Source organism: Neodiprion lecontei, chromosome 2 (assembly GCF_021901455.1).
Source record: "Neodiprion lecontei isolate iyNeoLeco1 chromosome 2, iyNeoLeco1.1, whole genome shotgun sequence".
Taxonomy (NCBI): Eukaryota; Metazoa; Arthropoda; class Insecta; order Hymenoptera; family Diprionidae; genus Neodiprion; species Neodiprion lecontei.
The window spans coordinates 37328192-37472370 of NC_060261.1; the positions used below are offsets into that span (position 1 = coordinate 37328192).

The window sequence follows — 144179 nt, forward strand, 5'->3', positions numbered from 1 at the left end:
ATCGCACGGGTATTTACAGACGATGCAACAACGGTAAAAGCATAAAAATAAAAAAGGGGTTCAGTATGAAATAAAAAAAAAAAAAAAAAATAAAAAAAAAATAAGTAAACTAGGTGCAGTTTTCTCCCGATAAAAGAGAAGAAGACCGTATAGTGCATAGCGTGGTATAATTGGCCAGAATATCGGCCGGTGAAGCGGCGGCAAAAGAGCTGCTGGCCCTTTGCTCGGCTAATGGAAAGATTACGAATAAGAGAGGGTTAAATGCAGGTAGACGTGGCGTGGCTATCGATGACACTCGGGATCGGCAGGCGTCCCGCGGGTCCGAGTTTCAGGATAAGGAATAGCGTTGGAAATTTGTCCAGTAATCGGGGCTCCGTTATCTGATGTATTATATATAACAGGATTGGTGAAGTTATAACAGCCGAGGGAGGCGAATCACGTTATCGGTTGTAGCCGAACGAAGGGTGGCCGAAGATCCGGGAATATCCTGCCATTATTTGCGTTCGCTTACGTCACAGCGTTGCGCAGGTGGGAAATTAATAATACAACGTACTTTTTCGGCACCTCGATATCTCGCATTCGAGTCACGCTGCAAGCCGCGCGGCGATAGCAAAACCGTCGCTGCACATCCGCACGCGCGGCGGCGTTTTGCCGGCTTCGTTTTTACGCCGTGTCCCAATTAGCCGATCGCCTAATTGTCGCCTCTCTCTCTGTCGTCCGTAATTATAACGTAAACGGAGAGCCAAAGAGAGAGAGAGAGAGGGAGGGAGGGAGGAAGGGAGAGAGGGCGAAAGAGAGAGAGAGAGAGGGAGCGAGGAGGGGGGGCAGAGCTAGGGCGCGGGAGGCGGCCAAGATTCTTATCTTTATTAGCGGATTGGATAATCCCTGAAATGAGCGGTAACTCGGTTCACGCCTCGAGCCCCGCACAACACACAACGCGTCCGACAGCAATTTGCGAGCCCCCTAAAACAACACAATTATTCTAATGGCTCCTCCGCGCTGCACCCTGCGTTGCGATGCGCCGCAGATGCATCTGTTCCCCGGGAATGGGCGGTCTTGAAACCGCAAATTGGACGGGAGCGCGTCTAAAGATCTTTTATCTTTTGTGTCCTGAAATTATGAGGAAGATTCCAGGGTATTATTTTAATCAGGCAACAAGGCGGTTGGTTCTAGGCGCTGCAGGAAGTGAGACTGCAAAATTCCCGCAGCGTCCTCGATCCCGTTTCCTCGAGGATTGTGACTGTGAGCTTTTCTCTCGCAGGATATAATCCGGTGTCGGGGCGTATTTTCAGGGGCGTCGAGAACGGACAAAGCTGAAGAGTGAGGAATTAAAAGATGCGCAATCTGCGGATGGTGAAATATCGCGGCACGGGATATGGCGTTATAAGGTGTAGAAGCCAGGAACATGGCCACCGCGTTCAGCTATCGTTCGATCGGCCGCTGCAGCGGGGCCCAAAGAGACCCACCCGTTCGACAGCCCCGGGACCAAATTAACTTCGAAATAACTCGAGCCTCCTAGGAACTAATAAATTTACCTTACCGAGGAATAAATCTGTCGGATCAGTATTTCATTTAATTGAAAGAACGAGCGTTGCCCGGTTTGTTATCGAGCCTCGCTTTCGCTGCTTCGAGGCGAAATCTGCAGGAGCATTTTTACACGGAGCTGCAGGTGCGGTGTTGTTATAAGCGTGAAAATAATCAATATAAACGAAGAATACTATCGGCGCCGAATCGGGTATCCGCAAATATTTATACACGCAAAGAGGAACACAAGTGTGGTATTTGAATAAATGAATATACTTGAATCGTTGGGGCGTCGCCGAAAGAGAGAGAGACATATGAGAGGGCGAACGGGGGGCTAGACGAAACTTTTACAATGGGTCAAAAATTGGCTTCAAGATTTCGTTGGTGTGCGCGAGAAAGTAGGTGGCCCTGGTTGTAGGTGTGTCAGCCGGATCTGTGTACCTGCAGCACGAGTATATTATGCGCTCGTATAAGATAAGCTGCTGCGGAGGCATAGATATAAACCGAGCGCAATTTGCATATATTGCCTTTCCCCTGCAGCTTCCAGAGTCCCCTTGAATTCGCTCTGCACGACGACCTTTGTCCAGGGTACGTGCCACAATGGCTACTCTCGGGTCCCTCTTCTCGTTCCTCTTACACCCTCCGCCATTCTTCCTCCTGCACGGCTCCTGCGCCAGGGAGAATCGATCGCAAACAAAGAATCTCCGCGCGGCGCGAGCTTCGCTGCTGCTGCAGCGGGTTGAAAGAGAGAAAGAACGAAAAAAGTATTTGAAAAAAAAAAAAAAAAAAAATCTGCACATAAAACAAATATAAAAAGCGTCGCGAGAAGGAGAGAGGTGGAGAGAAAAAAATAAATCGAAAAAGAGAAAGAAAATCAAACAGAAAATAAGAATAACCCAAAGGCAAGAAAGTCGATACACGAATAACTGATGCGCCGCTGGATAATCTGCTGCTTCTGCCGTTGCTGCCGCAGCTTCGGTCGGAGGGGAGGGGGGTGGAGGGAGGTTGAACATAAAAATAACCGAACCAACAAAATCTCGACGAATAACAAGAGAAAAGGAACGTTGAAAATAAATCGATAAAAATAGGAGGTAAAAAAATTCACCAAATTCAAGAACAACTACGGAGCATCCTGCTGCAATTACCTGCATTGCGGTATGGCTCTGCGATTCTTCGCGATCTGTCTCGCACGCATCACAGTTTGAATGTACTTTTCCACGGGTCCTGTTATCGCATTAATTTGGAAAAGCTAGTGCGAAATGTACAACATAATTACCAAAAATCATACATGTCACCAGATGTAATACGCTGTATAATAAAGACAAGGTAGTCTATTTGAATATTTTTAATTGCATTCCGATGAATGATGTTCGTACGATTTTAGAAACTTGCAACAGTTTTCTGTTTCAACGAGTTTGGCAAGCACCAACGAGAATGGTCAAATTTTCATTTCAACAATTGGATCTGTAATTTTTGTTCTTGTCTTTTGAACAGTTCGAAATACGAAACTATATTTTGAGTTAAATGCGTCTCCCATCCAATCACGCCAAAAAATCGCGACGAACATATAAAATCGGAATTTTTGATATGGAAGCAAACGACGTGAACAGTCTTAGCGCAAGATCGATAATAGTTACAGTGGCTTATAGACATACAATGGAAGAAATAATTTTGCTCGAAGCTAGGATATAATCTCCGGGGGTAAAAAGCGCGCGAGGAGCTTGTGAAAAATAAGAAACTAAACGAAAAGAAAAGCAAGAAGGGAAAAAAATAAAAAAAAAAAAAAATAAAGAATGAACAAAAGGTCGAAAAAGAAGGCGATTCTCCCGACATAGCCAATGGAATCGAAGAACTAAAGGGCATCGAGGCCGAATCAGCGGAGCGGCCTACGTGCGACAGGTTCTGCCGGGCCCCGAGGCCCCGGGGCCCGGGTCCTCTTCTCGCGTTCGCCTGGGCCTCGCCGAGTAGGAGACATTATTTACAACGGAGCCGCGAGAGGACAATGTCGGGGACCAGTCCTCGCAGCCTTCCACCATCTTACCTTCCTTTTCTGTTCTCCATATGCAACAGCATCTACCGACCGCGATGCTGTGCAGCGGGCTTCCAGACCTAGCCGCAAGCTCGAGTCTAACTTCCATCGCATTTCAGGTCTGTCCTGCAAGCTTCGCCAGATCCTTCGAGGCTATCCGTCTGCTCGTGCTTCTCGCCTTCTCCTTCTCCTTCGCGTGGGACCAGTACCTTATCCTTTTCCTTATACTCGTCTTGAATCGACACGTTCGACCCGCGGAGCACAGCATCGGCTGAATCAGCGCTGTCGTAAACCGTTTGTGATAATTTGTGGGAACACTCGAACGCGTTATAAGAGAAGTTTTTCAGTTTTCCTTTTTTCTTTATTTACCTGGACGATGGATAAAAATTGACGTCCAGTTGTTTTACAGCGAGATTCAGGCACGAAGAATTAGACCCAAAGGACTTTCTTGGTTCCACGGAGTTTTTCTAACCGATTCGTACTTTCCAAGGCACCAAGGTCACCTCGCGTTCCTTGAACAGTAGCGCAGATTTTTTACCTCTCAAGAATGAAGGAGTGCGGTCCAAGCCAAGTTGGACCAAACAAAACGTGAAAAAAGTTCGGTTCTTTCGACCTCAGAGTCTATCAAGAGACACGCGTCACCTGCAAGTCTCGGTCTAATTTCCTTTCCGATGTTCCACACTGTTGCAAGTTTCATTTCGCTCGTGCATAAGCTGGTCTCGGGCTACCAGGGTAAGTTCATAATTTCAACTCCATTTCGAGTAGAAAAATATTTTTCTAAAAGCAACAGATAACAGTGAATGATATCGAAAAAGTTTTTATACCCTGAACGAATAATTTATGGCCAAACGTTGGCATTAAGCGGTCACCAAAATTGTCGTACGAAAGTAAAAAAGATCCTCGGTAATTTTTGACAGGAGGTATCGAATCGTCAGCTATGTCCGGTATACGCGATGTATGCGTATAGAAGAACGCGCTGAGGTAGGTATAAACCACCGAGTATAAACGGCGATGGCTGCCGGACAGCAGTTGGCCGCTGCCCTTCTTGTGGGACATCGTTGAAGCCGGGAATATACGTTATATCACTGCAGGCGAAGTAAGAAGGCGGGGAGCCGGACCAGCGCCCAGAGTCGCGGCGACAGGGTCTGACGAATAAAAACTCGAGATCGGCGAGTGAACGGCGACCGATGAACGGGTGAACGGATGAACGGGTGAACGCGGCGACGGCGGCATCAGCGACGGCCGGCGTTCCGACGTTTGACAGAACAAAAGACGATCGGCCAAACCGCGACGCGCTTCCTCCTCATTCCTGATGCCCCCGTCTCTCCTCTCGCTCCCTGCCCTTCGACTCCCTATCGGCGTCTCATTCCACCCCTCTGTCAGCCTGCCAAACTACCGATTCGTCCTAAGGCATTGCGTACAAATTACCGAAAATTGGCCCACTTTTTAACGTTGTTAATGACTTTGAAGAAACGGTGGGAATACCGATATGTCCCGGCAGGAACCCGTCGGAACGATCGGATAGGAATCCTCCTCGCCTATCTCTCACTCCTTCTTGTGGATTTCTGCAACGCGCAAAACACTGCGTCGCGTACTGCGTGATCGGCTCGGATCCATCTCCTCATCCTCCTCCTCGTCGTCCTCGTCGCGGTATCCGGTCGACTTACGAAACGATTTTAATCGTTTATCACGCTCGAGAAATTGTCAATTTTTTATCTCCGTATCTCGCTCGACGTTTCATTCATACCTATGATGTGCGGTACTCGGCATGTAAAAGGGATATGGGAATACCTCCGTTTCATTCGACCGAACAGTGTCTTCCGTGGTCTTGAAAACACGCGATTTCAACCCCATCACAACATCCGCGGAGGTTCTGGTTTATTCGCTTTTATTCCCTTGCCATTCACCTGCAAAAGCTATGCGCGCGTTGTTCCTTCGCGTGCAGCTTAACCACGCTTGACTAATTGATGCGAAATTCAATCAGCGTCGGACGACCGTCGTTATTCACCGCGAAATTAGGTGCGCGCTTCTTCCGCGGGCGAAGAAAACGATCTGCAATCCACGTAGTGAATTTTCTTGTGTGAAAGTAGGAAGGCATCCGGAGTAGAAAATTTTTACCCCATCGACGACAGCGGTGGCCGCGATAACAAAGGGGCGGGAAAAATGTTTGGGTATAAAATCGATTCGTCGTCAACTGCGAATGAGTTGTAATCGGAGGATGACGGGAAGATCCGCATCCGGTTCCTAGGCGTCCGAAGCGATCGAGGCCGTTTATGCAAAGCGTCGAGGGAAGGAAGGGTGGGCCCGTTGGGCCTTGTGTCTCGAGCTCATTAAATATTAACGAGGATCTCAATTTCTTCATTTCGATGGCGCGTCGTCGCGGCGAGCGAAGGAGTCGCACGGAGTTAGAAGGGAAGGAAAGGAAAGGAAAGGAAAAGAACGGAAAGGATAGCCAAGCCGGAGAGCTTGAGCGCCGTAGCTGCGCGCAACAAACGCGATTGCAGGCAGCGTCGAACCCGCATATAGATTGAAAATTAACTTATACGAGCGAGAACAAAATATACGGTATGCGCCCGGTATATAATGCTTTGCTTACTTACCTCCCCGCGATATTTACACGCCGTGGATTATATACACGATTCTTGTTGGTTCAACCCGAGTGGCGGCTAGTCTGTCCATCGCGAGCGTCGTTTAGCAGTTACAACCATAAAATTCTTAATGTAAGCGCTCCCTCAGAACTCTGGTTGCCGACTCATCCCGAGCTACCTGCATCACCGTCCGAAAACTTGGCGAATCGCGTCAATTGATCTCGTTCTGTTGTCTCGCTGTAACGCTTGTCACTTATAACTGCTGATTGACGCCTTTCACGCCCAACGTTTAACACCGTGGCTGGTTGTCATTGATTCTTAATCATTCCCTGTCACGATGAATATGAAGTGAAAAACTTTCTTCCTTGGAAGGACAGCCCGTAAGAGATAAAAATCTTTAAGCCATGCCCGAGAGGCAACCGATGTGGCACGCGCACATTTACAGGTTTTCATGCAATTTACATTATTATACATGATATATCATTGTATATATTACTATTTATTACACAGTGGCAGATGCATTGAAATGTCGCACACTGATATGTCTCGTACGTATTATAACAGGGTTTTCACTACACTTAATTGTTATAGACGTTACGCGCTGCTTCTTGCACCGAATTTCACATTTATACCTATATATATACTTTCAAGTTACGTTGCATCGACGAACAATAACGTTAACTTTACTGTTGATTTCATAGGTTTTACGTTGTATTGTTTTGATTTTTTTTATACAAAGAATTTTCATTTACGTTGGTAAGAATTTTACACGTTGCTCGATGTTGCATATTATATACCTACATTCTCGTATCGTTCATCCGTCCTATATAAATAACGACCTAGCTGTTCGCAAACTCGCTACCGTCGCCTGGGTTTTTGCTTCACGATGTATGAGACTCGCATAATTTTTTGGCACAGACTAGACTCTGAATGTTCAATTTGTATAAATAATAACTCAGGAAATGAGAAATCACAGATTTCAAGTTCACTCTCTTGTCGAATACCGTACGATGCAAGCAGTGTAACAGAAACATCTGCGATTAAGATATAGTCTTTTAGCAGAAAACAAGTTGAATTCTGAAACGAAAATCAGAAAGTTGAATGAATAATATTCCCCGCGATGCGCAGTAATAATCGTGCACCAACCGTAACTCTGGCCTTGGTTACTTAATTGCAGTACAAACTGAAACACCGTCTGCGTTTGGCCACTCGACGACTCATAATTGGCTGTTTAATTATTAATATCATACAATATGCTAGTTGTACGATGAATTGCATTTTTTCGTTCTTACTTCTCTTCTTTTCCCTCCGTTTGCCACAAGTTGAAACTATACGTCGTCTATAATTTCTCCTCACTATATTACATATATATATATTTAATTCGGAACTTTATAGAACTATTTCATTGTCACTTACGTCTGCAATTAATTGTACAATTAGGTGAAACGTAACCGTATAATAAATCTGCTTCTACATTATCAGCAGGGTTAAAGAAAGAGGGTGAAGGAGAAAAATGACCGATCCGCTTAGCTGTTTCTATACAATAAATGACTAGTTATAGACAGCGAGATCTTGAGCCGCAACTTCTCCCCGAGAAACAGGCGACAATGTAGTTTTAGCTGTACCTATCTATCTATCTGTCTATTTATCGAAAGCGCGTGCGGCGTCGTAAGTGGTTGCCTACGCAAGTGCGAGCGCAACATACGTATAATGTTTTATCCGGTAAAATCTCCTGAGATAATCTCCCCTTCTCTCGCAGCCTCCCTGCATCACGTTAAGAGATTCCACGTGGCTCGAGCGAAACGTTCTCTCGATGCGATAGAAACCGATTCATTTAACCGGACGCAGAGCGATCGCGAATCCCGATTATATTATCTGAAAGTCCCGCGGTTCAATCCGGCGATCCGTCGGTTTCCTCCACTTTCTCCATTAATTTTTCCTCCCGAATCGCAGCTCCGTTTCCGCTGCACGTCCGAGATCCACGGCCACCAGCTCCTTTCGCACAACCGATTATCCACTAGCCGAGCTGGTTGGGGAGGGAGCCGAAATTGCAGTCCTCCTCCGTTTGAAACCGGCGTCAGTAGATATCGGAGAACGATACCTGGGACGAAACGCCGGAGTGGAGATGGTGCAGCGCGTGGAGTTCCTCCATGGAAGCTGGGGGCAGGCTGTTGCTGTCCCCCAGAAGGCCGGAGCTTGGTCCGACGCTGGGGGGGCGCCCCTGGTTCGAAGACGCGGGTGTTCCTGGGCAGCCTACGCCGCCTCCGCCCCCGCCGTTTCCCTCTTGTCGCATCATGTTTCGTCGCCATTTTGCCCGGGCGTTTTGGAACCAAACCTGGCGAGCGAAGATAATCACGGGAGAGTGGGAAATGGAAGGGGGGAGGAGAGGGAGCAGACTTTTTTTACTCCGTCAAAGGTCGAGGCTCGCGCCAAATTGCTGATGAAACCTCCGCGAGGAACTCACCTGGAGGACGCGCTTCGACAGACCCGTCTTCTGAGCCAGCTGTTTGAGGTCCTTGGCGTCCGGGTTCTGGTTGATGGCAAAGTAGCTCTTCATCGTTCTGAGCTGATGGTGTTTGAAGCTCGTCCGCATGCGTTTCGTCCGCTGACTCTGGTGGACGGAACCCGGGGATCCAACCGAGGCGTCGTAGGCGGTCAGCGACTCCATCGACGAGGAGAGCTCGCTGGGGTGAAGCAATTCTGTAATCGTGCAACGTTTACACCGTAATAAAACGAGCCGAGATACTATACCTACAAATACGCACCTTTCTACTTTTAATATCCCTGTTACGGGGCGCATGCGCAAAGCGCGCGTATATATAACATATATACATATATATATATATTATATATATTCCGGGAATATCAATTTCCAGAGTAATGAAAATTCCCGCAACTCAACTGCGCCTAGGATCTGATATAGAGGACCACACGGAGAGTCCAATTACGCAAGAGACTTGCTTAGTCCAATACCGACCGGCAGTTTCAAATATCCCGCAAGGTAGCAACAATTTGTACGGACAAATACGGAGCGAGGTGGCGTGATCGGATTCCACGACAGTCAATAGTCACGATTACGTGGGAGCATTGCATGACGGTCGTTAAGAGACGGAGGTAAGGCTCCATTGAAACAGTGACAGGTGACGAAAAATCGCAAATGCATGATGGGACGCGAACCGAGCATACCGTAAGTATTTTTGGGACACCGCACAAGAACCGGTGCAGCTTGCAAAGGGGAATTGCGCAGCAAAGACACGTGCTGGTTAAATAAATCCAACGAGTAAAAAGAATGGGTAAAGAATGGCGAAAGTAAGAGAGAACCAAATAAAAAGAAATTAAAAAAAAAGATTAAAAAAAGAACAACACTGACTTGTTCTCCATGAAACATGGAAGTAACAGCTGCTGCTGAGGAATGACGAAGTGCATCCTTTAACGGGTTCAACCATTTACGGAACGGTTGTAAAGTGGGTACAAGATCGTGCTGGCACACCACTGGTGCCTGACGATTGTTGGATCCAATCGATGTTCCAGTCTCCAGGCTCGATCTCACGTGTATCGTTATTGAAAAACGAAGCCCCGGAGAAAGAGATAAAAAGAAAGGGCAAGAAAGACAGACCTCGAGACCAAACAGTTCGGCATTTCCTATACGGGACAACGTGATCAATCAACGATACACGCTTGCAATCAGTAGTTTCGGCGGTCACAACAACCAGCCGGCAGGATCAGGATCGCAGGACTTGGGTCGGTCTATCGAAAATTTCGAAAGGACATCTTCGATGATCGATCATTTTCAAACGAAACCGATCGCTTCTCGTACCCTACGTGATATCGTTCCGGCGAAATAGCTCTATCGCTATGCAAGGACCTTAGAGAAAAGGACGAAGAGAATTCGAGAAGAGAATGCAGAAAAATTTGTACGCAAACCGACTTTCGACGTTTTCATCGTTGTTTATATAATACATACAGGAATAAACCTCGCAGCAGAATTACAGAACGATCCTTGAAATAAGAACTTACATATTATAAATTTAATGGAACAAAAAGTGATATTGCACGGAATCGCCGTTCGCAGCGAGGACGCGGGTATGTCAGCTGGGAGTGGGTGAAGGTGGTCCAGAGTGCGAATCGTTGATGGGTCGAAATGGTTAAGGGGTCATTAATAATCGTCAGTTGTGCCGACAAGGCGCTGAGCGGTGCAATCCCGACGGGTTAAGCATGTGTGCCGGATGGCTGACGGGAAACGGGGTAAACACCGAAGTGCGTAATCCGGGCAGCGCACGAGAGAAACGCTTGTTACGGCCAATTACCGTCCGACTACGCAGCGTCGGTTGTACGTAAAGATTGTACAATCGGAACAGGGATATAAACGCACTCGCGTCGTGCTCTGGGAGTGGACCAACCGCAGTTTGACACTGTTACTTCGTCTTGTCTAGTAGACTGCGAAAATTTCATGTACAAAAGTTCGTTTACCGTGTGATCTTTTCGTTCGTGAGATTGCTCGAACCATTTGAACTTTGCATAGGTGAGTGAAGTTACAGAATAGTATCCTACCGATTTTTTGAAAAACGCATTTATCCGAAAGAATTCGATTGCACTTCTTTCATAAATTGAATATGTCGATAATCGAAGCTTTATTTAGTTAGAATTTCAAGCTTGACTGAATCCTGTAGGATTTCATTGATAGTAAAAAAAATGTCAAAGTACTTTGCCAACTTTTCCTTCTTCATTGCTAAACTGTGTATTCCAATTCAGTGATTGAGATTTCTTGCAACGTATCCCGCGACACGCAAGCTCTTTGAGACCATTACCCATTAGAAATGTCGACTCCTCTATTTATAACAAACCTTCGATTTATCACTCACCGGTTCTCTTATCAGGATGATTTTTGTAATTTATGAATCACGGCGTGGTATAACGATCATTTCGAAGCTGCATCTGCCGTAACTGGCTTCGCCAGAGTATATAAAAGAGAGAGAGAATGAATAAAAATGAAATGTCGTAAAAAATGAAAACTGAGAAAGATATATCCTGTTTGGTAATCAGTGTTAACGTCTGAAATCCGTTCATAAAACAATGACTATCTCGTTTAAATCAGTGCACGCGGGTTCTGCGCCGGGATTATAGCGGTCCGGTTTCTGCACCCGGATGGAAGCAGAGGTAGCACAGCGCAGGTTGCGTGTGGAGGTTTTACATGCGCAGTGGTCATGCAGCGCTGGGTGACCACCCAGCGACGAAGAGACGGCTTGGCCGCAGAGGGCGACTGTATAGGTACCGCGAGCCACTCGAAGAGTCAATCTAATAAATAACACGACAGTGGATAACCATTGAATTCAATTGAGAAAACAAGTTTCGAATAAGACTAAAAGCGAGCGAGCATCTCCTACGGAGACTCGACGTGCAGGTCTCGGGGACCACGACTCTCATGCTTCGCGCTGCAGCTGCTGCTGCTGATGTTGCTGATGCTGCTGATGCAGCATCCAACGGGCTACCAAACACGACGATATATTCTAAACAGTGTCCGGAGTTCGAATCTACACGGATCTCGCCCAAACGCAAGTCGCCGTTGTAGGACCGACTTTGAATAGAGAATTTTTCACTTTAGAAGAGAGTCGACTCACCATGGCTTCGTGCTTCGTTCGTCGTTACAAGGGATACGCACTAACCTGCCTTGAAAGGCCTGCACCTTCGAAGGGTTTCGGTATCTCTTGGGAGGTATTTTGATACTCTGATATTGTCGCAGTGTGTATTTACAAACCTCTTTGCGTCAAGGTTATAGGATTTGTAGGGTGTTGCCCATCCCAAACAAGCTGTAGGATTTCTTGTTCTCTTAAACTCGGCTCTTTCCGAGTCCTTAAGCTTTCCAAGTCCACAATATTTCACTGATCTGTGTACTGAACTAATCGATTTATGATTCTAAGACTTTGGAACTCCTAGAAAAAATCTTGGCACTGTCACTTCGATATTACTACAGAAAATTCCCAACGACCGTCGAGTGTCAGAACGCGTATGAGAACAAGGGCAGACACAAGTTGGCGTGCGGTTTTCCCTAATTTTTTCAAGAATAAAGAACAAGTTCGAACCGCAGTCGGAACAGCGAGCCGAGATCGACGTATTTTTCGGAGCGTTTCAGGTCTCTTGAAGAGAACCCGTCCGAAGGAATACTTTCGCGACAGAGTGTATTTCTGGTCGAGGTCTTATGTTAGGTCTGCCGCTACCTGCAGCACTCGCACCACGTACGGTGAGCAACTTTTGGAGACGTGGACCGCGGTGTGGTCCCCGGTGGTCAAGAAACTTCGCGAGACATTTCGCCAAAGAATCGTTTGGACCGCGCTGTTTACTTTTTATTGTGCAGTTCCTGAAGCGAAATAAGAAGAGCAAAATTCCGTTGGTCGAGGCGGCGTGTTCCCGTTTCGAAAAAAGTATCCGTCGCAATTTTTTCAAACTTTTTCCTTCTCTTCGAATCTCTCAATGCAAGCTTGCTGTTATAATTTTTTGGTAACAGTGTCGATTCCCTGATCCCGATGGGAAGTTTCCGGAACGCGGGGCGTTTCAGTTCCGTACAGTTTCAGGGCAACGGCTTGATGAACATCTTCGCGAAACGTAACTCCGGTAATTTCTGAATGACGTAATTTACGACGGAGTAATTCAACGCCTCGGGGACGAAGAGCACCGATAAATATACACACGCACGCAGCTCAGGCGGAGAGAAGGACGGAGATAAGAGAGAAAGATGCGCATCTACACGGCGTGCGGGTAAAAGGTGAATTCAGTCGGCGGTGCGCGGCCATTCTGCGCCTGGTGAGGGCTGCGGGCACGCATTGGTCGGTGCAGCATTCTTTTCCCGGAGGAGCGGCCAATCAATGCATCTACGCGCCGATACCCATCTGTCACTGTCATGCCAGCGAGCTGCCCGGTACCTAAGATCGGGATATCCTCCCGGGGGATGGAAGGCAACCGCGAGACGTAGTCCTCAGGGCGGCAGCGTCCTTATAACTTAAATTAATCGGACAAATTTCAGACACGACGAAATCGCGCTTGCGCCACGCTTTTTTCCTACCTATTTTGCCCATTTTTATTCAGCGTTCCTTTTTGTCGGCAGGTGAATGTATTGCGATTTATTTTATTTTTTTTTCGCGGGTTGATTACTACGCGGCCTAGAAGAACGGCAGATGCGGCGATCGGCAGATTGTACAGCGATGATACACGATTGTCTGAAAAGCTGTCCGCATTCGCTGTAACAACCGGTCCTCGAGATCTGAGGTGCTAAACGAGGCCTAATTGAAGTTTACTGGCAAGTTTGTTCCTCGTTGGATAAGGTGAACGAAAGATCTTCGAGGAGCTCGCCTGCTTAAATCAGCTCTATTATACTCACGAGGAGCTGCCCGATCGTATACGGAACTTGCTACGTGCAGATAGAGAAGACTAACGTGCCGCTTGACGGTGGCAATTGCACAGTCTGCACGTTGCAGCGACGGAAGCCGTAATGAGATGGACGAAAAAAAATCCAAAAGAAAGAGGGGAACCGAAGATCACAAAGAATCCACGGACAGTTTTGTCACACGGTGCTACGTTCTCTTAGATGACAAAAAATAGCTTCGGCATAGCTGTGTGACGCAGGTTTTGAACTAACAAAGTTTTACGATTCTTTGGTTCTCATCAATTTGATTATTTTCCAATTATAATTCATCACATTTGAAAACTTTAAAGACTTATTATATTTGTGTAAATTCCTTCAATATCCATCGCATTTTAATTCATGAACAAGCGAGTCCTGCAAAGAATCGTACGTATAAGCGGGTGAGGTCTAATAGTTCGGCTCTTGGCGTTGACGACGACGACACCTATCCCAACGATCGAAATCTCCTCGTGCGAGCTGGTTGATTAATCGAAACGATTTTGGATATTCGAACAACGTCAGTCTAACACTCGTCACCTCAACTCTGTAAAGAGATAACGTCGATCCAGTTTAGCCATGGTCTAGCTGCCCAAAGAAGAGACGCAGCGTTCCTTGCCTGCAGAAGCTAAAAGGACCAAGACGCTATCCGAGACATCGACAAATCCCGCGAAGATGTCTCACTGTTCCTGACAGGATGTCATTTATTTTTTAACCCCGGTCTTCTCGCCTCGTTTCTCAGTAAATATTCTCACTCGGCGTACACAATGTGCGTTTAAATACTCGCATATCTTTTTCTCCAATCCCACGTAGGGAACGCGCTTTATAATTTTATCCACGTCAGACTACCAAATTTCATTTCTCCTTCTCTCATCGTCACGTCATGCACGAATCACGGATAAGAGTTTTATTCCACGTTTGCAAGCACACGCGGCGGTAAACTTTACTCAGTGTTAATAATTCTTCGTTTCAAAGCTCCACTCTCTCTCTCTCTCTCTCTCACCGTAAGCTTGCAGTCGGCCAAATGTTTGCTCCAACTAGGGAAGATTGGAGTGCAGATCTCATTTCCGAGCAAATAATACGCGCCCTCAATCTGTCGAATTGCAGTAGCTCGGCCGCGTCGGGCGCTCCTCTGTTTAGTTTCAACTTTCGAACGCGCGAGCCGCTTACCACCCGGCCAATTACACTTAACAGCTCGAACCCCCGACTCAGCACGGTACCAATTACTTGTATTTATATTCCACCCTCGCCGAATCCCCGAGAGCCCGAGTCTTCTGCATTTTTTACACTGTATGCGAGCACGAACGTTTGCACAAGTGCGATTATTATTTGCCCAGGCGGGAGGAAGTTCGCGGCGTGCGTTGTACCAATAAGCGGTAATAAAAAAAGTCGAATCGAAAAGCCGGGTTTCAGGGTAATTTCTATGTTGTAGGTACTCACCTAGAGCGCCGGCAGCCAGCCGCATCGTGACCGGTAAATCGGAGCCGGTAGCGTCGGAGAGCTTGCGCTTCCGGGGACGACCCTTCTGGACGCCACCGCCTTGGAGAGGGCTTTGTTCGGCCGCGCTGAAGTAGGCCGGCCCAGGAGAGACTCCGGGTGATCCGATGTCGTCGACGCTGCCTCCGGCGCTGTTGTAGTCAGCCGCGCAGCAAATCAGCTCGTAGTGAGGCCTGGGCGGAGAACCGGGCGATCGATTGATCAGGAGAATTGTCCTCGAAACCAGTCGAAAATCGATTCTGATTGACCGAAAACTCTCGACTTCTCACCTGCAGTATACCAGCCCTTCTCTCTGGCCGAAATGGTCACCTTTGTTCAGGGGAACGCCGCAGGATGCGCAAGTGAAGCAGGCGACGTGGTAGACCAAATCCCTCGCCCTCATGACCAGCTCTGAGGCAGAAATTCCGGCTCTACATCGAGCACATCTCGACACCGCGAACAAGCTGTAAAAATTTTAACTCCAGCACAAACTGAAAATACGTTTCATCGGTTGACTGGACACGACCTGTAACGTGTTTCAGGGTTTTTTGTTTCTGCTTCAAAGAGTAATTAACGCGATATGTTATATGTTATAAAACGATAAAGCCGCCTGGCAATTGTAAACCAAAGTATTATCGTAAAAAAATAAAACCAAGTTAATTTTCAAGCGGCATTCAAGTTCAGGGATCGAAGATCGCCGGTTAAGCGGACCATTCAGAGATTTATGCGGCGACGTGAGACTAGCCTGTCTCGAAAGAGGGACGCCCGCACCCTTCGACTCCATGTTTCAATAGAACCGCGAGATATTTCCAGAAATGGCGGACAATGCTGCGATTCTGCGCGTGCATTCCTCCCCCTCTTTCCCTTTTCCTTCGTCTCTTCTTAGACTTTTTCCCCCGTCTCGATCCCCGCGCCAATACGTTTTCATACGCCTGCACGATATACGCAAACTTTCTTACACCGCCGCGCAATGCAATTCAACGATTCTCAGCGTAGCTGCAGCAGCGATTGTGCAACGTTGTCTGAACTCACCCACACAGCGGCTCGCCCACTGGGTCCGCGTGCAAGAGTCTTGTGCAGTTTTTAGAATATGCCGAACAATGCCGCGGAACCACTGGAAACTCCGGAGTGCAAACGTAGACGGAAAGGTATTGTACGGTTTGAAATGCTGCTGCGCAAAGTGTGCGTATAGCTGTGTAGGGTGTAGGAACCTTGCACACACGAGAAGGAGAAGAAGGGCGAACCGGCGGAACGGGCTCCCCGCCTATATAGATCCAACGTTGCAGTATTGTATTGTTGCATATTGCATGGAGTGTCTCGTTGTTTTCCCCAGTAACGAACCAGAAAGATACCAAGGCAGGCGCTTCCTCTCTGGTTCGAACCAACGTCTGTTCCTACACATATACACATACGTATACATATAAATATATATATACGTATACATACATACACACACACACACGCACACACATATGTATATATATACACATCACGCATTATCTGATACCGGCATACGCAGGTATACTGCACATCGAGCAATAACTTCTAATTTATTAAGACTGTATCTCTCGTGTTTTTACAGCCCGGCAAAGATTGCAAAATGCAATGCAATGAATAATTAACATTGGTAAAAGATTATTACGCATTACACGAATTACTGACAGATATAACTCGAACTTGATTTCAATTTTATATCGCACATTCGCTTCTGCAGCTTCTGCCAACGTAAGACTTTCCAGCGAAGAAGAAGAATCGTAACTGAAATAACTGTATGTATGTACATACATCCCAAATACGTGTACTAGTGGGACGAGCGAAAGGGTATTGTAAAAAAAAAGAAAGATACGCCCGTCATGTCCGAGAATTTTACGCGCATGTCAGTCAAATAATTGGACCTTTAGCCGACCTGTAATTATCCACTTTTCAACGCGATTCTCCTGATCGTATATTACGTACAACGCACACAGCCCGGTGTGCATGCGTGACATGTATACGCGTGCAGCATGCAGATGACCAGGTTGAAGATAGATCGCGTAGGAATTAATTCCCTGCTACTCTTACTCCAAATAATTGGCACGCGCTGCGTGTGCGCGCGATTAATCCACGGAATTTGCCTGGCAATTTCCCGTCCCGCAGTTTGCGTAACGGATAACTTACGGAACATGATTTTACAGGCGTGACGAAAATTGTCCATGCCGTTTATCCGCGATGTTAATATGTGGGAATGAGTTTGGCGGATCGATGAGTCTAAAATCGTGAATTCGCGCAACGATATTACAGGGAAAGATGATGAGAATGCGCGGCGCGACGGCTGGCGCCGGGACGCTCGGCAAGGTGTCGACGATATCGTCTTCTGAGCGTTGAAAGGGGGGAGATAACAATCTTTATAATATATATTACGTGATTGAAATTCATAATTTTATTCAGTAGCAATATTATTACCCGAGTATACAGTAGTTGCAAGTGCGTGTTACCAACCCATTAGGCAAATAAAATTACGGCAATTTTCCCCGCAGCACCGATTAAAATTGCATACAGCCGCGCATGATGCAGTTATACCCGTCGTTGCTGCTTGAAATTTGTACGTCTCGGACAACGAGCAAAGTAGGCACAGGTACCCGCGTATTTTCATAATTTGTTGACCCTGCATCGAATTCACCTGCGGATCATTTCTGTAACGTACGAGATGTACGAACACCAGTCACGCCGCCGGATTATAAATGTCACCAATGAACTTTGATTCGTTTCGACATAACTAGCGCTATCGGAGGTAATGAAAAAAAAAACTACCAACAAACATCAACGAATAAAAAAGGTCAGAATCGGCGATAGAAAACATTGTTGCGAGCAGCTTCTCGTCGTTTGATAGTTTCGATATCAACGTCGAGATGGAGGCGAGAGGGCTTCGGTACCCTGCATGTAAGACCGTCAAGTCGCATATCGACGGTTGTACATTGTGTAAGTCTCGTCGATTCAAAGTACACGAGTCGCGGCGTCGCCAATCGGCACATTAATTACGCATCCAATCTATGCTCGATGCAATGCTGCATACAGACGAGCACACGGACGCGGCGAACGTGGTGGTGGTGGTTGGAGGAGCACGTATGTCTGCGTGTGTCGAGCGTAATGCGCAACGTGAGCACGAACACACGCCCGTCGTATACACAATTATTTTCCAAGTACCTACTTTCGTTGAAATATGCAACGAACACGGTGAACACGCCGATCGTACAGCTCGTCGACAACCCTATTCACCGCACATTGCACCGTTTATTATCATGTCTATTACGATTAGATTCGACGATTCCCGTGGCAGAAATTCCCGTAAGGAAATTCTTTCCGCCTCATCTTGTTATAATAAATACACATAATTGCGAAACTCTTTCCTGCAGTCTCTATTATCGCAACTTGGAATTATCGCTTGCACTTAACGTATAATAATATCGTTCGAGAGAGAAAATTTGCTGTTGAATTCTTTCCCTATAATCTGTTTCAATTTTCGATTAAATTTCTGCTTATAATTCATTCCGTTCAACATATGCTATAAGAGACGATCTGATTCTTGTCAATATATCGGCAACACGCTCTGCTCGGTTATGATTCACAATCGAATATCATACCCTGTCCTCGAGACACTTGGAATGTCTTGAAAAAATTTCCTGAACGCGGAATATTAATTTTTACTCCGCAACAAGGCAGAGAGGGTCGGATTGATTTTTCCCTCCCTCAATTCCCTCCGTTAATTATTCATTCTCTCACCGAAGCGACAGAAGAACGCCTCCGCATGGCTGATCAGGGAGTTTCGATGAGATACGTAATTACTAACCGAGAATCGAGGATTTGCCATCGAACGGAGTTCGGCGGTTCCCGACCCGACGCCTTTCGACGCCTCGACACCTAAGACCGCTGTAAATCAAGCCCCTCGGTGACTTATCCAGCGTGTTACCCAATGCGGGTGGAATTCAAGATCCGTAGATAGCCGAGCAGAGCAGACGGCCATTAGTAGACATTTTGTGTGGTCCCCCTTCCCAAATATAACTGACGCTTCTATGCAAATTTCATACTACCTCAATAAATACTGAAATGGCCGACGGAAAAGGTACCGTGGTGTATAATATAAAACCAAGCACAAAATAACCTCGGCAGCACGGGTTCTGCATTAATTCGACCGGGCTTACAAGACCGGTGTAATATTCACCGGTATCCATTTTGAATTGTCCCCCCCCCCCACCTCCCTCTCTTCGCCATCCTCCGCCTCCCTCACCCTCCGTAAGCTCTGATATTTCACCCACGCGTTCATTCCGCTGCAGAACTGAGTGCGGTTAACGAAAGACGCGCGATCGTTTATTTTCGCATCTTATGTACGCTGTTAAAAGTGCACAACTTTGAGAAAATGATTCGAGTGACTGGAGAAAAAAGTCCGCACTTTGATGACTCGTTCGAATACTCCAAACAGGACGGATGGTTTTCTTTTCGACTCTTTGCAGCTCGCGAGGTACTCGATCATTGTGAAATATGAACCGGTATCATCCGCGCTAAATTTGTTTACAAAATATGAGATAAAATTTTGTTGGCTAATGCATGTGCGCGACACAAGGCAGATTAATCGAGCGATATTTATAATTGATACACCGTAGGTGGACTCTTTTTCCCGACTAAACGGCTCAGATGTGAAAGTTTATAGGTTTTCAATTCGGAATAACGGACACATGCAGGTTTTTAGTTCGTGTTTGAACAGGAATTATTCAATGGGATTCAGTGGGGTTGCCACATCGATTGTTTGTTCGTGTAATACATGCACCAACATATGCAAAAGCCTATTATTTACGCTCGCAAAAGTCAGCTGAGCGAATTTAAGGTACGTTTCAAAGTATTTTCCGTATAACTGATCGTATTTGGAGTCTTTTCCGTAGACATGGATTATCCGGAAAAGCGTTCATCTCCGGACGAGGTCGAGGACCGTGGTTAAAGCCGTAATCCGTATTGTTTCCATCTTGAGGTACCCGTAATTGTTAACGACGGATTTCACGGAAGAGACGCAAAATCTTCGAGAGGGATGAATTTCGTCGAGAGCGCCGTCGTATTAAGATGGGGGGAAAAAATACTCGGGTACTAATTGGAACAATGTAGTATATCAGGTAGGTACACGGTTCAATGTACCTACGTACAGAAGGTGAAGGTATGGCAGGGACAAGGGCTGGGTGTACGAGGAAGTTGATCCCGCGGTAAGAACCTTGGAAACGTCGACTCGTGTATCCTTGGGGAAATTGTGAAAACGCAGTAGTGCGTCAGAGGACATAAAGAACACTTGAATCGATGGTCACGTTGCGCGAGACTTCAAAAAGTCCCGGGCAGGACTTGAGGGTTGCGTACTGATATTCGCATTCGTTCGTCTCGGGTTGTCTTGCAGTCAGGAGAGAAACGATGACCGACTCTGAGAAACGAGCTTGTGAATGTGTACATAGTGTACGTACATATATATCGCTCGTCGGTTCTTCTCTATATACCAAAGTGGAATGGAAGGACGTTGAATATATATTCACAAAGAGCAGCGAGACTCTCGGACGAACTTGCAGGCGAGAGCAGGGAGTGCAGAGAGAGAGAGAGAGAGAGAGAGTGAAACTGGGAGCGGCAATGGGGCGCTGCAGGGAAGAGGCGGAAACCCTGGAGTGAGCGTAACTCGAGAGAGTTGAATCAATGCGACAGTCCTCAGCTTCTACCTCAGCCCTCTTTCCAACCAGCCTCTCACCCTCTTTCGCTCTCCGCCCCCGTCAAGCCCGCCACCCCAAGGCTCTGGTTCCAACTAAAGTTGATATACCGTTCCGATTCCACGACCGTGGGATTCACTCCCATCCATCCATCCGTAATCAAAACGAAATCACGTCATATAACTCAGATTAAACTTCAAAGCTGCGATTCGGTTTATCGACGTGGAAAGACTATCGTGAAAAATTCCAATAAGAAAAAAAAAAAATGGTTACAAACATGATGTACGAGCTTTCTAGTATTCTAAACATCGCCGAGTCAATACGAGCCAGTGTTGTTTTAATTTTCATCACGTATACTGCCAACGTAAGATGACACATCCAACTGACAATGAGAGCCGATGAAAAACAATTTGTAATAAAATTACAATATCTACCTTAATTGCCCGTGCTTACGACCATCGGATACCTAGGTACACAGACATACAACGAAAATGCACAACGTAAGCTAGAGGTTAGACTGACCGGTAATAATCCTCCTTGCAGTATATATTTCCATCCCTGGCGAAGCAAGTGAGTTCGGCAGCCAGGGGTAGCCGGCAATGGCAGCACCTGAGACAGCCGCAGTGCCAGGCTCGGTCGGCAGCCCTGAGATACCACCGCTCGGCGATTTCTCGTCCGCAGCCTCCGCAGCTTAGCCCTCCTTCCGGGTTGCTGGACGGGTCGCTGGTGCCCACCTGACAGCTGCCGACGGCACCATCCCCCGGTAGGGGGTTTCCACCGCCGCAGCTCACTTCCTTCAGCATCGCCGACCGCCGCGCCAGCACCCTGACCTCATGCTGACCTCGTTGCCAACGATTCCCTCGTCGTCTGGACTTTGATCGGTTCTTGTATTCCTGTAAGAGGGACGGGGAGAGACGGAGTGTTAGTTATTTTCTCGAGTTTTATTTATTTATTTATTTTTAAAAATTTTTTTGCGTAGGTATATCGCGAGAGATGAGCGGAGCGAAGGAATCGTTTGACTGCTCCATATGATCCGCCTTACGGTTCGATTTGTATTATAATTTTTATACTGGAATTTCTTTTTACACGGACACCGCGGTATGCGAGCGGTAAAAGTTTGAAAGCCACTTCGGAGATGGATGGAAAAATATATAACGTTAGAAATCGTCGATGCGCTGGGCGAACGTGGGAAAATCGTTTTCTTTTTGATAAAAACTTGGCCATGTTCTCGAACGACTTCCTGCACGTCTCAGTGTCTGCAGTTGGCGTACGTACAGTGACTACCACTGTGAGGTTTACGCGCTCCAGGCATCGGTGTATAAGATACAATTACCCGATGCTATATAAAGAAGTATAAAGACGCACGCTGATGCTCTTCGAATTGTCAATTTACTATCTGACGCTCGAACGATTAACCGCGACGCGACGGCGCAGGAATTTCAATGGGAGCTTGGCAAAATTTGATGCATCTTGTAGACGGTATTTTGTACAATCAATTTCTCGACACCTAGCGGTTAGTGTTAAATTGCACCTCAGGAGCTCGACGTAAAGTCTTCGTTAGAGGTTCAGGCTGGGAAAAGGCTGAAAACGAGAGGTTTGAATTTTGCAACGTCATCCCCATGAAAATAACTGCACGGTAATTTCTGCTGGTATAAAACTACAACTAGCATAACGTCAGGTAGTCGAAGAAAAAGTTTTGAGGGATTTTTTTTTCAAGTTTCCCTTCAATTATTGCAGGCACATCACAACGCAACGATTGAGGATAAAAATTGATTACTTGACTGTATTCCGAAAATAATAATAAAAAGAAATGTCTCATCCTTGAATTTTCGTCTGATTTATTTCAAAGCAGTTGACGTTTTTCTTTACTCCAGGCCATCGAATCTGGATGTTTATTCTCTTAAAGGAAGTTAATAAATATCACGGTGGGTAAACGGGGAATTAAGTAATCTAGATGGTCGAAGATGGAACTTCGAAGAAGCGTTGCAGATTCTGCGCGGCGCAAAAAGGTATATATATGTAGGTATCTGTCAGATATAATCGCTGCAGCGGAATACTGCACGAGCTAATTTCTCTACAGCGAGGTTTTACGCGTGGGATGGTATCGACGTAAGTATGATGCTAATGAAGACAGTAATGATCGTAACAAATTAAAATCGAGTTAGATATTAATCGCGAGGCCGTGAGATAGGATGCTATGCGTAGTATTACTCCGCAGGAACCGAACGCCTTTATACACAGGTAATTAACATTACTCAAAGTTGAATAATTGGCACATGGACACCGCGCAGCCTGAATCTTCTCGAGACATTAAAAATCGGTGTTTAATTTCTTTTTATTTCCGATTGCAATGCAAAACGTGAAACGAGTAAGTCTGAATTCTAATTCAAGTTCAAAAAATTATACAATAACACAGCACCGACCCTGTCACGCTGTTTCATGAATGAAAAGGATCGAAAGCTCGCCCAATGCCGCGAGACAAACGCGGCTCGGTGCGCTGATGAATGAATTCTGGCCGGGTAGGTTAACTGGGTTTCTGAATCAGCCAATCAGCCCAGGAGCTAATTAGTCAGGTCTGCTTATAGTACAATAAATCAATGTCCGCCGGGCGACGGAGAGGTGGAAGACTCGTATTCGTCGAGCCACGTGGCTCTCGGTCCGAAGAAGAAGACCGGCCTCTCATCTCGGGCCCGTCGGACGTCCTCTTAATTATTTTCTACACACGTTCCTGCGCGATATGACGTGCGGGGAAAGCAGGAAAAACGGGCCGAGGAGTAGTCGCAGTTTCCGCCTCCCCGAGCTGGTTCGGAAATATTTTAACGACCCTTTCGTTTTCCAGGACTCACTGAATCCCGCACCTACCTGCTCCAGGCGTTACCAGCTCGATGTCAGGATCGTCCTGGCCGTCGGTCCGCGGCAGCGCGACGAAGAAGATCCCAAATTCCTCAGATCGGATCTCGCGACGGTCCAAGCACCACAATTGTCACTGTAATCACTTTTCGTCGAGCTTTGATATTCCTCCGGTAAAACGTCGGTTAAATCGCGGAGCCGTCGCTCGGTTTTTTTGCGCGTGTGTCTCTCTTTAGTCGAGCGATTTCAACTTCCTCTCGTCTGCAGGACGACGGGAAGATCAGGCTTTCCTAATTGTCCCGCTCAAGGAGGCGACGGGCGACTCGAGGTTGTGAGTATCGCTCGTCCTCGCGATTTTTCCTCGGTTTAGAAACGGCGCCGCGCGGCTTGATTCGAACGAAATTTCTGTCGCAGTCACACTAAGCGAACACACACGGCTCTCCGGATGCCACGGCTGGTGGATCGGCCCCGGCTTTCGAGGTACGAGGGCGCTACGAAGAGGGGTTGGGGATTATGGGAGGGGTTTCCAAGGGGTAGATACGCCCGGGTGCGCCAGGGTGCCTGGAAGCTTTGCGCGGCGGCTGCGCGGTCGCAGTCGGCGCCACGACGCCGGCTGATCCGCCGTCGGCGGGCGTCGCTCCCAACGTATAAGGATTTTCCAGAACCGACAACCACGCCAAAGTCGGCGCAGCCCCAGCCATTCAACGCAATTGACAGCGTACTGCATCAGTCCCGTTGGCAATATCATCTTGGCTTACAATTAGTACCGGTATAGTCAAGGCAAGTCAATACTGGGCGTCCGTTATTCATACCGTAATAGTTCATTCTTTGGTACACTAGTGTCAGGTACTCGGTATTGGTTTCGCATTAATTCACAGATCACGAATGCAGACTCGGTACCTTTCATCAGCGCTGGTAGGATCATACCCTTCAGGGAACAAGCATTGATGGTTCATTGTCGCCAAAGAGACTGCACCGGTAGCGATAGCCTTGGCACGATCATCAAACCAACATTGGTCCGGTTCTGGAACCTTGCACAGGTCTGCTTCTGTTCGAGAGAAAAGCGGGTGAAAAGGGAGCAGGAAGACTCGGATTTCGTTCCGGCTGCCTTCGGCTTAAGTCGTAACAAGCCGTCGATCAAGGCCCGAGGTCCGTCTAATAAACGCGGAGCGACACAGAGGGCAATTATACCGCACCTCGGGTGGTAATAATCTCCCGAAAAAGTACCTTCCAGATCTAGATTTCCCGTGTTAATTCCTAGCCGCGCTCCGCAGCGCTCGTTCGAAAGCCCGGGGGTCGGTGACAGCGGCGATCTAAGAGATGAGAACAATTAACCCCCGGGTCCCGGGTCACCGGGGAGCGGCAAAACCGAGGGAATGAGCATAATTCGGGTCGACCAGTTGCGGCTGGTTAAATTAATTGCTACTCCCGTGTACGCGCGTGTATTATAATACGTACAATAACAGACGAGTAGGAACATAGGAACATGGCGCGTATTCGTCGAGGATACCGGAAACGGCGAGAATCCCTCCGAATTCTAAGGACGGCTTCGTGACGAGCCTCGGGATTATTTCGACGGCGTTTCAGGCCCTCGATTCTCGAGGCGCCGAACGTCGCGAGGGCAGGGAGGGGGTCCTGGACACCGGGTTCCCCGGCCTTCCACTGCACCCGTCGCACTCTCGACACGCAGCCTCCTCGAGGCGCGGCCTCCCGTCGTCCCGGTCGATCGCGGCGCCGGGCATCGACCAATCGGGAACGAAGAAGGGGACCAGGTCGCCCGCGGATTGGTAGGCGGCGGTTGTCTCGGTGACAGGCCGATGCCGGCGTTCAACGCCGACGGGGAACGGGAATGGGTTCCGCAGCATCCGTACCAGCCGGCTGCGGGCCAGCAGTGGGAGTCATCTGGTGGCACGTCGAGGAAACGACGCGACGGTTCGACAGAATTTTCAGGAATACATGTAGATATATTCAGGGGCGCGCAAGGTCGTGGAAATCCTTCGCGGTTTCCCAGGCGCGTGATTCCGTCGCGGAAAAAGGCGAGACTCCGGACGGGAACCCGGCGACGTGGGCGAAGGTAACGGAGATGAAAAGAAGGGGGTGACGAAGACAAATGGTGGCCTTCACCCCGGAAGACGAGACGAGCTCTCTTGTTGCTCCTTCCTCTTCTTCTTCTTCTTCGTCTTCTTCTTCTTCCGAGGCAACGACCAACCTTTGCCTGCGGGAAACGTCGGCATCCCCGCGTGTCAGGTGTCAGGAGGAGATCCGTCCCGGGTCCTCCGGGTTTAATTAAAAATAGGCCGCTGGGTGAGCTGCTCTACAGGATCACCAACTCTGAGGACGTGGCTAAACACTCCTCGGGTCAATCTTGGGTGCTTGCTGCGATGGTACGAAGCTTGTTATTCAATTAGCGTTAATTTGTTATCCTCGCGTTTGGTCGTGCGGTTTTTTTGTGGAGATATATATATATATACACATACACGTATATATGAAGAACGAGGCGGATGTCACAGCGAGTTTCTACCCTGACCCGCGTTTCTGTTCTGTACTCGCGGATCTATAAGCCTCTTATTTGTTGTTGGCCAGACGTAGATGTATACATAGAAACGTTTCTGATTTGTTTCCACTCAAACCGGGAGCGCGTTTTAAATCAATCATTCGCACAATTCGTCAAATCAAAACTTACAATTAGCGTTGTTACTGGTACTGCTTCACTCACAATCAGACGAAAAGAAACACACAGCACCGAAGTGAGGTGGTTGTACCAGTCATCGACACCTTCGAGTAAACACTGAGGTTCAAACATGTGCTAATTTGCAACCAAGGTAACGATGATTCAACTTTCGGACTTCCCTAGAATAGTAGATAACAAAAAGCATTACTAGGCTAGGTACGAATTATACTGTAATTAGGAATGAATTCAGAGGCTTCGCAATTAGAATACTGATACTTGTGGGCCGGAAAATTCATTTTGCATTGATCATAAATTGCGAATTACAAGTTGAAACGTTTTTCGAACTTACGATGAAACGGATTTACGTTTTATGTTATTGGATACATGATAGCTTTCGGTGTGAAGTTCGACAAAAAATTAGGCTTGATTTTGCACCACGGGATGCGTTATAGTTCTTTCCCGAGTATGAGAGGTGCATACTATGATCTCGCCGAGGTGTTATACACATTTTTTTTCTCTCATTTGAATCAATTTGGGAGATTCAACTCAGGCGGACTCTGTTGTTTGGGTTAAATTTACAATCAGTTAGCATTAATTTTCTGGTCTGGCAGTTGCACGGCGCAAATCACGTATCGACGACCCTGCCGCGTGAAAAACTGGCCTCATCGTCAGTTTTCTGCAGCATAAGGTGCACCGGACTGCGAGCGGCAACAAGCTGCAGTTGTACCTTAATCAATTTATGCGCATGTTGTAGTTTCGCTAGTTACCTTCGTGGAAGTAACTATATTATAAACTAGCCCGTGCTGATAACTCAAAAAGGCAGACACTTGAGTATACAACTATTTAGATAATCCAAACAACAATCGGCACTCTGTATATAATAATTAGAAGTTCCCGGCCCTCTACGTAGGGTTGTAATTGCTTGATGATTGTAAATAAGTGGATTGCATAATAAGATTAGCGTCGGAACTCCGTATATATAAGCCTTAAGTGGTGTGCATTTGCTTTAACATGCGTATAATGTAACATAGGCGGGTGCGTTACGATATTCGCGGCGATACTACGTTTGTTAGATTTACAACGCGAGCGTTTTTTTGCCACGGATAATGAATTAAGCAATTATCAGACAGGGTAATAAATTCTCCGCCGTTATACGTTTTCACCTGTTAATAGACGGAAAATCCGCAGAAACTCGTCCGTCAGCGATATTCGGACAGAGACGAATGGCGAGAGAATGAGCATCCAGCCGGGCTGCATAGGTGTGCAGTTTATGGAGAAAAGCGAGATAAAACCGACTCGCCGTTGACCGCTGTCCGACCAATTCGTAACCTATTAATCAGAAATGCATCGGGCATGGAGTTGGCGGAGAGAGAAGCGGAAGTCGGCGATACTAATCTGCGCCTCGCTCTCCTTCTTCCACATTTAAATCCACTTAAACTCGGCTAGACGCTTCTCTCTCCCACTCTCCCTTGCTCTTTCCTTCTTTCCTTTTTTTTTCTTTCTTTCTTTCTTTCTTTCTTTCTTTCTTTCTTTCTTTCCTTCTTTTTCGCTGAATGTGCAAGGAGCCAGCGCTTATCTGATTTCGAGTCGCGAACTGCATCCCCGCTCTCCCTGCACTTCCTGCACAGTGCAGCTACTATTACGCCCGAAAGAATTGAAAAATGTATCTCTTGTTTAACAAGGGCAAGTATATATGTCCCGCCGCCTAAATGGGCGAGTAACCGTTCTTATCTGTTTAATATTAAACGAGATCCTTCCGCGGATCTTCGTTTCGCTACTCGAACACGCGTCGGCTGAAGTAAAATACCTACTTTTCAGTCTGCATTGAGTCGCTGAAACAACTCCTGACAAACCGTTACTGCTTTTTTCGCACATTCGTAAGCATTCAAATTTCTCTACTTCTACTACTACTACTATTACTAAAGCTGCAATCTGCAAGTAAGAGATACGTGCGAGCGTTGCAGTTTTGCAACATAATTTTTCGCCATAGATTGCAATTATTTTACTGAAATGCAATTTATGAACATTCAGCAAAACTACGTTGCACCATGCATATTTATGTAAAATTTTTGTTCCCTTTTCATTCCTCCTTTTAAACTTTCGAATATAAATCATCCTTTTTTGAAAAAGTTCGTAAGACAACTTATGTAAAATAAGATCCTCGCTCAGCGAAAAAACAGAGTACGCGTAGTTATTCATTTGACTCGTCTGACAGTTCATTAATAACAGTTTTTTTTATCCAAACGGAAGCTTTCGCTTCTGACAAAAACGTCGATTAATTATCCGACCGAAATTTACTTGAGAAAAATAACTTGTTTGTATTTATATATTTCACAAGTTCTACAGAGATTTGAAACTTGGCAAAATTTCAGATACGAGATTTCATCGCTAATAACTGTTATAAAAATGATTTTGGTTCCATTTCGGTGTAGATTACACGAGTATGAGAAAGAAAAAGAAAAAAAATTGCGCGTCACGATCTCACCACTAGAAGACGTTTCTTGTTCTTGATCTCGAGAGAGCTACTCGGTATAGAGATGGTATCGTTGTTAGACGCTGGGTAAGTTCGAAAGGAAAGAAAAGAGGACACGTTATCATTGGAAATCGACGTCCGCAGTCTCCAGGAGTCTTCGACATCGCCACAAGCGTCATTCGATCGTCTCTGAGAGTTGGGCGAGGATAGTCCCCCGATTTTTGCAACGTGTTTTATCCTTCCAGGGTAGGAAAGAAAGATACCGGACCGAGCGCACGGCAGTCGAGTGCAAGGCATATCTATCTATCTGCCGCATCGATCTTAACTCAATGCTGGAAACTAAGCCGCGTGTCATTAGTGCCAGGCGGCAGCCCCCGAAGCGGTTGAAATATACGGAGCGAATACGCCAAATCGGGAGGATCGTTTCAGTCGCGCGTTGCGCTAGATCGAAGCCGGAAGTTGCGCCAGACGTCGATCCTGCAGCGAAAGACCAGGGAACGCGTTGGGACGTCGAAAAGAATTCGCGTTAAAAAATACGTAACAATTTTCGGATGAATGGCAATCTGCGAGACGCATAATTGATCCGGTCGGAAGTAATTAAAAAAGATATCAAATCCCGGGAGTAAAAGGTAGAATTTGCGTAACCCCGAGCAAGCAAAAAATAATGCCAAGAAAAAATAATCATCGGATTGTGCCAAGATTTTTTCCCCGATCGAGTTACACACACATCGATACATCGATCGTCCGCAGATTTAATAGCATACGTCGAAATTAATTATACACACCGCGTATCTCCGACCTGTAATTTCTGTACAGGTGTTCAATCAAAGTCGTTTCACCGGGTCCGCGGAAGTTGGACTCGTACATAATCCGCAAATGGTGTAAATCAAAGGCGCGTTAAATCCTCCGGTCAGAACTTGGCCAACTTTCGCAAATCGCAATCTAATATCGCGAAAAACGTTCCTGCGGTACCTGCGGAGAAATAACTGTATAATTGTGTCCGTTTCCCGGCCATTCGTCTTCCTCCTAGAGGCGGACTGCAGGCGAGGATGTAGCGCATTCTAAATCAGCGTGCGGACTATGACAAGTTTGCCCTGCGGTGATGAAAATTTGCTTTTATCATAAATTAAACGGAAGAATCGTGTTACGTGTGAAACGAGAAGTCGGAATCTCTCTCGATATTTCTTAAATTACACCCCAAATCTTTTCGGTACGTTTCTTGAATCTCAGCCGCGGTACCGAGCGAGTACAAATATGATCATCATCTCGCGTGGGGCAGACAAGTCTCATTACCCAATAAACATTGCTGGTAAATAAATCGTAAGAAATTCGTCGAAAAATAACGTTGTATATAGTTGAATAATCGTTCAGCACATACGTTTTTTCTCGTCAAAAATGTCCGCCCTGATATAGGTTTTTTCGACTGCGCTCATCAACGTTTTCTGTTAGTGATTATGATCCGGATATTCCACGGTTGAAGTAAACGTCGAAATTACGGTTTTCGGAAACGTAATGAAACAAGTATGAAAGAACGCAATTTAAATGTTAACGTAGACGTTTAATATATACCTGTTATAGCCACCATTTTTCGTGGTTCAAACACGTTTAATAAGCGTGTTCATTGGAAAATTTTTTTTATAATAATACACGTACTTAATGTGTGTTGATTTAACGTAAAAACGATATCCGTAAACAATTATTATACGTTTAATTGAATACACTTAATCGAATATCACGCGGTTCCGATAAACGTGTAACAACCAACTTGAGAATATGTTTTCGGTATAATTTTTCATGTACTATATTAATGCACAAGCTGTTAAAAGCTTCTTGTATGGTCAATATGGACTTATCTCAGGGGTTAGATGATACAGCAACGCTCACATTCTTAGCTATTTCAGTAATGGTAACTTGCACCAATTAAATGATATTAATTATTTTACATCCACACCTATGTATTCTTATGAGAAATACAGGACAACTAAATGAGATAAAGCACACACCTTTGCGAAACATGATATATATTTATTATAAGGTACTTTCATCCAAGGCAACAATGACAATAGTTACATTGCACACGTATCGAAATATCCGCTTTAACAATGTATCTGAAACATAACAGTAGTTTTTTATATACCAGTTTGTCTGTATCGTTGATGCGGACATTTTATTATGCCAACGATGTAACTGTGTGAATGTTGACTGGGATGTATAAATAAACATACAGTCTTTTACATATACGCATACCTCAATTGTACAGATGTACTCACAAGAGTATAGAAGTATAGCAAATAGTAAAATTAAGTAAACATGAACAAACAAAAACTTATATCCGATACAAGAGGTTTGATAACAAATAAAACATGAAACAAAATAATCATACAATGATTATACCCTAACGAGGAAAATTGTTAACTTTCATCTCGGGACTAGGTAAAAAATCACAATCCTGACAAAGTAAAACAATAAAAAGTATTGGCACATTATTTCAACACAGAACACAGATGCTATAGAGGGCGTCTTCTAGGTACGCAGTACGCAAGTTTTAACCAATATTGGACCGCAGTTGGAGTATTAACTTTCCTGATATCACTGCTAATCCGTGAAACTTGACTGGGATGTAATATATACACAGTCTTTTACAAATACCTACATTGCATAGATCAGTTATATCGAAGGCTCACATAAACACGGACGTGCACTGACCTCGGAAGTTGGTCAAATTAGACTGATTCACTGATCGCGTGAGCTGAGAGCCTTCGCGAACGGTGGTGGGAGGGCATTCTGGCGCGTCGTCCTCGGCTCTCAGCGTGCAGGAACCGTACGAGTTACAACACGCTGACCTAGCGAGCCAATCAGAGGCAGAAGAAGAGGCGCGAGTATTTCACGCTAGGACATTCTCGATTCTTCGCGACCGCTTGTCGTTTGACACATGCGCTCATTATACGTATATGTAACATCCATGGTACACGAGCTTCATCTACGGCCACTCGCTTTGCTAGCATGGGTTATTCCAATATATACATTATGGTATAGGAAAACGTATGTTTTACAATTAATAAAGACGCCGCGAAGGGATGCACTTATATGCTCAACTACGTAATTTCTTGGTGACCTTTGTAAAAAAATCTGTTCATCGATTTTTCAACTTTTTTTCCTATGTTGGGAAATTAACAATAACACAAGGAAAAGAATTTGAAAAAATGGAGGTAACATATTGTTCTACTTTACAATATTACGTAGAATAAAATTATCACTTCTAGTGTTATGTCACCTGAATTTTTTCATATTTTTGATGATACTTACTAGTTTATCGAATGAAAAAAAAGATTGGAAATCGAATGACCAGTTGTTTACAAAATTTAAGGTAATCAGAAAAACGTGCTGAGGAGGATAACAAAACGTTGAATTTTAGTCACTGCTAACATGAGAAAAACTTGAATATAATGATTATAGTTCCAAATTCAAACATCGCAATATGTAAGTAAATGATGTAAAAGTTGATTCCTGCCCTCACTATGTTGAAAAGGGTAGTATTCTTGGATATGAAGGTCAGAAAGGTACGAAACAAATCTTGTTTACGTTTCGGCCCGAGTAGGTATATAATTCTGTGTATCGATATGACAAGTCTATGTACGACGTAATTTTCACGTATCACATGTGATCAGTAGATCAAAAGTGTATTGACTTAATTATTAAACAATTAATGAGAACATATTGGCAAGGTATGGTAACTATACGAAACGTTAAACTTGTGTTACTGGTGAAGGAATAAAATATGTATATTAGCTGTTCATGAGACTAGAAATATAATGGATTTTACCACACGTTTATACTACGGATCTCGCTTACCACAATAAAACGTTGATGATGGAACGCAGAAATTTTGTATTTTAATACCTACAAATATACCGATTTTTAACGAATTTAAATTGACAATTGAGCTAGTAAACAAAACGTTGATTATTAGTCTAGAAACCGTTGTTTAAATGTTGTAGAAAAGCAGTGAATGAAACGTTAAACTTGTGGTACCGGTGAAGGAATAAAACATGTATATTAACTGTTCATAAGACTAGAAATATAAACGGTTTTACCACACGTTTATACTACGAATCTCGCTTACCACAACAAAACGTTGACGATGAAACGTAGAAAATTTGTATTTTAATATCTACAAATATACCGGTTTTTAACGAATTTAAATTAGCAATTGAACTAGTAAACAAAACGTTGATTATTAGTCTAGAAACCGTTGTTTAAATGTACGTGTAATGAAAATCGTATAATATTTGTGGAGAGACAACGATTAATATTTTACTGAAAAATTACCGTATATCGAACACGGTAATATTTTCTACCTATACCATAATTATACGACCTTAACGTTTCTTCAACCACATTTTAACCGGCTCATGTTTACTGGGTACTCTCGGGGGCGAAGATCGGGTGCCGTGGACGCGAGCTGCATCCGGTGCAGGCGGAGTGATTTCTTTAACTTCCGTTCTTATCGCGAGCGCAGATCGAAAGAGAGTGGATATAGACCAGAACCACTTAAGATTAGGAATCTCGCTCCATGTGCACTCGCGCAATCGCTAAATTACCACCTAGCTGCGCTGCCGCCGAGTCATGCGTCGGTCTAACAGTTGCGAAAAATATTTTAGTATAAACCGATCCCGCGATCCGTGGGAATAACACGCTGTCTATAAAGAGGTGAAATGTTTTTTCAACAGGATAAAAAAAAGTCGATTATCCTTCATTTGTGTGGCTGTTTTTTCATTCCGAAAAGACGGAGGCACCGGCGACGCGGAATTCAGCAGCCAGTGATTCGAAATATAGAAACCTGCTCGGATTGCCAACGCGTTTATGCTCGTGGGCACGATCGGTATCTCGCAAAAGTTATCCCGCGATTGGAAGCCGATCAGTGCTGTTCGACGCACTCGCATCGACGTTGCTACGACGCTACGAAGCGACGCGCTTGCGAACGGTTGAAATACGAGGCGGGCACAAAGACGCGTCTCTCTGTTTACGCGTCGGCTTCTGTATTAAATCGTCCCACACCTTAGCTTCCTTTAAAAGCGACCGACCAGCGTTCCCGCTGCCCGCATGCGTTATACCTACTTACAAGTGTACATGTGCGTATATGTGTACGTTAACGCGGAAAGGATATGCCTGCGAAAAAGGAGAGAAGGCCGGCACGACTTATTACAGGTACAGGTATATGTATCCGTTATCCGACAAGGCAAGGAAAATAATTTCTCCAAAATAATCCACTCTCGTTATGTACAGGGATTATAATGGCTCACACTTGCGTAGCATTTTCTAAATCTCAAATTATAGCAAGTATTCGATTAAATTCAAGTCGACGAATGGTTACATTCACAAAGTTATTCGCAATACATTTTTATTTCTGCGTCATATGAAAATTTGTCGGAGTATTTTTGTTCAGAATTACGTGTATAACGGGGCTGTCGACCCTTTTTTTGAGGTCGAGATTCGTGGACTTCGATATTTGGAGATATATTCGTCGTAATGTCGAAATCGACTAGAACAACCCCTTAAAATGACCACGAAAATCATGAATCGTATATGCGACTAATTTTCTGGTCTACTTCGTCCATCGCTGAGTGATCTGCGATAAAATTCAAATGTAGGTACCAGGACTTTGCTGTGGGTTTGAAGATTCTAACAGGCTACACTAGGGTCCCAGACAAGGAGCAGCTTCGCAGGCTTTGCAGCTTTGACGACGATTAATTCGAAAAACGTGAGTAGCATTTTTCACCGTTGATATATGAGTATAGGTACCGTTGCCACCTTGTCAATAACAAAACTACTTTATTCAATTTTTTTCACTCTTGGTCCAGGTTGAAGACGCTGCTTCGAACCTTGTCAACTCTATACAGGCAAGGCAAAAATTACATCAAAGACTGTGAGAGCTGGCAACAGTTTCTGAATTTGGCAGGTCACGTCTCTGTCTGGCGATTCGATAGATTTCACAGATGTGTCATCCACGTTATAGTTAACGGTTTATTCGCAGGATCAAAACAATTCCTGAGGCACCGATCCAAAAAAATAACCACATACATCCTCATGCAAAAAACAAAAATATGAGTCTCGTCAAAGAAGTTAATTTAGTACTGATGTCTGTTGTAATTCATCTTGTTTCAATAATAAACTAACTTTTATCCACCTGCACTTTTGTTCAATCAGGATCTTGCTAACCCAATGAAATCACGATTGTTCTTCCGGATATTCAATTGCTTTTTTTACCAATCATCAATACTTGTTAATCAACATATTGAACTGTTTGTTCAAACATCGTGTTAAGGATCATTTCAACTTCGAGACTGAATATCCTTGTAAAATCCAACGCAATCTGTCTAAACAAAACCTCACTTGCAATAGATCGCAATATCTGGCAGTTTGCGTTCAACTTTAATTCGACAAAGTTGATCAGTCAAATTGAATGACAGACAATAAGCTGATGAAAAAACGTTTACCACAGCGAAATTTAAAAAACCAAAGTCATCTGGACAGCACGCAAATATTTTTCGATGGCCTCCCAATTTTAGGAAATTATATCTCCACAAGTTTCGTACAAAACGTAGTTAGAAACTTTTCAAAGGGCAGTTAAATCGGTACTGATCTTCTATCCGCAGTTCGCGCGTGTTCGTGTAACAATCGGATTGTGGTTTCCATAGCGATGATCGAAAAAGGTGCCGAAACGCAGTGTCGAAGAAGCGGGGACAACGACATCGTGGCAGCAGTGCAGCGTGCGCGTTATATTTACGTAGGTGTAAAGTGGCTCCTCTGTGAAACCCGAGCTATTGGGGACATCAGACGAAGCCGCGATCGGTTGGGTCTTCCACTGGTTCTTCTGGCCCTTCTGGTCTTTCTCCCCGGCGTTATTTACCTAGACACCAGCGCAGCCGCCAGGGTGTGGTGTCTTGGCTTTGTGTGTCCTGATTCTACGGCCCTAAGATTCTCGAGGGTCGTTGGTTCGTGGCCAAGAACCATCATGTCTCGGTATACATTGTTAACACCAGGAGCACCACACTCTTGTTACCATGTTTGCTCAAACAATATTGTCCCTGGGGATATACAAGCCCTGAAGGAGGAACGACCGTCGACGCGTTCTTCAATCTTCCCAAAAGTCTTACACCCAGAAACGTAAGAATGTCAATTTTCCGTCTCGCACAATAGATATTATGTGTATAACACACACTGTGCATACCTAAACACGGAGCAAAACGAATGAGAAAAATAAACACAAGGGAAAGAAATCTTCAGTCTCCATTGTCTTGCCTCGAGATTTCACCAAATAATTACACGATTTCTCGGGATACAAGCTCCGGCGGCTTTGTCAGAAAAGAAACTCGAAACCTTCAGACTTTCATAATCCTCTGCGGGTGCCGACGCACTGAGGGAACACGCCCCCCTTCCTCGTCTCCGGTGACACCGAGGGTTGGCTAATGTGACATTTTTGCAGATCTATATTAAAGAATCGTGCGCACGAATTTTTCTCGTATTTATTCGCCGGAGTCAAGGCGTGGTTGAACACCTTTCAAGAATTCAAATTGTGTAGTAGATGATTCGAAGCAACGGTCATTCGGATATCGCTAAATCACTGTCGATCGATTTAAACGACAATCAAACTTCCGCAAAGTCACACGAGTATCAAACGCACTGAATTACGTACCTACCATTTTTCGCGAAAGCAGCAGGTGCGTTTATGCAACTAATTCAGTGATCGATTCGCGAAAGGTTTGATGGCAAGCTCACTGCGTCGACTCGCGAATAGGGTAACGAAGGTAAAACGCCTGGTACAGTCTTATTTTCGTCCACAAATTCGGTCGGTGGACGGCGCGATGCTGAAGTATGGAGCACATCGCTTGTAGCACCTATTAAAATCTAATCAAAAATAAGGACGTCAACAAGGGGCGGAAAATGATCGCTGCTGTTTCCACCAACCAGTCGTACAAGGTATGAGCTATGAATATTGATTTCGGCTTTGAAATTAATCTAGGTGAGTGTTGCGAGCACGGAGAATCCGGTAAAATCGCATGATGCGCAATTCGGCGAGCCTCGCGAGATTTGGAATGCGGGGTTGAGTCGTGGCAACAAATTGAACTGGAGCGAGGGAACGAGGCGCAAGTAGCAAGAGCAATAAAAGTTGGCAGAGACTCCCTGGCGCGGGGCACCCGGCCGACTGGCTGCGGGCGGGCTCGAAGCACGCAGACTCAGACTGGTTGCTGCTTAATGACTCTATCTCTGGTAATTAACTGCTCCTTTACCCACGCCTCCAACTTCGCTTTCATTCAGCTCAACCTCGCTTTACGTTCGAAAAGATTTCCTCGGACAGGGCAAAGGTGTCGGACCCGTTCGCGTTAGAATATCATTCACTGGATAAGAGCCAAGGATTAATAACGAGCGTTTAGATTCGGGCTTGAGGTCCGTTACAATATTCTCTCGTCTCATTAATTTTATTTGTTTTCATTACTTTCATTACTCCTTCTCTGTATCTCCGTTTTTTTTTTTTTTTTTATTCCTCTCATTTTTAATTCAGTTCCGCCGCAGAGACTCGAAAGTTATGGCCGCGCGTCAAAAGGCGGGATATGGCCGAGAGACAGAAATTGCATGACGGTAGGCAGTTTGAATCTTCATTTGTGAGTTGTTTACATCACGGTACAAGTATCTTGAATTATACGTATACGCGTACGTAATATCGTTCCCGGGTATTCCTAATCACCGGCGATAAAAATAGCCGCTTATGGAGCGCGACGTGAGGCGTGGACGTGTTTAATTCAACGGCGCGTATAATTTAAGCAACGGCCGATCGAGAAATTCTCACAATAAATTTTTATTCTCGATTAATGCGGAACGAGGCGGTGATGATTTCATACAAACAAGTTCTGGCCGATCTAGAGATAAGTTTGACTATCTAGTTGAACAGGTGAACCAGAGGTTTAATCCCTGTTCACTATCGCATTTACAATCGTATTTTGATCTCTCGCACTCGTTAATCGCTATAAATATATCTGTACCTCGAAGCAGTATATTCTTCATTTAACAGACATTTATTCACACGTTTCGTCTTTCATTTTCATTCCGCAATCGCCAAACAGGCTCAGCCAATTTTCGCATAAAACGTACGAAATATTTCTCCGCGGAGGGGTAAAAATAGCGGTCCGTATGGAATGATTAAACCTCAGACAAATTTTGACCGTGTGCCGCAGTCGTTCTTAATTTTCATATTTTATCGCCGCGGAGAGCAGGAAGAATACCGTCGACCGTCGGAGTAATAATAATTAATTATTGTACCGTTGACAACTTGGCAACGTCTTCATCACGGCTGAGTCACGCCTCCGCTCTTCATTCCCCCCCCCCCCCCCCCCCTGACAGTTATAATTCCTGTCATTGCCTGCAGGCAAATCCGGCCTCGGATTTTCGATTAAAGCGGTGACGCGAATCACGGTGTATAAGAAAAAAATAGTCATAAATTTTTTTCTCCAACAACAAAAGTATCTAAGGTTTTCGAATTCATTGCACGGTTCGCGCAGATTTCCGAATCGCGAATAGATCGATGATGTTTAACTATCCAAACGACCTCCTGATCAGGGTAAGATAAGGATCTAGACGGGATTTCCTCCGGCAATAATCCCAATAAAACAGCGGCCTCCGGTTCGGATCACCGGAAAGCCATCACTGACGATCGTTATTTTGATCGAAGCAAAGGCCGTTAACGCGCAAACCGTTTCTACTTTTTCTGGCCCACCGTGAGATTCCTCGGTGGAACAATAATCGACGGATCGGTAAACTGCATCGGTCCGCGGTTAGTTACCCAGAAGCTCCGGCTCCGTTCGGTGGGCCGATTTCGTCTTGGCGTGGCTCAGGAGGGCCTTTCCGATCCCTGCGAAAGATAAGAAAGATGGACCGCGGAGTTAGGTAGGTATAAACACACACGCGCGCAGCGACTGCGGGATGCATCACGGCGCAGAAGTCAGAACCCGCAGCGGGCGAACCGAGCGGAGATCCGGACCCCGACTTTCATTATCACCGCGGCTCGTCGGGCCCCGGGGACGTAAACCGGTGACTTTACGATTATTTGTCGCGTGATTCGTTGACGGCGGGTATTAGAGGCGACAGGGTTACTCGCTACCTGTCGAGCGTCGGGAAAACGCGCCGCAGCGCGGGAAGACGCGGATCGCCCCTGCGGCTTTCCTCTGCGATCATGCCCTGGAAGGTAAGGCCGCAGGTACCGCACCGCACATCTCGCTACGCGTCCCCTATAAAGGTGGAAGACACATGGCCCGTGTAGAGATTCCCGACGTTGCTCCACTCTGACGGAATTTTGATAACGACTGGGATCCCGGCGGGGATCCCCGGGGATGCTGTGCCTCCTCCTCGCCCCCCTCTCCGACCGCGACTACCGTGTTTCAGACGGGAGGCACACTTCTCATAAAAATCTTGGCTTTATGGTAATGGGGCGTCGCGCTGCTGCCTCGCCGAGCATCTTCACGTTGCGCCGCGTACACTTGCCATCTTTTTTACATTTTTACTTTTGTCTCAGATCCTTACGGCGTCACGCTCGATGCCTCGACTCGATCCGATCCACCTGTCGCACTGGGAACGCTGTGTACCTACAGAGTTTTAGCGTCAATTTTTAGAAGACTAAACGACGCCGTCGGATCAATTCTCACCGTACGAATTTTTGTTTCGTATAATCCCCTTTTGAATTTCACAGAATTTCTAAACGACTTTGAAAAACACTAGAATTAATTCATCGATTCAAACCCGCGCTATATTTCGAGGTGATTTTTTTTTTTTTTTTTGAAAGGAAACAATTTATTGCGCATCGTCACAATTGCAGTGTAAAGTCAAAAGACGGTAAAATTTTATTGTGTTTTTTTTTCAGTTTTTTCCATACTGTAGTGTTTCGGCTAAATTTTTTCAGTCACCAAGACCCCAATTAGTGGTAAAGAAAACTTCGAGAAATCGATTCTTTGACAAATTATGAGGCTAAAAAAATTACAAAAGTACTATGAGGAAAAAATTGTAGGTCTAAACCGCTCAGATTCTTAGGACTCGACCAGAATTATGGCCTAGGTTGTTGGGTTCAGAAATTGGAGTGTGTTATCGGATCAATGTATGGTGATAAAACATAGCTACCAAAGTGAAGATGTAAAATCCCGTTCAAAAAACCCGTTTTCCTAAGCTGTTTCTCGAGATAACTTTTCAGATTTGACGAAAATACGCTCCCAGCTAATTGACAATCTGTCTGATGATCCCGAAAGTACGTCTTCAAATTATACCGTACACTAGCAATACTTATTCATGCTCATACTTGACTCAAAAACGCTTTTGAGAATATTTCAAAAATCTCGTTGACTCAGGAAGTTCCCTATTATTCCTTAAATGTATTTCTCGGTCTACACCAAGCATTAATCACATACCTCACGTGCAGAGCCTGAAGGATCTACGACGCCATAAATTGGTAACATTGATACTCGGAGTTTCATTTTTCAGGAAAAATTTCTAGAACGCGTTGCGAAACACGAGCTATAGGAAATGTACAGTGTGCACATAGCCAGGCATACTGGAGTCAGTAGGTATCGATTGTCAGGAAAATGTGAGCAGAGGGATAAGAGTTTCCTTTCCCACAATCACGGAAACATTCCACTGGACCATGGGTACGAGAGCCCGCAGTCTTATGAGTTCCATAATTTATCACGACTACTCGTGTTCTTCGTTTGAGACTGGCTGCTTACGCGCGGTGCAACCATTACTTTAGTTGTCCGTTAGATAAAAATCTTTGGGCTATGGTCACGAGGCTCGAGTCTTGCAGCAAGGAAAACTGGGCTTAAACACGACAAACGTCATCGTGCCTCGGAGGCGCCCCTCCACCCCTTACGTCGCGGCTGATTCTCGTTACAACTCCGTGAATATCGGCTTATCTTTATTATCTGTCGTGAGTGCACAGTGGGACATATTCCCTCCTCTTAAATAATTCCCCCTTAGAAATCTTCACGGGGTTCACCGACTGCGTGGCCGCCTCAAACGGACGGACAAAACGCCCATCGCTGCGCGTAGACGCCAAAGATCGACGTCCTCGACGTGGTTATTAATTCGACGACCGACGTCGACCGTTTGCACCTGTGTGTCCGCGTTCGTAGAAACGGATATTTCGAGGGATTCGGATGTCGTGCTGCCGCAGCCCCTTGCATCCCCGAAATTGATGGTGATGGCTGACCAGTACCGTAACTTGTTCGTATTTTTTAATTTCTTCTTCCACTATACGTACACACCCGATTCCCTTCTTCCTTTCTTACAATATTCCGGCATGATTTATCGCGATAATTTCACTTCACAACTTTGTCTACATTAATCTTTTGGCCAGCTATTACTGTCTCGTTAGTCGCGTATTATGGGCAGGTATCGGCTGTGAAGTAGGTGCGGACAATTGTTTTACTTCCTCAAATTATCGCCCGATGTCAGCTGCCGTGCAGTATTTCTCTGCATTATACCCGATACATTCTCTCTAAACCGGGGATAGGTTGAAATATAAACACTTTGTACGCGTACCGAGACGGAAAAAGAAACACCCGTGCAAGAATATCGGGTACGTGACTTGGAAACTAGATTTAGCGCGACTCTCGTCGCTCCGTTGAGTGCGGTTCGCAAAATGAATGAATAAACGAATTTAAAAAAAACTGTCTCAACCCGCGGACGACAAAATCCCTTCATTTGCAGCAGGAAATCGGGTTCCCTCTAAAAATAAATATAATAGAAATCAACAAAGTGAGAAATAACGTCGAACCGTTCTTGCCTGATTTTAATTCGAATTAAATACAGGTTATAGGAAACGTCAGGTGAAACGCGATAAAGTATGGCGGATGTAAGGATCGTTAAAAGCTGGATAAACGGATGCCTGTTAACGGGCATAATAATTCAAGAAAAACAAACACTTCGTATATTCTTCCGTTGCTTATCGTTCCAGGCAGAATAAAGCAAAGGGTGCGCTTTATTTTACTTATTCAAGACGCGTTATGTCGGGCACTGCAGGGTACAGGCTGCTATATAGAGCCTGCAACAAAGTCGCATCCGCCAAAACGAGTACCTGGATGCATGTATGTATGCATGTCTGTACGCGTCAACCTGGAGAAACCTGAAACTTGTCGATCGCTTGAGAGAAAAGATCGTAAATCTTGATTCTGACCTCATTTGTATGTGAGAGTTGCAGAAGTTTCTGCTTCGTCTTCAGATAAGCCCGGCGCCCGGTCTACAGGGTGGTCCATCCAACTCGGGCCGTATTCAAACATGCATCAGGCATTCCCACGTCGGTCTTGAAGAGTGAAAGAAATCGTCGTTGAGAGATCAAACTGCTGCGATTTTCACTTGAAAAATTTATTTTCTTCGTAAACTGTAGATATACTTCATTCATTACGTATTACGTATTACGAAGACTCGACAATTGTTCGACTGTGTTTCCCCCTCTTTGTTTTTTCGTTGCGGAAATCATGTATGGCAATTTCGAGCCATTTTCGAGTGAAGATTGTTTGCAAATTAAAATTGTTCGAAACGAGACCAGTTTACCTGGGACACCCGGTATCTTTTGAAATGGTGGTTTCATCCTGTCAGGTAAATAATATTATGTATGTTAGTACACACGGTTAAAGGCCAGAAGCGGTTTAGTTTCATCTTCTCTTATTTCGGTTTTTCTGTCTCCTTCTACCTTTTCCCTTTTTTTTTCAAGAAAAGATATTAAAGCTCCCCGTCGTTGCGTCGACGCGCATCGTACAAGTATGAGATGTCCCTGTGGTCACTGGTCTCCGCGTCGTTGGAATGCCATTTACAGTTTCCAGCGACGTTGATTAATTGTAACTCCGAGATGTGCATCTCTGGCCGTGAGTTTCGAGCCCGAGAAAAATTGTGGAAAAAAATTTATGCCGTGACACTGTACCATCGGATGCGGATAACCGGATTGCGGAATGCGAATTAGATCCGCGTCGAAATGGAAAAATTAAGTCATGTAAATAGAAAAAATCGCGTTAGATAGGCGCAGCATTGCACGATGGTACTATTTATTTTTACCTGAATGTAATTTAACCCCTGAAATTAGGAAAGTGAGACGAAATTCCACGTCGTATAGACTATTTTCTTATCAGATCGATTGGAGGGAAACGATTTTTCCGTCGAAACCGTTATAAATCAGATCGAGATTAGAGGCAGAGTGATTAAACGAGAACGATCCGTGGCGCGTTGCTACGAACGAACGATTCCACTAATGAAAATTCATTACTAATAAGTGAACCGGATTGTTCTGGTGCAGGAAGGGAAGAGAGAGAGAGTGAGAGAGGGAGAAAAAAAGAAATCATAAAAAATCAAAGCTGAAGAAAAAAATCCAAATAACACACAAATCGAAAAAGCAAAAGAAAATGTAATTAATTGCCAGTGTCAGAAAAGCGTCGAAACAAGTATCACGGATCAACGCTTGACTAACCGAGTTAACGAAACAGATCAACAATCCATCGTCTGTGTCTAAACTCTCTCTCTCCCTTTCTCGCCTCTCTCTTTCCATATTTCCTCCCCTCTGGAAGAGTCAATTGTATCGTGCAGGCCGACGCGACGTACACGTATACAAATGCACAAACACACACGCGTACGGGGGCGTCGTAGTTTTTTTCATTCACCTTCCTTGGTGGAAAATTAATCTCAGTTAAAATTCTGGCCAGTGCAACGACGGCTAGAAGAGCAGAGTGGAAACCGTTCGTACAGATGTGCACGCACAAACGTTACGCCTGCACACAAACGCGTCGTTGGGCGTGCGTGTGTTATAGCTCAAGGCGCATGATGCTGCAGGGGGAGAATTGCGGAGGAGGTCATTGATAAATAGCCTCATTTCTTTCGTCTAACAAAAACCACAAGCGTCGGTTCATTCATGCCCCGGATCTGCCTCGGTGTTGCATCGTCGACCCTCGACGCACGCACATGCATTCACAGACACAAGCGCCATCCGAGAGGCTGCCTCGAGGAAGCCATCCGTATCGTCGTACACGTTTTGAGGGACGATCGGCGGGAAAAAAGATCCGGGGGCAAGGCAAGGATGATGACTTAGGGGGCGCCACGCGTATATCCTGTAAACTGACGCGCATACCATCGGCGAAAAACTCTAAAATGTTGAGAAAATTCAGAACTCGACGATTCCAAAAGAAACATGGAAATTCGGCCATTCTGTTCGTACGAACGCCATCTGACACCGAGCTGTTAACTTTCGATTTTTAATAAATTTGCTGTCTGAAATTACATTGGAAAATGTATTGCATTTATATGGTAGTAATTGATGTAGAATGAAAATTTGGAACAGAAAAATGGTGTCACCTGTGTGACCTGATGTCTTTTGCCTCTTTCGGAGTTCTTTTCACGCGCCGTGGGTATACTTCTTGGTCTTGATATATGCATTTTGAAAACAAAGAGCTGTGAATTTTTTGGGTCGAGTAAGACTTTTCTTCTTTTCGCCTTTTCGCTTGACTTTTTGTTGTTTTCGTTAGTTAAGGTCAAATTCTCTCGTTAAATTTCTCGAGTACCTACCGCCACCTTTTCTCTTACCGGCCTTTGTGACAGAGCCTAATTGAGCTCAGCTTCTTTTCAGAGCGCCTCGACGACTTTTAAAAAATTTTCATTTCTATCCCTTAACAATTAAGAATTACGGTGTGTATGCAGAGTTCGTTCTACACGCGGGTCTTGGAGGACAGGCAGCGTTGCAGCTCTCGAGGCTTTTTACTGCACCGCGGCTCCGTGCCTACACAAACCGAAGGAATGGAATTAACGAGGAAAAGAAAGAGAGAGAGAGAGGAAAGAGAGAAACGAGCAAAGGTATAAAAAAAAGATGAACGGGTAAAAACGTAAACGTGGTAATTAATTCAATCACAACCCATCGGCCGGATTGCCACCTGCCGAGAGGCGCGTCGATCACCGCCTCGAGCCTTGATTCTCCTCTTGGCGCAAGCTTGACATTTGCCTCCGCAGGTAACATTAAAGTCAAGAGTGTTTCATACTTAACCGGAACTGACGCACAAACATCATCAAAGTGAATCGTTAATTCTGCCGCGCGGCGAGGACTTCGCGTCGTCGAGATCCCTTTACGATTTCGAATACGGGGCTTCCAAGCTATGGCCGTTCTAATCGTAACTCCGAAACAATTTCGCCCGAATTTATGGCATCAGAGGAAACTTGTACACTTCATAACTTTAGTCTCAACTCCGGGCCACGCTCTTACATACCTTTATGTATCCCGCTCGTCGTATACCTTATAATACCAACGCCACGGTTAAACGCAGGCATTCGACACATCCTTCCTCGGCCAACTTAACAACTCTGAAGTCATCAAATCTTATACTGCGCACGATAAAATGAGCCCGGATTTAATCTTGAGGACATAAAAATTTGATATGATTTCATCCACCGTACGGTCGCCGCGCTGTCACCGTGGGAAGAATTATTCGAATCCACTCGTCGACACGTCTCTCAAATATTATTTATAACGGTGATATTTGTGCACCTCGGCGGATATCGCGTTACAGGCTACGTTGTATACGTATTATATGCCATTCGGTCTCGACGCGTTGGATCGCTGTAAAGAAATAAAGAGAGGAGTGAGTAAAAAAAAAAAAAACAAATTATATATATATAATTATGGAATCGTTTGTCCTGCTCCACGAGTTCGACGTCCCGTTAAGGATTGATGCGAGCTGCAAACCCAGAAACGCGTGCCCTATAGGCATCCCTTTTTTGCTTCGATCATCGAACAAGCTTCCGGTGCGTCGCAAGTTTTGTCAAGGATCGGCGCGTCGCGATGCGGCCGACAAGTAGGTACACAGAAATATTCGCTGCATACGTGCAGGAATCGCGAACTTCCAGCTCCTGCAGAAGCGGGTGAAAACATAATCGATCAGAGTGGTCAACGACACCGACGAATGAAAATTTATATTGGAATTAGTCGGACCGAGAAAGTGGTCGATGGATGGTGTAACGCGAGGTTGTCTTTTTGCACCAGCGGCGTGAATAAGCGAATGAGAAATGAAGGGGAATATTTCTGGGTAGGCGCGCGATGTCTTCCCCTGGGCGAGGAGCGTCCCTGCAGTTCTGGAACAAGAGGCCGGTGTGGGTCGGCGGAATCCGAAGCTCGGGTTCGCGGATTGGTCGACCGGCGTTCGGCAGCCGCAGCGCGTTTTTTGCGCGGCTGAGCCGTTTGATCACGGATGGCCGCAATCTTCACCTGTCTCTTGGTTCCGTCTATCTCTCGGCTCTCCCAAGTTCCAGGTTCCCTTTGCTGGCCCCGGTTTGGCGAAGCGACACGGCGAGGCGAGGAGGGAACGACGCGCGAGACAACCGGCAGCTTGACATCCGGCCATCATGGCTGCGGCGGCATCAAGAACTGTATCGAATGATTAACATCGCGATATTTTATTGCTCGCACATGCTCCTTCCATACATGGACTGCGCGCGTGTACCTTTTGTCATCTTCCGTCTCCGCTGGTATATATCGATACCAATCGACTCGCGATTCGTCGTCCCGCGTTGCGAAACACCTGTCTTCCATGATCGCGTCCGAGAGGTGAGATCCCGCGCCCTGTCTAAAAACGGTCGAGAGAGAAAACGATGAAAGAAAAAGAAAAAAAGAAAAAGAAAAAACAACGAGAAAAAAGACGAGTTCAGGAAGTGGCGACGCGCTGTTTATGTATTCGCCGGAGTTAGCGTATTTGCGGAGTCGCAACGTGACGCAACAGCGATCCACACGGTGCTAAAAACTGATTAGCTACAGGAGTGGATTTGTTTCAAGGCGTTTAGCGGATGTTTTACGTAAATTCTATGCGAAAAACTTTCCGGTCGTGCGCGGTGAATAGGCGCTAATTTTGGACAACGATTCGGCCCTACGGAATTGCATTGCGCGTATACCGTCTCGATATCGGTGCTAAGTGATCGAACGGACAGTCGCAACGCTCGGGTCGAGGCACCAGCTACAGGAAAGTCGTCCTTCGAGGTGTCGAGAGGCGATTCGATTCCACGCGTAGAGGTATACGAGCACACGGGGAGCCATGACAGCGTCGTATAGCCGTAATATACTCCATTCGTTGGCTCTCGGGCAAACAAGACTACGTATAGGCAGTGTTTGTCTCTCCCGTTAACATGGCCCTTGTGTTTTTTACGATTATCTAGGCGCTACCTGAGAATGTGTTTGGCAAGCCACCGCTAGACAGGCTCGTTCGGATAGCTCAGGGCTAGGAGAAGACCCGCTCTGCACGACGAAGCCCCGGGGGCCGAGGAGTTAGGCGTGAAAAAATTGTTTGCGCAATTATTTCTATGTTTCTTCTGTATTTATTTACTTCCATTCCACCTCCTCGAGTAAATCTTTTACCGTCTTCCAATTATACGCATGCACACGTGCGTAGGTACGTACGTACACAGACGTAGGTGCGTGGGCACCGAAGGATAATCTTCGAAATATACAAGTTCGAAAGTTTTTTTAACGCCACACCGTCGCAGAAGCTATTTTGCCCGGGATTGATTACGAGCGTCATAAATACGCTAGTATCGGATAATAATCGACTTGGTCGGACAGCTATATAGCCGACGAACGCGTATAGGTGGTTCCCGGATCGGCTACCTGTCTTTAGAAAATAATAACTACCTCCGGTAATTACAGGTTGGCCCTAGCGGTCGCACCGCCGTCTCTGTCCGCGCCAAAGAGTAAATCATACTCTTTAGAGAGGAGCTCTGCTCGGCTTATGGGACGTCCGAAGTCACGTTACGTCTCGGTTTTCCACCGCCTCGTAGCTCCTACGCAGGAATTTCAACGAACCGATCCTGCCACCGCGCTTCTTAACACTCCTTCGCGTTTATTGTACCTGGAATTCTATTTGTTATGTATCGAGCACGTTCCCGAAGAAAAAGCGGACGAAGAACGAACGACCGAGGGAAGCGGAGCCATGCAAAGAGCGAAATCCTCCCCCAGCATCGTGAGATATTAATTGCGCGGAAGGGTGCAGGTGCTGAGTTAGTTCTTACAAAGGTTTTACTAGGTGTAAGGCTAGACTGCGTCGCGTATGGCACGTTCAGCGTGCGTTTACGTAACGTGGACGTACACTTACTCGGGCGTTGAAACGAATGCGGTGTGTGTGTGTTTGTGTGTGTGTAAAGAAGAAGCTGCGCCGAGAGGAAGACGGGCTGCAGAGGTTCTTGCGACTGGAGGTCGCCTGGGTCCGATAATTAAAACGCATTCAACTCGGATATAAAAGTTTAACGGCCGACTCCCCCTTCGCCGCGAAGCCCACGGCAAGCTTCGTCATCCTTCTGGTCCACCGGGTTATCTCGTCGCGACTAACTTTTTGCACGATTCTTCTTCTTTCACCCAACGCTATACGTGTAGCGTACACGTATTATATTTCTCAACATCTTTCGGAGCGATCTTCTTGTATTCGCATGAATTTTAGTCGAGTCGTTGGCCCTCGTATATAATACCGGGTAAAAATAACGATTTCCCTACAAGGTAGCTCAACAAGCGTCCGATTCCACTGAAAATGTAACAAAGTCAGAATACGTCCGCGCTTTCAAGTTCAATCCAAGCAATTCTCATTTTCAAACTGTTTGACTAAAAGCCCTTCCGAGTCTTTCAATTGCAAAGAAACGTGAAGCTCCCTGACCAAGATTATCCCAACTCCCTGCACTCGACAGCTCAGCTCGAAACACATGTGAAACCTCGAACACGGCGCATTGCAGACTATCCTGCAGGGAATTGTTTGGCGCACTAAAATCTCTCCTCTGGGTCTAAGCCTGAGCCTGGCGCCTGGCGGTAGCACGAGACCGTGACGTCATTCATCAAGGGGACAGCTAACAAAACACTTGGCCCAGAAACGGGGCCCCAGCGTGGCCGACACCCGATAGCCAGAATTGAGGCTCAAGCTCAGCCTGCTGCGCTGTTCTAGGACGTGTCGTAGTCTACATGTGCAACCCTGGATCGTATCGGGGGTCGGGAAATTGGCGAATAAAATCTTGGCGTTGCGTATTGCTGACGAATGATCAAAGTCGGTACGTCAAGCCGCGCGTCGGCAGGCTTTAAGCCGTTTTGTTTTGCCTCCAGGGTCAATTCGCTTGCTACTCGGGTTACATGCCTGCTTCTGAAGATTATTTCGGGCTTATTGAGACTTGCGGCAAATGCGAAACATCAAACGGTAGTTTTGGTTTCTCAACAATGCGAACTTACGTTTGTTTGCTGAAAAGGAAATGGCTGATCGCTTCCAACCTCCCGCGGAGTTTCTCAGCCCACTGCGATTGGCCGCAGCACTTCTGACGTCATTGCGACCGCAAGTGGCTCCATCTCCCAGATTCTAGTTTGCAGGATTTCAGGGTTTTGGGGTGACTGTTGATTGTCCTGCAAATACCGTCAGACCTAGAGGCTGGAAAATTTGACAATTTTTATGACCAGAAAAAACGAACAAGTACTGTCAATTTTACGAATCACTGATACTTCAATAAATCGCACGCCCGTAATAAATCATGGAGTACAAATGCAGAGAAATTTTGCTCACCATCAAATTATCATCCAGAGGACGAGCGCCACCCACGCAGACAGAGATCGAGGGGGCAAAGGTTGGCCGTTTGCACACGGCGACGCCGAGATTGAGAACTTATTGAAACCAGACTTCGCGTTGCTAATCCACGCGGCGTTTCAAAATGGGGTTTCCCTCACGGCCAGCGAGGTTTCAGATTTTCGGATCTTTCTGCGGAGGTGAAGTTCATTCTTTTTGGGAGCTGCAGCGCCGGCCCAACCTCAGCGCTCCCATTCAATTCGAACGTTAAACGATCCGTTACCCAGGCTGACCTCGGCAAAGTCGACTCCGGACCGTAACCAAGTCTCGCCAATCCCAGTCGACGTTTTACGAGCCCCCTGGTAGTTTTTGTCCACGACTCCTCGCAAATTGATGTTTATACAGAGGACCTTCTTTGCGAAGCATATTGACTAGCTGGTGACTCCTCGCCAGACTCATAGCTCGCATACAGGCCATTCCGCACCTGTTTCAGCTGCAGCCAACCCTCATACTTCTTTTTTCAATGTTAACGTTGATTCTTCATGTTTTGGTACTGTGAGAAAAAAACGGTTAATATTTTTTCTCGAGCGCTTCAGATGGTTTTTTTTTAAAGGGGTCTTTCAAAGACTTTCTGTACCGTTGATGCAAATTATAATTATAATTAAGAGGACGGAATTTCTTTCGAGCCAGTTACCTCAAGTTGATTCCGTGTAGAATACAAAACAGTAATTTCTAATACTTGCAGGATTGTCTCAACTAAACTGTCCGAGGATCCTGAATTCCAGGCTCTGCTTGACGGGAGAAAAGCTTGAACAGTCTCGTAAACTGAACACAATGCTAACTTTAGTGTACTTAAACAAATTCGTACACTGGGTTGATATACACGATTCCATGCTATCGAGAATTCGGTATTCTATGGCTTTGATAAATAAATCGTCACCTTTCAAACGACGCTCCTTTCTTATAATAAAAATGTGACACGGATTAGCTGTAGAGATGTCATAGAATCAACGAATGCGTACAACAAATACGCAACCCCAGCCATGATGAATACTTGGCCGAGGGTTGGAATCTTGAGGGGTATTGTCACTAAATCATTGGGACGTTTACAAAGATTGTTAAATTACAAATAAATCAGCGATCGATGAGTTATGGACGCGGAATAAGAAGTCGAGGAAGACAGAGCCTGGTGGAGCTGAGAGGAGTGGATCGCTAGGAGGGGTTAGTAAATTGAAATAATCCCTGTGGAAGACGTGGAGCGAAGATGGGCTTGAGCCGACGACGACTAGGTAGGCGCGGGCCTCGCAAAGTCCTGGCCGTAAATCGAGCCGAGCTGATGGCGCATTGATTGCTTTGCGTCTTCGGACCGGCGGCAACGAGCCCCTTGGCCAACCCGAGGAAGACCGCCTGCCAACCTGTGTTTTCTTTTCTCGCATACGGGTATCGGGGTGTCGAGTGCAGGTAGGTAACTGAAATAGGGTGCAGGAGCAAAAATTATACGAACATGCATGCATGAATTGCAGTCTGTACGGTAAAGAAAAACGAAACGGTTGCCATCTTAGCGACCTTTGCATTTGGTTGATATAAAGAATATATATGTATATATATATATATACAAACTCTGCATGGTGAGCGAAAAATGTGGCGATTCGTTCGGCGTTTGGTCCGCGGTCCATTAGTCGGCGGTTGTAATTTAGGCGTAGGATATTTGTTCTTCTTGCTTGTAAATCTTGGCGAGGGTGAAGGGTGGGCTGAGCTTAAGGTGATGGTGGCGATGGCTGGATCCGTTGCTCGAGGGCTGAGGCGCCAGCGCGCGTACGAGGAGCCAATATGGATAGGAATGCACGACATTACCATAATATTAATAGTTTATTTACCAAAGCCCATACGTCACCGAGGACGGTCGAGTGGTCGGTTGGACGTTCGGTGCAGGAGGAGAAGAAGAAGAAGAAGTAGAAGAAGAGGTAGAAGAAAAGGAGTAGGATGAAGAAGAAGAGGGGCGTCGGTCAGCATCCGTCGACGGCACGGATCGAGGGTGCCTCGGGCTGTACCATCACTGAATACAATCCACCTCGCCAGGCGACCGCTGACAGGATCAGGAGTAGTAATATGGATACGTTCGGGACTTGGCGGGTCTAGCCGAGTTGTCTGCGAACAATATTGATGGCAGGATGTACGCGGGTACTGCCACAGCCAATCGATGCAGGGAGTCGTCGGCTCACAATCAGCCTCGGATGAAAACCTACCATATTATTTATACATCGCGGTGTAGTAACGAGCTGCCTGAGCTCGAGGCCCGTAGGTCGAACGGTGCCGTGCTGTTTCCCAAACGGAATGAATTAGATATTGTGAGAAATTCATGCGGCGAGGAGAGGATGAAGCAGATTCGTTTACCGCAGCTGTTTATACAATCCGCAGCTTACGGTGAACGGAGATCCGTCTTTGGTATATTAACCCGCATACCGCGTGCTTCGGTACTTGAAATTGGCGTTGCGTGTCTCGTCGGCGGACCTTTTCCGAAACGCCTCAAGGATCGACGTGCGCGGTGGCGTTACTTTTTACGATCAGCTTCCTGGGAAGTGGGTTGATCCTGGCGCGATCTGTAATTACGGTATCGGTAAAATGAGGTAAAAAATCTCCCGCCCAAGGAAAAAATAACGAAAAAAAAGAAGGAAAAAGAAAAAAAAAATAAGAAAAACAACGAAAAATAAATAATAAAAAATCGCCTAATGATACAGAAGTGGCTGATCCACGCGAGAGGCCTCGTAACGGTAGCGAATGGCAGGAACCGCGTTGTTCTCACTCACATACCCGCAGCGTAATTTCTAAATCCCGTGATTTCGTCGACCGCCGCACATTGTATCCACTGATTTCGCTAGGTCACGTTCATAGAGAACACGAAGACCCGAATCGACAGATTTTAGTCCAAACGATCGCGTAGTCCAGTCATTACCGGCCGGTCCACCCATAATCACTTCCACCGAATACATTACCATTTTGTTTCTCTTTTACCTCCTATACAGGCACACGCGTGCTCACTTACACGTGTAAAGCGGTTTTAAGTGTTCCTTCGTGAGCGATATTTGCCTTCCTCCTTTCCGATGCTCGGACTGATTACGCTCCTATCTTAATTCCAATGTCGCACGGTAAACGTGAATTCGCTTATGTATCCTGTTTATTCGACTCGATCTCACGTCCGGTTGTTTTTCGACGTAACATTTACATTCTGTTAGTAGATTATTAATTTTCAAGTCTCAATCTCTTTGGTTGAAATCGCTATACATGCAAACTGACAAAAACCGGCAAAATCATGGAAAAAAATTATGAAACGAAGAACCGCCTACATTGACTGGAATCACTATTAAAAGCATATTGGTGAATACTGTTTCGTTCGATACACATTTTAATTTGACTAGCATAATAGCTGAGCGTATATTTACGTATCTACTCACATATAAACAGGACAGTAGTAGCAGAGGCCAGATTATATTAAGATAGGCGAAGATACCTATATACCGTGCATACCCTTTACGCGTTCTTTTTCTTCTCCGATATTCCATTATATCTCCCTCCCCCGTTCCGTCCCTCCCCGCCTGTCTTCCTGTCGTCGAAGATTTTGTCGCTCGGAGAACGACAAGAGGGTCTCCCGGAGGTGCGGGAGGAGGCGGGGTTTCCAGAGTTTATCCTGTGGCCGGAGGCTACAATCCCGGTCGAATCCTGCAACGGAATTTGCCGAGTAACGGTGGCTATTGATGCTTTTACATCGGAGCGCGTCTTCAGCTCCCAGGCAGGTAGTCAGCCGGGGATCTCCGTTCCCGGTCCCCGGAGTTCCACTCTTTTCACGTCACCCTGCAGTGCGCGGCGAGGGCCGGTTCCCCGGTATATTAAGAGACGCTGCAGGAATGACTGGCACCAAAAACGAGAGCCGAATACCCTCGGTAGAAACTCTCCTTCCAACTCCCGTTGACACTCGTCGCGCTTTTCCAGGCGGTCATGCGAGGCGGACTTCGGGAGCTTCGATCGGGTCGCCGCGAAACGGGACTCGGAGATCGATGCCGGTTCTTAGGCTGCCAAGCATGACTCGATCCGATCGAAGAGGATCGCGGCGTCGCTCTCCCGCGGGCACCGCCTCAAAGACACCGACGACGCTGTTATCTCCGGTCGTAGGCGCCCCGGGAAGCAGGCCCGGGCCACTGTGCCATTGTGCTTTGTTGCCTTCCAGGTCGCCGAAGATCGAGGCTCACGTATCAATTCTGCGGTCGGTCGCCGCCGCGGCGCGCGCGCATCTTCGACGGGAAAAACAGAGGAGCTTTACGGGATCGAGGGACGGGAATCACTGGATCGACTCCTTCCTCGATAGTCGCGGCGATGACGATCGCCGATCACCGATCGCCGATCGAACGGCGGGCCCACGGGGAGGTCTTTGTCGGTGGCAGTCAGGTCGGTACCCCGCCCAACGAGAGCTCCCGGTGAGCGGTTCTAACAGGGCTGCGTACTTGGGAAGACGGTCCCGCCGCATCTCACATCTACGCATCACCGCGGCGCGTAATGATACGTATTTAATGGCGCACGGAGTCAATTGTTGGTTTATTCGGAAGCTCTTTGAGGAGGCCGGTGATCGTATAACCGGGCCGAAACAGCTCTCGGCCTCTTTTCCCAGTCTCCGATCCTCGATCCTCCGCACGGGGGCAATCCGCCGGCTCGATTCCGACGGACCGATCCTTGCGATCCTCAACCTCACCACCGGGGCAATCACGGGGTATTGAGACCGGTGAACTGAAAGCCTAGTCGAGGCAATCGACGGTGATAATTCTGGGCACGAATGCCCGGCGCACCGATCGGCACCCAGGCGATGATTAATTCGGTCGGTACGGAGGCGTGAGAATAAATTGAGAGATGCGTGGTGCATGGCATGGATGGCGGAGCGGAGAGACGTCCGGTTGACTCGTGTCTTAATTCGGTTAGTCGAGGGGCAACGCCGCTCTTGCCGCAGCACGCCTCGGTATTTTCTACAGGAGCCAATGAATCTGCGATCTTCGTTAGCTCCTCTTGTTGGCCGAGGCTCGGGAGATGCGAGATCGTAGAGCGGGAGAGGATGACTAGCACCTTGTCCGAGGAGCCGCGCGGAGCGTAACAAGACTCGTATTCCGCGTCGAGGAATACGTGGGACCTCGGGCCCTTCTCCGGGAGGATCGTGCTGGCGTCGTTTTGCAGCGGCGCGTCGCTATCGAGGAAAAACCGCTCTTCCTCGCGACGGGCGGTCTTTATTCGAGTCCCAAACGGGCCCAAACACGGAGAGAGGCGCTCGCTCACCGGAAGGATCCCCGGCCTCGAGTTGAATAACACCCCTTGTGTACCCCGCGCAGCTTCGGGGGGCCAAACCAGCTCGGGCCCAAAAAGTCTGCTTATACGTCGCGGAGCTCAGCCTGATTTATAGCGAGGCGATGATGAAGCAATACGCGACGCTAAACACCGCTTTGATGATCTGTTCTCGTATCTCCGGGCGAGCTCTGATTGTTGGCGTGCATCATTAATCAGCGCTCCGCTGCCTCGCGCATCGCTTATACGCGCTCTTCTTGCAGCTAGATCCAGCCCTTTTGCTTCTACGGATCGCTTCCCCGAAGAATAGCCTCCGCCTGAGTCAAAACACGGGGTTGCACCCCGAGCTTAATGCTCAATTTTTCGAGGAATTCGGGGGTCAATGGTCAACAATACCCGGTCGTCACCACCTCTCGTAAGCCGTGAAAAATGAAGCTTTCCGCATCGCGTGGACTCGAATCGTGGTTTTCGAATTGAGCTGCGCAGGTCGGTTCTTCTTGGCTATGCATTTCACTGTGCGACAGATCGGTGCAGTATAGATACGTGTGGTCCATTGGCTACCGAGGCAAGACGGTGCTCTATCGGATTAGAGAGAGAGAAACGATTGAACCTGTTGACCTCCTTGCGTGATTTGAGTCCCCGGACTCTTGACCCGGACTTTAGCCATGTAGTTTTTATGCCTCAGATAGTGAGCTCGCCGGTTGTAACATGGAGTGACATTTTTTAAACGTACTGCGAAAATTAAATACCGCATATATGTTGCACCGAATGTCCTCTACATTCCAAATCCAAGCAATGAGTCATCAGATTCCTTTGAAGAATTATTTCCTTGGAGATTAATTAGGACATGACAGATGATCGTGAGGGCATTTTTATTAATCCCTCAAGGAACCCCTTTAACTGTAATGATTCTATAAATTTGGAACGAACATAAAAGAAAATATTAAGCCTGGGCGTTGAGAAGAAGCAGAAACTATAGGAAAAAAAGGTCAAGGTTTCGTAGGACCTCGTAAAATTTTCAAAAATTAACGCCTGTTTGACTCAACGCAGGTTTTCAGCGCTTGGAACAGGCCTTCCTGTTTCCTTGAGCACACAAACCGGGCATTCTCTAAACAGGCTCCCTCCTCTCTGTTTACACGGTAGATTAAAACTTGTTTGATTTGGAACTTAGTCGGGCCTGGCTAGTTGTCGGGTAACATATTAGCTGGATGCTTTACTCGAAGAGAAACAACATTTATCAGCCTACAGCTAAGAGACTTCTTATTTGCCGTGGTGTGCTTCTGCTACTGTCGATGGTGATGCTGCTGCTGCGTTTCTTCTCCCTTCTCTAACAACGAGGTACACTTGAGGCCAGCTGAAGACCGAATTCTGCAATAATTATTACGTATATTTTCGATTAAGACTCAGGAATTTCCATCGGAAGAGAGAGACAGAGAGAGATGAATCACGTTTGGGAGTGAAAGCATTACGCCCTGATCCAGAAGATCCGAGACGAGGGGTATAGCGGATATTCCTTGCGTTCAGATCGCAGGTGTTCTTCACGTGTCCGGTCTTATCGGTCCGTCGATCATTCGGCCCCGTTGAAACGGCGCGTAAATCTCAATCGCAGATTTCGCAAGGGGATTGTAAAGGCTCCGGTGGGTTAAGAGCGATCGCAGGGTGATTCAAGGGCGGACGAGCGAAGTGCAAGCGATTCGTCGCAGATATTATTTCAATGGAGGAGGGAGAGATCTCTTCAGCGGGACACAATACAAGTCAACACGGTTGTCAGCGTAATGAAGTAGTTTTCGAGGGTAGGGGTGGCGACCCTGCCGAATCCTCGTGCTCATGGAGAGAAGAGAGGAGAGAAGAGAGAACACGGTGAACTTTGCGCCGAGGGCAGAGGATATTCCGGCTGGTAATTGGAGGGTGGCCACTTTTCCCGCAACCCTCCGGGGACCCAAATCCTGGCATATGCTCCCTGTAGCGTACAACCGATTGAATATACGCTACCCGTGACCAACCTGACAGATAAGTGAAGCTAATGCTGCTCGTAATCGGGGAAACAAATATCACAGGTTGGACCAGGCGCTTTATGTCAAGATTATACGATATTCTAAAATATTGATTCCGCGACTTGTCGCTCGCATTGTTAAGGCGTAAAGAGAACCATTCTAAAAATGACAAAAAGTTGAAAGTCCACTTCCCGAATTAAGCCCCTGAAGTACAAAGCGATCCTGAATTTGTTGGTGTACTGGAAATTTGTAATTCGACCCTGCCTGGATTTCTAGGACTCGTATAAGCGGTCTTGTATCGACCCTTGAGGATCGTTCCCCTCGGCAGTAACCAGGCGATAACCGCATCATAGGACCATATTGCAAGCGAATAAAGACGTTAAATGAATTTATGGCTGGTACAATTAGGGGGAAAAACTGGATTTATGGGTCACTGTCTTCCTGCCCTTTATTCTCGGGTGTAAACCGCCACAGTTGCTTTGTTCCTGAATTTCAGTCCATTCTTTTTTGTTACGCATCCTCGATTGGACAGTCTTTTGTATCGGTTCGTTAATTATCAACGGAATTAGGGAGAAACTGTTGGCACTCTTTTTTTTTGCCTAGGAAGAGGGTAAAAATTATGAGAGTTTAAATTGAGTAACGCAAAACCTGTTCTCGGAAAGACCGGTTTTGCGGTTACGAGACTGCAGCATTCACCACCCGTGATCGCAGGTATTATAGGCGTAACGCAACGGTGTAATATCGTCTATTAGGGTTACTCTAAGTTTTCGAAATTAGTCACGCTAGATTTTTCGTAATCGCATGGGCATGAAACCTGCACGGGTAATCTATGAAATTAGACGCCGCAGGGTGAGTTTTTGTCACAGTGACATTAAAAACATGTGTTTTTCTCTGGATGGGCGCGCCTCGCGGCTTCGTTCCACACTTATCATTCGTTAGACGCCAGGCGTCACCCTCGCCTTCCTTCGCCACCGACGTCGACGACTAGACGGAAGACGGGGATAAAAATAAAACCAACAATTCCCCGTACGTGTGCCTATACTATTTGGATCTTAAGTTACGATGTCCTGGTCGTAAGGAACTCCGATCGTTATTCATCAGCTTCCAATGAATAAGCACAGAAATTATTCGTGAAAAAATAATGCGCAAATAATATTCGTAGGGAGAAACGTCTAACTTGAGTTTGTAAAAAAATGTTCATACTCTTCGGAAGTAAATTTTCAATCTTTAAAGCGTTGCCATACGTGATATACTAAACACCTCGACGAGAAAAGCGACACGCTTTCACCTGTCACATTCACGTGAGTTTTGAAGCCCTGCACGCGAATACCGGTTCGTCGTCGACGCCGTCTTCCACGTGACTTCCACGTGCTCGTTAGCGTCGGCTTTGAGCGGAATCGAGAGCCGGGGAAGCGGCGGGCGAGGCGGAGGCTGGAGGACGTCGAGGGCCGGGGGTTGGGGGTGGCGTCGAGCCGAGCAAGTTCCCGCTAATTGGGGGTTGGAGGCAAATCGAGGTTCACGTGTCGACGGTGGCGCGGGTTTTCGCCGTGTGCGTTTCCCGCGTTCCCGCACACAAACGCCGGGTGTTACGTCCGTCCCGTTACGTGTAAGGATGTGCCTTGAAACACCCACACACCCGCACACACACTCGCGCAGAGACAGCCGCGTATTCGCGCACGTTTCATGCCTGATTTCGTCCCCTAGGCTGCGAACGGGGGTGCGTTGAATTTTGGCCCCGAGCTGTTGTCTGTCGGTAATGTACGTTATACGGCGAAAACCCGGAACATATTTCCCCGTAAAATGGAGATGATTTAACCGCAGGGGCGGACGGTGATCATCCCACTTACCGCGCTCTCTGGGGTAGGTATGTGAAAAGGTGGACCTGCTGCGGGAGCCGCCGAGTCATTACACGGAGCACGAATAACGATTACATACGTGCGGGAGGGCTGGGAGACACGCGATGCGCCTAACCTGCGGTTCGTATTACAACTCGACGTGTGATGACCTTTTCAACCTGCAGGGCGAAATTCAACGATGCATAATTGTTGTTCGTCTTGTGGTATTATGTATATTTAAATAAACTGTACGCCGAATGGAGTCCGATCTACTACGGTATTCGATATTCGATATCCGGTGAAACGGGGAATTAAAGCCGCAGCTCGCGTAGAGAGAAGGAGAGAGCGAGAAATGAACGGCGAAGCGGTGCTGCATGGATGAAATTAAAGCGCAATGTTTGACTGCGCAATCAATCAATTAGCGAACGCAGGGAGCATCGCTGAATGCGCATTTGTTTGTCACGCTTGTTAGTTACCCTTTTACCGTCCCGCGGCAAGAGCCATCCCTTCAAACTCTGAGTGTACGTACGCACGGTCAGTAAAGTAAATATCAATTTGCGTGAAAAAAGGAAGAGAAGCGGAAAAAAATTAATTGAAAAAGAAAAGGAGCGCAAAAAAAAATAAAGTATTCCCATAAAAACATGTTGGAAAATTACGTTACAGCACCGCGTTCGCGTAACCCATCGTTAATTGGAGGCGAGCAATGAAGGACTCGAGAATTTTTATCCCGCATATATGAAAAACGGCTACATACATAATATTATATGTAGGCATGGATAACACGTATAATTATTAAATTTGCGCACACGTTACGTAGCGCGCGTTATATAACGCTCTATATACCGAAAATTTACCTGGTGAAAAGAAAGAAAGAAAAAAAAAAATGATACAGAAAAATAACTATTTCTCTCTCCGGCATCAAAGTCAGCGACCATCTTCTCCAGCCCCGGCATCACTCCGCGTTTCTCCATTTTCCACTTTGTTATTTCCAGATCCACTTTTCCACGTCTGAAACTTGACGCAGCCCGCGTTGTTAGAGACGGGCGTCCCCCCCCCCCCCCCCCACGCCCCCCCGTCGCCTCTTTATCATCTTGCCCCCGGTACCTTCGAAGAATGAAATTGCCTTCGTTAGGAGGAAACGCCGCTCCAGTCAGACCCTTTCCTCGTCGTCCTCCCCCCACTGCAGACGCTCCAGCGAATCCCCTGCCCGTCCGTTTGCTGGAATATATGTGTACATCTACTCACACGTCTGCGAACTCTATTCCACCCCATACAGGCGAAGCCCGCGCCAGTTTATTACGGAATTTTGCCATTTTGGCACTCGCGCGCCCTTCGCGGACCCGCCATGTCACACCCACCGGGATTGATGGTGCAGCCGGGAGGAGCGGGACTCTCGCTGCGTGCGCAAGCCGGACCCTTGGCCCTCGCAATTTGATACAAATTCGAAACCGACACGTGACTCCGGGGGTAGGGGTGCAGGCCCTGCGGTTTCGTGTGGTGTTTAGGACTTAATCATGCCGGGCGGCAGCTCTCCGTGCAAGTTCCCGGCATAAGTCGGATCAGCGGATTCGCGCTGGTAATGAATTCGCCGTAACAAACCACTCTTCGCGTACCTACAGCTCGATAATGAAGGAATAAAAGAAGAAGAAGAAAAAAAAAGAAACCACGTTGAAAATCGACTACGAACTCTCGGAGATTAATTAGCAACCTGTTTCAATTTAGTATAAGCCGTGGCAGGATTAATCGTTCCACGCGTAACGCTAACGGTTCAACGTTTGAGACTCAACGTAGGTACGGGTCATCATTCAAGCGACCCGGAAACGGATGAGAATATAAATCGGCGTCGAATATCCGGGTCCCTGAAGGATATTTTTAGAAACGATGACGAGGTAACAAGAAGGAACGAGCAGCCGCGTTACCTCTGGGACATAAACGCACCGATCCTTGTCTCAGCTGTCATGTGGTTTCCATATTTTTCACGACGCTGTGAAATAGGGCATAGCAGAAAGAATCTGGACCCTTAAGGTGAAAGTCACGGCGAAACGGAAATCTTCACGGCACTGCAACCACTTTTCACTACGACAAGTATAGTAGCGAATAATGTAAATTTGTCAGTGACCAGACTACCGATTATCAACAATAAGTACGTGTTGCATACTCGTCGTTGGTAACCGTTGCATGTACGAAAATTGCTCGACGAGCGAAACCGTAGTGCGACGGTAAAAGACGGCGGTTTATAGAAACGAGAACAATGTGACAGTTAAGCTTGACGAGTTTATACGTAGAGATACAAATATATTACCGTAGCAAGCTAATCCGTTGTTCGGATCGTCAACAATGCGAGGTAATTGCGAGGGCAACAATGGGGTACAGACAGACAGGAGCCGGGACCCAGGGTGGCAGAAAGATCAGGACGCACCTGGCGAGGTAAGGGGGTAAGCGTAGAATCATTAACTGGTGTTGGGGTGCTGAATAGAGTTCATTGATACGTGATCGGCTGGTCGTATGATTATTCCCGGGCGCTGGGGAGGGACGGAACGACGTTGCCTATTGTACCGGTTAAGGGGCCTTGTCAAAACTGATATTGCTGATTTGCAACGCGAGGAATAGGGTCGGATACCCAACGAAGAGCGAGTGCCTTATCCGCTCGATCTCGAGGCGCAGACACCCTGCTTATATTGTATCTGTGGCATCTATGGTATCGAGACGACAGATTGCCCGATTGAAAATCCGGGAATGCAACAACGTGGCGATGTCGTTAATACACAACGACGTGCGGTGGTAATGAACGAAATGCGAGCTGAGCGTTACAGCTGAACAGGAGTTACTTTACGCCGAGAGAAACGTGCAAGTCAGAGGCGCTGAATGGTGCTAATAAAAACGTATTAATCACGCGTGGGATAATCAATATAGCGGCCCTGAGCACTTCTCTCGGTACCTGAGGAGCCGCATTGTTCGTTAAGAAACGTCTAAATCTATTCTAATTGTGCGATACGACCGCACGTCGGCGCTGAGCTCGCGACCCTTCGAGACCCAAAGACCAGGATGATATTCATCAAACAGATTAGCGGGGCCCTAATGACCACGGTAGCGCGAGGTAGCCGGAGAAGACGAAACGAGCTAATTGAACATTGTAATAAATCAATTCACACTTCGCGAGCTGTGATTAATATCCACTTTGTTGCAAAATGGCGTTACGTATGGTCCGTAAGGCCCACTGCGGATATGAAGGGGAAGTCGGAAGGTGATCCGAGGGAGCTACTCTTGCATGGACTGCTCGCACGACTCTGGATTTCGATCTGGAGTTTCGCGATGAATGCGGAGAACACGGCGTGGCTGTTTCGCGTTTCACTGATTCCAGTTCAAGCTTATCCGAGTGATTTCGCTGAAATGTGTGTCGGGTATACAAAAGTAAACAGCTTCGCACTTCTATCTCCTGCAAGCTTGTCAGTATCGGTCAGACAAGGAGAAAGAGCCTCCAGAATTTCGCTAATGAGGCGAACGGTATTATTTCACCGACCCTTTTCAGACGCTATCTCAAGATACTGTGAATCTCCTCGGTCTATACGCGCCTTCTCCTCCCCAGACTTCAATCCCACAACGCTTCGCAATGCTCAGCCTGGAAACACCCTCTGCCTTTCGATTCACGTAACACCTTATACCTTCTACCCAATGGAAAATCTTTGCGTCTCGACTCGAGCTTGAGCTTGAGCGAAGCTAAATAAGCTTTACTGAATACGATGATACGGTGGAGCGGAGATTCGACGGACGGCTTGTTGAATCAGATTTTGACAAAGTTTATGTACCATCGCAGTCAAAGTAAACGTCGAGGCAATTAGATTGATTCGGGGAATTCAAAAAAGCCGTACGTAGAATCCACCAGTGTAGAGATGAAACATTGATATGTCCTTCGCATTACAGTCTTGGTTTTTGGGAATAATGGTTTGATCCAGTAGTCAACTGATGTGGTACAGAATTCCAATCAGACGTCAATTACTTTCGCAAATGGTAATATGCGGTAGAAAACTAAAAAAATTGGTCAGACACCATAGAAATCTTCGTCCAACTGTCGTATATCAGAGTAGTATCCCGTCGAAAGAACTAGGCAATCCGACAACATACATGTATAGTACGATGTCCTCTTGAAACCAGCTGCGACTATGCGGTCCGCATCTTTTTCTTTCCCTTGACCACAAAAATGGTCATAAAGTGTCGAGTTACGTCATGTTTCTAACACAACTTCTCAAAGACGATGGTCCCGACATGATCCGGAAGTATCGGCTCGAAATTGGACCAAGTGGGCGGGTCTCGTTGACACCGGACCATTGTGCCGGAGAACTTATCCTTCCCGATGAATGAACGAACGGTTTGAAAGCGGCAACATTTGACACAAACGGCATCGGGTCGCACAATTGGAGGGGATTTCAGGACGAGGGGGGGCTGAGAAAAAACTGGTTCGCGCAATGATGATAAACTCACCGAGTACGGGGAAGAAAAATCCAACGTCAGAGAGCCCGCAGCTTGATTGCGTAGAATCCGGACCACCGTGATACCCGGAATCTTGGTTCTGCACGCGTCATTACCTCCGCGTCCCGCGGGAGACCCCGAGGAACATGAGACGGGGAGGGACGAGGAGCGCTGCAGGCTTCCCCAACGACGCCCTCGCAGACGGGTCGCGTAACATATCCTGGCGCCAGGGTGTCGGGCTGGTCGTCTACTTCCTCGCTTGTGTAACTCACCGCCGATTCGTCCGAACCCTTGACCAGGTTCCTTGTGCCTGCAGCGTACACCGTGTTACGGAGGTCGGGAAGCACGTGGTCCCTGCCTCCTTGGTCGCCCCACGTGTTTCACACCCTGAAGTAGCCCGCGGTTGCAGCCTTGACCACGGAAAGAATGATCGTGCGGTTAAGGCAAGAACGAAAATAAGAGCGGGTACGCGAGATGGGGTTCGTAACCAAGGAGAAGAAAAACAAACATACGCTATACACACATATTTATGTGTAACGGAAGTCCCTTATTTAAGGGCTTTTTAAACGAGAGTACTACGATCGGTTTTCAGTGAACCATTAAGAAGGGCGAACGTGTCGAGAAAGAAACCGTAACCCTGGTCGAGGTAAAGGCACAAAGCGTGCCACCGCCGCGCGGATTATTCACCGAAGAGGTATAATAATTTCTTTTTCACGTCTCCGGAGCGATCCTTCGGTCGGTCGAGCGAGCGACTGCAGTCAGCCGCCGCAATGAAAACGACCGGATATGATGAAGAGAGAAGGAGAAGAGTCGGCAGCAAGAAGCTCACGCTGGACGGTTGCGTTTATGTCGAGGCGTAAGTACGGCGTAGGTAAATTCATGGCCAAGGTAGGACCTAACCAGGCAATATCCCGATAGTTCGCCACGGTTCACTTGGTCCAGACCGGACGTCATGCTCCCGGGAGCACCGGGTAAATCATTAAACAAAAGGTGGCGGAGGCGAGAACGCCTACCGTGGGCACGCCGACTAACGCAAACAAATAATTAGGTAGGTAAGGTATCCCCTGTGCCGCTGCCACGCCGCGGCGACGACGACCGGCCTCGTTGGGAATCCCCCTTCCACGCGGAAGGTGTTACCCGGGATCGTTTCGCTCCTAAGGGCTTCCAAACTTGCAAGAAAGAGATTTATACTTCCTAGGGGCGTCATGCCTATTTTCAACTGCACGCTCCCCTATTATCAGCCCACGAAAATAAGGAGCCGAAATGGTTTCGTCGCCGAAGAACGACCCGGCGTAAAACACCTACGCATATTCGCCTCTCCTCTTATTATACGTATTATTCGTCCGTGTGTCTTCTTTTCCTTGCTATTTCCTTACGTCATCGAACACGTGTTGCACGTCGTCTGGGCGTTGTCGCTTCTAAATCGGCGACCAATTTTTGAACACTCGGTGCGGCATCCGCCGTGACAAACGCTGGTTCATCTGTCGATCCCGGAATTCTTCTAGGCAGCAGCACCCCTTCAGTTCATCCGTGTGACAGAAACATGCTGCTCCTATATTTCATGCTACAAACATCACGCCCGAACGCCACTGAGTAATGTCGGTTTCCCAGGGTGAGATCGTTTTGGCTCCGGTTCACTCAGAACTTTCCGATGGTATTCGCCTCGAGCCGGTATCTTTCCGTCTATCTCGTCGGAAGAAACGGAATCGCGGATACTTTATGGCTTCCTCTGTGCGGAATATCGACGTACCCTTGGCGCCATTTCCTCCGACTTTGCAGTCGACATCAAAGAACGTTCATCTTCGAAACTTTGGAGTAAGAATGCTTGTAATTTCGCTTCTGTTTTCGCCGGAAAAACTTATTGCCATGAATTGGCTGATATCCAAGTATCGCGTTGACAGAAATGATCCTCCTCGAGAACTACATAGAATATCAAAGTTTTCCGTATGTTCCGTTTCCCCGAAGACATTCACCACCGGCGAACCGTGTGCCTTTCAGCGCGTGGTATCGTATAGTACGGTAGGGTAAAATGAAGGAATTGGAAATTAAAAATTAAGCAATGAATCACGACCCATGTCAAAGGATTAGAACGAGCCAGGAGAAATGAACCGCGGGCGGAGAGATAGAGAGAGAGAGAGAGAGAGAGAGGACCACCTCCAGCGGAGAACACGTGTTTTCCCAGTTTGGTCGGCGGGATCAGAGGCAAATGATTTACCGGTTGAATTCTACATTAAATCGGAGTCAGCATACGCGTACGCACTATAAATAAAAGTAACAAATAGACGCCTGTTTTACGCCACCTGCATACTTATGGTCTTCAATAGGACCCGTGTAATCTTCCGGCCGAGAGCCAAGAGCGGCAACAACTTTTTAGCCTCCGCTATTGATTCAACTTGTTAATTACTATCTAAGTTATGGCTCCCTGGAGGTGATGGGCTGGGGCCCGAAGCGCCAAGTCGGAAAGAACCCGAGTTCGCTGGTCTCCGGGTCCGGATTAGTGTATCCGAGCACGCGATTGCCCGAGAAAGCATCCCTGGCATTGATCACGCCAGAACTCGGATGCAGCGCGTTGCAGGTTGCATTATAGTTTCTAACGAGAAGCGAACGATTCTCTCAGATGTCCGAGATATTTCCTTCTCTCCCAGGTCGAGTCGATTATCCGTAACGGTGATGAATAAAAAAATTCTTCAAAGCTTGCCTCGCTTCGCGGAGGCCTCGGACGCGCGGACTAATAATAATCTCCGAAAGATGGCCGCGCTGGCCAATCGGCATTATAATCATGGGAGTTTGTCAGCGTCGCGTAAACAGGCAGAGGGAATATTACATACGTATTATTTCGCGAACAAGATCACACGGGGGAGTCGTGACTATCGCCGAACGGACTTTGGACGCCGCGTTACATATCGACACGTCGGTTAAGTTTCGCCTTAGGCCGCACGTTAGTTATTCGTGCGGCTTACGTGTACGTCGAGTAATTTATATACATACGTGGATATCTTCGAGTACGTGTATCATCTACGCTCGGTGTGCTGTGCGTGAGAGACGGCGATGTCTGCGCCGATCCAATAGTGGACTATACCGCAGCTTGTTTATGCTCGAGCTATAATTGATTTGATCCTTGACCCGAGGACGCGCCGTGCCAAAGGCACGCACCGTAAATAATGTTCTTTATTAGTGAATTAATAATGAGACTAGTAAAAGTGGAATGATTGAAAAAGAAAATCAAGTACGAAAATCTCAAGTTATTCACACACGTGCGTATATAACGGAATATGCGTGCATCCATTCGGCACCGAATCCGCAGCCTTCCAGAGTACCAAGTTTCTCCACTGTTTTACTATCTCTAGTAATAATATTCACTATTTTTAATTTCTGTTACAAAAAGGATTATGTGCGTGTAATTCAGCAGTAATTGACGATCGACTCTGTCGCTAAAGCTGTTTCGACCACCGCTCGAAATTAATTTACGACCTGCCTACGAGTTTCGTGAATTTTTTTACACGAGGTGAAATGTTGAAAAGTTGCTTATTTAAATTCTTATTAATTACCTAATCATAATGTTTAAAAAAAAAATTTTAATCACGTAGCGATAAATATGTATGAAAATTTTATGATTTCCTCGTAAAATCGTCACGCGATAAAATCGAACAATTTTTGATCGTACGAGCAAAAAATATTTATACAACGCGATTGGACTATTAAAGAGATGAAAAAAAAATAAAAAATAAAAATTATGGAAGACTACGCCGATACAGAAGTGGAAAAGAAGTTGAAATCCAGAGCTGCAAATTTTACACGATCTCCGAGTAGAAGATGAGCATACCTGGACCTGGACGCTCGTAATTCAGGGATCGAGTTAATCGAAGGAACGAATAAGGTGGACGATCCGGTGATCGGGGTTAGAGAAATCTCTCGAGCGTCAAGCAGGGGTTGGGACCCGAGTGGCGCAGCAGGTGTCCTCGCGTATACTATATTTACGGTGGCCCCTGACCTCCGGGTGGCCACCAGGCGTAAGTTTCCCCGTTGAAGTTGCAGCGCGCCGATTTATGTGTGGGCCTTGTCGAAGAAGTAACGATCTGTAAGGAGGTTTGTAAGTTGGCGGGCAACAAGCGCCCTGCGGTGCATAATCCGCGTCTTGCGGGTATCGCGAACCCCACCGCGGGACACCGAACGTCAACTTCGCGGTTTCGCAGCCTTCCCTTCGTTTCCACCCCCTCTCTCTGTGGCTCTCCTTAATTCTGGGTAACTACAGTGCTGAATTATATAATATTCGCGAATCGCTGCAGATGCAGGGTATACCAGAGAAAGTCTCATTTTCACATAAAAAAATTAAAAACAATTCATTTTTTAAAACCTCTCCGTGTACGGATCTGTGAATTTCAAAAGAACGTGTTTTTTTGAATTTTGTTTCGAGTTTCTGCAGAGGAACTACGTTGAGATGGATTACACATTCGGAGAGATCAGACTCTTTTACATTAAAAACACATTAGGTCGTATTTTTTCCCCGGCGACAGGAAGTGCTGAGAATTCGAAAACGAGACAAAATTGGTGAACCTGTTATTCGTAATAGACGGCAAGGCCTAATTAACGGCCTAAAAATTGACGGATCTTTACGCGTCAGTGTGCACTATAGCATGTCCAAATTACATACAGATCTGAAATTTTTATCCTGTAATAAAGCGCTGGTCAAAATTTGTTGGATCAGTGCAGAAGCTGGTGGAAAGAAAGGGAACGTCGAAATGACGGAGTGAAGGCTGCAGCCGGCTGCAGTGCAAAAACTGATATACAATGACGCGTACGGCACGTAGTGGAACATAGATCCGTGAGATTGATCATTCGTAATTCATAAAAACCGGCTGGTCGACTAGACGAGCGGTTCGCCGGCCCTGCACTTTACGCGACAAGGAGGAGCCGTGGTCGCAATCTAGAATGGCCGCAAGACGTCTTCGAGAAACGAGATCCCAAGCCTCCCCAAGGAAGGAAACGATACGTGGCGGCGTGTCAGTTTCCCGAGAGCCAGGCCCCCAGGAGTCATCAATCATCGCGACGTTCTTTCAGCGCAGCGGAGGCGGCGACCGCGGAAGGAAACGAATCCGCAACACAGAGACGTGGCGGGAAAGAGGGACCAGCATTCGCCCCGGAAGGGGGATCCGAGAACGGGAGGGACCACACACGCAATTCTACGGGAAAGTCCTCGACCGGATCCTTCCGTGTTGCGATCTGCCATTACCGAAACGTTATCGCCCGTTGCGGTGCACCGGGAAGTTACACCGCGACGTTGTACGCCCTGACAATTTCAACTGGCCGTAGGTATAGTCCCCCCCCCCCCCCCCCGCCCTACACCGATCTGATTCTTATCGTTAAATTCGCCGCGGCAATTTTTTCGTGATGAAATTATGCGTGCATGCGTGTGTGCGTGAAATTAAACATACAGTGTATGTATAAATGTAAAAGTTTGTTCCGACGGATACGACACGATTTTCTGTATCTTCAAATCTGTGAAATCTTTCTTGCATAGCAAGTTTTTGTTAAACACGCATGTTGCTGCAGCCGAGATATATGGGACTGATTTAATTTCTTGTGACTTTTCAGATTCTTCGATTTACCCTCTGAGCAAATTTCTCGCTGGAGGCTTTCTTCTTTTCTCAAAAAAAAACCCCAAACCTTTTGGTCACAAAAATTATCGACTACTCGATGATTCTTGAAAACTCATAAAAGTCTGTGATTGGTGAATCAGAAACTTAATAGTTGCCATAAAGATTGTCCTTGTTATTCGATCAATGATCAATGGTCTTAGAAATGTCATAAACGGTTTACGGAAGTCGTAACGAATGTTTAAACGCACAAAGCGCACCGCGATTACACATGTCACATCACACGTCTCTTCTGACCAAACGTCGGTTGTGATCATCCATGTAGTCTTTTGGTCGTATCGGACCCATGCAAAGAGAGTCAAAGGACGCGATGTCTCCGTGATCAGCCCGCAGCATCAGCGGCAAGTGTATCGTTGATCATAAGATTGATAATCAACGAGCTTTCGTAACGGTTTGTGTTGAGCACACGTGTTTGATGGTCCAGTATTAGCCGCAGGTTTACCGGTCGTTTCACGGTCCCCCGTGGGCCTCTGGCCCATAAGATAGAATTAACGCATTTGATAGTTATTACCCGGTGGTTCGTTAAGGGATACCATTCGGAACTGTTGAAATCTCAATCGCATCCGTGAGAATAAATTACCCGGTGTTAAATTGACCGGGGGAAAGAAAAAACGCGATACGTGTCCGTCGTTTCCGGCACTTCCACGCATGTGTGTACGTACGCGCGTGTATCCGTATGGTCGATTCTGCGGTAAGAAACAATCGCGTGCATCGCACGCTCCGGGGACCTCGTGCAACTTCGATGTAACGGAGGGCTTAAAAATACCGTGGCGCGTTAGTTCTTCGCTCCCCGTCGGAGCGCACAACGGTCTCAAAGAAAAAGGCTAACGCGCTGGAAGCAGACCAGAACAACGGACGAGGGGCATCATTAGTTTTCGGAATAGTACATTAATATCCATGGCTCGGGCGCGTATCAGCCCTGCGAAACAACGCCGCGTCAGACGGTGACCAGAAGTCGGTTGGTCACGTCAAGCTGGCGCCCAGATGCGAGCTGGCTCTCATTCGCCTCGCGTCGCTGTAAGCAGCCAGAGTCACTGGTATTAGCCGAAAATTCAGCGAAGATTACTTTCCTGCCGCTCGATTTCTCGATTATTTCTCAATCCGCGAGCCAATTGCCATTGGGGCTTCTCACCAGCGTCTGGATAAAAATGAAGATACTCGTACGGTGCTCGTCATTTCCTGCGCTGCAGGGAAGAGAACCTAAGGGTCGTCACCGGGTATTCATGGGTCATTATCATGGGCCCGGTTGAATAATCCTCGTCGTCGCCGAGGCGCAATTAATTGGCTACAGTATTCTTGCGATGGGTAAAAAATGTCAATCTTTGATCTCCCTGTAAAGTTAAGAAAGAGAATCGCTCGTGGGTGGCGATTGTCTCGTGGCCCACGCCAATCCCGGGTTGTGGGAGTTGGGAACACGGCCCAGACTACCGCTGCAGGATTTCCATCCCGCTAAAGATGGCCCCGAAAGATTGACACGAGATTACAATGCCGTTCCCCATAGTCATCGGTGATTCATCCCGGCCTGCAACTGTTATTCTCACAATTCCGCTGCAGGAAGGCTGAACATGATTCCGCGTTCTGGGATCAACGAGGTTTGGAGAATTGCGGGCCTTGGGTGGAGCCACGGATCACGAGACGTAGATATTTCGGATTTGCGATCTAGCCTCCCGCGATAAATTATCCAGCTCTTCCGACGCGAAGCTATCGATATTCTAAACTTTAAATCAACCCGTAAGAGAAAACGAAATCCACCACACCATTACTGACAATAAATAAACTTGAAGGAAATAAACAAATAGAGATTAGTTCCGCCAGTACCGGCAACTATAAATCATCTCAGAAACTCGTTAATCGTAAGCGAGCATGATTTGTTGCCGTATTGAGACCAGCGAGACGTATATACGTATATGCAGAGGAAAGAAGAGGTCGTTGTATATCGGCGCCTGTGGAGGAGCCTCCGTAAAATTACCACCAACCTTTTTTATCCATACCATACATTCATAGAAACCCATAATTAGATCGGCAATCGAAGTCGATTAATGTATACCAGTAAGTAGTCGTGGGCTGCAAGTTTCTGAAATCGTGGACCACCGTCGGAAGCGGGAGAGGCCCATTTGTCGGGGACGCTTCGAGGACGACGCGAGGTGCGATCGTACAGCGTCGTTATAGGCAGGCCCTTCAACCCCCCGAGATTATGTCATCAAACGGCTTACAGTTCAGTGAACCGTTTCGTATCGCCGAACACACAGCGTGACGAGTCACCGACGCGCACCTGTGCTAATGGGCTTTCTCTCCTATACCTATATGGGATGCGCCGGATGAAAACGTACATGAAAACACGTGTAGAGTTCCGTGTAGATACAGTGTCTGCAGCTAACGAGGACGGGTCTATAAGCTGCCAATTAACGGCCGATGAGTCTTATCCTGGACCAGCCATTAATTAATTTAAATTCACCCGCCCGGCGTGCAGAGGCCCCCCGCGATCAGGCCGAGGACCGCCGGTTTGTTGTCTCCTGAACCGAGCGATGATTTTCGATACCTTTTTTTTTTTTCCTCCACTTATAGTTTCGCCTTTTTTCCGACAAGTCCGCGACCGAAGAGCGATACAGGGATGATCCGTTTTACCTTTTCGATACGTAATTCAAGTGTCTCGTCGTTTCAGCGGTGTAATTATCATTATAGCGATTGTATTTCGATCATAGGGACCGTTTATGAGACACGCGACTCTGATTTTTGGACTACTTACCCCCTACCCGAAAATCTCACCCAGAACCATTTGAATTTTACCGATGCGTGATCGTGGTATAAAAATTTAGATTGTTACTGTACATTTTAAAGATGAACAATTATACTATATCTATCAAAATGACATTACATGCAAGGTAGAAATTTGTCAGTTTCTGTTAACCCTTAAGTGGTACACTTCCTCGGCATAACTTAATAGCTGGCATACTGGGACGTGTCATAGCCCAACAACTGAAATGGATATCGCGAGTAAGCTGTCGGTTGTTTAAATTTGTAAAAATTACCAGAGAGCCTTCACATTGTTTTTTAAAGGAATATACAGGTTATTTTGAGGAAAAAAATTAAAATACTAAAAATGGAAAACTGTTATAAATTCCAAGGAAATCGAAAAGATAAGTTTTTTCTTTTTCCATTTTTTTTCAACATTTCTTTCTGTATTCTCATTGGTTTAAAATGAGTTAGATCAAGAGTACGGCGTTTGGTGCCCAATAAGACCGAAATAAGGATTAATGATGTTAATTCAACAGCCCCGTATAACCGTTACGTGCATGTATATTGTGCGCATGCGCAAACTTTATCCCCTCGCGGGATTTGAATTTCTCAGTACACCTGAGGGGGGAGCGAAAAAAATTGCGAAAGTGTGATTTATCGATTATAGATTGGAACCGAGTGATTAAAAACATCGATTTATTTTGGAGACAGACAAACATGCTTCGCTAAATTTCGGTGCTCCGTGCAGCGGCAAAAAAACTCAACATCGCGATTAATTTCATGGACACTGAAAAGAGCAAAGTTGAAGAAAAAAAAAAAAAAAAATAACTGATGTCGGAATAAGCAAATCTATAGTGGTGACATTTCCTCAGTGATTGCTCCGGCAATCACGCCAATTGTTGCGTGTTTAACTTGCACGTCCGTTATATTGTCGCGTCGATAGCTAACGGAGGCGTCAGCTGACGCGGGGTTTCTCGTACGTCTTCGACGTCACCACCACCCACCCAACGAACACGCGATAAACGTGCCTTCCTAATTCTGTAGATAACGGGCGAGGCTTGTAGCTGATAAATTATTCATCCACGCAAACCGACGCGTGAATCGTGTCACGCGATTCCCTTTCGAGTATAACTCCGAAATTCAAGTTCAGCCGTAGGTATACGTACTTCGCAGTTCCAACACGTGAAATCTCGCTGCTTTGAAATAAAACTAAATAAATTCGGCAGAAGAATATAAAACGTTATCAGACATCGGATAGTTTAAAATTATCTCACATCAACTGGAATCGCAGTTGAAAATTTTTGTTCGAGGGGTCATCCGATCGAATAATCATCGTGTAATATCTCAGAGGACAACATGAAAAGAAAAATCTTAATCAAAGTAAAATTTATTTGTCAGATAATCTCTCGTAATCACGCAAAAACGTAAGTAATCATGAAATGTTGTAATCATGGCGTCACCTTTTTCTGAGTGGATGAACCCTCGCCTTTGGTGGCCCTAATGATGTCGCAGCCTTTGCTAACAGATGTGTATGTATACAGGTAATAATTATGGGATCGTGGACATAATTTTACGACAAGCTCACCAGGCACTCTTATAATTCTTGTCGGAAGACGACGGGGTTTGCAGCGTTGGCGCGATCAGCGTTAACGGGCGAACAATCCGCGAACAATTCCTTATAATAATTATCGATAATTAATTAGCTAATAAGCAGCTCGTTAGCGATAAATTACTTGCACTACGTTGTACTACGTTGTCGTTGGCGATCGAGCAGCCGTTATTGAACGCTGTTTCGACACCCTAGCGTTGTCAGTTTGAAAATCTTCTTGGAAAATGACGAAATTTGATAGGAAAAATTGGCAAAAAGTTGATTTATTGTATAATTTTGAGAAAAACGAGGCTACAGGGAGGCGGAAGCGAGAAAGGAAAGCGGTTCGGCTTCTTGATCGTAACGGGATTGGTGATCGCGGAGAACAGGGTGTCCCTCGGTGTAGTAATGCAGTAAATAAACAACTCGGCAGCAGCGTCGGTATTAAGCGGCGGCTTATATTTTCGGCTTGTATAGCTTTCGACATTATGATACAGTTGCATTTGAGTGCTTATACGGGCCGACCCGGCGGGATTCTTTGATATTCAAATAACGCGGCTGGTATAAATAAAATTATTACGCGGTCTGAAACAATTTACGATCGAATCATGGCTTTTTTATTGCAAGCTGTGAAAATAATAAAGAGTCACCGCGGGTACGCGCCGCTTTCTTGGTCCACGCACGCGGCACGAGGCGCAGTAAAGATTAAGCGAAGCCGGAGTGATCGGCCGCCTCGGAGGCGTAGAAAAGCTGCGCTCTTCAAATTCGGCGTAAAACCGAATTCAAATCGGCTGATCCGAGAGGAGTCGGGGAGTATAATTTTTCCTCACATTTCTCTCTTCACCGTGCCGCGTGCCTGTAATAGCATCGGCAACGGCAATGATTCTAATTCGAATTCGAACTTGAATCAATTACAGCTGGTGCCTAAAATCGAGTCGCGTCGATCGCCATCGGCGATCCAGCGTTCGCGGGAACGGTTTCATTAATCGTTGGCTACTACGGAGACGTAACGGGGCGTTTACGAGCGGTCCAATATCTAACCGCCACTCGACCGTAGGAAGAATCTCGATACGTTACACGTGTATGTTCCATTTGAAGGTTGAGTTGTGGCCAAAGGCGCGCACTGCAGATTGCGGTTATCGCCGTGGCCAGATGACGGCAAACGACCTCTGTACTCTTGGGAGAGTTTGAAACGGGGACAAAGATCTGCGGGGAGGATCAATCCGGCCGAAAGAAACTGCGAAAGCGGCTTCCTCAGCCCCTTTCAAATCCCGCCCGCCAAGTTTGCTGCCGCAATCGTACAGGGTTGATCTCTCTCTTTCTCTCTCTCTCTCTCTCTCTCTTTCTTGCACAGCTCTGAAGCCTAAACGCTCCGTGTACGCTTCGCCGTATGCCGCACATATCCAGCCGACACAATAAGAGCGTGTGTCCTCGCCGCTAGCACGTGAACTCTTTTGCTCGCGGCACCTACAATCCGTCAAAACGCCCCACGAGCCGTCTAAACTGTATCCTCAGCTGCGGAGAGGAAGTTAGAATTTTGCGGCAAATTTCTCTTTCCTTCTCCCACCCACTCACTCTCGCCACAGCATCCGCAAATTCTTATTTAGTTCACGTTATCACGGATAAGGAGAAAGAAAATAATAACTTATGACAACGCGTCAAGTGCAACTTATGACCGTTGAATGAGGCCGCGAAGTAACAGAGTTGAAAAAAAAAAAAAAAACTTGTTACAATATCTGGCGAAAAATATACCACGTTATAAGATATGTGTGCCTGTGTATGTCTTTGGAAAATGAAATCACTGATTCTGGGTGATTCTGATCACTTTTGAACAACAATCCTTGACGTTCGTCTCTAATTCATCTTTCGATCAATGAATCGCAGCCCCGACGTTTGAATTTCCTGGATCAATGCTACGGCAGCTAATCGTAAGTGTGTTTCAACAACGTCAACCAGAATTGCTAATTTCCGTTTGGTCTGCACCTAGTCCGAGTCCTCATGTGCACGTCGCTACATGCGTACAATACCGCAAATACAGATGAACGTAGGAGCGAGTTGCGCAGCGACGACGCAGCCTCCGACATCGCGGGACTATTAAGGTGATTCGTGGCAGCAGGTGCAGCATCACTCACTGTCGCCCGTCCGTAGATATATTCAAATATCTGGATGTATTTTCCATCCTCCTAACCGAGATCGCCGCTCTCTCTCGCCATCTTCGCCTTCATCTATTTGTCCTCTTTTCATTTCACTTTTTTATTTCACGCGTCCATGAACCGAGCCGCGAAACACCAATTAGCTCGTGTCCCACCCTGGCCGTTCTATCCGCCCTACCGTCAGGAATTCGCGGCTGTTTGTCAAGCGACCCTCTGTCCCGATCACCCGTGAACATTGGATCGTCGCCGTGACGGCTGAAGCTTCAAGTTCACCCGAGAATCAAATTTTTCCCCACTTTTCCCGGCTTTACCGAAAAAGAAATTTAGGCGAAGTCTGATCAGCTCTTTGCCAACAGAAGTTCTGGGATAAAAGTACGATATTGACAGTGAGTATAAAATAAGATGGAAGTAAACGCAAAGTCGACTACACATGTGAGGATACGCATGTGGAAAAGGTATCTATTGAATATACCATTATAAGAGTAAATGGAAATCATCGTATCTATACATGGCCAGCCAGTCCAAGATTAATCGTTCTGTCCATCTTGTAGGAAGACCGTACAGTGATCTCAGGCAAGTGTAAGGTTTCACGGTATAACTCGAACGGTGATTTTTCCGAGACGTAAATGTCTCGAGTGTAAGCAAGACCGCGATCGCTGGAATTTCATTTCGCAAAACCTGACTCACCACAATTTTTCGTTTTCCGTGTGTAGTTTCTGTAAAAACGTGTCTCACTCTCCGACGCATCGTCACCCTGTCAAGTGAAAGCGCGTTAACGACCCTAACGATCTGCCGCGTGTCTCAATTTCGATGACGAAGAAAAATAAATAAATAAATAAATAAAAATGAAATAAGATTTTCGCAATATCCGGCGTTGATGCAACCGCGGATGTTCGAAGCACCGTTTTCTCACTCCGGACTCGGAGGATTGACAACGATATTTTCAGAGGCGCCTGTGTATCGCGACAGCTCCGCGACGTCGAGAGCAAACGTCACCTGGTGCGCCATTATATTAATGAAGCGATAAATAACCCGTGAGAAAAATGGCCCACGGTTTCCAGGCCGTCGCTTCGAACCGGGTCGTCGAATATCGTTCAATAAAGTTCCCGAAGAAACGGGCCGATCGTTCGAGATCGAGTCTCGATCGGAGACAGCCTGCCAGCCTCGGATGAATAGTTAAAAGCGGAGTCAGGGAGAGAGAGAGAGAGGAAGGAAGATCGGAAGGCGCAGCTGAGCGGAGACACGAAACAAACCACTCCGGTCAAATACAGCGATCGTTTACTCTCGGGGCCAATGAGGCGTGTCGAAGGCAGCCAAGGATCTGTACAGATCTTCGCTCGACGATACCGGCTCCTCGTCCAGGAACAATCGAGGAGACACTTGGCGAGGAGTTCGATAAGGAAAATGATCGATGTCGGGTCGAGTCGTCGGTAATGTGACAACCGGCGCCGGAGTCGACGCCATGTTTTAATAAACTGCGCCGATAGACTGCCTTTTTATGTTCATAATTACACACCGTGAGCAGGCGGTGATCGTGACGTAGAAAACGAAACCGGAAAACGAAGCTTCAACGATTGCAGGCTGAAACGGTCCAGCCGCACTCGTCACGCGGCATTTTTCCGGCCAATGGGCGGAATTTTTCCTCCTCGGAACTTCTTCGTCCCGGTTAAAGAATTTTATGAGATCCCGGGTCGGGTTTCACTTGTGGGAAATTACCCGTCGCTGTTAGACGCGAATAAACGTTACTGGGTGCGGAACCGATTCCGAAGTCCGCGTTACCGGTCGGCGCGAACAAACGATAATTATTGACAACGGTAGCTGCGTTACGGAATCCGCGGTTCCGAAGGATCGTACCGTGGACAAATTGATCGGTGCTAACTCCGCGGTAGGTGGTGGCTAATTAAGACGATCGCATTTCGCAGACGTTTGTTTCTTCGAGACCCAGAGTTTGTTGGATTATTATAGCGCAAAGCAAATCGCAGATTCGTGTATACCTGCAACCTGTACGTAACGTACGTCCTCGGACATTAACTCGGAATCCCAATAAAGCATTCTACACGCCGCGTTTAGATGCGTTCCAAGCGAGCCATGACCTTATCCGGACACTCGATACGCGAACCGGTGTGCGCGTATGTCGAACGATTCAAATTGACAAGATTAATGTGTAGGAAATCATCGAAACGATTTGCGTACCGGTGAGAGAATTTCCTCGAGGTTATAACTAGGCGAGAAATAAAAGATAACAGCACGAGATCGGTATGTATAATTGCAGCCGATGACAAATCAGGTGGTATTCTAAAAGTGTTGAGAATGAAAGGGGAGAAGCTGTTTACCTTTGTTGTGGCGAATATTACGACTCTGCCCCGAGATCCGCTGATCGACGGAAGCCGCTGGCACCCACTGCGCTGCACGTTTAATAACTAGCACGGAAACTCGGTCACTTTTCGTCGAGAGCACCTCAATCCCCGAATGCCGGCACACGACTGACTGATCGTCGAAATCTGTTCGCTGGCTACGAACTACTGGATTGGCCCGAGTACGAACGATGATGAACGATCAAAACAAACAAGCATACAGCCGCCAGGAAGAATGGGGTTTGCATGGAACTGATGTAAACACTTTGAGACTAATTTGATCACAAGTATCGTTATCGCTGCCAAAATTAGATCGTGCGTATGAAAGGGTTGATTTTAGAGTCAAGCAAGGACGATGAAAGGATGTAAAGTTGGACGTGTGGGGCGGAAAATTGCAAAACTCAAGAAATACTGTAAAATATATTTAATGAAAAAAATCATCTTGTAAAGTCAGATAATCGTTCCGGTGTGTTACAAGGATAATAATTATCATTATTAATTTTAGTAATGCTAGTATCGTAATACAATACAGACCTAGAGCTTAGCGGTGCTTAAGAAAATTCAGGAACGTTTCGTCATTATTATTTACATATATATTGTATACCTCGAAGAGTTTTGTGCTCTCTGTGATAATGAATTTTTCATTTATTCATTTGTTTATTTATTTGTTCATTCATCGTACATCTTCTGAGCAAGTTCCGTATTGCTCCGAACGTTCGTCATAATAACGATATAAATCCGAACAGTAGATGCATGATGAAATTTTGATTCAAAAATTGTAAGGTTTGAGAATCAGGATAAAATTAAATAAGAATATTAGAGAGAAAAAAAAACTCCCGCGATTACACTTTTCATTATGCGATTTCTTTAATAAATATATATAATTATACGTACTGGAGTTCTTTCACACGCTTGTCAACTGTACAGTACACTGCGAATATATAAATATATATACATCTATATATTCATCTCCGACACATATACCTAAACAATACAACAATATTCATCATTACTTCTTCAATATCTTAAGTGGTAATATTATTATATATAATATATATTTATATACCATATATAAGCCTATAAATGATTTTTACATTCTTTTTCTTACCACTTCTCTTTCTTTAACCCGTTCCTTCTCTTCCTGCCTCACTGCCTAAATAAATATTCACAAATTGCGTGTACGCGTACGAACAAGAAAATAACTACCTAAATAAAGAAAAAATGGACAAAAAAAAAAAAAAAAACAAAAACAAACAAAAAAAAAAATTACAATGAAACGATCTAAAAAAAAAGATAATTACACAGTTACCTTAATCCTCAAGTATCGTATTGTAATGTACAGTCTTGGTCGTCACGGCACCTCTACATCATATTATTATACATATACATTACATAACGCGTCATACGATGGTACAATATAATATACAAATGGTTATATCTCGTTATGAAATCGGTTTACTAAATCTCGCCGTGCGCCTCTCCGCGTCTCCGTTTCTTTCTCATTCCCCGTAGTGTCTTGTCTTTCATTTCCCATCTCCCTCTCTTTGTTTATCTTTTTGCCTCCTTCTCCCTTACTCGAGCCGTTGATCGAACACGGTATCTATCGTAGATAGGAAAGAAACGACAGGAAGCCACCTCGCGGTGTTCCTCACGCGGGTGTTCCTCCGCCAACAAGCTGTGGCGCGGTTGTTTCTCCACGTTAGCGGACGCGATCCGCCCTCGTGTAAATAGCGTGCCCATCACGCGCAGTCCAGCGAGGCCAAGGATGCAGGGCTGTGAGGTCCTCCCAGCATGAACGGAGGGCTCATCGGCGGTCCTCCGCTGCCTCCGCTGCTACCGTAAAGCTCGAGGTCTCCGAGAGACCCGCCGTCGACGCCCCCGCCGCACTTGTCTGACTTTCCCTCCTGCTTCAGCACCATGCGTCGCCATTTTGCGCGGGCGTTTTGAAACCAGACCTGAAACAGACACGAGGAAAATCTCGGTTACATCGAGGGCCTCCACTTGCCGCATCACCGATCGGACGGAGTCGGACGACGGCGTCGAGGCAACAAAGGAACGCGAACGGACGCCGCGTCGCCATCTTGGAGACAGTCTCCTCCTTCGGGAACGGCGCTTTAACTCCCCCGCGACCCCAGGAATGAAATCGCCTCGCGGTTTGCCCGCGACGTAGGAGTCGCGAAGGGAAGAGTCGAGTGGTCGGCTCAGAGCTCAGTATTCGCGAGGGCCGCGATCAATATCGGGCAAGATGGCGCGGCGCCAAGCCGCCGAGCTACGCCGAGTACAATAGAGCTCTTCTCTCTCTCTCTCTCTCTCTTTCTCTCTTCTCTCTCCTCCCTCGCACTTCTTTTTCCTCCCCGTACCCGAGATATACACACTCGACGGTGCTCGAGTGCCGTTAGCAAAAATATATACGTGCATGTAACCGCGTGCGGTATACATTATCCTGCTTGCCTCGTGGGAAACTGCAGGGACGGTTTGACCGAGCTTGAACAAAATATGTAAAGGATGCCTGTGTTTTTATCATTCTCTCATGCCACTCATCGGAATATGTTTTTAATTACTATTTCCTACTCTGCAAAAGCTAGGCGCGTATGTAATTCGTGCAGTCACGTTTACGGAAAAAGCTTTCAATCGTCGTGCAATTCACTTGGACAAATTTTTTGATATTGATTAGCAACGACCTTTTTGCTACCCGCGGTACGCGCGAAGTTTGACGGTTGATGCAGAGCATCTAAAAAAACAACAAAAATTTAAAATTAAAAAAAAAAAAAACGCATACAGCCCGACATTCACAGAACTCGCGAGCTTCCGACTGCAATCAAGTCACGGACTACTGCGGTTCGGTGGTTGACGGTTTCTCGGTGCCCGGTTCCTGGCGTTCAACGGTGGAAGGAAGTGGAGAAGATGGCGTTCTCCTCCCACCGCTTATCTCCGAGATAACTTGTAACAACTCGGGCTGGTTGCTACAGTCGCACGTGCGTACGTAACGTATACCTATACAAGAGCGATCGAGTCAACCGGAGTTCTCTCTTTCTCTCTTTCTCTCTTTCTCTCATTCCCTCTTTCCCTCTTTCCCTGTCCTCCACCCCTCGCAGTTTCGGACGTGTTGCGCCCGCGCGCGAATGCGCGCGAACATTACGCGCGGCGCTATCCGCAAAGAGGCTGTAGCCTAGCGTGTAATTGTCGCGCGACGCATGAAAGTCGTACTTTACAGCTCGCACGTACACCTCTTTATAGACGTGCGTGCAACCTTTGCGAAGGACGGAGCGCAACGAGACGAAAATGAAAATGAAAAAGGGGGGAAAAGAGAGAAGAGAGAAAGCTCGAGGGCTAGGGCGAGGAGGAGACGCGACACGGTGTCCCGGCTGACGGAGCGCTTCTCTCGGGTACGTAGAAGCGGCTGCGGGCGTCGACGGAAATATCGCGGACTCTTCTAACCGAACGTTTGCCCGCCGACTAGAACGCACTAATTGGAAGGAGTATACTTAGGAGACGGAGATGTGAATATTTTTATAGTGCCGCTTTGAAAAGAAAAGCCCAGAGTCCCATCCATCTTGGCCACGAGCTCAGGAGCCGCGGTTTCCCTCTCTCGACGCGTGCAGTTCATCTCGCCCGAAATATTGCCGCGATTAATTAAGGTTACACGCCGGGGTCGCGGTGAACCCCGGGGATTCCGCCTCTCTCTAATTGGCCGTGGGAGAGGCGATTTAATTCTCACCTGTAGTACTCTCTTCGGCAGGCCGGTCTTCTGGGAGAGCTGCTTCAGGTCCTTCGCGTCCGGATTATGATTTATCGCGAAGTAGCTCTTCATCGTCCTCAGCTGATGGTGCTTGAAGCTTGTCCTCATCCGCTTCGTCCTGCTGTTGGATCCGGGCATCCCCGGCGTTCCTGGACCTCCTCGCCCGAATGGCATGTCCAGATAGTCGGTGGAGTTGAGGTCTGAAAATGAGAAACGAAGAAGGACGGTGGTGAATTAATCGCGTGAGAATACACGCGGAGACACGATCTTCGATCGATTCGTATGCACAAGTATCGTGCCCGGTAACTATTTGCTGCATAGAGTTGTAATTGCACGTGTATATCTGACTGCGCTACCGCTATCCTCGCGGGTTCTTACTCCCGGCACAGCCACGTAGGACCGGCTATCGGCTGCTGCCGCGGGTCTCTCGTTTGCACTCGGTGGGCTAATGAGCTATGATACGCATCGGGCATTGCTAGAGCAAGCTCGCTTCGGTCCCGCGTGCAACCGGCCAGGTATCAGCGTCGCTTCGCCAGCTCGCAACTGAGAGGAGAACTAGCTCGTAATTACTGACCGATGACTCCATCGACCAACCGCCCCGAAGACCGTACCGGGAATATAAGAGTAAAGCGGTCGATACTGATGGCTACATCGTCTCGCCCAGTGGGGATCCCGCCACTGTGTAACGTCCGATTCGGAACAGCGTTATATACCCGGCTAATGGATGCCGCACAATTAACTTGGCCCTTCGATCGGGCTGCCGGGGCTTCGCCCGTTTCGATGCGACACAAGTTTATACGCTGTAGACCGGTTCGCATTTGCATATTAAACCAGATCTCTCGCGATAAGAATCCGATACGCCGTATAACTCCACCCACGCTGGATTCTAAAAGTCGGTACCTGATTTTGAGGACGCCGGTCTGCGAGACGTGTACCCGGTTCCCGAGCCAAACGAGATACTCGACCCGTCGAGATAACAGTCGAATATGAGATGTCGGAAATCGTGTCAGTTACGAGAAGCAAAAGAAACTGCAAAACGCCCCTCGTTCCTAAATAATATCGATCATACGTCAATGTCCGTTTCTCCTTCGTTCGGATCAGTTTCGGATCGGTGGATAAGTTTTTATCCCCCTCCGCTTCGGAAAATCGAAAAAGAGGATCAACAAAGCTTTTAAAAGCTTCTGAAAGCTTTCCAAACCTTTTTCAACTCTCCAAGTGATAATGTACAGTCTTTACGTGGCGCGTGAGAATAGATCCTCGCGTTCATTGATAGTATGTCTGACCATGGAAGACCTTGGCCTCTGCAGTCGAGCAGAAACCAGTCGCGAGCAATTAAGGTTTGCCTCGTGGTAATTACGCGTGCCTATGGAGAGGCACGTGTGGCAATAATCAAACGAGCGTATCGGAGAAAGGACTTTGCATTGATCAGCTCGCAAACTGTAGCGGACAATGTTTCCTGCTCCGAGAACTATAATACTAAACGGATTAGAATTGAATTGTATCGCATCATCCCGTTTTCATAATTGCACGAGTTTGCCATACTTTCTTAAGTGCAGATCTGAAATACCGTCGTTATGAAAAAACGTCGTTACGATAAGAGAATACCGACGTTGAAACCGCAAATTTATCTGAATGTTTTAATTAAATTATCCCCGCAACGGGGAAAAAATCTACGTTCACCATTTTTGGATTCCTACACTTGTATATCCGAAAATCTGCAGTTGTGAACGTTAGGCAGAAAGTTGGAATTAGAGATGCCGGTTTCCAGAGTAATCGTTCGATTGAATCGAGTTAATATCGAGCTGATATCGGGGACCGTTTTACGACCTCTACGGAAGTTACTTTTGGGTGAAAAGAAACTCGTTCTAGTTTCAGACGTACATCGAGAGTGGACTGGAATGCATTTATTACAAATTCAGTGATTGCGCATATTGCGGTAGGCGCGGTCTTCCGAGCCTGTTCAGACACGTAGCGGCGATCGCCGGCCGTTACACACAAAAAGCAGATGATCAAACACGACGGTAAAAGATAAGAAAAACTTAGACAAGAGTCGATGTTGAACACATCGAGTGCGGTGTACGGTCCGAATTACCATCCACTAGCCGATGGTCTACACGACCATAATTCTAGTGAATAGGCAAGGTGCACCGTGTATCTACTCGTGTACGCACCGAAGGTGAGAGGGTGTTAAAGCGTCGGTTGATCTCGGTTGCTCCTCGTTTTCCCGTACAAAGACGTGTCCTGAAATACGTTGAGGGACTCGCGCGACGGCCCTGGTCATGCGTAAATTTATGTCGCCGCGACAAATTTTATCAGGGTTCGGTGGCAAACGCCTTACGCCCACGCATCAATAAATCACTTGATCCGAACCCGGCGTGTGGTTTTACCGGTCTTTCGGTCCTCGGGCCTCGGTCGCTCGCTTGGGCCTGATCTTGGCTCCCGCGACGTTCCCGCGGCGTAAAATGTGGTACCGGTGTTCCCGGCCAAGAGCCTCTTGTACGCTACCCGATTGCCATCGAGGGAGGCCACTTTGCGCACGGCGACCAAGGTATAATCCAGGAACCTGGACAACGACTCTTCCAGGCCGGGGCGTATCCCGGTGGAGTGGACGCGAAAACTGTGGATGCAGAAGGGAGAGAGGAGGACGGGGGACCGCCGATCCTCTTGCGAGTCCTTTTTCGAAAGACTCGAATGCCTCGGAGCCGCGCAGCACTCTCATGGTAGTGTTGCGACCGGCGTGAATTCGAAGTTTCTCACGAGGAGTTCAGATTTTTATTATACCACCGAAAGGTGGCCGCAGTCGGCCGGCTTTTATGCCGACGCAGTAAACCTCGGAAATCCTTAACCGGTACCGAACTTTGTTGTAAACAGGAACACCTACAAGCTTGGATCGACCAGCATCGCGGGCACTAAGCATCCAGCGGCAACTTCGCGCTCGAACGATTTCTGGGAATCCGTGTTGGTGTACGTATCAGTTTACAACCATATACCTGACGCGGGGTTAAAGCGACTCGGCCTTTGCAGGTCGCGTGCAAGTTTTCTTCTAACGCGCAAGTTCGGGAGCGTAAAAAAATTCGCACATCTCATTCGGACCTGCTCCTCGAACGCAGAAGGACGACGGCGATCTTATGGTCGAATGTCGTAAACGCCCCTTCGCACTTCAATGCCAAGATTTAATCGAGTCTGAGCCGAGTCACGGCTGCTTAAAGCGCGATACCGAAGCTCCGGGTTGCATTTTACCTGACACCCGACCCGAGTATCTCACCGCTCTGCGGTTTTTGCCGTTTTTTTATCTCCCTGCTTTTCAAACGATACACTTTGGTACATGTTATACCTATATACGTGTGTGTGTTCGATAGAAGTACGTGCGGCCGGATGCGGAGCGAACGGAGCGTGACGTCACGTTCGATGGTCCGTCGATATTTTTTAGCAGTATATCGATGAAATTTATTTTATTTTCATTTCGTCTATTTTCCCCTCCGGCCAGCCACGCGACCGTAGGGCGACGATAGACAATCGACCGAATCGACGTTACGTTCGGGATTACCCGCGAAGGTAAAACGACCGGAGGCAGAGTATACATGTACAATCTGTACGCATTAAAGGCGACCACCAACCGGGTTCACTAGACCAAAAAATTACGTCCCGCTCGACGGGTTCGATCGAAGAGTATAAGCGTAGCATAAGAACCCCGCGGAAGATGCGATAGCCGGCCGTTGCGAGCGCTCGCGGAGCCTCGAGGACAGAAAAACCCAAACCGCGCCGCGAGGAGGAAGGTGAATCTCTTTTGTGTAAACAGAGGAAGGTCTCGAACCAAAGTATATCCTCCATCCTCCATCCTCCGTTACATTCCGATTTTAAGCGGTAGTTACCGACATCGAGTTTCAAAACGCATCGTACACTCACCCAGGCTGGCCGTCATGGCTTCGAGGTCCTTCGGCTTCCGCTTCCTGGGCCTCCCCTTCTGCCTCGGAGGCGGCACGCCGCTCGCAGCTCCGTTGAAGTACGGAACCTTGGGCGACGAACCAGCTCCGTCGGGCCCCGACGGCGTTTGCGGCTGGAGAGGAACAGGACTGGCGTGGGGGTGCATCGAGTGGTGGGGGTGTCCAGGGTGGCCGGGGTGCCCGGGGTGCGGGCCGTGAGGGTGGTGGTTGAGGAACTCCGGAGAGGGGAAGGGCTGCCCGGGGTAGTGAGGCCCCGGAGGGTAGGCGGGGACCGGGGGACTCTGGGCCGGATGTAACTCCGCGCCCATCTCGTAGTGGAGCCGACAGAGGACGACGCCGTCTCGCATCCCGAAGTGGTCGCCCTTCGTCAGGGGGATGGTGCATATCGCGCAGCAGAAACATCGGACGTGGAAGACGAGCTCGCGGGCTCGCATCACCAGCTCCGAGGCGAGGATGGCGGCCTGGCACCGAGCGCATCGCTTCATTCCTCCGAACATTCTGTAACAAAAAAGACAGAGCCGCGTTATGGTCAATGGCGCTCAACGTCCCTCGGCATTTCTTCACTCCTTATCATGGTTTTTTCACCACGCGAGTGTAAACGCATCCCATATATACGTATAGGCGCGCGCGCGTGTGTGTGTGTGTGTGTGCGGAGCTACGACTCGTCGTTCCCATGCAGGCCTGCAGGGGCTCGATTTTCGCGCGACTTCTGTATCTGATTGAATTTCATTAAAATTTGTAGATAGCCAGAAGCCTGGGAGCCCGTCGTCCTCGAGGGTGCTCGGGGTCCACCGACCGGTCCCTCGAGCTACAGATGCGACCGATCTCTATACCATCGGGCACGACATCGCTACTGCATTAGCGGCAGCCTATACCTGCGGCAGCTACGGTCTCCATTATACCCGATACATCGTCTCCACCTATCTGGCTGATATCCGCCGGCGGCACCGCTCCCACCTTTTCCGAGTCCATGCTGCAGGCATGCAGCTTGCGGCACGAACCGCGGCGGTGCGACGCGGGGAGAAAACTTGAGGGAGTTGCGAGGACGTGGAACAGCGCAAATATGCGTTTTGTTCGACGCCGTTATCGGGACCGCGAGTTATTGCCTCCCGCGACGTCGTACCCGTGCCTAATCCCGCGCCTATCCCATGCCTATGCGCGGCGCAAACTTTCCGGTCGATGCGGCGCAATGTTGCGGTGCAGTCGTGCACTCGCGTGTTGCCGGTCTTACCCGCACCAGCTGTTCTACATTACGCAGGTATAACGTGGAGTTTCAGGGCGGGGAATATGTCGGGGTTTTTGCGGTCGTTGGTACAGGGGAAGGACGGCTATCCAGCGATTCGTTGAACTCCACCGCGGTGAAAGAGGGGCGCAGCACGTCGGCTTTTGCGATTCGAGGAGGAATCGAACATGTACCATCGTACGTTGGGTGTAAGACGAGCAGGTATCCGGCCTATGGCGATTACACGTGCTCGTGATTATCCGCCCTCCAGGCGCACCAGGATGCACCTATGTGAAAATTCAAAAATGCAAATTGCCAATTATGGCAGCTAGGCTCGCAGCGATTACTCGCGCACGCACGCGATTTCCGCATCCTTATGGATAACACCGCGGCTGATGGATCGACTCGCTCTAATATGCCAAGCCGCATCCATGGGGTTCCATATGCGCGGCTACGATCGCTTATACGTATACCGCACGTCGCGCAGCGTGGCTGCATGTGTGTTGCACCGTGTTGCGCGCGTCCGACTTCCGGTGACTTGTCTCGTTGGATCATTAACCACGTTATTTATAAACTGTGACGTACGCTGTGCACCAACCACCCCGCTGGCACTGCCGCAGCTCACGAAAACGCGAACCGGAAGGTTGCCCATCACGGGGCAAAGAGCCTGGATCCGCTCGAGGAAGGACCTGAACGGGAAGCTCGAAGGTACCGAAAACCGTGTGGCATCCTTTCTCAGGGTATCTGCGCGGTTAATCCCAGGCAAAAAGCAGATCAGAAAAAAAAAATCGTCTCCAATGAGCCGCGGTTGGTTTTGCCGGAGCGTGAAAGTAGAAGAGATCGCAGGTCGAGGAGGGATTACGCTAAACTTTTTCGACGTTCGTCCTCTTGACTTTGGACAAGACTGTCAGCCGGTCCGTCAAATTCACTTCCCTTCCCGTATGCCCCCCCCCCCAAGTATAATCGGATCTATCGGGCAGTCCGCGGTAACGAACCGACCAAACCCCCGTAAGAATTTTGCAAACAAGGTCACCGAGCGTCGGTCCCCGTTCCTCGTCGCTCGCGTGCTAACGAACGGGCCCGAGGGTCCGACAATGGGGTCCGATTTTGCGGGACGCATCGACTACCCGGCGCGGCGTCGACGAAAGCCCGTTTACCGCAGAGATTCCCGTGGAGTTATTATGCGCAAGCTGCGGGACCGGTGGGTATGGGCAAACGCGTAAAAAGAACGCGCGTTACATTGTACACCACCGGTTGCCCGCGGTGCCCTCTGTGCTTTGGGATGAACGTGTATTTTTATTTTTTCTTCCTCTTTTGCCCGGCAGCCAGCCGAGTTGTGTGTACAAGGTACAGTGTATACTATAAGCGAAGCGAAGGGCGGCCACAATGAAGCTACCCCGTATTATACACACCGACGTCGAGAAAACTTGTAACTCGGACAAAAGAATTCCCTTAAATTTTTTACGAGGACCACCCGCTGGCTATTCGCACACGGTTGTTGCGAGGCCCGGAGCATCGTGGTTTACCGGGTCATCGGCGACCCGAGGAAAGACTTTGGCTTCGCGGTTCGGGGCGCGTACGACTTGACGGTTCTAGTCTCGGCACTCGCCAGTCAACGCCCCGATGTTAATGACACCTAGGATACGTCGCGTTGGCAAGATGACGAACGAGCCACTGTTACGCGCACAAATAACCCCAAACTATTTTGAGAAATGCTACAACGGTCCATCACTCTCTTCTAATTATTCTTTGCCACTCCGCGTGTACCTAATACATACCTACTGCAGCTTCCACCCGACCACTTGAAACGCCCCGGAATATCATCAAGGTCCGGTACCAATGCACGTCATTGTAATACCTACGAGGCGCCATGTACGTTGGGAATCGGTGCCATCGCTCGGATTCCGTCTCTGTTTTAGAGTTTCGAGGAGTTTCTTTTTTCGATAGTAGGACAGTGCGGGACAGAAATTCTTGGCCTTCGTTCTCATCCTGTTTCACCGGAGCTCGCGCAGACCAGCGTGTAACGTGGTTGGTCGAAAGAAAGGTTGCAATATATTGCATTGCACCGGTGATTTCTCATGACAAGTCGATGTTTTGCGTTGCGATTCTTTTACCCCGTAATCGTCCGCTCGTTGCTTACGAGCAGCACGGTTGCACGGTGCTATTCAGAAGTTCCATTGCATAGTACCGAGAAAAGAATAAGTTACAGGTACGAGACGAAGACGAAGGCGAAGACGAAGACGAAGAAGTGGTCTGGAGGATCGCGTAGCGAGTCGTCCCACGCGCAATCGACGTCCAGAGATCAGGATCGACTGGTATCGTACATATAACTCAATACGAAAGTAAAACGACGAGCCGGTAGTAGGAGAATTACCGAGCGTCCTGCAGCGGAGGATCAAACAGGTTGGCGACACAAACCCTCCGCGATGGTCCCGCGGTTCGCGGTTGGTTGTCGCCGCAGTACCGGCGATCCCGCGGGTTCCGTGAAAGGGGTCATGATATTATTTTACGAACAACGACGAAGGGGGCTGCGAGTCCTGCGCTTCGGTAACTTGATACTTTCGAAAGAATGGTTTATGCGGTGACACTCGCGGGGCCGAGTATGACCCCGAGGTAGCGGCTCCCCCGCGGAGAGGAACACCGAAATTTAGTGAAAGAGATGACGGACAGTGTCTTCTGAATCGTAAAAACATCCCCGCAGCCTGCGGCGATTCGGAGAGCGCGAGTCGAACTGGACCGTGGAGAGAGGCTGCCGGGGTGAAGGGGAGGGTGGGGGGGGGGGATACGGAGATGATTAAATGGCGCTAGCATCGAAAATATAGACGCGTTCTCGCGGGGCGTGAGGAGGCTGAAGAGACGATATCTCGATGTAGTAGATCTTGTAAGATAGGAGGGCGCCGCATTTGTAGCGCGACACCTGCAACGAGGGCCCGATGTATCATGCCTGGAACAGAAATGATGGCTTCCACTCTACCCGACCCGCTATCAGATCGGGGGACAATGGCACCCCGCTAAGCGGCCCTCTTCTCGTATGACCGCGACCTCCGCGCCCCCCGATGCGCGGGCTCTAATCACTCCGCTCGCCGGGTTAGGAAACGCTCGGTCCCCGACCAAACTTTATCGCAACTCGGCCCTCAGGTGCAGCTCCGCGACCCGGGGATCGGTTGGGTACCTGCCTCCGCCGAAGCGTCAACCACCCTAAGACACACAATCAATGGACCGCGGGCGTCGAGGCTAGGAGTGTAGAAATTTATCAGCTGCAGACGTGAGCTTGCGCTGCGGCCCGCGTGCCTAGGGCTGTGCGGAGGAACGGAAATTAATCCTTCTTCCAAACGACGAAAAAGGACGAAGAGGAGAATAGGGGAGGGGGGCTAGCTAGGATCGTTTTATCTCTCCGTGTACCCTTCGGGAGTGAAAAATCAAACGAATATATCAGGTTGTCCGGCAGCGGTTGAACCGACGTTTCAAACATATTTTAATACGTAACTGTGCCGTCGTGCAGACGCGATCTGTACCAAATTTATCCTGTTTTCCGGGCCGGCTGCGCGTGCCCGCAAGATCAGGAAAGTGCGAAGATTTGAAAGAAAAAAGAAAAAAGAGAAGGAAAACCTCTTTCCACCCTACACTCGTCGCTCTGACCGCGTTCTTCGTATAAGGGATATGTAAACGAGGAAGAGAATTTCAGCGAAGGTTGATTTACTCGTACACGAGGAGCTGCGTGCAGGTATGGGATAAGAGGAAAAGGCATAATCTGGGATAAGGGTAGAGATATACGGCGACACCGCGGCAGCTACCGATGATGCATGTTCCTGACCGCTACCGCAGCGTATTATGTTACGCGACGGCTTGCCTGTGCAGCTATGCGGAGAGCAAGAGGCCGAGGAGAAAACGTGCCAGGATGCGGCAAGGATCACAGCTCTATTATACTTGTGTCTCGGAGTTATCCACACTGGCAGGGAATCCGGCTGCGCTTGAAAATTCCGGGGGTATTGAAGAAGCGGCGATAATTGCGTCTGATCGTTTCGAGCAGTAATTAGTAAAATATAAAACCGCGTGCGCGTTTTAATATCTGGGATCTAGTTTATCACGAGGCGCACCGTTAGATCAACCTTGCGTAGCGCCGGAGGCTGAAATAGCGTAATGATACTCAACTGCGAAATGACTTTCAGCGTTAATTTATAGGAGCGAACAATAAAAGACAGTATATAATTTCGCTCGAAGAATAGCGGAAACGCCTATCTCCGAGCTCTGGAGTAACAAGATTTTTTACGATCCGGGAGGCGCACGCGCGTTATATATTCTTTCATAATTTCACACCCAGCTGTGCGCGTTTTATTTATTTATTTATTTTTTTTTTTATTCTCATCCTTTTGCTCAGTAACACTGCGAATCGTATAAGTAGATGATGTACGATATGTTCGCGTATATTTCGTGTGTAAAAGGCAGAGCGGTGTAAAGTGCTGTAACACAAGAACGCGGATCATACAGCCGGTTATCAAGTGGGTAAAACCATGCGGAACACGAACGTGAGAGGTTTGCAGGGGCGTCGCGACGCCGGCTCTGAAATACTGCGAGGTGTCGGGTTGCAGCGTCGCCGGTAGAATCTTAATTTTCCGCCAACGTATCGCCGTGCACGAACGGACCCGGAGAACCGGGCAAAAATATTTTTACGAAACGGCGATGCGATCCAAAGTTTGCGACTCAATTATACCCGCCTCGCTTCTGCTGCGAAGTTAATCCCCCGCAGATCCGAATCTTGACGCGAACGCGTGCAGGGCGGGTTTCGCGACACCCGGTATAAATCGCATCGCTATAGGATACGCGTGAAAATAAACTGTAACATGCGGATTACATTGTTAGCGATGAAAATTATTGCCACTTGCGATAGGGGATCAAAGGCTGGCTTGTCGGTGTATTTGAAACTTCGAACCGCGTGCCGTGCACCCGACGAACCGCCTGACTTTGATGCCAAACGGATGATTTGAGGCGACGAAGAACTCGTACCAAAACGTACACCGAAATGTCCGTGTATAATATCTTCTTTCGTTTTTTTTTTTTTGTTTTTTTCACATCTTTTCACCCATCTCGACATGCTCCAACGCGAACTATAACCACCACGCCCGCGTCCATAGCATTGCGCAGTTCAACGGAAACGTTTAAACTTTACGAAGCGGAATATTTGGCTAAGTTATGGATCCGTACAGACCGCGTATGTTTGTCGTTAACCGCACCGCACACCGCAAGTCTCCTCCGCCGGGAAGGGGAACAACGTCCGTCCCACCGTACTATTCAAAAAAATATATTAAACTTTATATTTTTGCTCTCCCAAATTTTTTTTCGCGATGATGACGACGACGATGATTCGACTCTAAAAATTGTCCGACACTGCTCGTGTTCGAATTTGCCGTTTTCGATTGATTTACTATTCATCACTGTAGAGTTGTGCAAAAATTTTGCGATAAATTTATGAGAAATACAGAGAATCCGAGTTGAAAATCATCGTTAGTTAAAAGATCAGTCGAGGAAATCAGCCGATCGTTCCCCGAGGATATTATGTATTCGTGTCTCAATATTTCACTTTACATTTCGACGAGTGGACTTCTATTCCGCTGTTCGGAGGGGAAGAAAACCGCGTTAAATTTATATATAACGGATTCCGCGTACATACGGGAAAAGGAAGGGAGCGTCAGTTCGAATTCACCGAGGTTATACGTTGTCCGCGTTTATTTTTGCCCTCGTTGCACGCACGTACCTATACACACGTGAATACATTACAGTAGAAATTGTTCGGAAAGAGAGGCGTCCTCTTCGACTTCACTCCCTTCGTCCTCTTCTTCTTCCTCTCCCACATTATTTATCGAACGAACGAGCGGGAACCAGCTCCACGTGGGCCGCATCGTTCCCGTCTGAAACGCGCATAACTTACCTCGTTATGTGTATCCGCCTCTACATTATATGTCTATGCCCGCATCGCACACGCGTACATGTTGTATGTATATTAATTCGTATCGTATATGTTGTTGCTGTAGCCGCGGTGAAAACGGCACGGATTTCGCTGATCTCGATGTTAGCTGCACCCTGTCACGCGAGCCGGTCACCGTGCAGCGCCAAAAAATTCGGCACAAGACCGACAAGGTCGTCGCTGATCGTCTATATCCTGACCATACGGACCCAGGAACCAGATTTTTCTACGTCAATGCGATATATGTATAAAAAAATAACATATCTCGAGCATATATACGCATGTATACAAGACGTATTCTTGTAAAGTTGGTTTCACGATTTTACGGGATACATTTTTGCGGTGTGAAAGGCCTACCTATCTTCTTTATTTTGCGTCACTTTGACGGTTAGACGTTTCATAGTAGATTTAGAAAATTATTTTACTTCATAATAAGAGATTGAAATTTATGCAAAAAAGTAACGCGGATGAGAAGTCAAGTATTCTGAAGATTTTATCTATGCTCAATATGCATAACATATCTCACAATTACACAATTTTCTCCAATTCTCCGCCAGTTGTACGAAACATATCATATTCGCGAAGCTTGGACGATGGAACGTGGCGGCATAATGGGAAGAACCGCATGTAGGCTGCCGGTAACTCGATTTTCAATTTGCACTTCCTGCAATTAGTCTTGTAACCCAATTCGAGTCGTCCCTGGGGGTCCGGGTCGTCAATTACTTATGCACCGCGTGTAAAATGAAGTAAGCGGAAAAAAGAAAAGAAACACAAAATACAAGTAAAAAAGATCAGCACCACCCCAGGGAAACTTACCTATAGTTCACTTGTCTGCAAGATAAACGGTCGAACGTGACGAGCGTGAGATGAAGGAACGCAGACAGCGGGCGGAAAAATAAGTAATAAAAAGAAGAGGAACACGATCATACTTTTCGACACTTTCGCATGTACGGTAATTGACCCGCGGCACGCAAGAGGTAAGTACGTTACATACGAAGTGCGCGGTGTGGTAACCGGGTAGAAGAAGCTGAGAGGTTCAGAGAAGCGTTCGATTGGTTTTGGACAAAGGTATTCGAGCCCCCGTGTGTGCCAAAGAAATTATCACCTGCTCGGAAGACAAGGCGGATATACCTACGCGGTAGCTCTGCATCATGTATGTTTATCTCGTATAATATAGTGAACGAGGACGCTCATGCCGAGCTTTTGTGGAACGATGAATATTCTAAAAGGCCAAATCTAACACGAAACTGACGAAATCTGTATAATGGTATACACCATGGGATCGAAAATGAGGCCCCGCTTGATAATCGCCCGGTAAATATATTCTAACCGTCAACAATAATGGTTTTTTTTTCTCTCTCTCTCTCTCTTCTTTCTATTACTTTCAACGCTTGCAAACAATGCGCAATGGCGTTCACGCTCGTTACGCAACGCACACCTTTCGCAAAAGGCAAATTCAACGATCTCGCAATTGAGCTTACAGCTGGTACAGCATGTATTACAGTCGAAATACCGAAATGATCGATGTTTCTGAGTGATATCCCGGGGCGCAAAAAAAGACGAGTCCGTACAGACGATGAATTAATCGGTGCAGGTTTTGCGTGTTGGATTGGTCGTTGCAGAGGTTTGTTAACGGGCGCTATGCGGATACGCAAAGGTGAAGTCGAAGTGTCGTCGAATCACGTACTGAATAAAATGATCCCGGAAGTACCCGGCTGTGAAAATATAGCCATCTCTTTACGCGCAAGCAATTTTTACGACGGAATCACCGGGGCGATCAGAGGCGTCACGCGAACCCCGTTTATACAAGGCTAGCGACCCTCAACGTCCGAGGAAGGATGCATTAAGGATTTTCTCTTATGAAAAGATCGGAACGACAATACAGCCCAGGCGCGATGCGATTTTCCCCCCGTGGGTTCATCATCGCGGCCGGTAGTTCTTCCGTGATTTGATGTCGTGCGGTGCAGTACACCGATCGCGATAATCTCGCTTCGCATACAGCGTGCAACACATGCCTACCTTGGGTAAAGTAGCAATCTCATTGAAGATGCGTCGAGGCTGGATGCACGTAGAGAGCGAGAGAGAGAGAGAGAGAGAGAGAGAGGGACTCGACGTTCACCAGCTGGTTCTAGGCACGCAATGTCTCTGCTAATGACAATCCGCCAAGTTGACGATCCCGCATGCGAAACTCAGATAACTTGAGTCGTTCTCGCGAAACGACTTCAGCCTTGTAACTTCGCGTCGCGGTGTCTTGACGGCGGATGTGAGAGCTTGCAGAACGTGCGGAAGAAGATTTCACGCGTGCGGCGAGCGTCTCTCGTTATATTCTGCACGAGAGGATCGACATTGTAGTCAGGCGAAAAGTGGAGCTTATTGTTAGTGGCGAGTTGAAAAAGCTGGCATCGATGCCGAGCGAAGAGCGAGATAATCGAGTTGCGGAACTGCAAGATGATGTTGCAGCGACTCAGAAATGCATGGGTTGAACCTGCAGGGCGAGGCAAAAGAAGGGATGATCAATTCGCTGTAATCGCGAGAGGGATTTGCGCGAGGCGTTGCCGGAGAGAGTCTCGGTCCGCATGGATATAAGGCAAGACTAGTGATTTCCGCGTAAAAGTCTTATATACCTACCTGTCGCTCGCAATTGTTTCTAGGAATGAAAACTACTATGCCGCCGACGAACGTGAGAGAATGCTTATTGAGCCGGTAAGAGTGCGAGCCGCCTTCGTCGACATTCTAAGCGTGGAAAGCGTGCGCGAAGAGAGGCAGGACGGGTGAAATGAATGGGGGATAAAAAAAAAAAAGAAAAGAAAAATTTTAAGTAGAAGAAGCGAATCGGGAGAAAATGCAAGTCCCATAATGCTCTACGAGCAATCAACCCGTCGGGAAACATTCAGCTTTTACGGCTCTAATTGAACCTGCAGGATCATCTTGGGACCTCTCGTCGCCGCATTGCGGCGCTATACTGAGTAATTTTAAGTGATCTTGCCGCGACGATATTGAGCAATAGATTATTATCCGAAGCGATCCGCAAATACGGTGTCGGCGGTGCGATCGATTCCTTATACTCTGACAGATTAAATCTCTGGTGTAAAGCAGGCATGCCGATCCTTAAATAAATTGTATATGGGGATAGGTAAACGCATAAGTATACATATGTATACCAATCGTAATCGTTTGCCCGTAATTGGCGATTGCAACCGTCCGAGACAATTGCGTTTCTCCTGGAAGCATTAGCGGGGATGCAGGCTTTCCTGCATGTATTGACAATTCGTTCTGGGAACGTAATTAAGATGTAACGGACCCCTTCGGCATGTCACGTACGCCAGTTCGAAATTTTCTCTCACATTTTTCAGCTAAAACTGGACGTGTATGAAAATGTTTAACGAGACCTGCCGCGAAGTTTCCGTAAGTTTTATCTTCCAGTCGCGTTGTAACCTCATTGATGAAGAAAAAGTAAACTAAGAACATGGGCAAACAACACGCAACGACGTTGTAGAATGTGTTATTTAATATAGCGGTTACGTATACAGTCTCGAGAATTTGCAAATGGTCACAAGGATTGGAAAAATTACTCGATGCAATGCGTGCGACGAGGCTAGTCACATGACTTGTTCAACTACGTAGCGTACGATACTAGTCTACGTACGTATAAACATCCTTGGCTTAATAAAACGCCGCGGAATTGCCCAGATTTTGCGATTATGCCAATGTTAGATACTTTGCAAGCTAGACACGCGCATCTACTCGTGCAAGCGTATTATACCGACCGATATTGGTGTAATCAGAGAAAAAAATTGCACTTGGAAATGACGTTGTTTCACACAGCAAGAATCATAACGGAAGCCAGTTGTTTCAACAATCCTAGCTTGGTAAAAGAAAATCGGGGTGAGGAAATTTTTGGAAAAATTCATTTCTACGCACGTCATTTATGAACGGGTTACGAGCCGACTTTCTTGGAGGAATTTTCCAGGTGCATTTACGACAAGCAACGTCGTAAAGTCGCATCATCGTTAGTCGCGTCGATGGTTCCCATGTTTGCGGTCTAAGCAAGCCCTCTCAACATTTTTTAATAAACGCTTTTCTCTCTCTCTCTCTCTCTCAACTACTTCGAGGCGCCAATGCCTCAGGTACGAAATAATTGGAGTAGATGCGGTTAGGTTTGCACCTTCAAGGCGCCCGGGCACCGATCCTTCCGTTCTAAAACCATTCTATTCCTCATGCATTGAAATGATCCATAGGGTGTTACGCTGCTGTTATCCCCAAGCATGTAACTAGTGATTCAAACTCACATATAAACGTGATTGTTTTCGATACTTTCCGTCATTAAAGAGGCGGTCTTTCTGGATTTCGACAAATGGAATACCTACCGTTAGAATTTGGTAGTTTGGTAATGAACGTCTCGCCGATGTCATGAAAAGCGTATTATAAAAATAAACCGCAAAGAAGAAAGCACGCGTGAATAACCGACGGGTGAAACTCACCGGTAATAATCTTTCTTGCAGTATATATTCCCGTCCTTACTGAAGCAGGTAACTTCGCCGTCGAGGCCCTGCCGACAGTGAGAGCACTGAAGGCAAGCGGCGTGCCACCTCCGGTCGACAGCCTGCAGGTAGAACCTGTCGGATATCCTGAGTCCGCACCCGGCGCAGATGACCGCCGGAGCATCGTCGGAGTGAGAGGGTGGCGTCGGCGGGGGTTCGATTTTGGGCACCGTCCTGAGGTGTTCGGAGGCCTGGTGGTGGAGGTGATGCTGGTGGTGGTGGTGGTGGTGGTGGTGGTGGAGGGCGTGGGGCGGCATCGCGACGTTACCCTGGTGATCGTAGGCCGTCCGGTACTCCTGACAGGGTCCGTGACCCGTCGACGAGGGGTACGCGTTGATCCTGAAGGCCTCGGGCGAGGATTGCTGGGTCCGTTCGCCCCTCGGCGAGGATCCGTACTCCCTCGAAGGCTCGTAGGAGGTCCCGTCGTAGCAGTTGTTGTTCGCCCCGCAGTGCGTCTGGTGCAGGGACGTCGTCGTTGTCGTCGGGGTCGTCGTCGTCTGGTGCGACGAGCCGTGGTGATGGCCGCTCGGCGGGCTGCAGGGCAGGGTCGTCGGTCGCGCGGCGTCGCCCATCGACGCCGGAAGGCAGGGGGAGAGGTCGCGTGCCTGGTCAACGGAGGCGGGACCCCCCACGGCGCCTCCTGGCCCACTTTGGCACCCCAGACCCAAGCCGCTGCCACGCTCCTGGGAGCTTGGAGGCTGCTGAAACCAATTGGGAATACGATTTAGATCGGCGGAGGAGTTCGATCGATGCTCTCGAAATTTTAATCAGTGAAAATTCACCGATTCCCAGTTTTAAGTATACCACTGGAAGAAAAAACATTGCACATGCACTGACGTTACAGTGACTTTTCACCGATATCCCACTGATTTTCAGTCCGTATACACTAATTTCCTCCAGTGGTATACTTATAACTGAATCACGTTTAGAGAGTGCACCTACACGTATATCGACAGCGTCAAAAATGATTCGGGGTGGAATTCCGTAGACTGAAATTTGGTAACGATTAAACGCTGTCTGATGTTATGTTTCCAAATTGATCCCGAAAGTTTTGTTTATAGATATCCACACCGGCCAAATTTGACACAATATCTATTACGGTGTATAACCGCTATAGGATTTGCTAGAATCGACGGTTGCATATCGAAATTGCGCGAAGTGCGATTCTTCAAAGAACTCAGTCTCGCAAGCAATTGATGTTCAACTTCAAATTCTCCTTCTTTATTTCTATCCTGCTTTATCAATATCAGAACATTGCAAATCGCTGAAACTCTCGAGTTATCGTATGAGCGAATCAAATTCATACGTTCGAATTGCGCTACCAGCCACGATTGGATTAACCGTTCTTCAACCATCCCACCGTGGAGAATTTATTTCGTTAGTCTCGTTAAGCACGACCGCACAGCGAAGACCCTTCTTTATTCGTAATTGGGGAATACCTCCTATTGCAAATCGATAATGATTACGATCGCTGTATGGAAAGAAATGTTACGTTCTGAATTCCTGAATAACTATTTCAGCCTTTCGACTTTTTGTTCTCGCTTATCGTCAATACAATCAAACTTGCGGATACTACGTAATTTTTGATTACAATCGCGCAGGATTTCGAGACTTTTACATTTTGACCAGATAAGCATTATACGAGAGATGGAATACCGGATTCTTGTTCAAAAAAAAGGAATACGAACGTTCGGAAGTATTAGCCGTCCAAAATCCGAGTGTTTGTGACGGAAGAGTATTCGAAATCCTTAGAAAAAAGTTCCTGTAGTATAATTCACACGATACTCTTCGTCAATTCTCAGCAACAGCCTTCCTTACCTGCCTGAGCAGCTAGCTCATGAGAACGCGAATCAGCGAGCGTGAAGCGCGATGACCGTTTGATAATAAGGAGTGAAGCTTTTTTGCGCCTTCCTAAACTTTTTCGCGATATTACCGAAACGTGTACTGGAATCAACGTAGGTAGGTACTTGTACATTGCGCTGTTCTGTTCACGTTGCGATTGCGTAACCGTACGTTGTTATCTAATCTGGTATATTTTTCAACCATCTGTCGCAGATCCCAAAGAATCTCGGTATTTTCTTCTAATTTTCGGAGCGAAGAGTACGCAAATTATATAAACCGTGAACCATGCAATCCCTGGTGAACGAATAAGGGCGAATGCACAGTGCATGGGTAGCGCCTAAGTTACGGAAAGTTGGTACACCCGTTAATTATACCGCATAATATGTTCGAGAATCGAACGGTTACCACATATGCTATATACAGGTTTTCTTGCCGACGAACCGCTGCAAGGTGCAATGGGTAGAAATTTACAAGCCGGCCTGGTCGGTCTTTTCGCGTCATAAATATGCCATGACAAATGCAATTCCGTAGTGCGCGCGACCGCTGCAGATCTCTTCCTGTGTCCCTTCTTTCCTCTCCCTCCCATCAGTCTCTCTTTCCTTCTCAGCGTCCCGTCGGAATCGTATAATCTCCTTCCTCGATTGGCACTCGAAATTCGAGCGCTCGACGAAAAACCCCGTCGTCTCGTCGGCATTGTGCAACCCGGTGAGCAGGCGAGGTGACAGCGACCGCCTGGATGGGCTGCCGATCCACGGAGACGACGCTGATGGATGTCGCGGTCCCCGCGCATGTGCGGAGCCCTATAAGGCCCTCGGCTCGGCCAATCGGAGCGCCCGCCGTGTTTCAATGTCAGCGCTGTCCGCGGTCGAGGACATAAATTACCGTGGGTAGGCAGGCAGGCTCGCTCGCAGATTACACACGCGGTGGAAAACCGATTCCCCTCGCATTTTGCGAGGGTTTCTTAACCGCGGGAACGAGGATTCGACTCGCCTCGGTTTTCTATCCAGCTATTTCGAAACTCTAACTCGGTTCCCGGAGGCGAGCGGAGAACTAAACGATCGGCGGAGGCCTCGAGTGGCTTTCCGATGATTAAGGTATTACACTCGACAAACAGTTCGGGCTGCCCTGACAGGGCCGTATTGTCCGAGGGCCCAGACCGTCGCCTGTCTCGGTGAACAATGCCCGTCCACCGCATTGCCCACCTCGGGGACCTTCTTCCTCTTCGACTCGCCCCCGGGTGAAGGGCCTCGACGTCCTTCCACGCTTTAAACTCATCGCAGGGACCCATTGACTCGAAGCGTCACAACATCGCCTCATTCATCAGCTTTCAGCTTTGCGTCTTCTTCCCCACTTCGCGCCCGTTCCAGACCTCTGGTAGAGAGTCAAATTTAAGCGTCACTCGGAGACGTCTGCGTTACACAGATATAATATTCGTGAAAGTTACACGAACCGTTTCCGTTGCGTCGGACGTAATCGTAACTAACGGTTAGGTATCTGCAGTTTTGACATTGTCGAAAAATGTTATACACGTTTCCTGCAGTCAACGCGAATGATACGATGACGACAAGTGTTCCTGTTTATATATTACTGCAGTTCGGTAATTCGGTAATTCATATATTACGAATCCGTTGCATACATAGCTCGAGGACTTGTGCAAGGCAAGTTTACTTTTGTAATCGTCATACGGTTACAGGTACAGTCACATCGGGGAATCTGTATCCATGCAAAATGCTCATTCAATAGACGGCGAGTAAACGATTGATGTTGGAGACGATGAAAATTGACTAAGACTTATAATCATTTTTTTATTCGTGATAATATCTACAGATGACCGCAAACCGAAGAGAATTTTCCGGATGAACGACTACATGTGAATATCGATGACCGATAAAATCTTGTCCTTTTAAACTGCTATATTGTCCGTTTCCTTCGATTACTCCATCAAGACTTGTGGAATAAACAATCTACTACTTTTATCAGAGATTCGGAGAACATCCGGTGGAAATTGATTTTTCCATCGCGGTCCACGTAACGACAATTTGTTTCTCTTCGGATAAATTTCGCTTCCGATCGAGCAATTTCTGTCTGCAAAAACAATTCAATTGCTATTACACGCGTTCCAGTTTCTAATTCAGAATCAATTCTCCATTCTGTAATCCAAACCGAACCATTAACGTAATTTATTTATACCGTATTCCGAACAACGGAAGGTATATTTGTAAATTGAGGGGAAATCCAACAAAAAAAAGAACGAAAATGAAAAATAATACCGCGCGGTTGACTTAAATTCACAATTTCAGTTATCACCAATTTTCTTATCAAAGTACGAGATTCCGGTACCGAGAACAACCGACCTAACTAGTACTACGTTCAAATCTCCGTCCCGCAGGGTCTGGCCACGCTTGATAATAAATTCCGTTTCAGCACGATCTTTGAAATGTGGAAATTACTTGCAGCTCAGCGAGGCTGGTCCAGCTTACGGTAGTGAGTTTCATCTGGTCGACCTCGCGGGTGTTCGCATCGGTCTGAGAGGAAATAGTATTTGTGACCGCTATTGGCTTCCTTGGTCGGTGACTGCGGTCAGCGATAACGACTCTGTACGTGTAGGAGTGCAGAGTTTCGGTACTGGTGGTGGTGTGCTGCCGTTGCCGCCACTTAACGCTACCGCGAGCAGCGATGCCGTCTGGTGGAAGCGAAGGTCTCTCGCGTTTTCTATGTCTAGCGTAGGCGGGTGTTGGCACGCGGTTGACGATAGCCGTTATCTCTGCTTTCTAGTCGGCTGCAGGGTGCGTGAATTAGGACCAAACTGCTCGCCTTCACGCGATCCCTCTCATGTCAGCCGAATTTCACTCCTGTTCCACTCACACTTCGGCATACACCGCAGCCTTTCGAATTACACCTGTTCACACGACGCCCGCGGTTTCAAAGAGTGGGCGAATCCTTTTAACCTCTTCGACAAAAGAGGAAGAAATGAATGAACGGTCGAAATTCTCTTGTAATGGTTTCCTCTTTTTACTCGTTGTTCCGTTTCATTCGTAATCGACGAATAAATACTGCGGGATGCGGGATTAAGAAACCTCGAGAGCTAGCGGAGCGTTTCAACGGAATAGTTGCAAGCCCGTGTTTCGAGGTCTGGCGAAACTGAAAACTCTGCCAAGTCACCGTGGCCGTACGGCAGCCATCCGATACCTGTATTCCGATGAATTTCACCTGCAGTTTGCCGTTAAATTTTCGTCTCGTTTCGTGTCCTCCCCCTATTCCTCTCTCCCTTTCTTTCTGTCTCTATCTATCGTTCATCTAACGAAACGTGGCTATTAGGTGAGGCCCGAATTAGTCACCATTGATTCTTAGCTCAGACGGAGAGTCGGCGTTGCCTGAAATCGTGGTCGGCTGTGAATATATCGGTACTGGGGTAGTAGACGAACTAGACGCCAAGTCGGGTCTCCGGCGAGTCGATTCGCCATCCGAATTTGAATACATGATTGGATTTTACGATCCCTTTGGTAATGTTCGACCGAACGAGGAAAATAAAAAAATTAACAACAGCTACGACGTGCAATAAAAATCTCAGGGTCGGGGTTTCGTCCGCGTTGCGATATTACAGGGAGAATTGTCGATCGGCGAGTATACATCGGATGGAGCGTCGCGACGCGACGGAAGGCGTCGGATGCGGCCAAAGCGCCGCGGCGCCGCTGACAGCGTCCGTAGGGCAATTAAAACGAAGAGGTAGACACGATTTACCGTTAGGCGAGTTCGGAAGGCCGAGAGCGAGGTGCGGAGGCGAGTTAACCGGCCGACTTGATAATGCGTGGCGTAAAATACGGGCGACCGCCGACCGCAAGGTTGTCGAAGGCTGTACAGCCAAGCAACGGCTGGCCGGCATTGGTGGAAGAAGTGAAATCAACGATATTATTACACAGTATTAAGACTCCGGAGTCCTCCCGTACTAATCGCGTTCGTTCCGCCGGCCGGTCTGTTCAAAGACCGCCAATAAACTCGTCGACACTTTCCTACCACCCGCAGGAACCATCCTTGTGTACCATCCTTTCCGTCGTTCCCCGAGTGGATGTGGAAATCCCTCTCCGAGCGCCCCAGAATTTATTCACCCAACCGATCGACGACTCCGTGACGATACCTCGAGAGGTGAAAGAAATCTAGCGGTTCAGAGTCGTAAATGCAAACTCTGTCGAGCATCGTCGATTCACTGAATTATTTCCATGGGTTTGATCGCCGCGTATTCAGCATTATACGCGTGGTTTACGAAATTTGACAGCGCGTATCTTAGCTTCTTAGACCATTGCGGTTTACTCGGTTTATTCTTGTTTATTGCAGTTTTTAAATCGACAACCGTGTCTGCTGTAGCTAGTTTAGAACAAGCTCTAGAGATTTCGATGGTATATGTTATTGTACACAGATTTTTTTTTCGTTTTACACCTCAAGCCGGTTCTGTTACAGAAAATCGTATATTTAAAAAAAATATGACATGCTAATGATTTGTTGTAATTTTTTTTCTATTATTTTCACGGTCATAATCACTTGAGGTTAAATCGATCAATTTGTGTTCAATTACCATTATTATTATGTAAAATTTCTATTCCAAGCCACAGTACAGTTTCCATTTTATTCTTGACAAAATTTAAAAATTCAACAGTCAAAAAGTAAACCTAGAGATTACTAAAATAAGTACTCGACCCAGATGGAGATAGAAATGGAAATTTTTCAGAGCTATAATTAACCGACTGTTGCTTCTCTGAGGAATTATAGGAATTAAACGAGTGCTGTTGTTCGGCGAGAGTTTGATTGGCTTGAGATGCATGACGTGTCCTGCTTGAGCGAGGTCATTCGATCTTTTTAATTCACCATTATATCGAGCGATTCATAATTAGTCCAACCAAGTCAGATAAGCGCAAAAGTGATTATTTTCTTCTGGTTTACCGCGATAGATTATGTTGCATAACATTTCAATGATATCGAAATGAAAGTATATTTTTACAGGCTTATTTTTCTGTTTACAAAATGTTAATCTGGAAACGTGCATAGCATATTCATTTCCTGTTGATTTTACTTTTCTCTTTCTCTCTCCGTTTTCCTGATATTGTTAGCTCAAAAGAAGGAAGCCGATAAACGATAAAAGAGCTTAGTTTATGAGTAAAACGAAACGTAAGCGCGACTTTGAGGCGACCCTTTTTTACCCCCCTTTCTCTCTCTCTCTCTCTCTCTCTCTCTCTCTGGGAGAATTTTAGTCACGTTAAGAAATTTCGTTAACCCGTTCCCATTTTGCTGCCTAATATAAACTGTACATGGCAAAATGACAAGATATTTTTTCGCCTATCTTCTTAATTCAAGAATCAATGCAATCGGCTGAACGAGATTCGTGGAAGCTGACACACGTCAATCCGGGTTTTCGGGGAATGATTCATGCTTATTTTTAGACTTCGCCCGCGAAACAACGTCACGATGTTTTATCAAGGGTCGCATATTCTAGTGATAAGGACAGTGCATCATCCCGACCCGCAGCGGCCTCCATGGTTACAAGGCGAAACGAAGGTCCGTGACAATAATACAGGAAAATTAAGGAAAACCGCATTTTTGTACGTCAAGCGTAGATATGGGCATACATTGTAAAGTGGTTCTTATTTGAGTCATGTTGGAATTTACTCGCGGTCGCCGTTTTTTCCCCAACTCTAACACGCCCCACCAAGCGGTCGAATTTTATACGAAAAAATGCATGCATTTGAAATTTTTTCAAAGAAAACTGTTAATCACTTTAAAACTGTATATTATAAAAATATATCCTCCAGCTATTCTGTAAGAAATTTAACGCTGTACAAAAAAGATCTCTCACAAAGTTTTCGTAAATCTAATATTTATCACGTTATCAGCGATGACACTTTTTTTCTAAACAACATGATTACTTTTTCGGGGTAGGTGCGAAGACGTGACGACACGAGCCAAATAAGAATCACCCCAATGCGTATCACCGTAAATAGAGACGAATTTGAAACCGCGTTTCATCCGTAAATCTGGGAACCCAAACGGACCTCTCTGGCTATTGGCTCCGAGAAAGACTGCTTCGAGGTCGCAATGCATGACCCGACCTCCAGATTACTCCGATTACGTGGCAATTCTGCCATGGCACCCACAACTTCGTTCGAGCTAGCCCATATCTGCCCGCGTCAAAATCCATCTGCTCGCGCCCTCTCGCGATTTCTCTCCACTTCTCTAATTCTGTTTCTACTGCTCTCTTTTAGATCGCGCGGCCTCGGTGGTTAGTCTTCGGAGGTCAGACTTCCAATTCATTCAGCACGAAACTAGTGCGCATGCAGCGAGTCTCGTCAAAATAACCGGTCCGACCTTTGACCCCTTTATAAACTTTAGACATTGATTACAAGCCACGTAGATACTCGGTGGCACGGTTTAACACACGAGTATATTTAGCCTTTTTCTGTAGTTTTTGCGCATTCAAGTTGAACAGTTTTCAATATCGTAACGAAAGGACGATCGTGAAGAATAACGGAGGAATCGCGTAGGCATAGAAATCAACAAACATTCGAAGTCTCATGGAAGTCTGGAATTTCCATTTTTCATTATTTTATACGCACACAGAATCACGTGCATGTATCACAGATGCCATTAGAATTTTCCTCTCAACACGGTAGCGACAATTGGATTGTAAGAATTCAATCGCACGAGAACTGTAATCTACGCCAGACAAAGTTCCTTCTTTTCTTGTCCTTTTTTTCCCCCGTCATATCAAACGCCACACGTGCCAAAAACGAGCGTTTCGTGTTGCCGATAAATGCCGCAGACTTCGTATCACTGCGCGTGGAATCGCGGCTGTAAAATGAACCGCACGGAGTATAACGTACAAGACATGTTCGTAATTGATAACGTGACATAAGAATTGATCCAAAAAAAATGTGAAAAAAAAAGAAAAATACGACGATTGATCCGAAGATAAAACGTCGGTGCTCAGCGATCGTACAAAGTGAGTAATAATATTCCGCGACATCGAAGACGTTGCTGCGGCTATCGTAATATTTCGCAAATTTGTCGTTTATTTAAGAAGAGGCAAAAGCAGCGGCATCGGCATCGGCAGCCTCTGCGTTGATACATAAATTGTACGTTATAGTTTTGAGGTCCATTATCGCCACCAGACACGCTGGAGCGATGTGGTCTCCCACTCTTATCTCGTGAAAACAGTAATAATTCTCGTTCCTTCTCTCTTTCATTCGACGATGTGAGAGCGTTCTTCGCCGCTATTTATTCTCCCAGCTCGCTCATCCTCGCTCGGCGCAGATATGCTTCGTCTTGGTCTCTTCGCGACGCTTTTATTATCCCGTTCTATTTCTCTTTCTCCGACCGATTGTTTATAACCGAAGAGATCCGCGCGCCCCGAGCAGACGCGACGGCGTCAACTTGACGGCGTTTCAGCGAAGATATTCCGCGCGCAGTGCAGCCTCGCAGCGAAACCAAATATATGCCGCATCGACATCACAGTTCCCGATCCAGATTCAGCGCTGTCCGGAGGAACGTACTCTGCTCTTCGTTGACGATTTCATCGTCAATTAGTAATATTTTATATACGAACACCACGCGCGTGCATGTGGAACTTGCTCGAGGACGCGGACGTCGCCGAACGGCGGACAAACGAGCCTCTCTTATAGCACTGACGGGGAGATAAGAGGCTGTGTGTGGGATGTATCGTGTGTCGCATCTGATTTTTATATTACTCACAAACGTAGAGGATATTGTACGTAACGCAGGCTCACGGTAGTCCCGAGACTCGGGGAAGATGATTATGCTAATAATTCGAGGAGTTAATTGAGCGGCACTAATACTGCCGGTAATTACTGTTGCACCTTTTCGGAAATATACATGCGATATCCTATAACCGTTGTGCACCTCCGACACTTTCTCGGATAATATAACGGCTACAAATATAACGCAGGTACCGTATTTACTCATTCGATATCCGAAACCCGGCTTTGTCCAGTGTGTAACTTTTTCTTTTTTCTTTCGCTCTTTTTCCTCTCCCCCGCAGCCGTACGGAAAGAAAAATATTGTCCATACGGACGGGACTTTTTTTTTAAGTTAAATCTACGGCAATTGTGGCAAGATTTACAAATCCGATAATGAGTCACGATATGCTTAGATAGATGTACCACGACCGATGTAGATTTGACTGCGAGAAAAATCTACATTACATTTTTTTTAACGGCGGTTCCCCGTCACACTGCATAATTTAGTCTCAAAAATGCATCTGCGATTCCGAGCTTTTGAACGCCTGTGTGTACTGCTGCAGTACACGGAGAGAAAAATCCGAGAAAAATTACCCTGCTGTTACTAATCGTGATGTAAAAGACACCTAATGCAGTTTTTATTGATGCATGTTACAAAAATTATGGGTTTTTATGAAAAAAATTACTACCTTGCTTAGAAACGATGTATTTCGGCAGCACAAAATTTAAAATGTGACGACGCATTTTTCTGATGCAGCACGGTAAAAACTGCATTAGGTGTCTTTTGCATTACGATTACAGTAACAACCGGGTAATTTTTCTCAGATTGTTCTCTCCGTGTACCACGCGCTGCACATGGTCGTAGAAGACGCGATACCGCATTCCTCGACTGTAGTGAACGACTTTTGATATCAAATAATATGTAACGTGCTACGTTACGTCAGCAGGATGCTTGGAATGATAAAAGTAATACGGCGATATAGAAAGGTCGTAAGTGGGTCCGTTGACATTTTCCCTATTCTGTCTACCTATACATTCGACGACAATTAATTCGAACTACTTTTTCAAAGAACTGAAAATGTGGTCACTTTTGTTAATCCTTTGATGGTGGATGCACACAAATATATTTCTTAAACTTTGTTTTATATCAAACAAGAAATAAAAAAAAATGGCAGAAGCAATAAGCTCCCGAATTTTTTATTTCAGAGAAATAATTACTTATTCAGCTCCGAACGTCCATCGAATAACTAACTGTCAAATTTAAGCATATTTGCAGTCTGTTATTTGGTTCAAAACTTTTTATACTATTCCCACGGAAAAAGTCAGTAAATAATTACCGATATATAATATTGTCAGCACAATTGACTGGCGTAACTTAATTGAAAATCACGAGTAAGAAATAATTAAATAGAACTTGGATATCGTGTTGAAAAAAAAAATGAATGAAGAAAAATTTAAGTAATATTCGCCAAATCATATATTCGCATTGATCGGTAAAAAAGTTGTTCCGTTTGTGTTTAAATTTTATTTCGTAACCTGTACCATACTGTTCGTGTCATGAGAAATTATTGCGTCCAAATCTCGGTAAAAGAGTTTCGGAGAGATTTCTGCAAGTAATTAAGCCTAGCTGACCAAAGAAACAAGAAAAACGACAACAAAATGTGGTAGGGAAAAAAATGTCAAGTTACCATTTGCGTTAAAAAATGAGGAAAAAAAAAGCTCACAATCAGAAATAAAAGAAACAATCGTGTCAAGCGACATTTTAAACGTCTAAACAAATGTGTGTGTATATACCTATATATATACGGTGGTCCGCGATAAAGAAATATCACGTAGGTATAATATGCACGTGGTTTCTCTCGCGTGTACTACAATATGTATACCGTTATTACACACGTGCGTGTATACAGATATAGTACGCATACGTACATATGTATGTAACAGCAACACAGCGGACTTTGTTACGTAAGAGAGCGACGGCTACTTCGCCGGATCATTACAAGTCAACTGTTTGTTGCATTAGGCGTAACGTAAAATCCGCAAGTTCGTTATCGGACGTGCGAACCAGGACTCGTTCGTAGGAGAGGCCTCGTAGCTCGGAGCCTTGACAAGGCAGCCCATCGTTTTCGATAGATCGTACGTAATAAATATGGCGGTACCAAAAGTGGCGCAACACCTCGTTACTCCGCAAAACGTAGGCCGCGGCGTGTATCGCACGCACCGCAAGTGCGCAAGGTACGCCATTGGACACGGTAGATCCGTTATCGGTGAAAATATATGAGGAAAATATGACTTTCTACTCTGCATTATACCGCGGTACGTATGTATCTTGATGCAGGTGGTGGCGACAGTTGACGTACGGCTGACTCCTTCCTCGTCGCGTGGTCGTCGTTGTATAGCCTTTTGAATCCCCGCTGGGTTGCACCTATAATAGCCACGCCGGCAACTATGCGGTATACCCTACTAAGTATGTGGGCAACGGGCTGCAGCGACAGGAGCGAGTTGTCGGGGCGATGACAGCCTTTCGTCCACTCTTACGCCGGTGAAAAAACTGAGAAAAACTCGCGTCTCGACCCACCGCCGAGTCGCAATTTTCCTCATTAACCGAACTACGACGACTACGACGACCAGCTTTGCCTGACTCCGCCCGCGGTAACGCTCCTTATTGCCGCGAGCTTGACGTTAAGAAACTATGAGAAACTCGCGTGTAGTTTTGAGATGCGCATTGCATTATAGACCGCGTTCCTGCTTTTTTTTACCCCCCTCCCCCAGTTCTCGGCGTGCCGAACGTATCGTTACGGTTTGGCAAAATTCTTGCCAATTGTCCACGCATTCGTACGACACCAACCATGCGATGGTGTGACGCACGCTTTTGCCGCAGCAGCGTTTTCCCGTTCGGCCTGTTCGAGATCGTTTTAGCCTGAGACGGCGAGGCGGACGCAATTTATTGCCAATTAATTTCAGTCACATCCAGACTCGGACATAAACGCCTTGCAATTTAGATTAATTCGAAAACAAGAGTTGGCTAAGAAAAGGACCGTGTGACCGTCGCGGTTGCTGATGTACGTTTCGCCGGACGGGAGACCCTTTTGATCGATCGGTTAAACCTCCTTGACGCTTTGAATTTAGATGAACGTTACAACCGTGCCTCTGTAATAATGCATTACGTACAGCAAGAGCTGATTTATCGAAAATTTTTACACCAGACGAGTTAAAATATGACCTAGTGTGTAAGTATTGCAAGAATTCTTGTACTCTTAAATTTTCGCCTCTCGTGCCATCGCTATCCAAAATTCTGTCATTACGTTATTACGGGCTTAGGACAGGTGACTCGGTGAAGGTTAACGACGGAAATCATATATTGATTTCGTCGCTTTCTCCATGACCGATGAGCAGTTAATTAAGAGTGTGGAAGTGACAGGATCAGTTTCGTTGCGCCCTCGATTATCGAAGGCATAAACATTCGCCAGCATCCTGCGAATGGATACAGCTTAGAATATATAATATATACGCTTCGGTTCTGTCCCGTTGCTTACGAGTCCCATTCATCCTCACCCGAAGTACACAGGCAGAACAATGAGTAACTCAAGAATTATAGCTCTAGCAAAATCCGTTGGGTACAATACTGAGTTGCGGATGACGACAGGCGACAAAGAGATCCGACGGCATGAGAAGGTCAGGCGTAATGCGAACGAACCGTACGACGTACAAGTAATCCGGTAAAGGGACCGGAAATGTTTAATGTAAGCGGATTAATGGAGGTAGGATACAAGCGGTACTCGGGTGGGGTGGAAGATGAAGTCGAGGAGTGTAGGTAAACAAGAGTTCGAAGCCGAAGACGAGGACGCGGAACGCCGGCGCGTAGAGCAAATCGGGCGACAGCCGAAATTCCTCACAGATTCTCGGTCCGGCGGTCTGTTAATTAATTGCCACAGCAAAGAAGAATCAACGGAGCAGGACTTACCCAATGCATGCCGGTGGTGGGAGGGGCGCGCTCCTCATACACCCCCATCAGGGTGGCTGCTGTCGCGGGGTGGTTCCCGCCGTGGGGTTGAGGGCGAGAAGCAGGTGGGAGGGGGCCGGGGGACCGGGACGCCGGTGACGCGGAGATGGCGTCTGCCGAGCGTCGTCCAACCCGCCCGAAGACGCTACCTCCTCGAAAGGGGGCGCGACACTTTTGACCCGAGCATAAAAGGTGGCCGGTATTTGGGAGGGCGGGGGCGCCGATTTACCGGCCGAGGTCAACGATCGCCGGATCTATCGATCGCTCGATCGGCACTCGATGCACACTCGGAAGAGTTCCCTGCGTCCTTGAGCCGCTCCGCGAACAAGATTGGCTCCTCGCAACGTTCACCAAGTTTAAATTTGTCTTAGAAACGAACCGCACTGACGATCGCGACGATTTCCACACCGGGTCGTGTGCCGATGATTCTTCGTTCCGGTTCAGGGTATCACTGTCAGCCTCACTTTGGTGGCCCCGTTTTCATCCTCGGCATATTCCGTCCCGTGGAGAACACTCACCGCGGATGTTTGACCCGAGCTGAGAACCTTGCGTATTTGTCGATCACTTAATCCCGACCAGGACACAGCCGAATTTCGTCGGATGATCGAGGGTCGATCGATATCCTGTCGCGTGCTCGTTGCGCTCTTCCGGGTGTCGAAGATTCGCGAGAATCTTGGGCCCGGAGTGTTTCGAAGGTTTATTGTCCCTCCTTTTATCTCAAGTTGCGAAGGAGCTCGTGAAAAATGGCTTTGTCGAGCTGCCGCGCAAGCTGCCCTGCGAGAGAATTCCAGTTCCACACCGGTCAGAGCGAACTTTGAACCCCCGAAGCTTGCGGGCGACGCGAGAATATTTTCTCAAGTTGAAGAAAAAAAGAAAATAAAGACTGTCGGCCGATGGCTGCCGATCCCTCGAGATACCGATGTTCCGTTTCCAATACAAAGACCCGGTCCGTCGGCACACTGCTTTTGTACACACCACACGCACTGTCGAGATACGCAAAAAACACTGTATTAAAACTTGTTTCGGGATGCGAGTCGAATTATCGAAGCCCGTGCGGGGGACACTCGACGAGGAAACCGCGCGGCGCGTCGGGGAACCGGGTTCTCTTTATCTTTTTTTATATTACATATAGAATCGTCGGGGCATCGGGGTCCTCGGTGTCGATTTTGACTGACGCATCTCGCGCACTGGCCTCGCGCATGTGCTGTGACGATGGATTCGGGGGCTCGCGCTGCGCTGTGGCGAACACACTCGGCCCGGGCCGCGTTGTGGAGTGAGGGAACGGCCAGATGGAGCGGCGTCGACGGCGGCCAGCGCCCCTCGCGGAGCGGAACAGAACCAGGAAAAGTGGGGCGGCCAGCGTCGGTTGGACGGCCTCCGCGTTCCCCACCCGAAACCGACAGGCTCCACCTCTTCCTCGGCCTCCCTCGGATCCCCTCGGACCTCGGCTCGCCAGGGCGACCTGACAAGTACAACTCGACAAACGCTCAAGAGACTCGAGGCGACGCGATGTTACGCCGGGGCGAACCGGGCGCTGCGTGCTTTCCAAACCATCCTCCGGGAGGACGGATATTCGAGTTTTGTTTCCACCAGTTTGGATGCACTCCGAAATTGACCTCGTTCCTGCGACCTCACACACTGAGAAAAATTACATTTGTTACGGTAACTAGAAAAATTGAGTAAAACGGGTATCGTTAAAAAAAAACTGTCTGAGTATTGTTGGAATTAGGAAAAACGAGGTACATTGTCGATACTTTTGCGGTAATTGCAGCGCTAAATCAGTTTCTGAGGTTTACTCTACTTTTTTTAGTTAAATAAGGCTTTGACATCGTTTTATTGTTGCACAAGCATTAAATTTTTGCAACAGTTGCAAGAAAATATAGCAATAGTGATCGTAATGATAAAGAATAGTACCTAACGGATACTAGACTTTCCGGTAACAGCTAGAAAACTAATTTTCATTTTCTACCTAGTACTATATTTTTCGTTTGTGGTAAAAAATGAAAATAGTTAAGGACCGAGCGGTAACCGTAAATAAAAATTTCATCGCACCTCCTCTGTTTTCCAATCTGCTCGCAGCTTGCAAGTTCGTACTTCACCCTCTGGTTTCATATCGTATCTGCTCAATATTCGATGCCGACGCGTCTCTTTCGTCATTATAACTTCCGTATTCCGTACTCTATCTCAACATTCTTAAAATCTGCATTCGTTCGGTTTGGCTTCCTTGTATCCTGTGCTAAGCAATTTTCAAGCTCAAAGCTTACCTTCTACCTCTACCATACGTGTTATGCCTTTTCACTCCCGTTTTCTAAATTCTTTGTTCTGCCATCACATCCGTTACTTCCTATTTTCAACGGTTCAAATTTCCGGACTTGAACGATGATTTTCTGCACCTTTTTTCGCATTTATCGTATCTCGGACTTCACTTTTTACCTGACGTTTGAAGCCTGGGTTACGCCCGCATCTTGAAGTTCATAATTTCAGCTTTCCGCATCACGTGCATCGTCTACCTTTTGAGACATGCCTGAAACAGTTCATCCAACATTCAAGTTCCTTACGCTATACGTAAAACAGGAAGTTATAACATGCGAGTGAATTTGAAACTAGAATTATCGATAATTTTCACGTGATTACTGTCAATCTTGAAGAGATTGGATTCCGACAGAGCGTAGAGACTTTCATTGTCAATCAATATCCGATACATGTACGTACATATACACATCTTACCCGCATGGTATCGCAATATGACCGCGTTGCAATCTCGATATCTTTGATTTACGTTACGCAAGTAAAGTATATGTAACTAACCAACATTCAGCAGCTACGCAACTTGTACACGGTATACCCGTACGAATAATGTGCGCCTGGACAACCACCTTTATCTCTATACCGTTGCGTGGAAGGTATCTTGCTCCGTCTTGCCTATTCCTTATATCCCGTAAGGTGCGTACATGTCGCGCGTACACGCCTTACACACCCACGAGTATAAGAGACATAGGTATCTACCGATACATGCTACAGGGAGCGTATCACCGAGTTACGCAACCGAGATAAAATAACGTGTTTATTGTTCTATTGAAAAAATGATTACTTGAACAGTTTTACCCGGCTGTTGCTTGGTCAAAGCGACTGTACGTACATACACGTTCACTGCCGCACGGCAATACCGGGGCATTCGTGTGCCTGACTAGCCCGCAAGAGTCCATACTCGAATATATCTTTTCTCAATTGCACACGCTGAGTAAGCACAACTCCACTTAGCGTATTGGAATTTGAACCCGTCGAATTAATCATCTCGAAATTTGACAAGCGTCCTCTTTTTCTGCACGGTACTGGATAAGTCTCTTAATTCCCGATGAGATCTGCACGTCCGGGAATCTTCATCCTGTCAAGCGCATACGTAATATTCGAAAGATAGCCAAATCGAGGAGTTCAGATTCCAAAACGTATTTCGTCCGGGTACGTATCACGCACACCGCGAAGGTATATCGAGTCCGGCTTCTGGTATACGCACTCCGTGTCGAAAGGTAAACACACGTCGATAAATTCCGAGATTTCTAATCCGTGTAATCAGTTTAATAATCTCTAATCAAACACTCGAGAAACGGCGATGACTCCCCGGCCGACGTAGAACGGCTTTGATCACTCGATAAAGCTCCGAGCGAACGTCACGACGGAATTTCACTCTGTACACTGATTTGCTCGGTTTACCTACGAATGCAGGAATTTGCCGGGTGAAACGTGTAGTTATCAGGACACATAATTGCCCTAAACGAGCGCCTCCTAAATACCTAACCATAAACCGTTAAATGCCAAATCCCGAGCCACGCGCCACGCTGCAGGCCGACCGTTTGGTCACGTACTCCTTCCTCGGTTTCTTCGACGGCGAGACGGGTGTACCCGGGTATCGTCCGCGAGATCACCGGACCGAGCAGCAACGCGTCCGGCCACACTTTCCGCGGTCGGCCCTTTTTTCGGCTCGAATCTACGTCTGGTAACCCAACTCCCGGTGAATACGAGATCGCCGGACGCGTCCTTTCGCGCTTTTTGCTCCCGCAGCCAACGCTCTACGCAGCCAGCCTCAAAACTGTTTTCCAAGGAACGTGCCCGGGACGCGACTCGACGGTCTTGTACGGATTTCTTAAGCTCGCGTTCCACATGCCTGGAGGCGGCCTGCCAGATCTTAATTTCCCGAGACTCCCCTTCGGCGGCCACTTTTCCAGGTGCGGTGCGCCGCGTATATCGGCCGTTTCTATCAGCCCGTTAAAACACGGCTATTGACAGTGTAATGTCGAAAGTGACCGTTGAGCTGCCCCACGAGATATTCGTAGTACGTGCCGCTGTACAATCGAGGCATTAGCATAAGCTTGTGCTGCTTGTACGAGGAGCATAAAAGTAATCTTCCGAAATCGGTATAAAGTATCCAACAGTATCCTAAGTGCACGAGCACCTGACGGTCTTTCGACACATCCGATCAGACAGTTACACCCGATCCATTTATTTTCCTTCGCGTCGTACGTGGTCGACTTTCTTGAATCGGCCAAACAGTAAAACGGTCTTACTTATACTACGGAAAGATTATAACGCTGCACAGTTGCAGGTATAATAAGGTCACGTTTTGTATGTTGATCAGTTTTTCCGATGGCGGACGATCCAACGATGGCGACAACTGATGTGAGAAGGCTGTAATCTAAAACTACGAGGAAGCAACGCATGGTCATGAGTTATAGGTATCTCGCAATGATCTTGATCTTGATACGGTGTTACCTGTATTAACACACGGGTATCTATAAAAATATGTAAGAGTTTATCGTCTTGATTGCCGGTCGAATCGCGGTTTTTGGGTTTACACGAGAGAACTGATAACATTTTTCGGTTGATTTCTACCGTATACACCTTCACGTACTTTACACGATCATTTTGCTCCCGTTGATCGATCTCTTTTGTATTTGGCTAATCGTACATGTACCTAAAATTACCGCAGCGATTGTTATTGTGAAAAAAAGTGGACTATCGAACGCCGTGGTGACAATCATTGATCGTGTATTGAAATTATCTCGACAAACTCTGATTTTGTTCCGATCGCGAATGTTGTTGGTTCGACGATTGCGACGCGGTTTGCACCTGCAGTTTTGTTCGTACTCGGTTGAAACACTGCAGAGGTGAGAACTTCTTACATCTGCAGCCAGAAACGAGTTCAACGATTTGGCTGCTAGTTCCATGCAGGAAATATGGAAAACCGATTTACCGGTGTACAGTAGTAAGCAATCGCGATCTAGGTATAAGTATATCGGCTGTTAACCGCAGCTCGTGTCGATTTTCGTAACGGGGAAAGATAGGGAACAAATTCTATAGGCTATGCTCGGAAACGGCGAGCGATAACAAATACCTTGTGTATATTTTAGGCTCGACGTGACGTTCGACGCTTGAGACGTTTTAGGTACACCAAGGAGAAAAAAGAGGTCAATTTTTTGTTTATGTATAGGTCGGTTTTTTGACGCAGCTGGCTCGAAGCCTGTTGTAAATCGGCGTCGTGTTAAATCGCAGCTCAATGTTGGATCGCCAATCGCTACGCATTTAATGCCCGTTACCGTACCCATTGTATCCCACGCTCTAATCGCAGGGAAATATTTTCTTGTATAAATCCCGAGGGATGGGATATCGCCGTGGCGTAAAACTTCCGACCTGTTCCTCCGATGCATCGCGGTACTGCCGAAGCTCGCAAAGCTCGTGTAGGTACAACGCCTACCCTCCGGCAGCTTTGCACAACCTCGCATTGCAAAACTGGACCGTTACCTATCGCCGATTTACCTCCGATGCACACGTTAGCTACGCCAGGAAACTCTTTCGTCGAACCTGGACTCTTAGATCCTGCGACACAATGCACCACTGTGGGTTTAATGAAGTGGAATTCAAGCTTGAGGCGATACAGACCGATGGAATAAACGACGCAGCAAAGTCTGTCAGACTGCAACGTTCGGCTGTGTTTACATCATGGTTACTTATGGCTCGTGGAATTTCAGTGACGCGTTTTACGCGATTTGTAATATTTTATAGACGAATATTTTTGAGAATGAAACGCATACATTAACGATGTAATTCTATAAACGACTTATCCGTCTCCTCGACGTTTAGAAAGTACCGGTATTATAAATATAACTGTAGACGCCATTGTGATCCGTGCTTAATAGGATCCCCAACCTTCGTTTCTAGCTATTATGAAGCAACGATGTCACAGAATGTTGTGACTCGTATCTCATTTGGATGATACAATTATTACTCCTCCATCTCTAACGCCCTAAATTTTCCAAATACGAAGACTGCTTTGTGACCGCGGAGGTATAAACTACGCTTCAATCTCATGTTTTGAACGTCTGATACTGGTGACTTTCAAAGGGGAAAAATGATCTACCATATTTACCCGAGTAGCGTGTCTTATACACAGAATCCATCCACTAGAGTGTGATTTGAATTTCACAGTGAAGTCAGACTTCTCGAGAAATCATTGAATATGAATGTAGTAAGTACCTATCAGACGCTATAGGAATACCTCGTATCAAAAAAGTTTCAGCTCTGGGACATCGTTGCCTCGTAAAGCTCGAAATAAAGGTTGGGGATCCATTATTAATAGGATATTACTGCACTCCATCTCAACATGGACTTGGACTTTAACATACCTCTAAATATTCAAATACGTGATCAAGAATGCAAACAAAGGAGTTATAGCCGGTTTTCGCGTAAAACCAAAACCTATCGGTGTGTCTTTGTTCCATATTTATCGTTGCGTAAAAATGGAAGACATTTAAAACAAATTACTGCTACACATTGTTCATTGGACAGCAGTTTGTTGATGTTTTTCTTGTGTGACTGTACCAAATTATATGGTGTTATTACCAAAGCGTGTTGTTCTGTTTTTGACTATTCGCTGCTATCGTGAAGTAAGGATACCGTAATCAGGTGCGGTAATCGGCTTAGTGGGTTTAAAAGTGTCGATATAGATACAGTTTTCGGATGTTAAGAAGCGACGGTTTGTTAGAAATGGTTGGCGATCTGTCAGCGTGGCGCAACACCTCGCAAGATAAAGATGTCGGGATCAGATCCGTTCTAAATGGAGAAACCTTGTAAAGGGTCCCGAGGAAAGCGCGATTGTACTCGAGGATGCTGTTAACGCGTCGTGTGAATGCCGAGGACCCAGGGATGGGACAATGCCTCGGAGACTCCCCGCCGACTTCGGGGTCCCGCCTGCTGAGAGCCCCCCACGACTGGGACCCACAAAGCTATGTACGCGCGAGACTTTCTGCCACGCCGTTTGTGTTTGGTGCGGAAACCGTTTAAATAGAAATCCATGGAACCAGATCAGCTGCTGGCTTTGATTAGCCTCCGACGGACGCTTTCCGGTATAACATACAATGTGCGGTTGAGAGAAGGGATGCCTCAAGCTCGGGCTTTCTATCTGCTGGTTTCTCGAAATTTCGTAATATTCGAAAGACTGAACAGGACTCGGGAATCCGATGGAATTCGGGGAACCTTGTTCGGACACTTCGTGTTTCACGTACGCGACTTTGAATACTCCTACTCAGGTTGTGTTTCACTTCGCCAAGCGTATCCCGAGATTGTCAGAGATTTCGTGGGACTTTAAACAGCGATGTACACGGGACTCGGAGAGTGATTAACCCCCGACCTCAGCCTTCGGTGTACCGCCACACACTCGTGGGAAGTCCCGTGGTTGTTTAATGCTTGCCAACGGCGGAGGTTCGGTTTCCAAAACAGACATCATGCCGGGGCTATTGGATTCTGGGCTGACCGTTTACCAAACAACGCGTGCTGCGAGCCAAACACTCGGCTTACCACCTTGTGGTCAAGCTGCCGGACTGACCCACGTTGCACGTACGTGGGCTGAACGGGGTACTGGTAAAATGGTCACGGAGCGGTGCTAAGGCGTGAATCCAGCAGCGATTAATTTCAGCCACGCAAGCTCTTGTCCCAGGGTCGATCACCCGTCCGGCCGCGACGATTTGTCCCTTGTTGGATCCCCGCGAAGTTCGGCCACCACGGGATCGCCATTCGACAATGAACCAGTTGACACTGGCAGAGTTTAAAAAGGGAACGGAAGTCGACGCGAATGACGGACCTTGAGGAGGGCCAACCGTTGGTCGATCGGTTTCGCGAACGATGACGCGACTACCGTTAGACTCTTCCTCTAGACAGTTGCGCGCGGGTTATAATAAGAGGTAGCCCAGATAAATAGAGCGATAACTAAACTTAGCCTGCCTCGCTGCACCCGCGCGGTTCTCTTCGGGCTTTATACCGCTCGGGTGTTGGTAAATGAGAGAATTATGTACGCGAGGGCTGCGATATAGAGCAACTCGCGAGGAGAAGATAGTCCTCGTGATTTACCGAGCTCACGGTGATGCACCGACGACGCTGCCCTCACCAAAGAAGAGCCCCTATACCCGACGCCTATCTGCGATCGCCGCAGAGGCTCCCAATTTCAAATCTTACCTCCGGCGGCCAGGTGATGCATAGAAATTTTTCCGGTCAAACGTCTAGAGTTGTAGAATCTCGCCACGGCACGTATCGTTATTCTAATTGCATCGAAATACCTGCAGCCGAAATAACGATTACACCCCCATTACTTGATCAGCGTTAACCATGCCTTCGGAAAATGTAATCTGTTTGTGATAGTCTCGGGGCTGTGCGTTGCAAAAGCTATGCAAAACCCTCCTTAAACTGATGGGATTTTGAAAAATAAATATTATAATTCATGTAGGACACGATCGTCTTGTTAACTGAAACTATATTTTGTCAATACGATACGGGTGTTTAATTGTTTGGAGATCTCTTTCGTCGATTGGACAGCCGGAGATTCTGTTGAGAAAAAGGAAAACAGCTTTAATAAACGAATTAAGAAATTCCGGGGGTCAGATCTGTCATTAGGACGAAAGTTGCCTCGGCATAACAAACTCGGGAGGAAGCGAGCACCTTGCAATTAGTCTTAAGGATTGCACCTTGCACCTTGGACGTAACTAGGTACTAGATCTCTCACTCATTAACGTTGGGCCGGTTGTCGCCAAGAGGACAAGGTCGTTTTGTCAATTAGAACCTTTACGTTAGTTCCAGAAAGTTTTCCGGTATAGTTATATTTACCACATTGCTACTGTGCCAAACAGGTCGCTCTTCGAGCCTGTCCTTGATTGCTGATTTGCCGCATACAATTATTATTGTACAGGGCAATTAACCGTGACAGAATTGTACAAGTTTTTCGTTTCTTACCCAAAATTTTCCGCTTCAATCGAGAGTGAAAACTCCGACGAACTACGCGTTCGCTTAGAAATTTTCACTAATCTGATAATAAGATCACCGGTGAGTCGGAGCTGAAGAATTTTCTTCCTATCATTCTAAAGTGATAGAAAAACGGAATTTTCTTCTCTTTCGTAGACCTGTTGAGAACACCGCAGTGCCGATGAAATCGATCTCGATCGAGTTTTAACAATGAGTGAAATTCGAGGCGATAGTCTGAGCACCACTGTTGCGTCATCGTGTAACTTATGGTAGTCGAGGAAATCTAGGATATACGCAGCCTACTTCGCTCGGGAACTTGTGAGATATATGTACCTCGCGGCTGTGTGAAAGAGGAGCTTCTCTGAATTTTCGAAAGGCCACACAGAGCGACGGGGTAAAGCGGCCGCTTCGGCCGCGCGCGGCAAAGACGTTAGATGGGAAAAGCGCGAGCGCAGCTGCGACGATGTCGAGTATGTACAAGAAGAGACTAAAGCGTCGACGTAATCGTCAGCGATGATCGTAGATACGATCTGCTAATGGCACCGAGTACGGCGAATCCCGCGATACGTACTTCAAAAAACAAATCACCCGACATTGTCGGTTATTCAGATGTGGACTGCGGGCATATTAATGTATCCACCGCTCATGTATGGCAATTTATGCACACGGACCCGCGACTCTTCGAGACGACGCACCGCGGTCGTTTGATTTTTGCCACGTAATAAAACGGACTCGGTGCCAGAAGCTCAATTCACGGCTGCCAGGAACATGAAGTAAGAAAATAACGGGAAGACCGTATTATGCCCAAGTGAAATACTCCCTCGTCTCCGACGAGCCGGTTTCTTGGGACTGACAATGAGAGGTGGGAGCTTCAGGGAAGGGCCCGATGCTCTACGAAAACGGTCCACCCTTGACGCATTGTGGGCATTGTCGGCCGGGCGCACCCCACAAGCACGTACAAAATTGTGGGGGCCATCAGGCCCGTAATGTCCATAATGCCCATAATACCCACCGGCCAGTTACAAACGCGACAACGATATTACAATGATCCGGACACGGGTGCTCCTGATCTATTCATCGGGAAATCTTTCCCTCTTTATGTCCAGCTCTCCTTTGGCTCGACGGCCGCACCGGTCGGTACGCGTGCCGGTCAATGGAGCTGCCGAGGATTACCGGGTAACTCTCATTCACGATATGCTCCTGCACCGTGGATCGGATCGAACGATTCAATGGGGAACGACGAACGGCTGACAAGTTTAATTTTGGCAAATATGTTTCGAACGTGATTGCCAATAATCGGCGGATTCGCCGATCGCCTACGTCCTCCGACGTTACCAGCTGAACGGCATCTTCTTCACTGATCCCTGCAGGATGCCGAATCGTTATGCAAATTGCGCCTGAAACCTGCAGTATAAATACATCGTACTTTCGTAAGATTGGTTAATAGTTTACTGTACGTTAAATTTACTTACGTACAAAGTAAGAAATTTATAAGTAAAGAAGGTATAACTTTATTGAATTGTGAATAAAGCACGAGACATTTTGTACAACTGATATAGCAATTTTGTTAAATGTGTCATTTTCCAATGAAATCGCAATTTTGAATAAAATTTCAATCTACACCTTCTGAGCAAACTGCATGTGACATTGTGTATATCTATTTACGCATCACGAATCTGTCGAGCCGCACGTCGCGGCTATTACTTATAGATAAGCGTTAGCCAGCTGGATGTAATATTTCGAATCAATGTACAACTCCGTCGACTAATGAGTAAAATATACCACAGCAAAATTAAACAACTACAATGCAATTAGGTTGAATATTGATTATCCGGACATACTCTCGGCTTGTCTCCATTCGTCTCCGGTGACTAAAAACGATGACAAGTATTAATGGACATCGCTCAAACAAATGACTCCTCAACATGACGCTATATTAGGACCAATCGGATACAAGAACGCTTACACGGTGTACTCTTACTATACTAACGGCGTCGATAACTCTTCAACTTGAAGCTCTAATTCTGAAAGGTCCTGAATCCTAAATTGGAAGTGGAAAAAATATTCGCTCACGAATCACGCAGAATTTCTCTTTCACGAAACTTGCAGCGATTTTGGAACATCGTCTTCGCAAATCACTTACATACCGATAATCTCGTGTGAAAAAAAGTATATTAAGCAGCGAAAGACGAAAACTAAGCAAGAAACTTTCCATAAAGATGTTGAACAAATTTAAAAAGTACTAGTTATAAGATTTGCAAAATTGAAGAAACTGATTTGAACTGTAATCGGAAAATCGTTGGCCGGTCGTATTCCGGCAACCGTTTTTGTATTATCTCCGACTCGCGCCCGTCGAGAGCGCGTGACAAACGCGGGAATTCAGCGTCAATCGCGATGCCAGGGTGTCTGGATAGCGCGGGTTCCCGGCGCTAGGCTTCGCAGCATCGCGAGAGGAAGAATTCTTGACGCTCAGCTCTGTTCTTGCTCGCAGGACTCCTTTGCCGGGTTTTAATGCGTGCGATTCCTATGCGCAGCGAGGTAGCATAAACTGCAGGCAGAGTGTCGGCCTCGGTCCCTTGCCGGGGTGAGTCGAGCTTTTCTTGCCGGTTTCTCCCGCGGCTTGTCGCGGCACCGCGATCAGGCAAATTGCGTAAAAACGAACCGCGACACCGTATTCGGCTAATGGGCCTCGCCGATAGATCATTCGAGCTCGTCCGCGGCCGCCTTGATAGCTCAAAATGGACGCAGGATACGATTTTACGAGTCCAGTTTAACGCCGTTCGTATATGTATACCATACATCCGTCGCGTGTCGCCTGGAAGCTCGCCGATTCGTCGTATTCCCGAGCTTTCACGTCAATCGTTCAAAAAGCTCTCGAGGGAAACATGTGACATTCACCACTGCGTAGGAATTAAACGGTGTCGCCGTTTTAATTTGTCGCCTTACTAATTGCCGGGAGCGGAGAGCAATTAACGCCGCGCTCTTTCGATGAAGAGTCGCGCCGCTTTCGTTCGTTAATTCGTTTCATGCCGCTAAATTCTTCCGCCGCCGTGGAATATCCGCATCCGACGATTCGAGGGCGCCCTCTAAACGAGTCACGCTCCAGCTCCTGGCCGACGGCGTCGCGCAGCTTCGGGAATCACCCGTCGTCCTGGACGGGATCAGCCCAGCCCGAGGCCCGAGGCACCTGAGGCGCGTCGCAGGCGAACGCCACGCCACGTCGGCCAGGGTGGGACGGATGGATATCCTCTTACCGACACGTGCGAGGCACGTGCCCGCCACGGCCTTCCAGAGGAGAACAGAGGCCGAGAGCCGAGGGTCCGCGACTATAAGGCTATTAATTAAGCGAGATTTGAGACACGCCGGATTTCGGCTGCGCTACATTTTTACAGATAATGGGCTCGAGTTGCCTCAAAGCCCGGTTCCCCGCTTTGAACTCCCGCACAAAGAAAATTTTCGCACCGAGAGCATCGAGGAGGGCGAATTTCGACTCTTTTCTTTTCTCTTCTCATTCTCGAGTTACCGGTTATTACGGGCGTCGCAAAATTGTAATATCCACCGCGATACGACGCCTGCCACCCTTGAATTTTAACAATTCACTCGCAAGACTTCACCTCCGTCTTCAATTTTGAAAACCGAATATTTCACCGTCGCCGCGGTATAATTAGGCGGCCAAGTGATATATTTTCATATATTTCGGAATGAAACCCATCACGATCGGTGTTACGTTGTTGCTCGCACAGCTTATGCGGAGACACGGTGAAAGTAAAAGCTCCTGTCAAACGGTCTTTGAAGCATCGTTCGTCGAAGCGATCTCGAAAATTTGATGGGTGCACAAAATGAAGCTGTTCAGAAGTCCAACAGCCACGCGCATGGCGTGATGAATCATTCTACGATCCGGGGTACGTGGATTTTCTTTTTTTTTTTCTCTTTCTCAAGTAAAATATTTCACTTTTTTCTTCCACGTTTTCTTCTTAAAAGTTCTGAATTACTTTGAGCAAATGTGATATTTCTGTACGAGAATAAAGAGTGTCCGATGAAAAAAAATAATTTCAGAACAAATTTACACCGTTGCGAAGAATAACGATGGGAATTTAACCAATAGTTTATCGTTTTCAGGTAAAAACTTACAACGAAACCATGATAATTAACAAAGAAGTATATCTCCTCTAAAATCTATTATCACCATTATCGTGGAACCTAGCTTCCGTCTTCCACAATGAGATTTTAGATCCCTCGTCCCAGTAATTCGACGTCTTACTTGACGAAAGTCAGGCTGCAGCGTTCGCTGAAAAACATTGACGGAATTTGACTATCACGTGGCCCCGTGTTGAATCTCACCTCGAGAACTTGCCCAAGTTACGATGCCTCTCAAGATATTCTCTATCCTCGGGAGTAACTCGAGTAAAATCCACGGGACCAGGGTGACGAGCCCAAGCAGCGCTTACGGCGAGGGCCTTAATATTTCTCTGAATCTGGACGGGCGGATCGGCGGCTAACTCTGCACCCCTCGACTCTCGAGGTGCGTGGCGATAAATTCAAGTCTCGAATCTGATCGAGAAGATATGATCGTTGTCGGTGCAGATGCGGGTCAGGGCCGTCACGTCGGTGGTGAAGATTTGATAAAAAAATAAAAAAAAAAAAGGAAATAAAAAATAAGAAATAAAAAAATCCAGCTCCGCCGTTAGGCTCGAGTTCCCGGCGTCCGCGTCCCTTTCGGAGAGACGTCGCTCGCCTCCTCTCTCCACGGCTTGACGACTTAATCCTCCGTGAAACGCGATACTGAACTTTGACGAGAGCCGATCTGACGCTCCGTAAGGGATACCCCATAAAAACTCTACTCTATTACCCCCGAAACCCGTGCGCCTGGCGCATGATTTTTATTGTGGGAAAGCGAGGCTAATGAATTTACATCGCACTGGCTGCACAAATCGAGTAGCCGTCAAGTTCCTCGAGGTTTGTTTCGCACGTCGCCAGTACGTGAAATCGCGAAAATTACTCTCCACGTGTGTAAAACAAATTGCAGAGTCCAGGTGTGAGCGGTAAGTTTTCTAATGGCGAGGTGATTTGAAGGAAAAATCAGGGGGAAACCAATTACGAAAATTTCAGACAAGTTCTGACTTTCTGACTTGGAGAATGATAAAATAATACATAAAAATACTCACCGATAATTAGGTGCAAGAATTGACACTTGACAACATCTATCTAATTTTTCATCAACTTCCTGAGAGTAAAATTTCCTCTACGGGGCCAATCAGCTAGAGATGTTTTAACGAAAAATCATTAACGCGTAGCTGGTTACATCTTAATTGACGAGAAAATAAATCACGTGCAACGTACGAGGGTGTTGAGTTTTCTTCACTTATAACCGTCGAAACATTCGACTGAAATCAACGTCAAAAAACGCGTCATTCCCTTCCTCCGACTTATTTATTTCTTTCGACAGATTATTATAAATCATCCAGTTCCGAGTAGCTACAACTCGTGCAGTTATTGTACGCGTTGCCAGTTAACGAGAATAACCGTACGAACGATTATGACGCAGATTTATGTTGCAGGGAATATTTTCTGCGGCTGCGATCCCTGCGCAGCGTCGATATTTTCACACGAAAATAAAAAACCATCCCGATCCAGTGAGCTTATAAAAAAAGTTAATATAATACAGCAACGATGAGGAAAAAAAGAATCTCACCATTATCGTCGTGTCGTACGAGCGGGTGGGTAGATTATTAAAACGAAGGGCGGTGGAGGAGCCGCAGTTCATTTTCCAGACCGTTTCATCACCATAAAAATCCAATAAACAATATGATTAGCTCCTCGGTATAGGCGCGAGTATAAGGCTGGCGGATAGGATAGGTATACTTTAGTATTTGGTGGTTCATCCATCAACGGCGTAGACAGCGACAGGACTTGTCGGATGCTGGAGGAGCCCCGAGGCATTTCGAGTGATTGATAAAACGTCAAATTAGCCGACGGGATTTTTGTGGTAATGCTAAACCCCGCGCTCCGCGGCCCTGAAGGGGGTGGGGGAGTTTCAGATGGGATGGGATGCGATGAGAGGAGAGGAGAGTGAGCAGAGTGCCGGGAATTGTTTGTTTGTTGCCTTAACAGGACGGGGGTAACATGAGATGTCTTTTGTATCCGATCGAGATCCGGTCACACAGTGTAAGCGGCTATCAGCGAGTCCTCGATAATCGGTTCACATGTTGCGCTCATTCGTTGTAAAAAAAAAATAAGGAAGACGTGTAAAAAAAAAGAAAAAAAGAAAAAAAAAAGAAAAAGAAAGGGAAAGAATCGTAATGGGCAAAAAGGGCGAGGTGAATCTGAAAATGGAAGAAGGTGAACGAGGCCTCCGCACCGACGATAGAATCCGCGGTATACTCGGAGGATGGATGAATGACGCCGCCCTGAGACCTCGCCACACCTGGACCCCGCACGCCGCAGGTGTCGATCCGTGGACCTCCTAGCGACCCGGGTCTTAAAAGCCCGTTCACAAAAGAGGGCGACTCCACGCTGGGCGCCAAGGGTAACCGAGCGATTTTACACAAATTAACCAAAGCCTCCCTCCCTCTCTGCCCGCTTGCCGGCCCTCGCCCCAGGAATCGTTACAAATCTACAACGAATATACACACTGTGTAAGCTTTGCTTTTACTTTGGTTACACGGCGACGCGTTTCGTCAACCGATATACAATACGTTTACAACCGTACTGCGCGTAGATCGTACACGCGGTGTATTATCGTAAAGACGAGGCCTTTCGCCCAGGGCGACAGCGCCTCGCACCGTTTTCCTTAAAATTTACTAGTACCTGGACAGCGTGACGGTGTTCCGATTTGCACGCCGACGAAGTGGCGATACTGGAACGAATTAGGACCGCAAGCCTTCAACCAACGATAACTTTGTTAGTTCGACTTGCGGAAAGCTTCGCACGCGACGGACAAGAATACCAGGTATTTGGAATTCGAAGATATGAGGTGCAGCATCGTCGGTTCGATAACTGCATTCCCGGCTACTGCAGTCTTTCACCTCAGACTAAACGGATCATTCTACCACTCGGAAGTCCTTCCTGCCGCACCAATCGTGTTCGTTCCTCGATGTGCAGGAAGGGTAACCCGGATTTGTCTTGGTCGTCGAGGATCCGTGATGCTCGTTATGCTCTTCTGGTTGGCCGCAGCGGAGAGCCGGGCAGCCGCATGGTTGAAACGTGGTGGATAGCGGTGGGTCTGCCACGTGCGGACCCGCTGCGGGGATGTGAACCACCCCCTAGGAAAATCCTCGGCCTCTAAAGCGCCCCTGGAGTGACGCTGAATAGGCGTAAAATCGATGAATGAAAAATTCTTTCCGGGCTACGTCGGTGTATTCATAAAACGAGACCCGCGTGCCCCGACGATGACTCAATCTCGTTCGAGATCGTTCGCCCGGAATCAACGTCGCGGTCTCACCGCTCTCCGATGCGGTTTTCACGAGGCTGTAATAGGTACGCGTTGCCCCTCCTTGTCCCAGTTTGCAAATAACTCGCCAATTAAACGGGAAGGAACCATTCGAGGCTGCCCGTATCTGCGTAAGCGAGTTCTGCACGGAGTGACGAGGCGCGAATCGGCGATAAATAAATGGAGCAAAGTGAGAGATCGACGGAGAGGAAACCGTTCCGTAGCATTTAGATCACCGGTCTTGCGGAGCAAAGTTTTCAGCCAGCCGCGGTCACGTAACCGAATTATTGCGTCATGACCGGCGAACGCCTCCGCGTGCGGTAAACTTTCGTCGACGCGACGAATCAAGAGTCCGTTTCACGATCGAGTATCTTGTTTTGTTTGTTAATACTAGATACATTGTGCCGGTTCAGTGAAGTGTAATATCCATCGCTGCACGGGGTTAGCCATCCGCTAACGATTTGTGACTTTGTATTTCTCCGTTTCTCAAGTGCCCGACAAGTATCTTACGTCTATGCAACGTACAGGGTGAACGAATGTGTAAATAAACTCGTCAATCGCGAGTGGATGTGTAAACGAAGCAGCGAAGGGTGACGTCAGAGTCATCGGACCAACTTCCACCGCACCGCAGGTATGAGGAAGAAATCCGTGACCGCAGACTCCCTTCTCGTCGAATGACACTTGCAACATTTATAAATAAACACCGCGAATACGGGGCCATAAATTTCAACCCGAAACCGGGTCTGCGGTTGACGGACGTCAGGTGGGCAAAGTTGGAACTTTAACAACCTGTTGGGTCTGCATCCTGCCGATCCAGGTGCCTGTCTCCTTCGACCACGACCAGGGCGTCGGAGCCGAGCGCTAAGTCTCGTCAGTTTTAATCCACTTACCTGCGGCAGGCGAAGGACTCGAAAAGGATACGTGCGTTTGGAATGCTGCGAACAGCAGATGCCGATGAAGAGGAAACGGGCTGGCCGAGGGTGAATTTTGCCAAAATTCTGTTTCGGGAATCCCCTCGACCTCTTCCTCTTCTGTCTTTTCCTCCGTTTTCCGGCTGCCGCGAAGAAAGAACCTGCGACAATAATTATTGGAGCGAAAACTGGGGTTCGTTGTACCTGACGGAAGAAGCGAGACGAGAGTTGGCAGCGCGTCGCGACGCCTGAGCCGGTCGATTAATCGCGACGGACGTATCGCGGTGGCAGCGACGGGATAACGATCATCCTAGCGTTTGAACAAAGTACAGCTTTGATTTGATATCAAAGCAGCAGAGCCTGCGGTACGTGCGGTAACGACTCCGGTCGTTGGATCGTCGCCTCTTTCCCTTGGTCCTGGAGCCACAGCGCGTTAACTGCCGCGCATTCCTTCGCTCGCTCTCTCTCCTTCTCTCTTCCTCTCTCTCGCGTCTTTCCAGCGGTGCAGTGTTACATGTGGATCTACGTTTTCCTAGGCGATCCGTCCCGTCTTGTCGTCGCATGACCTCTTCGACCTTGTCCACAGCGTGACGCGATCACGCTGATGCAGGGGACATAGGTGAGGTGAAAACACGACGAATCCACATCCCGATGTTCCTGATATCCGGAGATTTCCCGCATCCAGCACCTGAAACTTGAACACCGTGCGTATTTAGGTCTTGAGTCCTGACGACGAGGCTTATTCTGAGAGTACGAGAAGATGTGTGAACATCGAATATATAACGAACCGTCTGGCCCAATATTTTTCATAAAGCTTCCAAAATTTTCTGAGAACCAGCCCTGAATTTCTCGTATCATTTATCAATTCCAGCACTCGTCTAATCGTCGCTGCGGAGTTCTTTGCGGGAGCTACCGTGAAAAATTCCCACGAAAAGTTGTAGCTGTCATATCGAGAAGATGCGACCAAGATCCGAGATTGTAGAGGATACGCGGCCGCGACGATGGAACCGTAGATACGGAGATTCTTGGGCGTCGCGACGAGCGGCCCTTCGATGACTTTCCATATAGCTCGGAAAGGTGAAGCGGTTGCGACGCGACGCGTTGCTGGGCGCATGCCGAGGAACCGAGGAACCGAAGGATCGACAGACGATGAGACCGTCGATGATTCATGGTGTATTAATAAATCGAAGATAGTTTAGCTCTCTCGCGGATCGTTTCTGGACAATGTCTTAGCGCCGACAAGTGTCTCTCGTTGTATGCAGTTTGTAGCCTTCGAAGTGCCCGGTTATTTATGATCCAACGTATTATAGCGGCCGTTATAAACGTCGGTATTGCAGACACTTAACAGTGCGTATATCAATCAGACGCCAAGTTGCACTAGGCCTCCCTCGTGGCCCTGAATACGCGCACCCGCGTCGCGACGCCCTGCTGCGTCCAGTCCGCGGGATAGCCGAGCAGATCGTTCGAGACAACCAATTATTATCTCGTCGATACTCGACGTTTTATAATATACGGCCACCGTCCTCCACGGGGTAAAGTGTCCGTCGGGTTTGTGCGTAGCGAGAAAAAAGAGGCGGGTGAAAAAAATTTAAAAAAAAAAATAAAATAAACGAAGAAAAAAATAAAAGAGAGCGGAGGAAAAAATGGTAAACGCAAAAAATTACACCGACGAACGAGGGCCCCGCTCTCCGGGCATCCGTATCTTATACGCATCGAACACAGAGGCTGACAAATACACGCAGCGTGTCACATTTGCTCGACCGCGTTGTGTTATTATTTCTATTCTTTCTTGTTGCATTATACCTACATACGATGTACATATTAAATCTCGCTGCGTAGGCTACAGTGCGTGAATAGTGACTTTCTCCGTTAGGGGAGCTGGGCTTACCTCGTAACAAGCCCAACGATCGAAATCAATTTCTTAATTTTCACCATCGCGCGTATAATATTTCTCATTAAGATCGTATCTGTGGATATTTTCATAATTTTGAATATACACCTTCAACCGTCTACTATCTTCGTCGATTACATCCATTAGAATAAATTTGAAGGTTATAAAATAGAAATCGAGACTTAAATTTACCCGAAAGCTCGGCCGTTCGCAGCGTGAAATTCTGGGCGCCGCTCGTGCAGAGCCGTAGCATGCCGTGGCAAAAAATTGTCCCACGAACCAGGATGAGAGGGACAGACGGGTTCGACATGTTGTCTAGGCCAGAGGTTGCAGTAAATAATGCGACGGGTAGCGACGGACACGCGGGTCACGCCGGTTGCCCGCCGTTCGATAAGCCCGATAAGAAGCATAAAGAATACTCGCATCTCCCGGCCCTTCTCCTCCTTTCCTCAGGCCGCAGTGCAGCGGCAGTCATTCTCTTCCGCGGAGGAGAGACGAGAGAGTCGTGTCGGGTATCTTAATGTCTCCTCGATGTTATAAATTACCAGCAACACGACTTGTTCACGCACTGCAGCTGCGTCGCGACGACTCGCCGTCGAGTTCTTGACGGGCGAGCTCGTCACGTCGGAACGAAATTTACGGACCTCGGCGATTCGAGACTCCCTCTGTCCGGTGGGCGATTTTGCAAAACAGCGCGAAGCCCGAATCGTTTTACGGAAACGGAGCTTTTCTCCGTCTGTCGATCCGGCCGGTATATTCTTCGCTGTCGAGGGAATCATAACTCCCCGACTGCGCGCGGCGAGGATGTACAACATATATACACGTATACACACGTATAACAGAAGATTTATGCGGGACGGATTTAAATTTGTCAAAACTGTTCCGAAAATAGCCGATAAATTTCCCTAATTAACTGCAGCATCCGTAAGTCAACGGGTGCCTGAAGCTCACTGGCGTGGCACGGCGATGCGATGGTTGTTTAGGGGCCCTCGCATGCCTAACGACCAGGAAAATTGACACCGCGTGCCTTGTGTACTCCCTGCGTGCCCTGAGAATTTCAAAGCTGCTCCTTACCCAAAGCACCGTGCAGGTTATTTGATCGCAATACTCTGGCTGGCTGCAGCCAGCCGTCGTCGATCCGGAGATTTACATCTCGGCATCGACACTCCTGAGGGAGTATCCGGCCTCATGCGGAAATAATTATATACCTGTTCGACGTCACGTCGACTTCCCGCCGCATGACGGTGAGAACCTTCCAATATCGATCTCGCGGGAATATCGCAGGAATTTCGAGGTCTTAGTCACAGTGTCAACGGGAAAGCTCGATCTCGAACTGACTTTTACTTTTCGACGAAGTGAAAAATTGAGGAGAAAGTACCAGGAACTGGGACATGTCGCACGTCACAAGGGGCTCTCGTCGTTGAGCCGAACCCTCGGTACCGATATATCTTCATTTAAGTCGAATAAATAAGTCACGCGTCGTCGCCTATCGGCGGGCGATAAAGAATTAGTCATTTCTAATTCGGTATTGGGGATTTTTTAGTTTTTAGTCGCTGCCGAAGGAGGGGCGAAGGGGTGGAGTCGAAAAAGTTTTACCGATACCGAAATCATCCCTTGTCCCTGACTTATCTCGCCTCGGAAGGGCAGATCTCGCAAAAACAATGTCGAGATTTTGACAAAGGGAGCTGCACCTCCTCTGATCTCGGAAGAACCCTTCAGAATCGACCCTACTTCGAGATTACGATGACGGGAGGGCCGGCGCATACCGGTTAGACTTGTAAGTAAATATTTTCTTAGGTACAGATCGCAATCTTCAGGCTTTCAAAGCGGCACTTGAATAGTAATGGAGACAATGAGAGAGGAAACAATGAATTAGGCGGAGCTTAAACTTTTGACGGGCCGATAGAAATTTACCACAATCTTTATTTTTCGACAAGGTGTACGAGCTTACGGCTCTCTGTATTCCAGGCGGGGATAAAATTGTTGACAGATGAGAAAACAGAAGGGTCACAATCTATCAAAATATATAATAAATTTTCGCCTTTTTGATTATTCGATATTATGACTTTTCCATTTTCCAGTCTTGCCACTATTTTACCCCCACCCTTAGAAACACTGCATTTGGAATCGTGAAGCAATTTTTTTCTATTCAGATTTTTTTTCTATCCTATCTGTTGACCGTGGTATAAGTAATTAAAGATTGAATCGTAGAGATCCGTTAAAAAAAACACCAAGACAAATAGGTACCGCGATATCGGTAATGGTTATTGATGGACGATTATACGCGCTGCCCGCTTATCGGCGACCTTTAACCCGGACTAATTATTTCAGAAAACGACTCGAAACTCGTTTCCTCCTTTATCGTACGGACCGTCCATAAAACCTGAAGCAGCTTCGAAATAACGAAGTGAAGAAAAATAGATCTTCGGAGACTTTTTCCTCAAACGTACAGTTTCGTCTCAACGTGTCCGCTCGAATGACATTCGGTGTTGAAAAAAAGGCAAATCCGCAATCGATACGGACCTATACAACATACGCGTGGTGCCTTCGGCTTCTTTCGACAGCGTTGTTTCCTGTTTTCGTGGGCAATTTCTACGACGGGGAGAGAACACATGTCCCATACAGCGATTAATGCTTCCAAGAAGTGACACAAGTCTGCCAAGACTCGCCCAAACCCGGGTTATCTCCTGGTCCAGATGTTCCAGTGTGAATGGTCCGTGACACCCGGAACGAGATAAAACCGCGCGTACACAAGGAGAGCGCAAGGAGCGCGTTATGAAGACGCGCAACGATTTAGCGCGGTGCGCAAGGTGCTGCATCAACGTATGCATTTATACAGCGTAACGGGTTTTGGGCGATGTAACTCCACGCGGTCGTACGGAGAGGATGGAGAGAAAAAGAGAGAGAGAGAGAGAGAGAGAGAGAGAGAGAGAGATAGAGAGAAAGAGGCGATCATTGGCTTAGGAAAATTGCGAATAATAAATATTGCCGTGTAGCGCGTATACGTATTGCGTTGGCGATAATGTATGCGAAGTATAAATAATGAAAATGGCAAATTCAGTGCTGTTTATAGAGTCTGACGCGGCTCTTATATACGCGCGCGTACGGCGTACACAAGTGCGATAGCTATATCTATGTTCGGAGTGAGTTAACTCTGAATAATAAATCCCGAGGGCTCTCCTTGACTCGGCGTATGCTCCCAAGATGCATTGCGTTATTTCACACCGCGAACACGCTAGACGTAGTTTTGAACGAGGATTAATCTTGCGGCCACGCATCGCGAACACGTGAGTTAGCCTCGCCAGGGAACAGCCAGCGTATGGAAATGCGATAACAGGATACCTGCCTGCTTGCCCTCCTCCAAAGCGGAATCTTCTTCGCGCGGCTCGTACATCCCGACTCCGGAGTCGAGGCGAAACTCGACTGCGTCCATCAATTCACCTTTCGATAATCACTCTGCGCCGGCGAAATCAATCAAAGTTCATTACGTACGGATTCCAAGTCCCATCGTGGCCCGAAATCGGTGCTACTACCACGTAACATAACGCCTTCGTTCCCGAACCGCGCTAACGTCATATTCGAATTTCTTACCGCTGACTTAAGTCGCGACAGTTCAACGAATGGACTGATTTTTTACATCTTCTTTTTTCTCTCGTCCACGGGGTGCAAAAGATACGAGTCAATATCCTCGACCAGAATGCCGATTGGTTTATTCACCCTAAATGTTGGCCCATGCTCGTTTTGTCCGTGTCTCACTTACATCCCCATAATTAATCTGGCTATGACAGCCCCCATGTAGCGTTACTCGGACATTGAAAATTTTCGAACCGGCGACACGGTGAACGTGTTCGGCTGGGATACGCACGGCGTATGGATATACAATACCTTCGAAAGCGAGTGGCTGGCTAGCCGTATGCGCATCCGTGCGTGGAGGGCACACCGATAGACGCGTAGCATAACCTACGGACAAACGGACAGGCAAACCTGAGGACTATCCCCGTGTCTTGTAGATGACTGTGGGCGATAACCAGAAAATGAATAATAAAACCTAATATTTGTTGCACTTCGTAATCTCCGGGGATCTTAATGCGTTACGTAATGCTCACATATACGTTTCAGCGAGAGGGTATTATATTTTCCTCACCGGACACTCTTCTGCATGCATGGCACTCGAGAGCGGCTGCACTTGCTCGACTCTGTATACGTGTAACGCATACGTATGCATATATGCGTAAACGCAACATACCGATACGCATACCTACACGCATTCTCGCATCTCGACGCTGTTCTTCTCCTTATCTCTACTCGAATTTGTGCATACGCGTATGTATTGTATTATACGCGCGCGCGCGTGTGTGTGTGTGTTTCGAGTACGCGGCGCAAAGTGCATCAGGCTGCTGCTGCGGGAACTGCACCCTCGTTTGTCATATAAGGAATAATTATTACTAATTCACGTATGGTAATTACCACCTTGCCCGACGTTCAAATTTACGATTTCGATATCTTTTTGACGTTACGTCAACTACTCAGGTGCTTGATTCGGTTTAGCGGATCGAAGCTTGATTTTTCACCCCACGTAACCGTACAATGACTTACCTTATACCTATCCGCGGCCAAGGGACAAAGCGCCACTCAAGACAGCTGTCGAAATGACACGGTGTTAACGTCAACAAACCTCTCAGGGGTTCATTGTGCGTAGAACTAGCGCCGAAGCCATTGTAAACTTTCCCTGAATTTCAAGCTCTCCGTTTTCGCTCGCATCGTCGATCGCCCCCCTCAGCCACGAATTTTTGACACACGCGCACGCAAACTCGTGCCGTTTCCTCGGAGCCAAGTGGCTCGGGGGTGAACGAGACGGCGAGAGGCTGCAGGTGGTAGGAGAGATCGTCGCCAGTAACGTAAACCGTCATAAAGGCGGACGGCTCCACACGTAACGCAACGCAACGCGCATGAACGCGACGCAACTCACAAAGCACATAACGCAGTCCGGGCGTGATAAACATGTCAGGATGACTGGACCCCCTGTAGGGGCCACGGCGCTGAGACCCTGGGAGTTTGATGCCCCCTGCCCGAGCCTGCGAGTCAGCTCGCTCTCCTCCGGGTCTTCAGATTTATAAACTTTGTCACCGTGCCTTCGGTCCAGCCCCCCTTTGCAGGCGCTTGATCGAGGACGCCGGGAAGGTGGACGATTCACCCCGTTAGACTTGTAACTCAGGGCTTTTCCCTTCGAACGAGGGATTTTCGCTGGTTCATTCGTAATTCGTACGGGACGAGAAAAATGACCGGAGCGAGCAGGCGTCGCCGCGACTTCGTAACTTGTTTCATCCGATGAGACGAGATGTTTGAGAGAAATTGGGCATCCCGTTCGTTTGCGGCCCAATTTCGCACAGCCGGGCCCCAGGGATACACCTACCTGCGTTAGATCGGGTGCTATTAATCATCGGGGACTTAATAATGACTCCGTTCCAGGGCAGTCAGCCGTCAGGTGCACCATTCACTCGACTCCACGTAATTCGCTTTATAAATACAATACGTCTGCGTGATAGGCTTTAGGGTAGGAGCTGAGCCGGTGCAGCGTGACTTCTAATGGAGTTAATTATAGGCCAATTTTGTTACGTGAACTTTGATTCGTATCTGTAGAAATTTCAACGCGTTTCCAACCCGGGGGCTTGAGACGACCGTTGAAAAACGACCAGCAGGTACATTCCGACTTTTTTACTCTCTCGCTATGTCACAGAATGCAGACTCTGCTGCATTAGAGCGATACTTTGCAGATCCGTAAAACTTGGCTGGGATTTTATTTTAATTGTAATTGTTTACGGAAAAGATTAATAAAATATATTAGAACAGCGTTTATCAAGTCCCAGAATACGTACCTCTAAGGACGATAAAACATTACATGAAAGGAAGAAGGTACGTCGTAGTGAAAGCAACTTGAAACGAACTTGGCCGTAATTCAGATACCAACCTCAACATGAACTAGGTTTTTTTTTTTAAATTGTCCCTATGACGATTACAACGGACTCGCGTTATAATTATCAATTGACCGTTAAGTGTTAGCAGCTGAAGCATCAGTCGAACGTTGAAAATGGCAGCAGGAGAAAGAACCAACTTTTCGCATAGATACAGTAGCCGTTTTATGCTATCGAGTTATGGAACAAAGTTTTTCAGCGGAACGAGGGACGAATAAATCAGTAAAAATAAATCCATGAATTGATTAAAATAAACAATTTTTTTTCTGTCAAAATATTATCAGCGATACTTTTGTCACACTTCGTACACTTCGGGATTACAAAGTGCAGGTTTTCACTGTCGCATGGTGCAAATACAGGTACGTACGAACGGATCATCCAAAGTCATCAACCCTCGAGAAAAAAAATTGAGAGACGAAGACGGGTAGGATGGGTGAAATGAAAGTAAGAAAAAAAAGTGAATAAAAATTTGCGCGTTTAAATTCCGGAACACGCTGAGAATGCGGCGTAAAATGCAGTCGAGAGATCGGAAACTACCGCGACATCGCCGCGGCACGGACTCGACGACTCAAGTATTTCATTCTGCATACGGCGCGCAGCTTCATGCAGCCGGGAACGACAGATCCTCATATAGGGTATCTCCCATATTACATCGCCGCTCCAAATGCAGTCTTCAAATGCTACGTTGGCGAGGCTGAGAATGCGGTCCCAATAGAGCAGTGGTTCTCATGAGCGAAAATTCGAAAATCCCTAACTGGCCTCTCAGGTTCCGACCGCTCCTTAAGGAACCCCCTAATTCCAGGTCTATTTCTTTCCTCTCCAAAGCTCCGATCAATCCGGCTACTCGTTCGGGAAGTTTCTGTCGTATTTACGTACATGCATATTGTAATAAACCCACATCCGACGCGCTCGGAAAATTCGTCGACTTTTCACGCAGTTTCGTTGAACCGTGATTCTTGGCAAAAGGTAGGTTCGGGGTAATCGTTTCCGAAATCGTTTTCGAACCGACTCCGCGCCGATATTTGATATTTTTAATTTTCTAATATCCGTTTTAATTGAGCAATACGTATATATCTCACAATCAGCCGGCTCGCGGCGTCCTTTGAACAATTAAAGAGATACTCAACAATCCGTTGTTCGGTGTGTATACCTCGCCTCGTCGTTATAACGAAGATGCTTGCATCGCACAGGCGTTCGTGAGTCCGGCGGCTGGACGCGGGGGTTTAATTAAATGAAAGGAGGAAAATCTCAATCACATTGCCTCCGGGAGCGGAGAGCCGCGGCCTGTGTTCCCGGATGAGAGGCCCTGCAGGACACGGGCGATGAGACCGCCGTACCTCATGTCGAGGCGGCGACGTGCTGGTAGCCCAGCAGACAGGGTGCGAGGTGGCCGCCTCCGGCTTGTCCGTTTGTCCGTATCTCCCGGTTCTCCATACGTGCAGACTTCGCAGTCTTCGAATCACGCCCCGAGCCCTCGGGAATAACGCGACACAGCTCGGCACCGGGACCGATAAATAATGCTTAACGTATCGCGCCCGACTGTTTTCAACAAATCGTTCGGTCCCGAGGCGAGTTCTGCACGCGGTATTATACCGGCAACGGGAACTCCAATAATTCAGAAATGAATTCGGGCCCCGTATTTCATACCTGCCGTAGGCGCACGCACCGCAAACTTTAATCTTTATCCCTGATTCTCGATTTCGGGTCAGCATTCGGGTCGACCATCGGCTCGAAGTGACGAGGTAGCCGCTGTTGGTCCATCGGTCAGCTTCTCGTCTGCAATCCGAAAGCAAGGTCTGCGTAAGGCTTGTGCGAATTTCCCCGTTAGCGCAACCTCGCGGAGAGTGTAATTAATACCTGCAGTTAAATCTGCGATCCAGATCTGGGGGAACCGCTGTAACAGTGCCGCTTCTAATCGCGAGCCAAGCTTCCAGCGTTCATTCCGTTCTTGATCGGCTTACGCATCTCACATTTTGTGCTTGAGGGCGCTCGCTGACCTGCAGGCGTCGCGCAGCGTCTCGATTTCCGCCGGCGCATCCTTCTCCTCTTCCTCTTCCTCTTCCTCTTCCTTTTCCTCCCGCCGCGCTTCTCTTTCCTCTCGTTTAATTGGCAGGCCGCGGAACTCGGACGTGCTCTCGGTATAAGGTGCACCGTTTTAATCGGCGATCGCGCGACTCGCCGCCGCCGTCAGAACGACTACAAATCGAGGTATAAACGGAAACACAGGTGCGGTCAACTAGCCGACGTAACCATCTGCGGTGGCTATTTTTGCTCGCGGGATTCCGCAGTGGCGCGATATCGTGTTTAGCGACAATGACGATTCAAATTCGATTTAATCGACTGCGTGAGTTATATCCGCCGGAACAATGTATCGCAAAAATTCACCGCGATTCGTCTCTAATTACTAATATATAAAATAATAATTAAACGCATGACCGCCGCTCATTCGCGCAGTTTTATTCCCTTGAAAGACCATCTGCACGGGAGAAAACGGAGTCGAGAAAATTCCCGCGCCGCTAAGCGTTTCTTTCGTGACGTCCACCCGGTCAGAGGTGATCGGCACTTCGTTACCTACTCCTGTACGCGCTCCGTTCCTGCGGGACGCAGTCCGGTCTAACCCTGGAGTGCCATTATCGCATTCATGTACCATAAGCAATAACAATTACAGCTATCGTTAATTTTACGTACGCGCGATCTCTCACGTCCGTCTGGCACCATAAATACAGGAGCATCCCGTAAAGTCGTAGAGGCGGAGTGCATCATGTGTGGACGGTCGGGTGGGAGGGAAGGAGGGAGGACAGAGTTACCGATCTAGTTGGCGGTTCCCATTAAACGGCAGTGTGAACCATATATCCATGCATCCTCCGCTGCCCCGCGATTTTCCTTATCGCTCTCCACTCCGTGCCCTTCCTTCTCTCTCCAACAGGCACAGGAGCGAGCGCGAGTTGACTGTAGCGTGGAACGACCATGCCTGCTTCCTTCCACATTAAATCCTCGCTATTTGCAGGGAATTGCCTCCCGGCACGCACGTCGTTCACGCCGCGCATCTTCGCCCGAGCTTTTCCCGAGGACGTGGCTACGTCACGCTGCAATCTCGAGATAACCGCTTCGCGAAAATCCCGGCACGATCAGCGCCGTTAACTATTTACCAAGTGTCCGGATCAATTTTCCTCTTCCGAAAATAATATCCGCCTCTTTCGCCGAGTCCCACGTTCCTTGTGACGTCTCCTACGTGGCGAGCTCGTAATCTTGCATATTTATTCCGCTGGCAGCGTGTAAAACCGTTACCTTATGTCAGCGCATATGCGGTGCACCTTGTTCAAGAGCGCACGATATTCTTCAGCGATTGTCGGCACGGCGAGAGGCAGGAATTTCCCATTGGCGAACCGCGAGATGCCCCGCCATTAAACGCACCGTAAAAATTGATTCAATTATACTTGGCAATCGGTTGGTTGGAAATTCGCGATGTCCTTGCTGCTATAATGTACACGAAATGTTACTAATCATCTCACTAATTACCAACACACAATATCCGGTCTTCGAAATCGGTCGCAAAAATTTTCGGTCCATGCGTATGTGAGAAATGAGGAGGACCGACGAAATTCGATAAAAATTGGACTGTCCGTGTATAACTTGCTAATTTCCGGCACACGTGGAATTGTTCAAGGAATCGTGTGAATAGATCAGTTGATTCGCGAAACTGTGCCGATCTAATTCAAAAAATTTCGGTCTTCTCAGCGAAAGGAAGGTTTATCTCATCGAGTGGTTCCACGAATCACGATACGCGTCAAATCTAATCGTTCGTCAAGTGCCAAGGTCGAAAGGTTCTCGTGGCTCCTCTCCGCATTCGCCTTTGAGGTTGATCTACGAGCCTAGATACGAAATCGCGAGCAGCTACCTACGCAGGATACGAACATTACACGTTATATCCGAGGTAGCAAATTTTGTGAGAAAAGACGCTGACAGCCGGGGTTCTCTTTCGTGTTTAATTAATCTGATAAGTATACTTTGGTGGAACACGAGTTAGTTTACATACAGGAGGCGGCCGTGTATACTTTCCAGTTTCCATGCCCACTCCGACGTCGACGAAGAGGAGGAGGAGGAGGAGGACGAGGACGGCCACACCGAGGGGGCGAAACGACGCGACGCCTCGAGCCTCGAGTAGTAGACGTTTGCATGGATCGGCGCCGTGAGATCTATGCAAGATTTTAGGATCTTCCTCGATGTCGTACTTACGAGCGCACATTTATAGAAAAAAGAGAAACAACCGTGCGAGGAGCACCAACCGACCGACCAACCGTACGTCGCGTTGCCCCGTTGCGTGTTCAACGCCGCTTCGTTCTCGAGACGAGCAGCGTTTTCAGTCTGACTATGTCTATGCATGAGCGCCGCTACATGTACGCTAGATCAATCTTGGACACCGGGATAACCGTGAAAACTACTACTTGTTACGTATCAAACTTTTTAACAACTCGCATTCGTTATACTTCAGGCTCCACGACGCTTCTCATTTTGGCGCTTGTTGTTGTTTTCCGTGGCAGGTTCAGGCTCGACGTAAATATACACATGCGCGGATAAGATCTACTCCGTTTTTAATAATATCGCAAATTTTTTCTAATTAAAAATGAGATGTAAAAATTTATATCGTATACAGCAGAAGCAGGCGTGTACAACCTACATCTGGAGTACCATTTGAAAATAATTATTCTTATCTCTGTGATCAATGTTAATGAATGGTGAGCACCTCGTGTGATTTACAAGGATGTGTTATTCAATTCGTACACGCCTATGTAGCGAGTCGAAATAAAAATCATCCTACACGGGTGTCGCTGCCGCTTGTACGCGTATATCTGCCTCCGCTCCTTATTAATTCCGCGCAAGATCCCACCTTCGTTTCTCGCGCCGTCCCAGTCATTGCACTTCCTTTAATTTCCAATTCACCGTAGGCATAGAATTGTTTCGAGGGTGGAAAGAAGTTCAACAACGACACGTCGCTGTTCGCACGACTCGATCGGTAATTCGATTCATCCCAATTCCTCAAGGAACGATCAAAGTTTGCAGGCAGGAAAATACGGCAGTCACGAGATGCAAATCTAGTGCATCTTTAGCGTGCTATCGTGTAGTTTGTTCGAGCTTCGGATCATAAACCTTGCTTACAGAGTGCTCGATATAATAGCAGCCGCTATAAGTTAGCACAGGAGAATTATATGCATATATATGCTCGTTTTGCGTCCGATCTTGATCCTTGCTCTGCCCCTTAATGCCGGATCGTTCATCGTATCCGTGCAAGCGGTCTAGAACTCTTCTCTTCTCGAATCGTCCCTGGAGTAATATCATTAAGTACAGGTTACACGATACAGTGGAAATAATTCAACGACCAAATCCCAACTCAACGTCTATAGGATCGATTTTTGAACGCCCGAACGGTGATGCGAGAATGAGGATACCTCGATCGCTCTGCATGCCTGTGCAGCGTTATCGTTTAAATATAATTGCATGTTTGATGCGAGGTCCGTTAGCATCTGCTGCGGCGACCAACTCGTGAAGGTCTAATTAACGCCCCGTAGTATCAAGGTCTGGAGGGTTGAGTATGATGTAATTGAACGAAGGGAAATATGTAATTTAACGGTCCATTTTTCCCCCGTTGAACGTTCGTGTTAAAAATTAGAAATTAAGTCCGTACGTGCACAGTTTACCGTGAAAGAGCGCTGATGACGAAAAAAAAAGGTCTGTGCGGAGGTCGAGAGAATAGGTCCGGTCCGCGCGCATGGACTCATTAGCAGATTAAACAGCCTACCTAATTATCGTAATCCTATGAATGCTCACTTCCTCGACAAGTGTATACCACCTTATCTGAGCCATTTACAAAAATAGTACAAGTACAGTTCGGCGTTCTATCTCCCATCAGCACACCTTGTACGATGTGCCGGTACAACGAATGGGACGGGCACTTGCTGGCTATGATACCGTCACGCCGTCTGACCCCATATTTCAGTTACTTTCCGTATAGTAACAGGCTCCTCTCCACCATCCGTCTCATTCTAAGCATTTCTCGCCTGCTTCAATGGCGAATCGCTGCCTCCGCATGAGTCAAACTTAATCGCTTTGCGGCAGAAGGAACAATCTGTTTCGACCGACTATCGGTATGGGTATATGAATCAGAACGGAGATACTGAAATAGGAATTTATGCTTGTTGATTTGGGACACGTTTGGTTATGCAGCGTGATCAGTGAATGGTCATTGCGATTTGCGCTCAAATATTTGCACATGTCGAGCGTGTGCGGATGCAGTTTATTAACAGGAGCTTGTACGCGGTTATAAGTATAACTTACGATCGAATATTCGTCCATTTCTCGCACGGGTCTACGACCAACGAGTAACGACCCCTGATTCAGCACTGCAGCGGTATGATTTAGGCCAGTTATCGAAGCATAAACCGAGACCCTGTGATTAAATGCATGTACAGCAGCGGTAATAATAACGGAATTTAACGACGACGAGCGTCTAGGAGTAGGCTGACGATTTACGACTTGTCCGGGTGGTGTGATTGCGCATAAACGATCCAACCAGAAACAAGGAGTGATCAAATTTCGAGCCAAGCTCCTGATCGTAATTCAGACATCAAACGTTCTCTAGCGTCGTTTCACGGAATTGGGAAGCGACAAGTTCAAGTACACGCAGTGGGCAGCGAACAAGTTAACGATACACCGTGTCATTAATAACGAATTGCCTACGCAGTGCTGCGTTCTCCGGCAGCCAAGGCCGATCGACGATAGTCCATCACGTGGGTATAGCTATACCTGCTCACGACACCTGTTCACCGATAATTTACCCAGGCGAGGCTCGTGCTCGAAAGCACATCATCCCGACCCAGTCAAGATCGCTTCGCTACTTCAAGTGGGGAAAATCCATCGAATCCATTTTTACTATGAGGTATCTATCTCGAAAGAGCCGACGCGGGTATCGGGCATCCGAACCTTCTGAATCTTAAGTTTTTGAGTAAAAGTTGAAGCGATACTTTGATTCGCGATTCAAGCGAATCGAACGGCGGAAAGAATCACGGTTAGCCGGTGTGAAAAGGAAGCAGGTTTAGCACTAGTCGAGGGAACAACGGAAAACGGCGGTAGCCATGGGTGCGAAGCAGCGGCAGCGCTCGGGGCGAATTAGCATATTGAACAGGACTCTCGTAAAATATGAACCATTGTTCGTGGCAGAGAGCACCGCGTTAAACAGCAAAGACTACACGAAGCCCAGGCTAGATTGAAGCGGTCGGTGTGCCCAGTGAGCATCGCGGCACCGCCGAGACAAGGCTGCGGTCTGCGTATTAATAATTCATTGCTATCATGCAAAATAATTAATAACTGTGAGCGCCAGATGAGATAATGATTACGCGAGCGAGATTATTCTGCCCCTGGCGCCATACGTACGAAAGGAAACTTCCGTTCCGTTCGTTTTCCGAGATCTCGAGATCGCTGCCTGCACGCCGTTTACACTTACGTACGAGTATGCGTATATACGAGTTTGGAGCCGGTGAGCTATCAGGCTCAGCCCCGTTTGCCCGGCGATAATTTAGAGCGCGCGGGCATAATTGTTTTGGAAGACTGTTCTTACGTCGTAAAAACACGCGGGGAGACCGGCCGAAACGTGTTGAATCCTTCTGCGGCTCGAGGGCAGTGAATTACGTTACCAGTTTCTTCCGGTGTATGCGTACATACGTGTAAGAGCGACTCGAAATCGCGATTATAATCTAACTCCACATACTGAGAAACGGATATGCTAAACATTGTCCTTAATCTCGATTCAGGGACGGGAGAATACCGCCTGCGAAAAGCCTCATTCCTACTGTAAAGTAGACCGAAATACCACGCTTTGCATGAAACCACACCATAAATTACAAACGAGGAGACGCAGCTCGTCGACCATGCGGACTGATGAGACCGTCGTAATTTGTCTCTGACGATGAATTAAAAGACTTCATGCCGCTTTACTTAGCGTAGTTAAAGGACCGGGTAAATCGAAGCACGGTTTTCCACACGCCCAAAGTCTCCGTAAAGGATTCGCAGTGCTCGCGTTAGCTCTCCGTGCATAAAAATCGAATGCCCTGTGCAGCGGTTCGTCCGCGTAACGAAACTCGGCATATCCGAACGTTTCTCAACCGATTGATCTGAGCGTCGAGTATTCGGATCGTAACAAGTACAGCGGTTGAAATTTTGAAGCGAACGTAGACGCGTGTAACCGATTACGCCGATCATCCGGGGGTATGAAACGCGAATGTGGGCACGAGGTAGTTTCGGAGCAGAGACT

The 144179-nt window shown here is 47.2% G+C and overlaps 2 protein-coding genes across 7 annotated transcripts; both read right to left on the reverse strand.

Moving 5' to 3' along the window:
• Positions 1–6619: 6619 nt before the first annotated feature.
• LOC107216476 (LIM/homeobox protein Lhx9) lies at positions 6620–77582 on the reverse strand. Of its 5 annotated transcripts, XM_046731323.1 has the most exons (9): positions 77374–77582; positions 62922–63319; positions 49295–49847; positions 48970–49162; positions 21241–21611; positions 15301–15474; positions 14975–15204; positions 8606–8841; positions 6620–8476 (listed from the first exon to the last, which is right to left on the reverse strand). In XM_046731323.1, the coding sequence occupies exons 5-9, from the start codon at positions 21519–21521 to the stop codon at positions 8219–8221; spliced, it is 1179 nt and encodes a 392-aa protein (XP_046587279.1). In that variant the 5' UTR covers positions 21522–21611; positions 48970–49162; positions 49295–49847; positions 62922–63319; positions 77374–77582; the 3' UTR covers positions 6620–8218. The 5 variants fall into 5 exon arrangements, with proteins under 5 accessions (XP_046587279.1, XP_046587280.1, XP_015509157.2 ...); XM_046731324.1 differs by lacking the exons at positions 62922–63319; positions 77374–77582 and having other exon boundaries at positions 49295–50565; XM_015653671.2 differs by lacking the exons at positions 48970–49162; positions 49295–49847; positions 62922–63319; positions 77374–77582 and adding an exon at positions 23581–24029.
• Positions 77583–77816: 234 nt separating this feature from the next.
• LOC107216471 (protein apterous) lies at positions 77817–112011 on the reverse strand. 2 transcript variants are annotated; one of them, XM_046731263.1, is made up of 5 exons: positions 110351–112011; positions 96743–97503; positions 85040–85575; positions 81113–81333; positions 77817–79349 (listed from the first exon to the last, which is right to left on the reverse strand). In XM_046731263.1, exons 1-5 carry the CDS (start codon positions 110396–110398, stop codon positions 79134–79136), a joined length of 1782 nt encoding a protein of 593 aa, XP_046587219.1. In that variant the 5' UTR covers positions 110399–112011; the 3' UTR covers positions 77817–79133. The 2 variants fall into 2 exon arrangements, with proteins under 2 accessions (XP_046587219.1, XP_015509153.2); XM_015653667.2 differs by having other exon boundaries at positions 96743–97500; positions 110351–112010.
• Positions 112012–144179: the final 32168 nt, after the last annotated feature.

What these genes read in the sequence shown, in the direction of transcription:
- LOC107216471 (XM_046731263.1), bottom strand. Translation starts at nt 110,398, where the DNA reads ATGGGGGTGTATGAGGAGCGCGCCCCTCCCACCACCGGCATGCATTGG. An exon ending in CCACCACCGGCATGCATTGG is followed by an intron (nt 97,504 to 110,350) that starts GTAAGTCCTGCT and finishes AATTGGTTTCAG; the next exon opens with CAGCCTCCAAGCTCCCAGGA. An exon ending in TGCAAGAAAGATTATTACCG is followed by an intron (nt 85,576 to 96,742) that starts GTGAGTTTCACC and finishes TTTTTGTTACAG; the next exon opens with AATGTTCGGAGGAATGAAGC.
- LOC107216476 (XM_046731323.1), bottom strand. Translation starts at nt 21,521, where the DNA reads ATGCTGAAGGAAGTGAGCTGCGGCGGTGGAAACCCCCTACCGGGGGAT. An exon ending in TGCAAGGAGGATTATTACCG is followed by an intron (nt 15,475 to 21,240) that starts GTCAGTCTAACC and finishes AAATTTTTACAG; the next exon opens with CTTGTTCGCGGTGTCGAGAT. An exon ending in TGTCGAAGCGCGTCCTCCAG is followed by an intron (nt 8,477 to 8,605) that starts GTGAGTTCCTCG and finishes TTCGCTCGCCAG; the next exon opens with GTTTGGTTCCAAAACGCCCG.